The sequence below is a fragment of the Lissotriton helveticus genome, chromosome 10 (assembly GCF_964261635.1).
Source record: "Lissotriton helveticus chromosome 10, aLisHel1.1, whole genome shotgun sequence".
Taxonomy (NCBI): domain Eukaryota; kingdom Metazoa; phylum Chordata; class Amphibia; order Caudata; family Salamandridae; genus Lissotriton; species Lissotriton helveticus.
In genome coordinates, this window is record NC_136071.1 from 392421908 (window position 1) to 392566086 (window position 144179).

General features: G+C 45.9%; 2 protein-coding genes across 3 annotated transcripts; one reads left to right on the forward strand and one right to left on the reverse strand.

Annotated features, from left to right (window-relative positions):
• Positions 1-3463: 3463 nt before the first annotated feature.
• On the reverse strand, positions 3464-15818 carry LOC144784151 (uncharacterized). 2 transcript variants are annotated; one of them, XM_078662825.1, is made up of 3 exons: positions 15682-15818; positions 7905-8086; positions 3464-7437 (listed from the first exon to the last, which is right to left on the reverse strand). In XM_078662825.1, the coding sequence occupies exons 2-3, from the start codon at positions 8014-8016 to the stop codon at positions 6905-6907; spliced, it is 645 nt and encodes a 214-aa protein (XP_078518951.1). In that variant the 5' UTR covers positions 8017-8086; positions 15682-15818; the 3' UTR covers positions 3464-6904. The 2 variants fall into 2 exon arrangements, with proteins under 2 accessions (XP_078518951.1, XP_078518952.1); XM_078662826.1 differs by having other exon boundaries at positions 7905-8083; positions 15682-15813.
• Positions 15803-92977, forward strand: TMUB1 (transmembrane and ubiquitin like domain containing 1). Its single transcript, XM_078662824.1, has 3 exons — positions 15803-15930; positions 44580-45130; positions 90340-92977. The coding sequence occupies exons 2-3, from the start codon at positions 44625-44627 to the stop codon at positions 90686-90688; spliced, it is 855 nt and encodes a 284-aa protein (XP_078518950.1). The 5' UTR covers positions 15803-15930; positions 44580-44624; the 3' UTR covers positions 90689-92977.
• Positions 92978-144179: the final 51202 nt, after the last annotated feature.

Here is a 144179-nt window from a genome sequence, read left to right on the forward strand (position 1 = left end):
CCCATTCAAATCAGAGGCCACCGAAGTCATCTGCGGAGTACCTCAAGGATCATCACTCAGTCCCACCCTCTTCAACGTTTACATGAGTCCACTCGCTTCCATCGCACGTCAACACAACCTTAACATCATCTCCTATGCCGACGACACCCAGCTGATCCTTTCCCTCACCAAAAACCCCAACACCGCCAAAACCAACCTTCACGAAGGCATGAAAGAAGCAGCCGTATGGATGAAAAACAGCCGCCTAAAACTTAACTCCGACAAAACGGAAGTGCTCATCCTAGGATCATCCCCCTCCGCTTGGGACGACTCATGGTGGCCTTCGGATCTGGGTTCTGCGCCCATACCCACAGACCACGCACGTAACCTAGGCTTCATCCTAGACTCCTCCCTCTCGATGACCAGACAAGTCAACGCCGTCTCATCATCCTGTTTCAACGTTCTTCGTATGCTCAAAAAAAATCTTCCATTGGATCCCCACCGAGACAAAAAAGACCGTCACCCACACACTGGTTACGAGTCGACTAGACTACGGAAACACCCTCTACGCCGGAATCACAGCCAAATTACAGAAAAAACTCCAACGCATCCAAAACGCATCGGCGAGACTCATTTTGGACATCCCTCGCCAAGATCACATTTCCAGCCACCTGAAAAAATCTCCACTGCTTCCCGTCAACAAGAGAATAACATTCCGTCTCCTCACCCACGCGCACAAAGCCCTCTACGATCTAGGGCCCGAATGCCTCAACACTCGGCTATCCTTCTACACACCCTCCCGCCAACTAAGATCCTCCAATCAAGGCCTCGCCGCAGTTCAGCGAATCCAAAGATCCACCATGGGAGGTAGATCCTTCTCCTACCTAGCGGCCAAAACCTGGAACTCACTCCCCACTCACCTCCGCCTGACACAGAACCACATATCCTTCAGAAAAGAACTTAAAACCTGGCTATTCGATAAATAATGAACCCCATCCCCAAGCGCCTCGAGACCCTCTGGGTGAGTAGTGCGCTATATAAATCCTTGAACTTGTTTAGTCTATTGGCAAGGAGTTTAGTGAACATTTTGTAATCAGTATTTAAAAGGCTTATTGGCCTGTAAGAGTTCACATTTTATCTTTTTTTAAAATACTGACCACTACTGCCGTGCGGAAGGATGCAGGTGGGTCACCCCCTTGTAATAAATAATTTGCAAGACTTAAAAAGTCGGGGCAGAGTGCTGTAGAAAATGCTTTAAAAATTTCTGCGGGAATGCCATCCTCTCCGGTAGCTTTACCTTTGGGCAAAGAGCAGATAACCGCATCCAATTCTTCCTTCGTGAATTCGGCTAGCAGCAGCTCTTATTATTTTCTAAAGTTGGAATTGGCAATTCCTGCAAAAATGCATTAATCATTTCTAAGGAGACCTGGTGCAATGTCTGATAGATATCTTTATAGTGTTAAAAAAACACCTCACCTATTAGTGGCGTCGTTTTCACTCGAGTTTTAGTTACTTTGTGCTGGATGCATTCAACTCCATTTCGGACTTGCTTTTCCTTTGCTTGCCTAGCTAGCAATCTTCCCGTATACTCGCTATCTTCCTAGCTTGTCTGAAGATATATTCTACTTGCTGTATCTCCTAAGTCATAATAGAATGCCCTCATTCGTGTTTTTGCATTCAGTATTTCTTGCCTATTATCCGAAGTCCTATTTCTAAAGTATCCTTGATTTGCATGGGCCGGTCTATTTTCTATTACCAGTCTCTCCTCCTTCTTAGCTTTTTGTTTTGGTATCTCTTTTGAGGTGATTATGCCTCACAGTGTAGCCTTAAAAGCATCCTATATGATGTTAATAGGGGCAGAATCCTTATTTATAGCTAAAAAGGAACTAATCTCCTCTAAATCTGCGCACCATTGCTTATCTGCCAAGTTACGTTTATTAAAATACCACCTTCTTGATGTTTCTTCATCTTTCTTCCCTAAAAGGGTTTCCATCTTAATGAGGGCATGATCTGAGAAGGCATTCGCTATATGTTCATATTTACTGACTTCCAAATTATGGGAGGTTAGGAAAAAGTCTAGCCTTGATGACGAGTCATATTTTACCAAATAGCAAGAGTACTCACGTTTGATCGGATTGTTAAGCCGCCAGTTATCTAAAATATCTAAATCTGTCTTACAACTCAAGAGTGCAGTTGCTCCTTGCGGCTTATTTTGCCTTCGGTCTTTTTTTGTAGAATCAATCACTGGATTTTGCAAGAAATTGAAATCACCTCCCCATATGATCTGACCAGGTATACCTGACAGCGCTTGTTTTAACTGTAAAATGGGGAGCGGGTCATCCACAACTGGTGCATAGATTGTAGCAAGTATCACGCTTGTGCAGTTTATTTTCCCATGTAAGAATGTCCATTTGCCCCTCGCATCTGAATGAGATGCTTTAACTTGCAATTGGACATGCTTGCCTATATAGATACTCACACCCCTCTGGGCTGTCCGACACAGCCGAGCAATGAAAACCCGCCCAATTTTTAAACATTTTACTAGCATCTGCTAAGGCTCGTAAATGTGTCTCTTGTAAAAAGATCACATCTGGATGGTGACCTTTTAACCAGCTTTCTATTGCACAAGTTTTACGCCTATTGTTTAAACCGTTAACATTCAGAGACTGGATTGACAGTTTACTTCTATTCATAATGTAACAGAAAACAAAAAAAAAAATATATATATATATATATATATATATATATATATATATATATATATGGCCTGCATTATCCATACACCCCGGGCATCCAGTCTTTCATATGCATCTGTGATGTTATATCAGTATGTTTTACTGTGACAGGAGGCCCATAGGAACGAATGGGAAGTTATTCTCAATTTGCGATTCGCAAATTGAGAATAATTTCAAGGGTGTCCAAAGGACACCCTGTTGCACTCCTGAAATTAGCATGGGTGCACATGTGGCGCACATACATGCCCTAAGGGCATGTATGTGCTTCACATTGCACTTTGAAAAATGCAAAAAAGTGCATTTTTCAAAGAATTCGCAAATTACCACCAACTTGAAGTTGGTGGTAATTTGCGATTCCTTAAGGCCAATTTGCATTTTTTTTAATGCTTCTTACATTGCATTTAAGGAATCCCAAAATTTGCGATTCCTTAAATGCAACCCCAAAATAAGGAATCACAAATTTTGCGATTCCTTATTTTGCACTAATGCGTTCGCAAACGGCATTTAAGATTGCTTAAAGGTTTTATGAACTTATGTTGTTTTCTGCACAAAGAAAGAGGGAGGACTACACTCTGATGGACATTAATAAACAGTGATGATGCCCTTTGATTGGTGGGGAGAAGGAGCTGTGAGGGCTCACGGGTTATGTAGTTTAAAGTTTGATTGGCTGCTGTGATTTACTAGTAAAGAAAGAGAAGTTTAATCCTCACCTCCGTGTTCTGAAAAGAATTCAAAATTCTTGATGCATTAGTTTGAATTTTTTTTATTTTATTTGTCAGCAGGTTAAGGTTCATTGGCAAGTGTACGATCCTTCCAGGGTTGCCTTACTTGTTTTTAATCACAGAAACAAACATAAAGCTTCTTGTATCAAAGTTTAAATAATAAAAAGACCACCCTTTTTGTTCACTGCGGCAAATGCCACATTTCCACTGATGAAAAGATGCACTTTAAGTGCTCTGTTTCTGATGTGCATTTTTGCTGTTTTCTACAGCGTGAACTTGAAGGCATCAGAGCGCTTTACTCGAGCACCAGTTTCGTTACAGGCGGAAACATTTTTAGGCATTGGGAAATTAAGTGATTGTGAAGTGGAGAGGATCACTCATATGCAGGAACAGTCAGGAGGCGAACAGGTTGAATAGAAAGGTTTATTTCCACAAAGTCAGCGTATCCACAGGAGCACGTCTGCACTCAGCAACCTCCAACTGCATAAGTGCCTAAAGCCACAGTTGGAAGCTACTGGTTGAAGACGCCTCGAGAAATGCATCTCTTGAAGATAAACATTCTTCAAGAGATGCGCGACCACAAATACAGAACATACAGCACGTGTGAGCTGTCAGAACTAACTGCGCGTGCAAGTAACATCAAAGAACAGAACACATAACTCTAAGCACTCTACATCTCCTCCCTCCCAACAAAATAAATAAACAAAGAAATTACAAGCAAACTTAACTTAAATAAAAATCTCTAAAGCGTGAAGGAAACGAACAATTCCTATGAGACCTAGACGGTAAATCAGAAGAGGGAGAGGGGAAGGAAGAACATGAACCTTCAGCATTTTCTAAAAAGTCTTGAGAAAGAAAAGAAACATCACTCAACATATCTTGAGCAGGTAAAGGAACATCATACTGGATCTTCCAGCTGAGTTGTAAAATCATAAAAGGAACAGGAGGGGCTCTCATCACCATGCTTAGTTCTAAGAACCTTCCTAGCCTATTCAGATGTTAACTTTACAACAGCACGTTTGTTACGCCACCCTCTTTTATCTAGAAACAGTGATCCTTTAGATACTTTGAGAACCTGAGTTGGAAGTGAAAACTTTGACAAACCCTTCTTCACTCTATCAACAGTCTTCACCATAACCCAATCACCTACTACAAATGATTCTGGAATTGAAATTACTTTAGAATCGAAGTTCCGCTTCTGCACTGCCTGTTGTCTTTCAACATTACTTTTAACAACTAATTTGTCTGAACAGGCTATACATTTAGTCTTTTCTGAAGCCAAATCCTGGGTTTGAATCCCATCCTCGTCGCCAAGATGTGAAGTGGAGAGGATCACTCATATGCAGGAACAGTCAGGAGGCGAACAGGTTGAATAGAAAGGTTTATTTCCACAAAGTCAGCGTATCCACAGGAGCACGTCTGCACTCAGCAACCTCCAACTGCATAAGTGCCTAAAGCCACAGTTGGAAGCTACTGGTTGAAGGCGCCTCGAGAAATGCATCTCTTGAAGATAAACATTCTTCAAGAGATGCGCGACCACAAATACAGAACATACAGCACGTGTGAGCTGTCAGAACTAACTGCGCGTGCAAGTAACATCAAAGAACAGACCACATAACTCTAAGCACTCTACAGTGATCTACCCGGAATCACAGGATGTTCAAACATTAGCCTTATGCCAGACTCTAAAGTTGTTCCCCACCTTCCGAGACTGCCCTCTAGCCCTTAAAGCCACATCCTAATTGCGTTACAACAATATTTCCATGCAAAGAATTCAAATATCATAAAGCTGATTTTGGGAAACGGCGCATACAGATTTAACCGTATCGCCAGAAGCAGTATTTAGGTGCCTTCCATGCGATCAGTAACTCTGCCAAAAAGGAGCGTCACTCAGAAAACTCCAGTCCATTCCCTTTAAACTGGGCGTCACCCGCCGACCACATAGAAGGTCGGCTAAAAAAAAAAAAAAGCACATGCGGAGTCTACAGCCAACCAGCAGTACGCAATTATGTATGGCGCACTAGGATTGGTTTATGTGTCCCCGCCCAAATTTTACGTCACCTCACACGTTCGCAGCACCTCCCACTTCCAGAATAGTTCAGTCGTGAAATTAGGTCTTCTATGACCCGGAAGTGTAAAAAGACAGACAAATTACCTTCGTTAAAATCAACAACGGACGGCAGACATTTAGCTGAATTAGCAAACAACCCGTGTAAGTAGCAGAGAGGTGTCACCATAAAAGAGACTTGGTGATCTGCGGTTTCTGGAGAGGGACGAGGATGATAAACTAGAACAGGTGAAGGTCACAGCCCGAGAAGTATTTCTGCCGGCAAATGTGGTGCAGCAGCTGTGGGGAAATACGCGGATTCTACACGTTGACGATGGTTAATGTAGTGGGATCTGGTGGGATAAGAGGTCAATGTGAGAAATGAGACTGCAGGGCGGGGTTTGACATGGCCGAGCCACATTTGTAAGAGGAGGTAGTTGACTGTATGAAACCGACGTTGCAGTATAGTTAGAAAACGTGAGCCACGTGGGAAGTCTACGTAGTTTCTTCTGATACCGTTTACATTTTTGCAGTACGTCAGTGTTCCTGAAGCATCTTTTTCACTTTAAATGTTGTAGCGAGGCATCTCGCGCGCGTCTTCTGTCGGAAGTATCCTAGTCCCGTCTGCTTTGTTTTTATATAGTGCTTGATGCATCTTGCTCCTCTGTACGTTTCTGTGTTATTGCTGGTCTCTTGATTTTGTATATTTTGATGCTTCCAGTGCCATCTATCTGTATACTGTTTATAATACTGCTCGCCAACTCTCAGTGCTATCTGTATTATGTGTATGTGACCCTGCTTAGTCTGTCCTGATGTTTTCTGTATGGAGTTTACAGTGTTGCATAGCCCCATACCACTCACTAGTCTGTATATTGTATTGCAGTGTGTTGTATCGTTTCCATAGTTTTTTAGGTCCCCAAAGACTCCCCTAGTGATTTTCGTTTGTTTGTTTATTTATTTAAAAAGTTTTATATAGCGCTCCCATGTCAAAAAGGAAGATCATCCTGGAGTCATTCTGGACTCATCTGATGATTACAGTCAGGCTATTCCTGCAATTATCTGGGGAAGTCATCTCAAGCCATCCTGAAGTATGCCTGTAGGACAAAAAATGTAAATGTGATGACGAACCTAGACTCATCACAAAAACTACAGTAGGATGGTGTTCTGATGATTTCTACTGGCAGGGAGTGATTACCTTTTACAACTCCACGAATACTAATTGACAACTTCAGGGTGAGGGAGAATTACTCCAGGATGGGTTCTAGCTAATTTAAGGATGACTGTCAATTATTCCAGGATGATCCTATAACCGCTCCAGGATGGAAGTGGATTACTCTGGAATGATCCCATGACAATTTCTGGATGAGTGTGGATTATTCCTGGATGATCCTATGACAGCTTCAGGATGGCTATTGATTACATCAGAATGGCCCCATTATATTTTCAGAATGAGTGTTGATTACTCTAGGATGACGTGGTGAAAGGGAGGCATGTTTTTGTCCTTGATATTTGGATTTAAGCGGGGACTCCAAGACAAGTTCATTTTCACGGTCTGATGCGTCATTTTTAGTTGTGGATTTTTGATGAAGGACACTAGCCATCCCTGCTAAAAGGGCCAGGTTTTCAAGTTTCTGCAAATTCATCCGCGAACTTGCATCACCAGGCTGAGAAGTTGTGCTTTCAGCATGAGCTTTGTTACCAACTCTTATATAAGCCAGTCCACTCTGCTTGGCTTTTTTGTCCTTGCCTCTTTTCTCTGCAATTTCTTCCTCTTGTAGTTCGCGTAACACCCTCTTAAGTCTACCAGCACTTCCCCGATTGCCACAGTCCATTAACATCTGCTTTTTCGCCAGTGCCCTTTGAAGTAACACCTGTTTTAGACCCTCTGTTGTGCCAGAATAGCTTGCAATTATCTCTTGAAAAATATCCTGAATCATTAGACATTGTTTCTTCACTAAAAGAAAGCAAGAGAAAAAAATATATATTTACATATAAACTTCAAAACAGAAAAGAACACATTGACCACTTGCAATATATCTTCACGCTCTAGCCATAATATATAAATAAAGAGGTAGTGATAATAAAGGACAAATGTACAATCTATCCATAACCAAGTAAGTAAGTTTTCCTTAATAGACAGTACACATTGTAAGCCTGAACTTGAACCTCCTGAAAATAGTTTATCCAAAAATAGCTGCCTTATAGTAGTGCCACAAGCTAAACGTTTCAGTCCTTTTCATAAGTGTTACATTTGTCTCTGGAGAGCAATCCAAGGCATATGTGGGGACATGCATGTTCATTTTTACTGTCCATTATTGGATTAATTAATCACAAATGTAGGTTTTACTGAAACAGGTTGGTAATTTGTACCGTTATCCTGCAGTTGCAAACTTATTATAAAGGTTTACTTATTGTGCTTACCAGATGATTGGAACAGAATCATAGCTTTAAAATCTCTCTCTTCGGTGATTGGCCAACCAGCTTCATCTACAAAGAACTTCCCCGGGATTGTCCAAAAGCAGGAAGTCACCATCTTTTCGAACACACACAGAATGATCGCAAGTGAAAAACAGGACGTTGAATGAAGCCATGATTATGTCCTGCTAGATATAAAAATCAGGAATTAGTTTGTGAGAAGTTTCAGAGGTAAAATACAAAGCATATCAAACTGATTAACAGATTTAATTGGAGAAAAGCACCCCAAAAAGTACACTGACCTGGTGCAATTTCTAGCTAATATGCCTAGATTGTGGACTACAAAGAAGTGTTTGGGCATGCACTGAAGGCCATTGAGGAAATTACCTAATATCAACTTTATTTTTGGAGAGCCAGAGTGTATGCTTAGGTCTTGCTGCTCAGGACAAATAGTAATAGCAAAGTAGAGGCATTATGAGAGAAATAGAAGAACTATCAATAAGTGAACTTTCACACTGGGGTTTTTTGACGGGAAATCAAGTTACCTATCCCCGCAGATGCATAGAGAGTCAGATGCCTGCTACCCTCTGCCCACCGGCACCCCCAACATGAAAGGACAAGCGTTAAAAATGCAATAGGTTTCACCTTTTATTAAGCTAAAGATATTAGCTTTGCTAGTAGTATTGTATGTTAATTGTGCAATATGTAATGGCTTTATAAATTAAACAAAAGGCATTACAATGGCAAATACATAAAGCAAAAGCATTGGCATAGCCAATAGGTCTCCCCTCTGGGACCTTATAAGTGTTTTGCCAGAGGTGTTTGGAAGTTTGGTAAGAGATGCAATTTAACATAAAGGGATCCCATACCTCGTTGACACATGCAGTACCCGCAGTTCAAACGAGAAGAGGGCATGGGGAAACCTCTTATAAGATCTCAATCAATGGGGAAGGCACGCGTTACTGCAACTTGTGCGTGCTTCCACCTTATAAATATTTAACACATGATCCGAGGCAGTTGAATGCGAGAAAGAGAGAGAGAGAGCGCAAGGGGGGGGGGGGGGGGGGGAGGGGAGGGAGGGAGAGAGAGAGAGAGAAAGAGAGGCGAGAGAAGGCGAGAAAGAGAGAGGCGAGAGAAGGCGAGAAAGAGAGAGGCGAGAGAAGGCGAGAAAGAGAGAGGCGAGAGAAGGCGAGAAAGAGAGAGGCGAGAGAAGGCGAGAAAGAGAGAGGCGAGAAAGAGAGAGGCGAGAAAAGGCGAGAAAGAGAGAGGCGAGAGAAGGCGAGAAAGAGAGAGGCGAGAGAAGGCGAGAAAGAGAGAGGCGAGAAAGAGAGAGGCGAGAAAAGGCGAGAAAGAGAGAGGCGAGAAAAGGCGAGAAAGAGAGAGGCGAGAGAAGGCGAGAAAGAGAGAGGCGAGAGAAGGCGAGAGAGGGAGGAGAGAGAAGGCGAGAAAGAGAGAGAAGGCGAGAGAGAGAGAGAAGGCGAGAGAGAGAGAGAGAGAAGGCGAGAGAGAGAGAGAGAGATGGCGAGAGAGAGAGAGAGAAGGCGAGAGAGAGAGAGAGAAGGCGAGAGAGAGAGAGAGAAGGCGAGAGAAGGCGAGAGAAGGCGAGAGAGAAGGCGAGAGAGAGAGAGAGAAGGCGAGAGAGAGAGAGAGGAGAGAGAAAGAGAAGGCGAGAGAGAGAAGGCGAAGGAGAGAAGGCGAAGGAGAGAAGGCGAAGGAGAGAAGGCGAAGGAGAGAGAAGGCGAGAAAGAGAGAGAAAGAGAAGGCGAGAAAGAGAGAGAAGGCGAGAGAGAGAGAAGGCGAGAGAGAGAGAAGGCGAGAGAGAGAGAAGGCGAGAGAGAGAGAAGGCGAGAGAGAGAGAAGGCGAAAGAGAGAGAAGGCGAAAGAGAGAGAAGGCGAAAGAGAGAGAAGGCGAAAGAGAGAAGGCGAAAGAGAGAAGGCGAAAGAGAGAAGGCGAAAGAGAGAAGGCGAAAGAGAGAAGGCGAAAGAGAGAAGGCGAGAGAGAGAGAAGGCGAGAGAGAGAGAAGGCGAGAGAGAGAGAAGGCGAGAGAGAGAGAAGGCGAGAGAGAGAGAAGGCGAGAGAGAGAGAAGGCGAGAGAGAGAGAAGGCGAGAGAGAGAGAAGGCGAGAGAGAGAGAAGGCGAGAGAGAGAGAAGGCGAGAGAGAGAGAAGGCGAGAGAGAGAGAAGGCGAGAGAGAGAGAAGGCGAGAGAGAGAGAAGGCGAGAGAGAGAGAAGGAGAAAGAGAGAAGGCGAGAAAGAGAGAAGGCGAGAAAGAGAGAGAAAGAGAAGGCGAGAAAGAGAGAAGGCGAGAAAGAGAGAGAAAGAGAAGGCGAGAAAGAGAGAAGGCGAGAAAGAGAGAGAAAGAGAAGGCGAGAAAGAGAGAAGGCGAGAAAGAGAGAGAAAGAGAAGGCGAGAAAGAGAGAGAAAGAGAAGGCGAGAGAGAGAGAGAAGGCGAGAGAGAGAAGGCGAGAGAGAGGCGAGAAAGAGAGAAGGCGAGAAAGAGAGAGAAAGAGAAGGCGAGAGAGAGAGAGAAGGCGAGAGAGAGAGAGAAGGCGAGAGAGAGAGAAGGCGAGAGAGAGAGAAGGCGAGAGAGAGAGAAGGCGAGAGAGAGAGAAGGCGAGAGAGAGAGAAGGCGAGAGAGAGAGAAGGCGAGAGAGAGAGAAGGCGAGAGAGAGAGAAGGCGAGAGAGAGAGAAGGCGAGAGAGAGAGAGAAGGCGAGAGAGAGAGAAGGCGAGAGAGAGAGAAGGCGAGAGAGAGAGAAGGCGAGAGAGAGAGAAGGCGAGAGAGAGAGAAGGCGAGAGAGAGAGAAGGCGAGAGAGAGAGAAGGCGAGAGAGAGAGAAGGCGAGAGAGAGAGAAGGCGAGAGAGAGAGAAGGCGAGAGAGAGAAGGCGAGAAAGAGAGAAGGCGAGAAAGAGAGAGAAAGAGAAGGCGAGAGAGAGAGAAGGCGAGAGAGAGAGAAGGCGAGAGAGAGAGAAGGCGAGAGAGAGAGAAGGCGAGAGAGAGAAGGCGAGAGAAGGCGAGAGAGAGAGAAAAAGAGAAGGCGAGAGAGAGAGAAAAAGAGAAGGCGAGAGAGAGAAAAGAGAAGGCGAGAGAGAGAAAAGAGAAGGCGAGAGAGAAAGAGAAGGCGAGAGAGAGAGAGAAAGAGAAGGCGAGAGAGAGAGAAAGAGAAGGCGAGAGAGAGAGAAGGCGAGAGAGAGAGAGAGAGAGAGAGAGAGAGAAGGCGAGAGAGAGAGAGAAGGCGAGAGAGAGAGAGAGAGAAGGCGAGAGAGAGAGAGAGAGAGAGAAGGCGAGAGAGAGAAAATAGGAAATATTAATGTGATTTATCTCAGGGCTCGATCCCTCTGCCTCAGTACTTTAGCAGTAGGTCAGGTTGTAACTGGATAATATATGGCTGGGATCGATAGTGGCAGATGTAACAAGACCGGCATCATTTTTACAGAGATCTTAGCGGTCAAGGTAAATTAGCGCAAACAGGGAATACGTAATTGGCCCTGTCTCAATAATATATGAATGGGAGTGACTTCGTACGCCGACGACACTCAGTTGGTGTTAGCAGTGCATAAAAACGGGAGTGAGGTGGCAGCCAACTTTCAGACAGGCATGAGAGCCATTAGCCGTTGGATGGACAGTAACTGTCTAAAACTGAACACCGATAAGACCGAGGTAATGGTGTTCGGAGACCTAAAACCAGCTTGGTCCCCGGTCTGGTGGCCGCCAGAAATGGGGAATCCACCCACCCCAGTCGAAAAAGTCAAAAATTTAGGAGTGATGTTCGATAATAAACTAAGCTTCATTAATCATGCCAATGCAGTAGTTTCCTCCTCATTTTTTATGCCATGAAGAGTGAAAAAGTTGCTACCTTTCCTTCCCCTGTCTGCCGGGAAAACCCTTATGTCCTCCTTGGTGTTATCCAAGGTGGATTACTGTAATGGGCTTCTGCTGAATGCCCAGGAGCAGGTTTTTAAAAAATTACAAATGGTGCAAAATGCTGCAGCGCGAATTCTGACCAAAACCCCCAAGTTCTCATCCATCTCTCCCATCGTTTATCAACTACACTGGCTTCCAGTAAAAAAGAGAACTAAATTTTTTTTTTTTTTTTTTTTTTTTTTTTTTGAAAACCTTTATTGAACAGAGAAAGCTCACAAATACGGGCCTACAACCCACCAGGGCTGGCCACCACATAAGAAAAGCATCAGGAGACATACATCAGGCGTCACAATATACTAAGGCAACAAATCAGGGGAAAGAGCAAGAATCTTAGAGCAATCTCAGGAGCAAACAAATAGAAAGGTAGTTTTCTTTTTAAAGAACGGATTTGGGAGATCAGGAGCTTGGCGGGCCATAACATAAGCCAGAGGGGCGGGGTCGCGGCGGGCAGCAACGCAGCGATCATAAAGACACAGGAGAAATCAACACAACAGAAGTACACCAGTAAGTACCGGGCAAAACAACGAAAAGAAAGAAAAACAGTTGTGCACACGATCCACTGCCCGCCCACCGTAGCCACCGCCCGTCCCACCGATCAGCACAAGAAAGGACCCAAATACCAAAGCGACACGAATTGCACCCCCAAGTAGAAAAAACCCCACAGTAAGGGGGGGGGGAGAGGGGAAAAAGGAAAAGGAAGGGACCCCAACCCAACCACCCGCCCCCAGGTGACAAAGCAGGAAAAACAAAACTCCGGTACAAAATCAACCACAAAATAGGAAGACAAACAGCACAAATCATCATCTTTGTAGTACCGGAAAAAGACACCAGAAAGACACCCGGGGGACAGACGGCAGACAGAGCCCCGAAAAAGGGGATACACAAGGGCCATAGAACCAAGTAGGGAGAAGAAAGGGAGGAGAGAAAAACCCCCCCAAAAACAACAACAGACCCCCCCACCCACCCCACAAGCCCACCCTACACCCCTGCAGAGGGCTATGGCCTACCCCCCGGCAGCGTGCCTGTCGCCCTAAATAGAACCCGAAATATAGAAGAAAAGGAACAGGGCAGAAACAAAGACAAAAGGGAAGGGGCAGGGGAAGGGAAGGAACAACGCACACACGGGGGAGGGCGAAAAATCAGTATCATCTGCGTCCATCCCGCCACCTGCTACAAGGGAAGGGTATAGCCCATGGGAAGGTAACGATATGAGAAAAAGTTTCAGGAGTCCCAGAAAATTACAGAAACATCACAACAGCACTTGTCAATCACATAGCAAAGAAACCAGACTACCGCATATAAAAGTCGTTTCAGCCCTGTCCACTTTTGTCCAAGGTTGTAACCAACCGAACCAACAAAGAGCAAACGATGAGGGACACTGGGCTCAGGAGAAAATTTCGCGGCAGTCCAAAGAAGAAACTAGAAAGAAAAAATTGAAGATCCAGGAAAGTCACAGTACAACAATCGTATTGCAGACAGAGTTCCAAGGACAGTTCGAACGAGGCAGGCCCAGCCGGGCCGGAACATATTTCTCGGTCGGGGAGTCGGCGCGAAGAGAGACTGGAAGGATCGTCAACGCCAGGCCAGGATACAAGCGGATCGCCGCCCAATGGCCGAGGCAACCAGACAGGACAACGGGGGGCGCCGGAGACTCTCCGAGCCAAGGATGCGGTCCCCGCCGGGGGCACAGAGTCGAGGAGCACATCAGTCGCGATCATCGACGAGGAGGCCAAATCTGATGACGGGGGCCCGCATTGTTCAAGACGAGGGTCAGCCTCCACAGTGGAGACAGACGCAGCCACGGCAGTCCGCCAGGAGTGCAGCGCATCCAGGACAACTCGAAGCGCAGGAAGCTCTTTACAAGATCCGACGTCCGGGCCATGCGGCGGGCCCCCAGTGCTCGCCCGGGCCCGGCAAAGACTCCCAGGGCCGGCCGCCATCTTAAGAGCCCAGCACGTCTCCGGTCGCCGGGAACCCCGGCCGGGGTAACACCAGAGCAAAAGGAGGTCAGCCAGTCTGCGGCAGGGCGCCCCAAGGCGGAAAGGAGAGCCACCAGAAGAAGGATGTCCGTCGGTCCCCCCGTATCGCCGGCCCCGCTCTCCGAGCCCGGGCGGAAAAATTCAAAATGGCCGGGCCGGGGAACAGAAGGGGGACCCCACCAGACAATTGAGTAGGCTCTCCCGCGAGGAGCAGCGTTCATACCTCTGGGCCCAGGCCAGTCGGGTCCGTCAAGGGGCAGAGCCGGCCAATTCACACATCAGCCTCCGCGTCCAGCTCCACAGCGCCAACAAGGGCCGACCAACTCGTTCCGTCACGGCCCAGCGTAGCAAGGAGGCCCGGCCAGACCGCCCCGGAGGCTCCGAGCGGGACCACTGCACAGGATCGACAGCACTCAGGATCACCGGAGCAACAGGTAAGTGTCCGCCAAATGACTGGAGTACCGAAACACAGCAAGGAAGACTTCCCGGGGCGGGAGGAATACAGGATAAATGAAGACAAACAGGCGGCCGGACGGAGCCGAGCTAAAACGCGGTCATCTCGGTCGCGAGCTAGGCTCCTCCCCAAGAGAACTAAATTTAAGGCTTTATGTATCATCTACAAGGCTTTGAACAGCCTAGGACCTGTTTTTTTTTAGGGAATCACTGCCGATGTATGCCCCAAACAGAGCTTTAAGATCTGCCTCATCCGCATCTTTATGCATTCAACGGGTGAGAACAGTCACATGGGGAGACAGACGCTTCTTGGTGGCCGCCTCGAAGCTTTGGAACACCTTGCCCCTCTATATAAAAAACAGCTCATCACTGATGATTTTCAGAAAGCAAGTAAAAACTTGGCTATTTATCCAATAATGCTTAAGAGGTGCCCCTCTGTCTGCTTAGCGCCGAGACACCACTCGTGGTATTTGTTGCGCTCTATAAGTTTAAAAATAAATAAATAAATATATACAAACGAGTTAAAAACATTGCATGCACATGGAACGAAACCAGAATGATAGCCTTTTTTGCGAAAGTAGATATTGCAAGATGTTGGAATGCGTCGGACTACGTTTCCTAAATAGGGCGTAAACCTCAATCGCCACAGGCAACCAGGCCTTTCAATTACACAAATAGCAAACAAAATAAAGAACCAGCATTACAACGGCTACGCTATTTGAAGCATTTATCCTTATGCTTTGAAACGCATCCATGAAAACTGACAGTGTTTTAGAAGATGTGCTGCTCTGCACACTACACAGCTTGGGGAACGTGACCAGGATTCAACAATAGAGCACATATTCATTTAGTAATGAAGGTTCACTACAAGTTGCAAGGACACAAGTAATGCTCAACAATATACAATATTCACATAAATAAATGTGTTTAGCCTTCTTTGATTGACAACTTTTCAGTAGATCGAAAACTGTTCCATTTGGTCGAGAATCTTGAGTACACGCAGGTGCACTTGGAACAAACATGGGACCTACAATATCCGGGCAGTAATTTATTTTTCCTTACGGCGAAGAACTTGCTGTAAAACACATTTTTTAGGCTTTTTGCAATTTTCCACAACTTACACAGGCACGCACTACGTCACACATACACAAAAATACACATGCTCAAACACAAAAGGTGCATATTAAACAAGCAGGCTGGCTGATACAGACAAACATCAAACACACAATACACACACATTGCAACGCATGTATTCATTATAACACGTACAACGCACACACATGCAGGGAGCTGCTTCTGAATTTGCCCCCTTAATGAAAACTCGTGCTTTCCGAAAAATGAGGAAGCTGGTCTGGGACGGAAATTGAGCAGCTGGGACCGAGAGCGGAGGATCGATGCTGCTCTTTTTTAACAGTTGCAGCACTTACTTGAGTATACGCTGGAATCGACGAAGGAAGTGGAGTTGGAAAAATAAAGAGACCGATGCCAATCCACCTGTCCCTTTAATGGCCATTGCACTCACGGCAGTCTTCGTTCTTGCCGCAGAACAATGACGTCACTTCCGGCGCTCCCGGATGTGCGTAGGCTTTTGCTAGAGGAAGAAAAGGTGAGAGAGCTGCTCTGTATTGAGGATCTGCGGTTCGAGTCCCAGCCAGCCGGCAGACTGATGGTTTACAGTAGGTGATTTTGGCATTGTGTTCGAGGCAACTGCTTTTTAAAAATGTATTTTAGTATTGTGATGGAGTGAATTCGGCAGTCACCATGACGACAACGCTTGTTTTCCTTTGCAAGACCTATTCCTCGGGCCATGAGCAGGTCTGTCCGCAGTTGTTTAAAGAATCTAACAATCGGATTCCACTAAACTATGTGTTTATGTAAATACTCTATGAAGGAAGTGCAGCCTGGGGGTACAGAAAGTATCATATCACAGCAGCGCCTCCCGGCATTCCGCATTCATAAAAAGTTTGGGGGTTTGTAGGGCTTTTGGATTTTAGGGCGTACATGGTCATTTTAGGGTTGAGGGTGGGTTTGTGTTTTGGGGGTCCAGGTGTAATGTAAGGGTTTAGAGCATGTTTAGGTTTGGGGTGCGAGGGTTAATTTTAGGGTTTAGGGTGTGTTTGGGTTTTAGGGTACAAGGGTTAATATTAGGGTTTAGGGTGTGTTTGTGTTTGGTGTGCAAGGGTTAATTTGGGGGTTCAGGGTGTGTTTGGGTTTTGGGGTGCAAGGGTTAATTTGGGGGTTCAGGGTGTGTTTGGGTTTTGGGGTGCCAGGGTTAGTGTTCGGGTTTAGGGTGTGTTTGGGTTTTAGAGTACAAGGGTTAATATTAGGGTTTAGGATGTGTTTGGGTTTGGTGTGCAAGGGTTAATTTGGGGGTTCAGGGTGTGTTTGGGTTTTGGGGTGCCAGGGTTAATTTTAGGGTTTAGGGTGTGTTTGGGTTTGGGGTGCAAGGGTTAATTTGGGGGTTCAGGGTGTGTTTGGGTTTTGGGGTGCCAGGGTTAATTTTAGGGTTTAGGGTGTGTTTGGGTTTGTGGTGCAAGGGTTAATTTGGGGGTTCAGGGTGTGTTTGGGTTTTGGGGTGCCGGGGTTAATTTTAGGGTTTAGGGTGTGTTTGGGTTTTGGGGTGCAATGGTTAATATTGGGGTTCAGGGTGTGTTTGGGTTTTGGGGTGCAAGGGTTAATTTGGGGGTTCAGGGTGTGTTTGGGTTTTGGGGTGCCAGGGTTAATTTTAGGGTTTAGGGTGTGTTTGGGTTTGGGGTGCAAGGGTTAATTTGGGGGTTCAGGGTGTGTTTGGCTTTTGGGGTGTCGGGGTTAATTTTAGGGTTTAGGGTGTGTTTGGGTTTTGGGGTGCCAGGGTTAATTTTAGGGTTTAGGGTGTGTTTGGGTTTTGGGGTGCAAGGGTTAATTTGGGGGGTTCAGGGTGTGTTTGGGTTTTGGGGTGCCAGGGTTAATATTGGGGTTCAGGGTGTGTTTGGGTTTTGGGGTGCAAGGGTTAATATTGGGGTTCAGGGTGTGTTTGAGTTTTGGGGTGCAAGGGTTAATTTAGGGGTTCAGGGTGTGTTTGGGTTTTGGGGCTCCCAGCTGCAGGAGGTCAGACGTTTATCTGCAATTCATTGTGCAATCATCCAACAGTTTGCATTTTTCTGGAAAACTGAAACCAAAGTGGTGGACGTGCTCTTTAACCCCTTTAAAGCGTTGTAAATAGACCTCCCCAGTGCTGCGCTGTCCATTGGAACTAGTGCTGAATGGACGTCCAACGGTCGTGCGCAGCACTGGGGAGGTAGTGGCCGTGACGACCGTTGGCCGACGGCAGCAATTAAGGGGTTAAATAGACAAACAATTCTTGTTAAAATCACCAGACGCAAAAACATCTTATTGAAAACACAATAGTACCTTTGAAGTATTCAGATGCTTATTTTCAAATCACCCCAAAGTCATCAGGAACAATGTCATCTTGTAAAGTTATCGGAGAGTCATTTACAAGTCATCCTCAGATCATCCGGAATAATGACACCTTCTGAAGTCAGCAGATACTAATTTTCACGTCCTCCTTAAATCATCATGAATAATGACACCTACTATAGTCATCAGGTACTCCTTTTCAAGTCATCCTTTAATCATCACCAATAATGACACCTACTAGAGTCATCAGATACTCATTTTCAAGTCATCCTCAAATCCTCAGGCTGAGCTTCTGCAGCTTGCTGATGACTTCAAGAGCTTGATGATGTCTGATGACGTATAAATGACTTCTAAGGTAGTTGGATGATCATCCAATGACTCTGGGATGGCTTCTAAAGTAATCCTGTTTGACCTGGGGCTAGCTTAACCAGTAGGTATCAGAGTGCTTTACATACACACAGTAAACAGCAGAAGGACATTACATAGTAGGCCGGCAGTAAGGAAGCAAACCAAAGAAAAAAATACAGCATGGGAGATAAATATGTAGTGCAGCGGAGGGGGAGAGAGCAATAAAAAGAAAAAGATGAGTATGACATAGTCCGGTCACCCACTATCCTTGAATGTCTGGGGAGAGAGGAGACAACTCGTATAAAGTAGTCTAGGTAAGTTGACTTTGGTCATGAAAGTATTTGTTTAAGAGATGGAGTTTCAGGTCCCTTTTGAAACAGGAGAAGGAGGGTGAAGTACCGAAAAATATATGATCCCCTCCCAACAATAATCATTACATTACCAAGTCCCTTATCATTACAAATAAGTAGTCGGTCGGCAGTGTAGAAGGTTCAAGCGTTTATTAGACAAACACAAACTCTGCCAGAGGAGCTCCTTGCGACCTGACCCAAAAGGTCCGCCAAGAAGACTGCTGGCACATTGTCAGCACATCACATATATACAATTGCGTTGGCACCGGCATGGCCTAACATGGAAAAATACAAATTGGTACAAGCTAGTACAGTAATAGGAAAACCCATATAAGGCACACAAAGAGCTCCTGATTTCGCTCAGGCAGCAAGGTCAGACGGGTGACTCCCTTCTGTCTTCTCAGAGACAAACCACCCTGCACCCTCCCGGAATGTGCTTATCGGCCCTTCCTCGGCTAACTACGACCTTGCCGAGCCTACCGAGCTGAAACAGCAGTTTCTGCAACAGTTGGTTTCTTTCCCAGGAGCAGGGCTTTTAGAGCTAAGGGAGAATAAGGCCTGTGCATGTACGATATTAAAGAAGGCTATAGTATGGTATTCATATAGCGTAACGTGGCATGAAGCTAAGGGAAAGAAGATACCGTAAATACTAATTATGCATGTCTACAGTGTGAGTTTAGTGACACCATGCTAATCCTAACATATCGATTATCAGTACTACGTGATCAGGAATCGATTCTGGTACCTCAAACCCTCCTTTTAGCGTGGTGGCGCTAAATGATAACGGACATCTACTCCTCAAATATTTCTTCATCGATGATCATCATACCATGTACCTCTTTCTGCAGCATTTGGGCTTTAACAGCGATAGGGGATGGAACACACAGAGTGGAGATACGGGAAGCACAGTAAGAACAGCAGGCTGGACCACAGTGCATCAAGACACAGCACGTGAAAATGATGGCAGCAGCCCCTCCTAAAATTAACATTACCTTCCATCCCCATGTGGCCAGAAGTCCCCAAAACCAACCTGACAATGACCAAGACCCATTGTCAACATGCATTTCGGAAGCAATGCGATGCAGTTTCTGGATGGCTAGATGGACGGAGGGGGCGGAGTCAGGAATATATACACAACAAGAACTGCCGATGACGCGGCATGCCCCACCCCGATCAGCTAAGATAACGTCTAGAACCATTCGATTTTGAAGCGCTACAAGGCGAGTAGCCTGAATTTCCACCGTCAGGTTTGTTAAAATATCAGTAGTGATATTAATGACGTTCTCCACTATTCTAGACAGTCTCCTAATTTCCCTACTATTGAAAATAGGCCCCCAAAAGGGTACTAGACCCTTGCTGAAATCTGTAAATTGCTGCAATGAAGTATCTGTCTGATCAACTTCAGTCATATCGAGCTGTCTACGTGCTCTGTGTAAGAGTGAACTACGGGAATGGCTCGAGGTCACCTCGGTGAAGCTTGCTATCGGTGTGCTTGTGATTGGAGCGGCTGGGTTCCCATGATACGACCGCATCGGGTATAACTGATGCGTTTTATGATAGTTGGAGGGAGCCACATAAACAGGGGGAAACAGAAAGGACAGATAACAGCGTCCCCCCCAGTTTCGTGGTAGCCAAGTGTATGCATGTTCCCCGCACACGAAGTACACATTGTGGGGAGTAATCAAAGGAGGGCTAATACGTTTTCGCAGTCGATAGGTATAATTGCAGATGCTATTCCCCATTTGTACCTTACCTATCCCTTGCACACAAAATCCTGCAGAAACATTCAAAATAGGAATGGGGACAGTGCGGTCTCTGGTAACATTTCGTTCGATGAAAATCTGAAAGTATTGAGTGGCATTAAAGTCTTTAAAATCATACAGTTCATCTTGTAACCAAGTTTTGTTCATTACCGCTAAATACAGCTGTATACATCCTTGTGGGTCAATTATCACCTTATCCCCATGTCCTGTTCTATTATACAGAAAAAATGGGGATTTTACCTATGCCTCTATTTTGAATAAACCAATGAATACTGGATTGGGTAAACCAAAATTTATTAGTTTAACCAGACTTTCAAGTCTTTTGAATTCATTTAATTTTTAAGTCGATCAGTTGTTCTAATTTGGACACAACAAAGAACATTATCAACTTCACGAATTGCCATATACTCTACAATACATAAATATTCCACAAAAATACCAACATTAATACAGTGCAAAAAAACATGACTACATAACTAATAATTACATGTATGTACAATTCCAATACCAGAGTGCTCTTGGACACAGTGAAAAAAGATAGCGCTGTTAACTAATAGTACAGTCTTGATCCTGCCACACTTTTAGACAAAAAAACAGTTATCAAGTGTCTCGAACCAATACAGCATATATCTGCTCATATGCAAATCTGAAGGTGTTTTGTATTAATCACAATCAAATGAATGTAACAGAAATGAATAATGCCGACGCGTTTCAAGTCCCTTGGATGAATCAAAGGACTCTCATCAGGGCTGTCAAAGTCTGGTCCATGGAAGCTATTTCTGCTAGAGCAGAAATAGCTTCCATGGACCAGACTTAGCAGAAATAGCTTCCATGGACCAGACTTTGATAGCAGAAATAGCTTCCATGGACCAGACTTTGACAGCCCTGATGAGAGTCCTTTGATTCATCCAAGGGACTTGAAACGCGTCGGCATTATTCATTTCTGTTACATTCATTTGATTGTGATTAATACAAAACACCTTCAGATTTGCATATGAGCAGATATATGCTGTATTGGTTCGAGACACTTGATAACTGTTTTTTTGTCTAAAAGTGTGGCAGGATCAAGACTGTACTATTAGTTAACAGCGCTATCTTTTTTCACTGTGTCCAAGAGCACTCTGGTATTGGAATTGTACATACATGTAATTATTAGTTATGTAGTCATGTTTTTTTGCACTGTATTAATGTTGGTATTTTTGTGGAATATTTATGTATTGTAGAGTATATGGCAATTCGTGAAGTTGATAATGTTCTTTGTTGTGTCCAAATTAGAACAACTGATCGACTTAAAAATTAAATGAATTCAAAAGACTTGAAAGTCTGGTTAAACTAATAAATTTTGGTTTACCCAATCCAGTATTCATTGGTTTATTCAAAATAGAGGCATAGGTAAAATCCCCATTTTTTCTGTATTTATCAGTGGCCCGACCTACCCTCTTTCCCAGCGGGCCCAACCCCCAGTTGCCTTCTGTTCTATTATAAGCATAGTGCGTTCGAACATAATCAAGAATAATATTGTGCTCATTGACATCTAGATCCCTGAAATGCTCACTCCCATGCCGGTATATCGCCAGAAACAGTTTGTACCATGCTTCACAACTACCTAGATAAGACAGAGGGCGGGAGAGAAATAGATCATGATTGCGCACTACAGTAGGCAGGAGTCCACAAACCCAACAATCCGTGGCGTTAGTAACATTGTGCGTCTGATGCAACATTTCTATGAATACATTTTTAGCATATTTTTGGCGATGTCTTTCTTTGTGGGGCGCTAGGGTAAACAGGAAATGCTCGGGAGGTGCGGCAGTTGTGGGCAAAAACTTTTGTAAGGGGTATTTATGTTCTAGGTATACAAACAGACTCATGAACACAGCTACTATAACAGTTATAGTTACAACAAAAGCTATTTTGACCTTCGTGGTCCATGTGGAAAACATTGGCTCGTAAAAAGGTATGCGTCTAGGCGCAATAGGAAACTCTTCTTCTAGGATTACACGACCAAAAGGGTACATTGCTAGCTAAAAGTCCAGAAATAGGCCTAGCAGTCCGACCTGCCAGAGGGTTTCTTCGTTCCTGCGTCCGTCAGAGTCTCACAGGCAGACTCGTATCCCTATTCCAAGGTAGAAGCCATATCCATTTGAACAGAATCTTCTTTCTGAACAGAGCACAATGGTTGAAAAGTTCCAGCTCTCAACGAGTTCAGTCCAGTGTCTCGCTCAGCGCTCAGACCAGTAGTCTAGCAAACCCTATCTTATGCAATGAAGTCCTTCCCTATCTCCTGACAATGTGGTCTGAGGCGCCGTGTGTCGGCCTTCTGGGCCGAAGATTGTATCGCTCACGACCCAACACTTCAGGGTCAGAAAAGAGCACACCCGGGGCTTTCCGTACTGGTGACGTTTGGTCGTCTGGGGTACTTGAAACAGAATTCAACGCTACTGCACGCTCACTTGCAACTTCAGTGGAGACCAAGTCATCTGATCTCGCCGATCCTTCCTGTAGCCTCTGCTCAATCTCGCAGGCGTCAGAAAAGGGCACAAATGCATCAGCTCTTTCAGTTTCCTGTGTTAGAATTTCCCCTGGACGTGACCGCTCACCAGGGAGTGGAAGTGGTAGCCGTTTCAGATGCGAAACATGTATCCAATGTTTTCGGCCATCCACTTTAACCGCCGTCCGGGTGGCCAACAAAATCTGCCGTGGCTCAGACCATCTAGGAGCCAAGCTGGTGTCTCGCTCAAACTTTTTGACCAGGACCCACTGGCCGGGCTGTAAACGATGACCGGGACCCTCTGGCAGTGGCTGCAGTACAGAAGCTACCTGCTGGTGAATAGAACGAAGGTCTTTAGTCAAAGCATACAGGTAACCAATCAACATAGGATATTCAATATCTGCAAAAGAACGAGGTCGAGGTACCCCCCACACGTCAGCAGGTCTCCCAAACAGTATCTCATATGGAGAGAGACCCGAACGTGAGTGCGGGGTGACACGTAAAGACATAAGGGCTAGAGGTAAAGTGTCAGGCCAGTTCAACCCCGTGCTCTCCTTTATTTTTGCCATTTTCAATTTTAGAATGCCATTGTACTTTTCCACGAGCCCTGCTGATTGGGGGTGTCGGGCAGCATGGAACTTTTGTTGTATGTGTAAGCCCTCGCAGATATGCCGCACAAGGGCCCCATGGAAATGTTGCCCGTTGTCCGACCAGATCAAGCGAGGCAATCCGAAGCGAGGCACAAACTCTTTCAGGAGAGCTTTTGCAGTCGCCAATGCTGTGTTCTCCTTAGTAGGGTATGCCTCAACCCATTTGCTAAATGCACAAACTACAACCAGTACATATTTGAGATTATTGACGCGGTCCATATGAATATAATCCATTTGGAGCACTTCAAAAGGCAATGCAGGTGGTGCGAAATTCCCGGCTAAAACAGTTTCTCCTTTTCCTGGATTATGCTGCAAGCAGACCATACAATATTGGACCAAACGGACAGCCGTCCGTTGGATATTCGGATTATTCCAAACTGGATCTAAGATCCCACAGATACCTTTTGCTCCTATGTGTGCTGGTCCGTGCGCCATTGTTAACACAGCCTGTACTAATGCATTGGGCAGTAGCCATCTTTGTTTTTCAGTCAAATCGATCCAACAATTATTTTCATCCAATCTCCCTATCTCTTGTTCCCATTTCTCTAGTTCCGCTGAGGTGGCTTCCTTCTGTAGTATTCTCACACTTTCCATAGTATTATCAAATAATTCACAGTCTCCCCCCACCCATCTAGTAGAGGAATGAACGTACATGGGTGACATCAGCGACTGTGCTGTCTGCTTGGCCACCTGGTCTGCAAAAGCATTGCCTTCTCCTACCTCATCCACAATTACTTTGTGAGCACTGCATTTGATAATAGCCACTTTCTTGGGGAGAGTGAGAGCATCCAATAACCTCAAAACCAGCTGCCCATTCTGTATTTTCTGACCGTGTGAGGTAAGGAAACCCCTTTCTTTCCACAGCCGCCCAAAACTATGGGCTACGCCAAAGGCGTATTGGCTGTCCGTGTAAATGTTGACCTCTAGTCCCTCACTCAGCTCACAGGCTCGTAACAAGGCCATAAGTTCAGCGGCTTGGGCTGATCGGTGGGGTAGTCTGAGTGTTTCAACAACTGTTTTCAGAGTCGTGATCGCATATGCAGCTGTCGTTGTGCCATCTGTTAGTTTGAAACAGGAACCATCCACATATAGCTCTCCCTGGGGTTGATCTAAGGGTGTGTCTGTGAGGTCAATCCTACCCTTGGTTTCTTCCTCTGTGCGATATATGCAATCATGTAAATTAGTGTCCTGTTCACTCGTATGGAGTGGTAACAATGTGGCTGGGTTCAATGTTGCACATCGAGTAATCGTAATATGTGGTGCAAATAAGGTCAGCTCATACCCAGTAAGGCGTGCACTCGTAAGATGCTGCGTTTTCGTTTTATTTAGCAAGGTGTCTACTGCATGCGGCACCATTACAGTCAAATTGGAATTCAAAACGAGTCCTTCTGACTGTCGGATGGCCACTGCTACTGCAGCCGTAGCCCTCAGACAGCTAGGAAGTGCTCTTGCAACATTATCCAATGTCGCTGACAAATAGGCGCACGGTCTTTGCTTACCTCCAAAGGCCTGCGTTAAAACAGACAATGAACAACCGTCGACCTCGTGTACATATAGTACAAAAGGTTTACGATAATCTGGAGTACCCAGAACAGGGGCAGAGCATAAAGCAGTTTTCAGAGAGTCAAAAGAGAGCTGACATTCATCCGTCCAGGGTAGGGGTTCATGCACATCTTTGGTAGTCAAATGCAACAAAGGTTTAGCCAGAAGTGAAAAATTATGTATCCATTGGCGACAGTAAGATGTGATGCCAAGAAAAGCGCGGACTTCACGCTGCGTGCAAGGTACAGACATGTTAGAAATGGTAGCAATACGTTCAGGTGTTAGTCGTCTACCCTCCTTCGATAAGAGATGACCTAAGTAGGTCACCTCCTTTCGACAATACTGAAATTTAGATAAGGATACCTTATTCCCCTTGGCAGCCAAATGGTGCAACAATTTAACCGTAGCTTTTCTACATCCTTCCTCTGTGTCAGATGCAATGAGTAAGTCATCTACATATTGCAAGAGGACATTGCCATTCGGCAATTCTAAGTCATCCAACAGAGCCTTCAGAGCCTGGCTATATATGCTCGGACTTTCAGTGTAGCCTTGAGGAGCGCGACAGAAGCGGAAGCTGCGTCCGGATAATGAAAATCCGAAGATCTGTCTGCTATCAGGGTGGATAGGAATGCTGAAGAAAGCATTTTTCAGGTCAATGACCGAAAAGTACTGTGCAGTCGGAGGAATCATGGTGAGAATGGTAGTGATATCGGTCACCACAGGATACTGTGGTACCACAATTTTGTTAACGGCTCGCAAATCAATCACAAAACGATAGGCAGCACCCATCTCCCCTTGGTCATGGTTCCTCTTCAAAATCGGGAGGATCGGGCTATTGCAAATATTGGCGTTTGTTTCTTCTACAACCCCTTTGTCAATCAATTCCTGGATGATGTGCAATAAAGCCCGTTCCCCCGCCGGTGCTATTTTGTACTGTGGGATGCGTGGTAGTTTAGCGCCTTGCTTCAACGTGATGTGAACTGGGGGTATGTCCAGTACACCCACATCTGCATCCCCTGTCGCCCAAAGGGAGGTTGGGACGCCATCGAACTCCGGTGGGAGTCGTTCATTTTTCGTAAAACATTGTTTAACAGGTGTTACAGAGGGACGTATAGTTAAATAGACCCCATCCGCAGAACAATGTATAGTAGCATTCAATCTTTTCAGCATATCCAATCCCAACAGGTTCTCCCCACAATTCGATGTCAATAAGAAAGGAGTGTCCATAGTGGCTGGACCAATCGTAAAGGGGATAGGTTTAGAGATGGGGCTTACAACGGGGACTCCGGAGAAACCCACAGAAACATTGTTTTGCCCGGACAGAGCTGCCCCTGGAACCAATGATCGAGCAACGGAACTGTTCATTGCTCCTGTGTCAATTAGAAAATTTTCAGATGTCCCCAACACTTCCCCTCTGATGTAGGGTCCCCTCTGATTGACCGGAATTGACACATGGCCCCCCCTCTGTCCCTGGCTATCCTATGCTGGGGCATATTCATCATCATTCCCTTCGGCATAGTCACCATGATAGTATTGTCTGCGTTGGGTGTTATCGAAGTGGTTCCTTTCTGACCTGTCTTGTTGAACGTCTCTGTACTCGTCTCTATGCATATCACCTCGGTCGGGGCCCCCTCGTCCTCTACCTCGTCCGCGATTTGCTGCGTTCTGGGCGGCCAAGTATGGACACTGAGCCTTCCAGTGTCCCTCCTCTTTACAATAGGAACATTGGTTGATGCCTATTGACGGGGCTCCTCCTGAACCCCTTCCTGTCCCCGCCCCTCTCGTCATTGGGCCCCGACCACCTCTACCTCCTCCTTGCCCTCGAACCACTTGCTGTAACAGTACTCGGGTCTTCAGATCCTTAACCTTTTTATCCACCTTATCCTTATTTTCATTTTCTCTATGCTCGTAGTACTGGGCCATGCTGAGTATTACAGACGGGGAAGAGGTAGTCCAGGTACTCTCTGCCGCCTCCAGTCGTGCTGAAATTTCCGGAGCCAGGTTCGTAACGAACCTGTTAACGAACAACCTTGTGCCCCCTTCTGTGGCCAAATCTTGTCCACTAAAATCAATAAAAACCTCTTCGAACCTGGTAAAGAAGTCGGACACACTTTCGTCCTTCTTTTGTCTACAGGCGGACAGTTTATCCCAATCGACTTTTCGGGGTGGGATCAGAGTATGCATGAAAGTTATTATTTTCGCTGGAAGAGAAGTTATTTCCACTCTTGGTTTGTCCCCGGGTTTTCGATCCTGGTCCCAGCCCCTTAACTCCTCCCACGTGCCACCAAATTCAGCATGATTAGAATCGTGCACCTGTCGCCATATATCAACCGGTACTAGCAGTCCGAAGAACAATTCAACATCAGCTAAAGTCATTACAGCGGATGCAGCTGCTTCGGTCAATTCTTTGTAGTACGCAGTAGGATTCTTTCGGGGATCTGGCAGCTGAGATTTCAACGCCAGTACTTCACTTCTTTTCCAAGGGGTATAAACCCACTGTTCCTGGAACCGAGCCGCCACCCCTTGTCGTATGATCGCCTGGTTACCATCTCGTTGTTCGGGGATTTCGGGATGATAGATTGGGTGTACTTCTCGCATAGGGTATTGCGTAGTCCACTGTGGACTTTTCAAGAATAATCTGTCGCGGTATTGTACCAAAGTGTCTACATTCTTAAATACTTCTTCCGGTGTTAGGCTAAATTTATGGGCCCAATCTCTGATAGTATACAGGATCTGGGGGGCTGTCCCGTCCCTAAAGCTTATTTCCCAATACCCAATGAGCGAATTGGACATTTCGTATAGCACATGTTGTTGCATGACTGGCTCTAAATCCTTCACAGTACTCCATATGTCAATCAGGGTATATACTTCATTCCGCACCCACTTGACAGCCTGGTCTCCTAATGCTTCTTTTTCGCCATATTCTACGGATGCTCTAGTGAACAAACGCTTGCTATCTAGGCCCCCTACAGCTCCCCTCGGGGTCGGGTCAAACCCTCTGGGTGTAATACAAGCTCGGGGGGAGGATATCTCCGGCATAGGGAGACTCAAGTGCGTCTGAGGGGAAGTGATCAGTTGTGTAGACTCGGGGACAAGCGTAGCCAAGGCACCACCTTGAGGAGAGGAAACATCGTTATTTTGGTCATTGATAACGGAGCCCCGTTCCTCGGGCGCAGATGCCCGTGGTCTAACTTCTGGCTGGACAGGTATTGCAGGGTATATACGCTCCGGGGCATATGGTGGGGGAGGCCTTGCATTTAACAATTCCTCAATCTCATCTTCCGCCCCTTCTCTGGCTACATAACATTGGTCTACCTGCAGTTTAAACCGCCTGTCTGCAATTTCAATATTTTGTTCTACCTTATTTTTGTCATATGCAATAGCCTTCTGGGTAATAGTCTGTCCCTGCTCTATCTTCATTAATTTTTCAGATCGGATACGTCGTCTCTTTGCTTCTTTCTGCCATTTGTTAAGGGTGTCGAACATCGACTGCCGACTGCGTTTAATAAAAAGACGTTCTTGTAAATATGCCAGTTTTTGTTCATCGAAAGACCCTGTTTTTGGCCACTGTAATTCTATATTGTCCTTAGTGTATTTATGCCACAGAGAGTTAAAGATGAGGGGGCCAATACCATGTTTACAATACATAAAGTGGCTAGGTGTCCCCTCTGGGGGGTTCGGCTGACTCTCGTCTAACCTCCCTTCCTCACTATGGACACAACCAAAACACAATTTGCTAAGGCACGGCATATTGTATTATCTAGTTTCTGGCTGAAAAGGAATTTCTCCGTTAGTACAAATTCAACAAAATTAAATATCACGTTATCCTTACGCTTTCATTCTCATGGCCATGACACCCATCATCCTCACATCCGTATTTTCCTTATACATCAGACAAACGTAAAACGTGACACATAAGTTCCTGCAATTGCAATCGAAAAAGTGGAGCCCGTCGGCTCCCACTCGTGGAGAACTCTTCTGCTAATTTATTCAAAAGGCTGCAAAAACACGACCAACAACAGTCTCGTCCTCAGACTGCCTAAAGATGGTTACACAGGTTTTAAACCACAGACCGGTCTACAGGCCATCCGACAGCATTCATGGTTCACCTCCCGAACTGTTCTGGCTAAGCCCGCGTTTCAGCGCCGCTCCAGATTTGTCCGGGTGCTACCCAATCTCAACCATCGGCTTTCCCGAGAACAGTCCGGCCGACCAGGAACCGCAGTTCCCCTAGGCGTATAATCCTTATCTTTAGTGTACCCAGAGCGTTCGCACGTGCAGTTCCACACTGCCCCCGTCGAACCTCCGACCAAATCCTCTCTGTGACAACTAATGCAAAGTCAGAGTTTCTCCGTGACCATGGGCCACCAAATGCTTAAATCCCGCTATTTAAATCTGCATATGCAATTCAACATATAACGAGACACAACACTCACCTGGTGCACGCAGGTTTGCCGGAACGTTCTTCACTGCCGACGTTTGCCCAGTATCAGCGCTGCAGGTTCTCGGGTTGCACCCGAAGGACTCCGGCGTGGGGTTACTAGCAGCTGAAGCCCTCCGGATCGGGAGGGCAGAGCAAAACCCCAATTTCTTATGCGTCTGGTCTGCAACTCTCCCGATCAAGAGGACCCCTTTTAATGTCGCCTGTGGCTACACAGGGACGACCCCAACGCGGAGTCCCGGCGGAGTCGCCAACTGAAGTACCGAAAAATATATGATCCCCTCCCAACAATAATCATTACATTACCAAGTCCCTTATCATTACAAATAAGTAGTCGGTCGGCAGTGTAGAAGGTTCAAGCGTTTATTAGACAAACACAAACTCTGCCAGAGGAGCTCCTTGCGACCTGACCCAAAAGGTCCGCCAAGAAGACTGCTGGCACATTGTCAGCACATCACATATATACAATTGCGTTGGCACCGGCATGGCCTAACATGGAAAAATACAAATTGGTACAAGCTAGTACAGTAATAGGAAAACCCATATAAGGCACACAAAGAGCTCCTGATTTCGCTCAGGCAGCAAGGTCAGACGGGTGACTCCCTTCTGTCTTCTCAGAGACAAACCACCCTGCACCCTCCCGGAATGTGCTTATCGGCCCTTCCTCGGCTAACTACGACCTTGCCGAGCCTACCGAGCTGAAACAGCAGTTTCTGCAACAGTTGGTTTCTTTCCCAGGAGCAGGGCCTTTAGAGCTAAGGGAGAATAAGGCCTGTGCATGTACGATATTAAAGAAGGCTATATAAGGTATTCATATAGCGTAACGTGGCATGAAGCTAAGGGAAAGAAGATACCGTAAATACTAATTATGCATGTCTACAGTGTGAGTTTAGTGACACCATGCTAATCCTAACATATCGATTATCAGTACTACGTGATCAGGAATCGATTCTGGTACCTCAAGGGGTTGCATCTGAGGACTACATCCATATCCTGGGAGTGTTGCCTGAGAACGATCGGTATTGGGTGGTTTTCTTTTTCATTTTTTGGAGGAATAAGGAGTGAGTTGGAGCTTCTCAGGGATCTGGATTGACCTGCCCTTTTCAGTTTGGTATTTAGGTAGTTGGGTGCAGGAGAGTGAAGGGTTCTGTGTGTGATGCAGGCCAGTTTATAGATAGATCTCCCTTCCATGGGAAGCCAATTCAGGCAGTTGAGAGCTGGAGTGATATGTTCAAATCTTTTAACTCCTGATATGAGTCGAGCGGACATGTTCAGCACTGCCCTTAGAGGGGCTAGGTGAGCTTTTGGAGTCCCTGTAAGGATGGCGTTTCCGTAGTCGATTTTAGAGAGAACTATGGATTGGACTACTGTCTTGAGGTCATCGTGGGGTAGAAAAGGTTTCAATTTCTTGAGGTGTTTTAGAGAGAAAAGAGCACTTTTTGCAGAGTTTTTGATGTGGGCCTCCATTGATCAGTTCTTGTCAAGGGTGATGCCTTGAGACTTAACTGAGTCGGATAGGGTAAGGGGGCAGTTTAGGGCAGTGTTCCAAAACCAGATTCTTGAGCCACTCTTGGATTGGGTGATGGTTACTTTTTGGAGAGAATAGGATTAGTTCCGTTTTGTCAGGGTTGAGCTTTAAGTCGTTAACATAGAACCAAGATTGGATCTCAGTTAGGGTGGTATTGAGGTGTTGGATGTCGCTGGGTGACTTGATCCTGAAATAGATTTGGGTGTCGTCCGCGTAATGGTGGTAATTCACTCCCGCTTTTTTCAATATGATTGTGAGGGGCTTCATGAAGAGATTGAAGGGGGACAGGGAGAGGATTGAGCCTTGCGGGACCCCAAGTGTGACTTTAGTAGGTTTTGAGAGACAGGAATGAATTTTAATTTGTTGTGAGCAGTGTTGAAGGAAGGAGGTGAACCATTTTAGTACTGTCATTTATGCCAGAACATTTTAACAGGGTCTCCAGAAGGGCTGGGTGGTTTACTGTGTCCAATGCCACAGAAAGGTCAATAAGGATGAGTAGGCAGGCATCACCTTAGTCTAGGGCCTTGTGAATGTCGTCGGAGACGTTAAGCATAGCTGTTTCCGTGCTACAGCTTTTCTGAAACCAGATTGAAAGGAGTCGAGGAGGTTGGACTCATCAATGTGTTTATTGAGTTGGAGGAGAACACATTTCTCCAAAGTTTTTGCAAGGTATGGGAGGTTAGAGATGGGTCTGAGGTTGTTAAGATTATTAGGGTCAGCCCCAGGTTTCTTGAGAATGGGTGTGATTTGTCCTAGTTGGAGGGAGTCTGGGATACAGCCTGAGGTGAGAGAGGCGTTGATGATTTGTGTCCAGAAAGGTGAGATGATGTGGTTGAGTCCTTGTATAATGGTGGAAGGGAGGGGGTCCATAGTGTGGGAGGAGGGTTTTAGATTAGAAATTATATTGTTTGATCAACTATCTACTTTTGATGTGTATGGATGCAGTGATGGTGGGGTGGGGGTTGGAGGGGGTGCAAAAGTGTGTGTATGGAGGGAGAAGGTGGCGGGTAAGCAGATCTCCACTATGGGTGGTGTGCTCTGGTATCGTGTGAGGCCAGAATGGTAATCCAGACTTGGCCCAATGGCATGTAGTAGCGTTTTAACCGTGGAACAAATGCAGATGGGATCGTTTTGCATACTACCTATGCAAACCAGAGTTAACTTCTAGTTAGGTAGTTAAATCATGATTTTGGGGTCTGACAGTTCCTTCTTGCTTTCCAAAACTGTTCGATGATGATGATGATGATGATGATGATTTTTTAAAATTTATATATATATTCACTTGAGGATAAGTTTCCAGAGCTTGCTTGTCAGAACTGCCAAATTGCTCTGTTCAAGGCAGGGTGATCGGTAGGAAAGCCATTTTGGACCTAGGGGTCCTTGTCAGGGTGACCGGAAGTAACCAGATAAATATGAGCTCCACCACCTGGAAGTTATGGCACAGAGCAGACTGCCTTAACTTACTGGCATCGTGTAAGGTATGCACATGATTGTATGTCTTTACAACGTGCTCCCCAACCACGACTTCCCTAACAATGAGGTCGCAACCACGACCTCGTCTAAACCACGATTTTTTTTACCACGCATTACTTTACCACGATTTGTCGTGGTAAAGGAATGCGTGTTAAATAAAATGCTTTCCAACTATTACCCCGATCCCCCAAACCCTTTAAAACGAATTCCCCACACCCTAACATCAAACACGATCACCCACACACTCTATTAACTAACCCCAACCCCTACAAACGAATCTTAATAAACCCTCCGAACCCCTTTATTTTTACCCCAAACACCCTGCCCTCTAAAAACGAATTCCCCCACTCTAAAAATAAACATATTACCTGTTCCTCTGCGACGTTCCTCCTAACTGACTGCTTTTATCGTACATGGACGATAACAGGATGTTCATCCTGTTTCCCGTTTGAATGAGCAGAGCTCCGCCGCACCAGAAACAACACTCGTGCTCTTAAATGCAAACTGCTGAGAACAGTTTTCTTTTTCCGGAAGTACTTTTTATTATAAACTATGAATGGCTAAATATCTAATTGTTTTATCACAAAATCGCTTTTACTGTCAAGGTTACATAAACCCCAAATGCTGGTTTACATTCCCCCTGCAGCAGATGGGCTATTGACAAATAACTCGCGAATATATTACTAGGAGTAGATGTGGCTTGCTCTCGGAATACTCCTGTCTCATGCCTGAATGCCAGGAGTAAAGCAGTTGCTGAGTAAAAAAAATGAAGTCATAGTGGAATGTTTTATGTCCGGTGCGTGTATGAATCCAACAACCGTACTAAAACATATGGCTAACAATTTGGTGAGGAGATTACGATAGTCCTCGGACGAGGGTGACACAGGGACGGAAATGATGACAGCACAGTGGGGTTCAAATGCGTGCAAAGCAGGACGCTACACATCACGTACATCACGCAAGCAGAACTCCGCCCTGCCCGAACACTAGACTGAACCAGCCTTAACCACGCACATGCGTGGTTAAGGCTGAGTCGTTGTTCGGGCAAGTCGTTGTTCCGCTTTCGTGACTCCGGAACTCGTTGTTCCGGAGTCGTTGCTCAGGATGTTTCCCATGCACGTAGTACTAAAACAGTACATTTGACATGTAAAACAATAAAAATCCCCAAACAAATTACAAAAATAGTGAAACATTAAATAAACAAAATGACAAAAATTCTAAAAGGATGCACAGTAAATGTGAATCTTGAAGTAAAAATAGTACCAAGAAGCAGAAAGTGCCAATGATGGTCAGTGGTCATGGTAGAACAGGATCTAGGTGCAATTTGGGAGTTGTGGAGTGCTGGTCAGATGCAGTAACCAGGTTTGTTCCTATTAAAAATGTTACCTTCTGGGGGGGCGCGGCCAAGAGGTCCGACATGGCGGACGCACCTTAGACGAGCTCCGTGGGCTCCTTCGATATCCTGCATGTATCCTGGTCATCAGCAATTCTAGACTCCCCCCCCCCCCCCCCCCCCCAACTCTCGCCTTACATACCGGACACTCTGTGGAGCAGCTGGCGTGTCGCTCCGAGACTGGTGCAGCTGGGTGGTCTGTGATCAGACTCGCGCCATTGCTGTGCTGCTGCCGTGCCGGAGCTGGATCGGCTGGACCGCGCACTGGGGTCCGGCTGCTACCTCTGAGGACCAGAGTGAGTGGAGTGGTGCCACGGGCGCCCCGTGAGTCCTTCTTGAGTGCAGCCAGCAATTTACTGTCTGCGTGATCCGTGATCGCGGGATTTTGCCTAGCCTGGCGCGAGCCTTATCGACGTCCCGGGCTGGCAGCCATCTTGCGGGCAGACTGAGCGCTCTGGAGCCTGTGGCGGTGACTTAGCATTGCTAGGGCCTTGCTGAAGTCAGCGCTGGGTCCCTTTGCCCGGAATTCTGTCGGGCCCCGGCTGGCTTTGTGTGGGGCATTAGACGACTCCTGTGCTGCGCGGGACTGGACCGGATCTCTGTGGAGGCGCTAGAGTCTACCAGTAGTGAGGACGGGAGTGGCGGTCCTCTTCTCTCCCCCAGGCCTTCTCCTGTGTCAGGTAGTGGAGCGTTGAGTGCAGCAAGTCCCCCATCATCACTTGGTGCCAGTGGGGTGATGTGGAGACTCACTTAAAATTGTGATGTGGGGTCTTCCCTCTCCCCCCCCCCCCCACTCCCCCTCCCCAAAATTACCCGTGGGCCTTTTTCTGTCCAGTGTGGCCCCACCCCCTTACACCGGACAGCCATCTCCTTGTGTGCAGTGGGGGCTACAGCAGATTGGCTGCATGTGATCCTGGTGGAGCCCTTCCTGTGGGCCCCCCCAAGAGACCTGGTTTGTGATTCAATGATTCAATTTATTTATTTTGTTTTGGAACTCCTACGGAGGTCCACAAAATAAATAATAATAAAACCTGGTTTGTGACAAGGGAGTGCCGGACTGTTTGGCTGCAGCTCATTACTGGAGTCGACTCGTGGCCCCTACACATTAAAGCCCGCTGGGATTTGCCCTTTGGTATCCACTGACAAATTGAGGCGGGCTGCGCTCTGCTGTATTCTATTCCCCCAGGCCCTGGCTGAAGTGCACAGGAGATTGGCGTGTTTGTTTGCCTGGCACCCATCGTTTGCCACTCACTGCTGGGATTCCACGATGATTGGGTGGATTGGTGACACCCATTAGGGGGGCACAGAGGCACCGGCACGCGGATGCGGCCGGGCTAGGCCTGGTGCGGCCTGTGTGCAGGTTGCCCCTGGGCCTGTCTTCCTGCCGTTTGGAACATAATTAAGGTTTGGACTCCCTGCTGCGTGGGTGCCGCGGGCGCATTGACAGCAACTGACTATACCTAGTGGTGCCATACTACTCTTCGATGGGTCATTATCTAATTGCCATCATTGCACATTGACAAATTATCAAAGTTGAGTACCCTAGATCGCTATGCAGGGCCTGACAAATTATCAAAGTTGAGTACCCTAGATCGCTATGCAGGGCCTGGGGCACACACATCCGAGACATCGACCCAGAGTCCTACCGGCCCGGACAATGCTGCTTTGATGGAGGCAATAACATAGTCTCGCGAGGCGCTGGAAGCCAAGATTGGGGAAGTGGGATCTGATGTTGCTCTCATCCGTCGGAATCTTCGCAAAGCAGTGGATAGAATCACTGAAGCCGAAACCCTCATTTCCACCGTGGAAGATACAGCCGTGTCCTTCCAGGCACGGGTGACCTCTCTGGAGTCCCTCACGAAGGGGCTAGAGAACTTTCTTTACAATGGTTGCAGAGCTGGTGACATTTTCCACAGGCCTATGTGAGGCCCACCCCCCCAGAACTCTTTTCTCTGTATCTGAGAACTTTATCTATGTTCGGGGACAGTTTCTTTGGTAACCTTTGGTATGGGGTTGTGCCTTTCTCCCGTTGGGGCAGAAGTGCGACACTTACTGCAGCAGATGCTTCAGCTGTTTTGGAGTATTGGGTGGGGCAGGTGAGGGGTTGGGTATGTAAATGTTATTAAAAATACTGTGTCCCACTTGCTTATTTCTGTGGTCTTTATGCCCTGTGACCAGCCAAAATTCTGTTCTTGTCTTAGATGCCCGTAATGGACCACGCTGGTAGGCTACAGGTGACTAGTTGGAACATACAGGGGTGCTCAATAAGATCAAACGTGGTGCGATCCTTCGGCAGGCCAAGCGCGCCGCAGCTGATGTTCTTACTGCAAGAGACCCATCTTATGGGTACCAAGGCGCAGTGTCTCGCTGGCTATATTCGAATTTTTCATGCTGGGTTCACCATGGGCTCACGAGGGGTAGCAGTCCTCATTCACCGCCGAGTCCCATATATACATTCTAAAATGTGGTTAGACCCACGGGGTGGGTACATTATTGTCCCGGGGTCACTGCATGGTGAGACCATTACACTGGGCAGTATATACGCACCCCCGCGCTCTCTGACTCGTTTGTAGAGCACCTGACGGCAACGCTGCTAGAGATACCTATGTACCTCTCTATTGTAGGTGGGGACAGGAACGATGTGGCAAATGTGGTGCAGGACAGGTCGTGCACTACACCTGAGACATTGAGGGATACACGTCTGCACGCACTAATGGGAGATATGGGATGGATAGACACATGGAGACACCTACACCCAACTACATATGGTTATACGTACTACTCGGCTGTCCACGACTCTTTCTCCAGGCTAGACTATATATTTATATCAAGTTCATATTATTCTCGAATCGCTGCAACAGACCTATTATCGCGGGGTTTATCGGATCACTCTCCAGTAGCCCTGACTCCGCGCCTAGGAGTGTCTTGTCCCCCCTTTCGGTGACGCCTGTTACCGTGGCATCTTCAAGACTCCCGATACAAATCACACATGTATCAGGCACTCGTGGCGTATTTTGCTGATAACCTAGACACTGTGGATTCTCCAGTCACGCTCTGGTAAGCTATGAAGCCACCATTAGGGGAGCGGATATAGCGTACTGTGCCGTTCAATAGAAGAAGCGCCGGGAGGCACTGATTGAGACCAAGGCCCAGATACTGGAATTAGAGTGGAGTTGCAGGGGTGAGCACCGCGGGCAGAATCGCCGCTGACTGCTTCTTCTCCAGCACACCTATGGTGACACACTGCGCAATGAGGCCAGGCAGGCTTGGCTGGCGTCCCGCTGTAGAATTTATCAATGGGGCGAAAAATCAAGTTCTCTTCTGCAATGCTTGTGCCAGCAAGCTCTACATCCGGTAAGCATACAGGGTATTCTCGATCGTGACGGCCAAACGCTCACAGATCCTACCCAAATTGCTGCTAGCTTTGCAGCCTATTATACAGAACTCTATATTCCCAATGACTCCCTCCCGGAACTGCTAATTCACCAATATCTCAACGATTTACCTCCCAAGTCCTTTCCGGACGCCGCAAGGGCAGACAATGATGGCCCGCTGACAATCGAGGAGCTGAGTGCCGCCCTGGTCGACTTACGAGCCAGTAAAACACGGGGTCCGAACAGCTACCCATGTGAATTTTTTAAATTGTTCCAATCTCAATCCCTCCCTTATTATCTGGGAGTTATACATGCGGCCCTCGAAGAGGGAAGACTCCCGCCAGATTGGGGACATGCTGAAATAATGGTTTCCCCCCCAAACCTGGCCGACCCCCGGATCAACACTCTTCATATCGCCCTATTTCATTGCTGAATGTGGAGGCCAAAGCCTTGGCCAATTGTATTCTCCCATATGTTGTAACTGGTTTATCCGGATCAGGCTGGCTTTATGCCCCACCGGGCTACCTGTCACAATATCTGACTTGTGCACAATGCGGTTGCGGCAATTGATCATTGTGGGGGCCCGGCGGATCTGCTATTAGCTGATATTGACCGAGCACTTGATTCGTTGGGATGGACCTATCAGTTTGCTCTTTAGCGCTTAAACATAGGCCCACGCCTCTTGTCTTTTATTAGACTGTTATATAACGATCTTTTGGCCTCGGTTAGAATAGCTGGTGCGGTTTCTGATCCCTTCTCTATAGGACGCGGTACCTGGCAAGGGTGCCCCCTCTGCCCATATCTATTTGCCTTAGCTATCCGCTAGCCTCATGGGTCCGTATTGACGCGCAGGTAAGGGGCTTTGAATGGCCGGGGGGTTTTTGGATCGGGTTGCTCTATATGCGGACGATGTCCTGTTTTTTCTTATGGATCCACATCGGACAGGACACGTATTCTCCGCATCATGCAGATTTTCGGTCAGCACACTTATCTTATATATGAACGCTAAGAAATCTGTTCTCTGGCCTATCCGTAGCGGATCGGACATGGGCTCCTGGACGGCAGAAGTAACATTGGCCACAAATGGACTGAAATATCTTGGAGTGTACATCTCGGGCACTCAATCGATGTCGTGGGAGGAGAACATTGCCCCATTTGAATGCGTACTCAGACAAAGCTGCAGTCTTGGTCACGAATGCCTCTTTCCATATTGGGTAGATAAGCAATATTTACAATGGTGTCTCTCCCTCGCCTTCGGTATCAACTGCAGAACCACCCCTTTCGGATAGCAATCTCCTGGTTTAGATAGCTAAACTCTAGGTGGAGCCGCTTTCTGTGGCAGGATCAGACTGCCAGGGTACCACTTAAAACATCCTTTCAATCAACCTACTGTGGGGGTATAGCGACCCCTGATATCCAATCGTATCATGCAGCATCCCGCCTCTTGGTCTTGAACTACTGGTGGTATGGGATTGGCAACAATCCGGCTTATCAGGTGGAGAAATGGCTGATGGGGGGATATGGTGCCACACAGACTGCTCTATACACCAAGAGAGCTCTGTAAGCTGCCGCCTGCTACACAAGTAATTTTCGGAGTGTGGACGGATTCACTGCGCAAGATGGGGTGGTGGAGGCGGTTGATGGGGGAGACCCATCTCTGGCATAGTGGCCTTATTCCACAAGTATCCGCATTAGTAGGGGTTAAACAATGGGACGCTATAGGTGTATCCATGCTGGGAAATGTTATGCGTGGCACCACAATGAAATCCTTACAGGAACTCCTAATATGACACGCCACATACACAATTCTATAAAGACTTGCAATTGAGACATGCCTTATCCCCATATATCACACATCTAGAATCCCTTCACGAATTCAACCCTATTGAGGCAAAAGTTTTCATGGGGGATTTAGGCAATCATAAAACCTCAAAAAATACCAAACATTAGTGACAAACCTCTCCACGACTTTACATCCCCTCCGGGATAAATGGCAAACAGACTTGGGTCCCTTAGACAGCGAGGATTGGATCGAAGCCCTGGAGTCCCTGAGATACGTCGCAATTGCATCCCGTCTCGGGCTTATCCATTTCAAGTATTTACACTGCGCCTATTTTACCGGATATCAACTTTGGAGGGCGGGGCCGATAGACTCCCCTATGTGCCTATGATGTGGCGGCGAGGAAGGTACATTACTACATACAACTTGGAGCTGGGCCGTACTGGTACGGTTTTGGAGGGGGGGTTATTCGTTGTTTATCTGAAGTATTAGGTTGGGACATACCTCTCTATCCTAAGCTTGTTCTTCTGCATTTCACTGACGAAATTCAGGGTAACATCTACAAAAGACATTTACTGTTCTTGGGTTTTACCCTAGCTAAAAGGGATATTGCAAGGGCATGGAAGGATCCGGCCCCACCTAAATTGAGGGCTTGGAGGGCAGGCCTCGACTGGTGTATTGGTCAGGAGCAGCCCATTTTTAAAGTGCGAGGGTACCCTCGGAAACACTTAAAAATATGGAAACGATGGGCGGATTTTAGGGGTCTCTTATTGGAACCCCCTCCACCACAACCTGCTGACGTTGAAACCATATAGAGATATATTATGGGACTGTAAGGTTGTTACATTAGATATGTACATAAATGGGCTTGATGGGCATATTTAGTGTCTTGTTATGCGGTATATGACACAGACATTAAGAATGTTACAGATCCAAATGGTTTATTTCCTTGCTTTATAAATGCTATAAGAGCAGTCCCCAGCCTGGAAACCGATATACTGATTAATGTATGCGTTCACTACTTTGTAACATTTGTAATTACTATATCTGTTGACTCAATAAAGAGTTTTGAGAACAAAGAAATTACCTTCTGACTTTAGTAAATTAAGTCACAGTCCACCACGGGAGTACACTTCTAGAACTCCCTAGGACCTGCGGGGGAAACACTTAGGGACTCCGAGGGTATCCAGGTCCAGTTGCCACTGGGCAGTTGTAGGAAAGGTCTTTTGTAGCTTCAACAGGAGGTTAACCCCATGGCATTTTGAGCCCACTCTTTGTCCTGGGTAAACAAGGGACGTTCAGTCTTCTAGGCTCTTCTCAGGTAGCAGGTTCAATCCTCTTCTGATTGTAGTAACCGTGCCCATTTTGGGTATTTTCAAGAGCCAAAATCTGCAGCTCCACTAAACTTTGGCTTTGAGGACTGTGTGTGTGAGTGAAGAGTGTAGCATGGAAATGTTAGTGCCCTCCTACATTTTATCACTAAAATCCTCCGAGACAGAAGTCTGTTAGAACAAAAGCAGAGTTTTCAGCAACCAGACAGCAGATAGGATACACACAAATTGTTTTGACGTCCTGTTTTCCTCCTTTGAAGTGTGCCGCACAGTGCCGCACATGTTATATGTAAACCCAGCAGACCTGTCAAACGGCCTTTGACACTAATGTCAAAAAGGGGCCTACTGTGATTAGTGTCTTTCAGGTTGGGGAGCGGGGTGCAAATGAAGCACCCTGCCCAAGTATCGGCTAACAATTGCCTGTCACAGCGGAGGCCTCTTTAAAGTGCGCCCCAATTGTCATATCAAAAAACCTCAGCAGACCTGAGAACAGGATGTGACACTTCAATGTCACAAAGGATGCTTCGCGTATTCTTTCAGGTTCATAGGGTCATCTCTGCCTATTAAGTTAAGCCTATTGTTTGCTCCTGAAAGCAAGTTAAGTTATTCACGCCCATTCAAACGTTAATTACTGGCTGGCAGCAGTGGGAGAGCAACATGCAGAGTTAGCTTCCATGGACTTAAGACCAGGTGAAGCTAACTTTCTAAAGTCCCCTTTCCAAAATATTAATCACTAATTTGATTTCACCAGTGAACTGGCTGTGTAATAAATATTTCAAAAGGTCCAAAAATAAAATTTGTACTTGTCACCTAGCTGGAGATCACATATGTTAAATGTAACATTGGATCCCAGTGCTTTCCTGTGGAGCTGCCAACCCAGCTAAAGTGAAAATAGGTTATAGGGCATTTTCACTGTAAGGGCGTGTTCAACATCTAACCTTTGTGTCCTACTCTTAAATACCATGCACCTGTCTTATGTAAAGCAAGGCCTACTTGGAGGTGACAATATTTAAAAGGAAGGTTTAGGCCTTTCATAAGGGGTATTATGACAGGATGGATTTGTCATTTAAAGTAACCTGCACAACTTTGTTACACATGGCTCCCTGCAGTTATTTTTGCCTTGTCACTGCAGTGGGTGGCCTGATGGATGCCGCAGCCCACTTGTGACATTTAACTTACAGGCCCTGGGTACGCTCTGTACCATATACTAGGGGCTTATACTTAAGGTAAAAATGCCAGTTAGGGGTGTGTCAGCTTCATCATGTTGAAAAAGGGAACACAGGCATTTTACCACTGGCTAGCAGGGTTAAAGTGGACAGAGTTGTACAACCAGCAAAAATTGGGCTCAACAAAAAGGCAAAACAAGCACTGGTGTTGCCAATAGGTCTCGTAATAGGAAAGTTGGAGCTATTGGTTTTGTAAATGACAAAGCCCTTTATGTTTTTAAAATGAAAACAAAAATAAAAGGCATTGTTATTTGCAATTGTAATAGCTCCAACTTTCCTACTGCGAGACCTATTGGCAACGCCAGTGCTTTTTTTTTTTTAGGGCCAAAGGACCTAAATACTCGGTAATTTACGTCCTTAACGTCACAGGCAAAAAAAAAACACTGTTCGATTTGCCAAAAACGACTGTAGAAATCCTTACGACAATGCATCTCAGGGATTGAGTTGCTGTTTAAATGTCACGTTTTACTTCTTCCATTCCTTAACGGTGTTTACTTTTCTGCAGACGACGTACTTCTGATTAGAGGCGTGCACAATTAGTAGCAGTAGTAGTATACTTGTAAAGCGCACAGCTGCCCCAGCAACGGGGCGTCCCGGCGCTGTATAACTCTGGGGAACCCGTCCTGGCTTTCCCTGTGGGATGGTCCCTTGCTGGGAGTCCCCAAGGTGGAGCCAGGCATCCCCGGAATTGGTGGGGCCGTTGTGGAGATTAGGCAAGCTAATGCCCAGAGTTGCCGAGTGGAACCCCTGATTATAGTAAGCACCGAAGCGAGAATTATCGAGTCCGCTGACCAAGGTCCACGACCCTGCCGCGTCGGGAATTGAACCCTGGTCCCGGGCTGACTTCTGCTCTCAGGCCTGCCGCCTCTAACCAGTGAGCCACACTACTAAATTTCAATTTCTGTTTGGGTAATTACGTAAAATGATAAGTAGATTATACAAAATTGTGTGAAACGTAAATCTGGCATTAGTCCACTTTTTTTCCTATTGTGAAGTGCACCTTACGTCTAAAATTTATGCAAGGGCGCGCTTCCGGTCAAAAAAGAGCAACAAAGACACACGTGCTGCCAACATGTGTCACTCCTGTTCTGTCTCCTTGCATGTTCTGGTGCTGCTGCGGTAGGATTTTTAATTTACCTTGGTGCCACCAATTACAGCATGTGGTGTAATGCAATGGCATAAATGCGTCAGTGGGTCATAAATGCTCATCCAATCCTTGGCCTCTCTGCAGAGTGCGCAGATTGATGGTCACTTGTGTGACAATTGCAAGTGCCATTTTTTTGTGAAAGTGTGAGGTAGGTATGCACAGTTGTTGAGATGTTAACGCAAATGCTGTGTTTACAGTAGAGGGCGCATGTGTGAGAGGGAGGGGAGTGACGCAAGCCAGCAGAAGGACAAAGAGGAGACACAGTGATGACGTTGAAGGAGATGATGTGTGAGAAATGCCCATAGAAGATTTCATATAGATGTGTTGGGCCGGGGGGGGGGGTGTATGAGAGAGTGAGACACCGTGGAGAACAGTCTTGTAAAAGGACAGCCTCAGAGTGGTTGTGTGATTCACATTAAACCCACATAAGGTGGCAGCAGGCATGCCTTGTGAAGAAGAAAACTCACACACGGCGGCACACTTTGTGAAGCACTCACAACACGTGTGCACAGGCCCTGCACTATACTGTCCTTACAGCACGCCACTGAGGAATGGTGACCCTGGGAAGGGCAGACGATTTAACATCCTCTTAACCAAGAAAACCCTAACGCTTTCGGAGAGTAGCTGTTTTCTTCTGTCTTTGTAAACACTTTTGGGACGGCGCTGCAGTCACCCCTCGGGTTTCCAGCCGCGGTCTGAAGGTGGTGATGACCTGACCACTCCGGCCACCGGAGGTTTCAGCGCCTCTCAGATGCGGTCTAGATGCTAGGAGGAGGCGCTCCTGCTCGGCAGGTTTATGCGCCTGCTGCCCACACGTCTGCGGATGGCAGACAACGCGAATGCAATCTGGGACGACCCTACCTTACTCAATGAGTAGCATTACAGTACTATCTGTTAGAAGTACGCCAAGGGTTCGCATCGCTAGCACTAAATGAAATATTATTATTAAGCGGCCAGAATTATAGTACAATCACGGTTCACCCGCTTGGTCGCATTGTATGATCTTGGGCAAATGACTCCACGTCCGCGTGGCGAAGTTTCCGTCCGAAAGCCAGTTTTCAGTGCTGTGCTAAACTCAACCTTTGCATTTATTCAGACCCTGCAGCGGAACGCCAGGGCTGCCAGTTCTTTGGGAATCACAGAAACGCTCACAAACAAGCAACGGGCTGTGCGAAAGCAACTTGAGCACTGAGAAACAGAGGAACCAAGCACTGGTTAGGGAGATGCGTGGAGGGAAGCCGGATGGGGGCGGGAGAGCCTGGTGGGGGGGCGGGAATGCCAGCGAGGGGAGGAGAAGTGTGGCAGGCAGATGCGCGGAGGGAAGCCGGAGATGTGTTGGGCGGGGGGGGGGGTGTATGAGAGAGTGAGACACCGTGGAGAGCAATCTTGTAAAAGGACAGCCTCAGAGTGGTTGTGTGATTCACATTCAACCCAAAGTAATACAGAGGCAGCGGAGAAAGTGTGGGGAGGCAGGTGAAAGAACAATGAGAGAGACAACTCCGATAGAAGGGAACACAGGCGTTAGAGAGAGGCAGAGACAAGTTAGACTGAACTGTCTGTTCAGAGAGTGGGTTGGTGGGTAGGTAAACAAGACGGAGGGAAGGCAGAGAAGGGGAGGGGGGAGGAGAAATGCGACACGGTGTGAAGCAGCAGGGGCCTTTGAAGTGAAGCTAAGCTTCACTTCAAAGGTGTGGGAGGAGTGCTGCTACGGCCTGGGGGAAGCTGGCTGGGGAGGGGGAGGAGAAATGCAAGTTTATGGCCCAAAAGCGCGTGCCTGTGGCCACGTGAACGTAATGAAAACCGCAGCAAAAAGCCCGTGGTTTCACGAGGATTTTGAGCACTTGAATTCTCGATCCCTCAATGCGCTTGCGCGCATTGTAGGTCACGAGACCTAAGAACAGGGGTGGCCCTGCAGAGAAGACACATTTTCGACAATGCTTTTGTCTGTGGTATTGCCTGTTTCTTCTTGTTCCTTCCGTGGTATTGTTTGTGATACTGCATGTTTTGTCCTCTTGTGTATATTGTATGATTTAATACCTTACCTACATTCCTTCTTTCATGTCCTCTTTTTTTTAATTTTTTTTTTTACCAGCTTTGTTTCTCCAGACCCCATCTACTGGTGATTTCGGACTTCAAAATGGCTCTCATAGAGGGTATTGGTGATGAAGTAACCATCCTCTTTGGCATTGTGTTCTGCTTCTTGGTGCTTGTCCTGTCATGGGTTTCTACTCACACAAATGAGCGCTCCGAACAACTGTTTGTGTCTGTGGTCTCTGATGTGGGAGCAGTTGGCACTCAAAGACTCGCTGAGGTACCAGTAGAGCCCGTCGTCCAGCCTGAAAGCTTCCCCGAGCAGAAGAATGATGGGACTGAGACAAGTGCACCCTCTGCAAGCTCAGCTGCAGCTGAAACAGTCCCACCAGACACTGGGGATCATACATTAAGAGGTCTGAGGCACAGAGCGGCGTCGACCTCAGCGGATGTTGGAAGCAGTCCCACTGAGTTATTTGAAGAGACAGACTCCGGCCAGGAGCCCACAGGCAGCACAGTAGGTGAAACAATGGTGCTAAGGCTGAAGTTCCTTAATGACACAGAGCGTCTAGCGCGTGTGCGGCCAGAAGATACAGTCCGCTTTTTGAAGAGGTAAGATGTGTGTAGTGGAGAAAAGTTTCCACACACATACTGATGACTAACGCATGGTAGAATTTTGACCATTAGTGTTTTGGTACCACCAGTGTTATGTGCCTTTTTAAAAAAAAAACTTATTTCTATTGTATGATTTATCGATGTGTGTATATTTATATATTTTTTCATGGATATGTTTTTATCCTTATAAAGCAATGAAATGTACAGTAGTCATGTGACCTAATAAAGTCATAATAAAATGTTCACTGAAAAGTTATTAGACAACAAAGAACCAAATTACATGGGCTTGCCCGCAGCACTAAAATTAAGCAGTGTTACCATTTCCTTATTTAGTGGGACTCAATTTACCTACCTCAATAGGATTTAAAGTTCAATTGCCCATGTCTGGTTTCAAACTTTTGACCTGCAGGTGGCCGCATTAATTGTTAAGTTACTATGCCATCTTGCTGGTGAAATGTAAAGAAAACACCGTTTTTTTTGTACCAAGTTCACCAGTCTTTTAACTGCTGTGAAATAAAATGCACAGGCCTAGAAGTAACCTGCATTTTTTCACTACATTGTGTTGTACGGTTTTTATTACCCTGCACATCACCACATTTCAAACTCAGTAGTAATTTTATGTGCACCATAAGAAACTCAGCTACAAATACAGGTACAAGCAGCTACCAATCTGTATATTAGCGAAGATAATTTTAAAACCAATCTGTTTTAAAAATGTATTCAAACTTTCTGTACGAAATCAGCTGTTTAAAGCCAAAATGGTTAGGCATTGTAAAGTCTGCGTTTTTTGGTAGTAAAAAGGCATCCTCTTTGTGACCTCTGACCATAGTAAATCATTTGTGTGAAGCTTCTGAAATGGGTATGCACATGGATCTTGGTATCATGGATTCATAGATATCACATCAATACATTCTGCTCCTTCTAAAGGCAGTCTTAAATGCTGCTCCTCGTTTAGTCTTCAGAAGCACACCATAATGTATTGTCAATGGCTTCTCACTGGGTGCAGATTTTGACTAAAATCGACCGACTTGGTGCACAAAACCCTTCACTCTGTTTTCACATGAGCTAATATGGTAACTGAAATTCTTGGATCTCGCTCCTTCTTCAGCACTAAACTCCATTCTTGAAGACCTCCTCCCCCCCCCCTTTTTTTGTCTTCTTAAATTTCTACTGCGCTTACAAACTATGAAACTCTTATTTTCTTTCCCTCACACGCTATACTTTTCACCTCCTGTTCAATTGGCAGTTGTCCTCTTCATCCTACCTTTTCAGAACAAGTAAACCTTTTTAGTGCAATGGAAAATTGCCCTGAATTTAAGTGACCGGCAGATTTTGATATTGTCACAATATGACTGATGTACGGCATTCATTCTTCATTGAGTTCCGTAACAAATCTAGGCAGGCGAGAGAGAGCCTCGCACTCTTCCTAGTAGGGGTTAGTTGATAAATCGTAGGCCTCCTTATTTCTGAGTTTGGCATTTTCTAGATGTCCTTTCAAACTTGAACCACTTTTGAACATATTTATCTAATCAACCTCAACTTTGAGACGTGTAACTGAACCATGTAACGTGCCCCTAAACTATACAATCCTTGTCGGACTGAATGGATTTGTGAAAAGCAGAAAATGTGTAACCATTATCATGGTGCTTTGTGTTCTAATTCAATACCACCACACACAGAAGCAATTAAGTGTGGCTGTGGGCACATTATAGCAGATTTCAGCATTGATTGGGGTATTCTTAAATGCAAACCTTCCTCAACACTGGAAATTCTGTTTAGGTGTTCACAACCTACTTCAGCACTGTATCTTTCGAACACAACTGAAGTTGTTCTTTTGATCTTCTAATTTCTAACGTAAAAATATATTTGCCTTAAGGCCATCAAAAAGGATTGGTCTGGTAATGTTTCCTTCCCCTTTCTAAAGCCTGTCTGCATCAATACCAGCTCTCTACAACAGTGTTTCCCAAACTGGGGTCCGAGGACCCCCAGGGGTCCGTGACACATTCCCAGGGGGTCCGTAGGCAGCAGCTTTAAAAGCACAGCAAAGTTTCTTGTCTAATTAGCATCTTTCGAGCAACAATAAAAGTGTCAAGATAATGGCAGTGATTATTTGTACTTGCTGGAGAGAGATGAGAGTATTGTTCAGTGGCAGATTTGACTTAACTAATGTAGCACAGAGGGTTAATGTACCTGCTGCAAAGAATGTGTAACATGCGTTTTAAAAACCCGTATTTTAGGTGCATAGGTCCGTGGTTACTGCTTTTGTCACTGAGATTATTTCGTTACTGTGCACTTCATAAGTGACAATCGTAATCTAGCAGAGAGACCTATAAACTGTCATCGAAGAGCTGCTTACAAACTGCATGGTACCAGTTAGTAATTTATGTATTTTCCCAGTCATTCATTATCCTGATGCTGCTAAAAAGATTTATTTGGGTGGAAATACATTTTTAATGTTAAAGTCAGTGCTAGCCACTGTGTTATGTTCTGAATCCTGAGTTTGTGCTTTTCCAGACCAAGCACTCTTTAAAAATGCCTACCAGTATGAATGACATGTGAATACCACACCTTGTAGTCCCCTTTACCTTATGTGAAAAAATGTATACACTGATTTATATGTATGATTCTTTGTTTCAATATGTGTGTGATGTAAAGTGCTCTGACATCCTACAATGGTATGAGAGATGCTATAAAACAAATGTAACACATGTGACAGAGGGTCTATTCCTTCAATATAAAATACTAAGGGCCAGATGTACGACCCGTTTTTATATGCGCAAACGGGTTCGTGAACCCGTTTGCACATGCAAATACCTATTGGGTCATGTACATAGCGTATTTCGCGAGTTGCAATTTTTTGCGACTCGCTAAATAGGTTTTGCAACTTGCTATTTGGAAGGGGCATTCCCTTCCAAATAGCGAGTCTCAAAACCATCTACAAATGTTTTGCGACTGCAATTGCGGTCGCAAAACACTCGCAATTAGTACCTACTTCAAGTAGATGGTAATGCATTGGCATATGGGAAGGGATCCCCAGGGAACCCCTTCTCCTTTGCAAATGCATGCAAAGCCTGCCTGTAACAGGCCTGCCTGCTTTTTTAAAAGCACTGCCTGCCCTTAAAAAATGAAACGAAAATGTTTCATTTTCTTTAATGCATGGAAAACGTGCTGCAATTTTTTTTTAAACTGCTTTATTTAAAAGCAGTCCCAGACATGGTGGTCTGCTGAGCCCAGCAGGACACCATCCCTAGGTGGGCTGCAATTCCCAATGGGCTTGCAAATTGCGAGAGGCTCATTAATATTAATAAGCCTCGCAATTTGCGACCACATTGGGAATCCCAAACAGTGGTAAAAACACTGTTGTGCATTTCATTTAGCGACTCACAATTTGCCACTCACAATGTGTCGCCAATTGCGAGGCGCTAAATGAAATGGTCATACATCTGCCCCTAAAATCCTTAGTACATTGAGTATTTGTTTTGTGTGCTCATGTATGTTTTTTTCAAATTACTGTTTTAATATTTGAAATACAACTCATACAAATTGCTTGGGGGTCCCCGGCTTCCAGTGGTGACTCAATGGGGGTCCTCAGGAGTCAAAAGTTTGGGAACCACTGCTCTACAAGACTCAAATGCTCACTGCCTGTAAGTCAGGATGCGTCCTCGGAGGAAACTTTTGCCAGTTGCTTTGCTTGTTTTTCTAGACTTGTCTGGACAAAACGCAAGACAACAACAGTGAACAAGAATATTACATCATCTCTGCTATAGGCAAGAGACATGGGAGAAGACTCCTTTGGCTGAAACAACAGCAGTAAAATGTTTCTTTCATGAAAAAAACAGAAATTTGCAGTTCTGAAAACTCTGTGAAAATTACTTCTATTAACACACTAGGCCAAATGCTTTAAGAGGAGAATTTAAGCAATTGATCCTCGTCTCCAAGGCAAACCGTATCATTAAAAAACTGGGATGAGTGTCGAACCAAACGACACTGAGACCTTGGTGGCACTCCTGGGTGAGACAGCGTCTCAAAGGTAATAGGTTGGTTGTTGCTTGTTTGTATCATACAAACAGGGATTCTCTTAGAGTACAACAAATGGTTTATTCAGTTGAATACCAGATTCATGTCATTTGGACATAATCCATTCTTGTAGGTCTGTTTTTAGAAACAAGTACAGATTCTTCCAATTGTATTGTTTTTATCCCAATGCATTTCGGGACTAAAGCCCTTAATCAGGGGACATTTACACAATCTAGAAACAAAAAAAGATATATGTACATTCAGATAGGCTGACCCAGCCTCACTAGCAAGAACAAAATGAGTCAAACCAACAGAAAACGTAACAGGGGGATATGAAAACATGCCATGGTGAGTAGATTGCGCGGGTGAATAATGTGGGTTCGGTGTGAAAAGGTGAAAGGGAGCGAATCATATGTAACGTTCCAAATAACCGTGCAAAAATCAATGATGTGAGGGGTGCAGGCGTGCACTGGTTAACAGACAGGCCGTGTAAACAAATTCCGGAGTGCGCGTTATGGTCAAGATTGGAATGGTCCGACAGTAACAAAACCGGTGACTATGTAGCATGCAGAAAGGATAGTGAAAGGGATGTGAAAAATAACTCTTACTGGGGAACCGATAACTTCACGAAGTGGTGACCGCGAACGAGGCTCGGGGTGTTTACTGTTTCGAGGGTAAGTGTGAGATATAGGGGCGTGTCATGGGTATAAACATCGGTAACGGACTGCTGTTGTCGGAAAGGTACATTGTGCCGGCTTCACAAAATTGCCGGCATCACAAAATTATGTAAACAAATCCCGAGTGGGAGTGCAAAATTGGATAATGTGATGCGGGCGAAGGGCTAAAGAAACTGGAGATAACGATGAATAGTGGATTACGGTAATCGCGGGTCGATAAGCTGTGGTGGCAATGTAAAAGAAAGAGGACTGTGGTGCTGCGGCCATCTTGGAGTATCTGGGTGCAGATGAACAATAGTGTTTTCAGTAAGAAAAGACCACGTGAGGATAAAAGGCAGAAAAAGAGTATGCAAGCTTATATAACAAATGAAGGTAAACACAGGTAAACAATAAGTGAAAGACATACAGTGAGAACAAATGTAACAGCGGGTGAAGTAAGAAAAAGCTAACTAACAGGGTGTAAACATATAAAGATGGATACGGTGTGGAGAAAAGAAAAACAATGAAAAAACAGGTTGGAGTGTGAGATGTAAGAATGATCTGAGTAACCATGGTAGAAGAAAGTGGTTGGAGGAAAATCTATAACATCAAGGTGTACGGGTGAAGTAAGAAAAAGCTAACTAACAGGGTGTAAACATATAAAGATGGATACGGTGTGGAGAAAAGAAAAACAATGAAAAAACAGGTTGGAGTGTGAGATGTAAGAATGATCTGAGTAACCATGGTAGAAGAAAGTGGTTGGAGGAAAAACTATAACATCAAGGTGTACTGGGTGATTGAGGAAACAATAAACAGAATAAGAGTTCAGGCACATTAAAGAAAACAACTATATTCCATCCTGCCATTTAAACCTTTTGGTTGGCAGGCGTCGAGTCTCTTTATCCAAACAATTTCGCGATGTAGAAGTCTCTTTCTATTGTCAATACCCTGTCTCACAGGAACCGTCTCCAAAACAAGAAACCTCAGTTGACTGACGTTATGCTGATGAGAGGTAAAGTGTGCAGCGAGTGGGGATTTCAGTGATTTGTTCCTGATGGTGCTCTTGTGTTCGGTTATACGCACTTTTATTTTTCTCTCAGTCTTTCCCACGTATGGCAAGCCACATGGGCATTTCAAAAGGTACACAACATTCATTGAATCACTGGTAGCGCTTGTTTGTAATTTGATGGCTTTCCCAGATGTTGGAGGGTTAACAATGTACCTTTTATAACGTTATGACAATGACTGCAGTTAAGACACGGTCTGGTTCCAGTGTAGCTGGTCATTGACGGTCTCGGTTGAGCTTCCAAGAGGTTCTTGATGTTTTTAGAACGTTGATAGGCAAACAGGGGTGTGTGATTAAAAATTCCACCAAAATCTGGTTCATGTTGAATCATCTGCGAGTTTTTTTAGAATGATTCTTTTAATGTCTGTGCTTCTAGTGGAGTACCTGGTCACGAAGACTGGTCTTTGGTTGCATGCTTGATCATTCCGTGGAACTAGCAGATCTGTTCGATTTGAGTGGGTGATTCGCTCTTTGGCTGCTTGTAGAACAGACTCCGGGTATTTCCTGTCACGGTATTTCTGAAGAGTAATGTTTTCAGTATGTTGGTATGTTTCAGGTTCTGAGCAAATGCGTTTGGCCCTGAGTAATTGGGAATACGGTAAGTGTTTTTTCAAGGGTGTGGGATGACAACTGTTGAAATGTAATGCGTTGTTCCTGTCGGTGGGTTTGACATAGAGTTCAGTGACGATCTTATTGTCCTTCAAGGTGATCATGACATCTAGAAACGGTAATCTCCGTGTACTCGTAGAGTGGGTGAACTTGATGTGATCAACGATATTGTTGATGTACACGATGAACTCCATTATTTCTTCAGGTGAGCCTGTCCAGATGAGAAAAATATCATCTATATATCGCCAGAATGCCTGGATTTTTTCAAGCCATCTAGGATTGTTTAAAATGTGGTCTAACTCTAGACGGTGCATGAAGAGGTTCGCATAGCTGGGAGCTGCACAATTGCCCATGGATATGCCAACAAGTTGCATATAGTATTCGCCATTCCATGAGAAATAACTGTGGTACAGTGTGTACTGTAATAACTCCAGTAGTAGAATTTTTAGGTCATCGTCAATGGCGTGGTGTACCAGAAATGACTCAATGGCGTCAATGCCTCTATTGTGAGGTATGGAAGTATACAAAGCACACACGTCAATGGTACATAGCGTGTAGATGATGTTGGGATCTAGGGTAACTTGCTGGAGTCTGTTCAAAAAGTCAGTGGTGTCACGTAAATATGTTGACATGCTCTTGACAATTGGTTGAAGGTACAAATCGATGTATTTTCCCGTGGGTTCATGAATGGAATTCTTGGTAGACTCAATTGGACGAAAAGGTGGTTGGTGTAGATTCTTGTGTATCTTAGGGAGCATGTGTAAGCTTGGACACTTGGGGTTAGTTTGAATAAGGTACTTTCTATCTTTCTCAGTGATGGATCCCATCAATAATGCTTTGTCCAGTATGGTTACAGGGATTTTGAGGAAAGCGTCAGTTGGCTCTTGTGTCAATTTCTTGTAGAGCTCGATGTCTTGAACCATGGTCAGTAAAACTTTTTTGGTAGAAGTCAAGGTCCATAATTACGAGTGCTCCTCCCTTTTCAGCCTTACAACATATGATGTTTTGGTTTAATGATGTTAGTTCTTTGGAATTGAAATTATTTCTCTTTGGTGCCGGTTTCTTGAAGCATTGCTTGATCGCGTTCAGTGTGAAGGTTTCATATGAATTAAAGAATTTATGGCTGATAGGTGCCACAAAGGAACTTTTGCTTCTCAACTCTTTGCATGTGTGCGACACTGGAGGACCAATAGGTGGATTAATGTCGGTAAAAAAGTGTCGCAATCTTAGGTTTCGCATGAATTTGTAAAAACCAACTTCAATTTCTAGTTCATTCGGATGATATGTGGGGACGAACAACGTCCCTCTGAGGTGCCGGGTTTTTAGGAACCCGGTGGTGCCAGGGGATAACACCCGATGACCTCTGAGTTCTCCCTTGTTCCGGACCACAGAAACAATGAGTTTTCTAGTCGCAGTCAGAGATCAAGTTTTATTGGTAGCTACCAAGTAACACGTGTCCTAGAAGCACGACAAACACGGGTCATGTATTCTCAGGAGACTGTACGTGTTCGTTTTTACAGAACCAGTCTTCTCCTTTTATACAGAAATAATGGCTTCAAGCAACAATTCTTGAGTTTATGATATGGCTGTAAACATATTTCTGCAATAATACAAAGTGCGGCGTCACGTAAGCAAGCCCACATTTTAGATGTCCAGTTCGTGACAGATTACCCAGCAAGATCCGGGACTCCCATCAGATATCGATGAAACACCAATAAAGGCAGGTACCACCCAGTCATAAAACTGGCCATAAAGAAGAAGTATGGACAGGTGCATGTTTGTAGAAAGCATGTTCTGTATGGGGTAAATGGTTTGTGGAATGTTATGTGTCGATGTTATCGTATTCGGCCACTGGGCGGGGAGCCGCCCAAACAGGTTTGGCTTAAGGCAATGAAGTCAGTTTGGACAGGTCAGGGGGAAGTCAGGGGAAGGTGGACGTGTCCTTTTGGATCAAGCTCGACCTTTAATTGACTTAACATGAGGGCAAGACGTAAGATGGATGCCGTTCACAAAATGGAGTCTAAGGGATTGGGATGGAAATTACGATTTAGGGGTGTTGGCAACCCTCGATTGTCACGCAAATACATAGGAATGATGTCCTAATCATTATCGGTTCTTGGACACTAAATTAGTCATGGTACGTTGATATTTTGTGACACGGGTATTGGACCTCGATATGGGGATAACAATAGGGTCCAGATTTTCAGAACCACAGACCCTCCTTTTGCCCTTATGTAAGGCAATAACTCGTTAATCTGAGTCTAAATCTGTATGAAGGAATTCGTGGAGATGCTGCTGTAACATCATTCTGTTGCTCAGTTCGTCCCTTGACGCAGGCTTCCGTACACATGAAGTAGCACAGAGGCCACAGAGTGCAGGAGCGCACTGGACACATAGGCAGAACATAAACAGAAGTGTTAAGATCATCCCAATGAAGATAAGCGTTTTCCATCCCCAGGCAGCGATCAGTCCCCAGAATCACCCTAGCAAGGACCAATCCCCTTTCTCAACGTGAAGGGAACCAGATATTTCATGTAGTTTAGAGATGGCCTGGTATACTGTCGGTGCATTATCAGGGATGAATATGCAACAACTGGATTGGATGACTCTACACACACCACCACGATCGGCGACTATGATATCAAGGGCAATTCGGTTCTGAAGGGTCATAAGTCGATCCGACTGAAGCTCGGTCGTCAAATTGCCAAGTGCTCCAGCCGTTGTAGTCACGGCGGATTCAACTATCCTTGCTAACTGGCGAATATTCCTGCTGTTCACCATAGGCCCCCAAAAAGGCAGAAAACCTTTTGCGAAGTCAGCGAATTCCTGACCCGCGGTGTCGTCTTTACTCACGACACCTCTAGCTGTCCTTGTCCGATGGTAATCTGCTCGGGCCGTGTAGGTAGGAGGCAGCAGAAATGAGATGAAGCACGTGCCTGAGAAGTCAGAGGGTAACCATGTATAGACTTGGTCGTGGCAGACGAAATACGTGCCTTTGGCTGCTAAGAGTATAGGGGAAGTTCGGGAGGCGAGCACATATGTTTCCGTGCAAATGCTCTTTCCTAACTGTGCTGTAGGATCCCTACCAATACCTTGTAGACATAGGTGACCTCGGTGGGGCACTATCCAAACTGGGCGGGATTTCTTTGCTGCCTGGCTCTTGATCAGGTAAATGCCATGTTTGGTTACGTTCCAACGAGTGTATGGGGTCAGTTCATCTTTGGGGATAGTCAGATATGTGTCGATATCCCTACTCATATTTCTTATCCCTGCTATTAGTGCCTTGTTACTGGAATCGCTCTCAGTGGAACGGGTCGGGTATGGTTCTAGGGTGAATAGGAACATGGTCTGAAAAGCCCACAGAGAACCATAATAACTAAATGGCAGGATGAAGTACGGGATACCCTTATCAGTCGTGTGCGGCATGAGTCCGCATATCCAACAGTTTGATGTGTTCATTATAGACTGGTGTTGGTGCAGGAGTTGGATGAAAGAGTTATTTACAAATTCGAGCCTTCTGGCAGACTCGTGTTCAGGTAGAGGGTGAAAAGAGTGTGGGGAGAGAGTGGGAGGAGGCGTTGGCAGAGTGTCATTTGAGAATAGGGAAACTCGAAATACGAATAGAGCATAACCAATCAAAAGCATCACAGCGCTAAACAGCATTAGAACACATATTATTAAAAACCTTCTCTTGGACAGTATAGTACACAATTGTTTTTCAAAGTTCGTAAGTTTGACAGGTCTCTCTACCCTTGGAAACTCCATCCTCTACTTGCTGCCCGCGGTGGTAGGTCGATTCTGCCAGGGAGCGCGCTCTGTTCGGTCCGGGGTGACTCCCTCGGACCAACCAGAACCGTGGACCTAAAACTTCCTTGGTTGCACTCCCGACACTTCAACCGCGACCCTAGCAGCGGAACCGGATGGCGGTTCGAAAATCAAAAATGAGCTAGTTCCCTGGGACGAGAGAGCTGGAAGATAAAAAATAGTTCTTGGGGGAAAAGGGAAATCACATTAGATCAAGGTTTTATTAGTCTCTGGGGCTGGATCTCAGGTCATATCGTCGCTTCTCAGGTACGGTGTGGTCTTTAAACAATGTCTCAGGTTCGGTAGTGTCCAATTGCATAGATGGTGACACACGTCCTTGCAAAATACGATCACTCTCCTTTTCGGTACCAGTCTCTTTTAAACGTGCATCGCTGAAAGGGATGAAACGAGGTACGGATTCAGTCTTAGAGTCGGCAAGTCCTTTATCGACCCACCGGTCGTATGGAAGGGGCAGAGGGACCCGTTTGCAATGGGTCCCATGCACCCAGTTCTTTTTGCCGTCCACCCGAACGGCTGACCTCGTAGAAAGAAGCACCAAATACGGTCCGGTCCACCTCGGCTGTCCGTTGCTGGTGCGCTGGAAGTTCCGCACCAGGACCCACGAGCCGGGTTCGATGGTATGACCTGGATCGTCAGAGGCTGGCGGAGAGGAACTGTGAACCTGTTGGTGTAAAACACGCAATTTAGCTTTCAATTCGCACAAATAATCAAGCAGTACGGGGTGTTCTATTTCACAGAGTTTCTTTGGTCTTGGCACGCCCCAGACGTTGGCTGGGCGGCCAAACACTATCTCGTGGGGGCTAAGACCTAATCTGGAATGGACAGTCATCCTAGTTGACAAGAGTGCTAGGGGCAATGCGTCAGGCCATTTAAGACCTGTACTGGCTTGGATCTTGGCTAGCTTGAGTTTCAAAGTGCCATTGTAGCACTCTACTAATCCAGCTGATTGGGGGTGATTTGCAGCGTGGAATTTCTGGTGTATGCCTAGACACTCACACACTCTCTTCATCACTCGTCCTATGAATTCGCTTCCATTATCACTGCAGACAATTCTAGGCATACCGAATCTCGGGAAGAACTCTTTGACAAGAGCTTTGGCAGTTGTCAAAGCAGTATTGTCTTTAAGGGGGTACGCTTCCACCCACCTTGAAAAGGTGCAGACAACAACGAGCACATACTTTAGATTGTTGCACCTTTCCATGTGAATGAAATCGAGCTGCAAAACCTCGAACGGATACGTAGGAGGCGCAAAATGACCAGCTGGAGTTGAAGTTCCTTTACCGGGATTGTGTTTTAGGCATATCATACAGTTTCTGACCACATTTTCTGCATATTTTGGGATATTGCTATTCTGCCATACTGGGGCCAATAGCTTACATATTCCTTTCGAACTGATGTGTGCCATGCCGTGAGCCATTGTTACTACTGCAAGTACGTATGCATTAGGTAGTAGCCATCGCTGGTGTTCCGATAATTCGACCCAACAGCTATTCGCATCCAATCTACCCTTACTTTTTCTCCACTCATTCAACTCATCCTCAGTTGCCTCAGCTTGTATACATTTCACGCTTTCAATGGTGTCCTCACACATTCCCACATCAGCAATACATCTAGCGGGACCTGCAACATACATTCGACTCATCGTGTCCCTTGCGGTCTCTTTCGCAACCTCGTCTGCAAATGCATTCCCGCGGCCAATATCGTCTTGAATTTTCTTGTGTGCACTGCATTTCATAATGGCAACTTGTAGTGGCATGGTCAGTGACTCAAGGAGCTCATTAACTAGCTGACCATGTTGTATCTTTGCACCATGTGAGGTAAGAAAACCACGTTCACGCCATAATCTCCCAAAACTGTGAGCCACGCCAAAGGCGTATTGGCTGTCCGTGTACACATTCACTCGCTTTCCTTTTGCTAACACGCATGCTCTGGTAAGTGCAATAATTTCCGCAGCTTGTGCAGAGTTGTGGGAAATACGTGCGGTCTCTATAATGGTGTGTAATGTTGTTACGGCATATGCGGCAGTCGTATCACCATTCGGTAATTTGAAACATGAACCGTCAACCCATAAAGTATCATTGCATTCAGGAAGGGGAGTGTCCTGTAAGTCTACTCTCCCTTTTGTCTCTTCTTCTGTCCTAAAACAGCAGTCATGTTTATCAATCTTGTCGGTTCCTGTCGAAATGGATAATAACGTTGCGGGATTCAGTGTATCACACCTCTTTATGTGGATTTGGCTTGCTAGCAACATAAGTTCGTAACTGGATAGTCGAGCGCTAGTAAAGTGTTGTGTCTTCGTCCTGTTTAGTAAAATGTCTACTACATGCGGAACCATAACGATCAAAGTATTATTCATGACTAATCCAGCGGACTGTCGGATGCAGACAGCTGCTGCGGCGGTGGCTCTCAGACAACTTGGTAGTGCCTTAGCCACGGGATCCAGAGTTGCCGAAAAATACGCGCATGGGCGTTGTCTGTTCCCAAAATGTTGTGTTAAGACTGATAATGCACAGCCTTCCTTCTCATGGACATATAATGTGAAAGGCTTACTGTAGTTGGGGTTTCCCAACACAGGGGCTGAACACAATGCGTCACGCAACTTGTGAAAACTCGTCTGACAATCTTCAGACCAGGGAATAGGATTGGGCGTATCTTTACGGAGTAGTGTCAGCAAGGGTTTAGCTAGTAGTGAGAAATTCGGTATCCATTGTCTACAGTACGATGTAATGCCCAAAAAAGCTCGAACTTCTCTCTGTGTCCATGGGGCATTTAGTTCTGCAATTGCCTGTATTCTTTCTGGTGTCAGTCTCCTTCCCTCCTTCGACAAGACGTGACCTAAGTAGGTTACTTCTTGTCGGCAGAATTGTAGTTTGGAAAGGGAGACTTTGTGCTTCATGTCACATAAGTGATGCAATAATGATAACATAGCTTTCTTGCAAATTTCTTCAGTGTCTGCAGCGATCAGCAGATCGTCTACGTACTGAATCAGAGTTGAACCACTTGGTAGAACAATCGTGTCTAATTGTGTTTTCAGGGCCTGACTGAATATTGATGGGCTTTCGCAGTAGCCTTGAGGAGCGCACTTGAAGCGGAAGCTTCGTCCTCCTAAATTAAATCCGAAAATATCTCTACTTTCCTCGGCAATCGGGATACTGAAGAAAGCGTTCTTCAGGTCAATCACCGAGAACCAATTTGCTGAAGCTGGAACCATTGTCAATAAAGCAGTAATGTCGGGGACGACTGGAAACTGTGGGATAATTATCTTGTTTACTTCTCTGAGGTCGATCACGAACCTATACACAGGGGGTTGTGAAGGATCAGTACGTTTTAAGACGGGCAAAACCGGACTGTTACAGACATTTCCTGTCGTTTCTTCGATGACGTCTTTATCAATCAAGTCATGGACAATTTTCAACAACGCTTTTTCGCATTAGCTAGATATTTTGTATTGGGGAATACGTGGCAACCTAACGTCGGCTTTCAACGTTATGACATATGGTGTTATCTCCAAACGACCTACATCATTAGAACCATTAGCCCAGAGTATATCAGGAAGTGACAATAATTCAGTTGGAATATTTTCCTTTGATAAATACATCGAAGAAATGACCTTCTTGCCTAAAGTAAGTTGTACTCTCGAGGGAGAACAGTACAAAGTCGCATATAACCTTTTTAGTAAATCCAAACCTAACAAATTTTCACCACAACCTGTTGTCAAAATGAGGGGTGCTTCTAATTCGCATGGGCCAACAGAAAGGGATATAGGACTAGAGATCGGGTTTCTAACAGGGGCGCCAGAGAAACCTACTGAGACATTCATTTCGCCAGACAAAGGTGCGCCAGGAAGTTTCGAGTGCATGATAGAACTTTTTGTAACACCAGTATCCAGCAGAAATGGCTCTGACACTCCTGAGGTAATCACCTCGACATAAGGTCCATTCTGATCTACCGGAACTGAGACAACTCCCTCTCTTTGTCCATGGCTGTCCTAGCAATCGTTACCCTCATTTTCGTGTTCAGTGTAATAGTCGTCAGCATAGTACTGAGCTGACTTAGACGATGAACTATTCTGTTGGTCAAAGCTATTCATGGACTTCTGAGGCGGAAAAGGAGTTGTATTCTGAGTGAAATTTCCACGGCCTCTACCTCCAGGGGCATGCTGAACACCTCTCCCCCTTACACCTTGACCACCGTTTAAACGTCGCGCAAGAGCCGGACAATTATCCTTAAAATTACCCTCTTCCTTGCAATACACACATTGATTCGGGCCATATGTAGGACGCTGATGGGAAAACTCGTTACCTTGCGCGTTCCTCGAGTACTGCTGTCGTGGTTGATAGTCGGGCTGACTAGCCGTGCGAGGCGGATAGGCCTGCTGGAGGAGAACCTTAGTTTTCAAATCTTTCGTCTTTTTATCTGCCTTGTCTAGCTCGTCTTTACGCCTATTTTCATAGTACTGGGCTGTAGCTAAAATCTGTGCTGACGTAGAGACAGCCCAAGCACTCTCAGAGTATTTTAGTTTATTACATAGTTCAGGGAGCAAATTATGTACGAACTTGTCCACAAACAATCTTTGGCCACCCTCGGTAGCCATATCTTGACCACTGTGGTCGGTGAATGTTTCCTCAAATCTTGTGAAAAAGTCAGACACATTCTCATCTTTCTTTTGTTTACATGCTGATAGCTTGTCCCAATTTACGCGTACTTCAGGCATTATTGTCTTCATGCATGCTATAATTCTACCGGGAAGTTCAGCTATTAACGGCTCAGGTTTAAAACCACCGACTTGTCTAGCATCTGTAATCGCAATGTTTGCCCATGAGTCACCTAGTTCCTGATCGTGATCCGTATGACGTATCTTGCTCCATAAGGGATGTGGAACAACGTTCCCAAATAACATGTCTACATCTGCTAAATTCATTATACATGAGCTTGCAGTTTGCGATAACTCCTTATAATACCCAGTTGGGTTCTTACGAGGGTCAGGTAGTGACTGCTTGAGTGCTAATACTTCTGATCTTTTCCATGGGACATGTACCCATACACGCTGGAAATGGGGCAGAATTGGTGGATTAGCATTCGCATCACCTTCCCTCCAAACAGGAGGAACCTCTCTCATGGGGTACTGTTTTGCTCTTTTCCTACTAGACGTACCACATTCAGACGATGACCCAGAGTTACCACCTGTGCTTCGATATGATAATAATACCTCAACTGCTTTGTCGACATCGGGACCTACAATCATGCCTTCCCCAAATTTAAATCGTACATTACACAACTCTCGAGCGTTGCTCTCTTGACCATTATCTTCCAAATCCTCACACAGAAGAACACACATCTGTTCAAAAACATATCTTTGCATCGGTTCATCCCATTGACGGAAAACGTTCATGACGGACTCTACATCATATTTGGCTGTATCCAGAGCCCAATTCCGTGCTAACTTATTCAGGCATTCCCTCTCTCGATAATCAGGCATTTGGCTTCGTAACTGTCTTAGTCCCGTATTAGGGGTCGTTTTAGGCGACCGAAAAAGTGGTGAAGGAATGTTAGTAGCAATGCTGGCCGTTTTATGCCAGACGGAAGGTGAAAGTGGAGGAATAACTGGTGTCAGAACAGAGTCACGCAAAGCAGAAACAGAAGCGTTCGCAGAACTAGTATCGGAAGAAATAGAAGGTGCGCTAGGTGAAGTTGTAGAAGGAACAGTAGGAGAAGTAGATGTGACTGGTGAGCCTTGAGGAGGCTGCACTAGAGAAATAGAAGCCAGCTGAAGAGTAGCTGGTGAGTGCTGTAGAGGAGCTGGTATAACAGCTACCAGAGGTGCAACTAAAGGTTGCGGAGGTGCTGTGGCATTTTGCGCATAGGGTGGTGGCGAATTCAGCAAATGCGTCATTAATGGATCTTTCTCACGCTCTTTTACTGTCTCTTGCTGAAGAGATGGTAAAACAGGATAGCATTTATCTATTGCCATTTTACGTTGCCTGTGCAACTGCTCACTTATTCGATCCTCTTCGTTGTCTTTAAATTTTATCGCGGCTTGTATTACTGAAATACCCCTTTCCCTCTTATTCTTCTTTTCTAATTTAATTTCCTTTTGTTTGGCCTCTTTGCGCCATAAGCGGAAAGAGTCAAACATCGCCGGTCGGGCTTTCTTTTTGAACAGTTTGACCTCTAGGTTATCTAGAATTTCTGAGTCGAAACTACCATATTGGGGCCATTTTAAAACACCATCCTTACGGGTGTATTTTATCCATACTTCATTATATGTGATAGGACCTACGCCATGTTTTACATAGAGCTCATACGTTGGAGTTCCAATTGGAGGAACCGGACAGGAATCCTCTAATCGGGAATCCTTATTATAACCAAGACAAAACAAGTTTCCAAGTCTGCTAAAACCAGGCATCTTCGCTCACTAGTCTAGCTTCAAACTTCAAAGGTTTATCTATTACGATATTTCTCGTGAAAACACGAGTCCTTCGGCTTTGGGGCTTGCAAGTGCCAAATCAAGTCGTATCTCAAGGATACCAAAAAACTAAGGACAAACTAAAGACTGGGAGACGCTCCACTTATACTTAACTGAAGTATTTGAAGATCGGTGACGTCGCTAGAAGACTCGTCTATCGTTTCGCTCTACCAAGGATCACTGGGTCCAAAACAAGGCGATAGTCAGGGCAGCAGTCCTTCGTAGCCGTCGGGACGCGGGGAACCTCGCAGCAAAGACCTTCGGAACCACGTCGACATACAGGGGTCGCTGAAGTGGCTGGCCGTCCTCCGGAATTTTCACACGAAGCTCCTCACGAACATCTGGCTTGGACCGTCGCCGCTTGATATCGCCCCGAGTTGGGCGCCAACTGAGGTGCCGGGTTTTTAGGAACCCGGCGGTGCCAGGGGATAACACCCGATGACCTCTGAGTTCTCCCTTGTTCCGGACCACAGAAACAATGAGTCTTCTAGTCGCAGTCAGAGATCAAGTTTTATTGGTAGCTACCAAGTAACACGTGTCCTAGAAGCACGACAAACACGGGTCATGTATTCTCAGGAGACTGTACGTGTTCGTTTTTACAGAACCAGTCTTCTCCTTTTATACAGAAATAATGGCTTCAAGCAAGAATTCTTGAGTTTATGATATGGCTGTAAACATATTTCTGCAATAATACAAAGTGCGGCGTCACGTAAGCAAGCCCACATTTTAGATGTCCAGTTCGTGACAGATTACCCAGCAAGATCCGGGACTCCCATCAGATATCGATGAAACACCAATAAAGGCAGGTACCACCCAGTCATAAAACTGGCCATAAAGAAGAAGTATGGACAGGTGCATGTTTGTAGAAAGCATGTTCTGTATGGGGTAAATGGTTTGTGGAATGTTATGTGTCGATGTTATCGTATTCGGCCACTGGGCGGGGAGCCGCCCAAACAGGTTTGGCTTAAGGCAATGAAGTCAGTTTGGACAGGTCAGGGGGAAGTCAGGGGAAGGTGGACGTGTCCTTTTGGATCAAGCTCGACCTTTAATTGACTTAACATGAGGGCAAGACGTAAGATGAATGCCGTTCACAAAATGGAGTCTAAGGGATTGGGATGGAAATTACGATTTAGGGGTGTTGGCAACCCTCGATTGTCACGCAAATACATAGGAATGATGTCCTAATCATTATCGGTTCTTGGACACTAAATTCGTCATGGTACGTTGATATTTTGTGACACGGGTATTGGACCTCGATATGGGGATAACAATAGGGTCCAGATTTTCAGAACCACACCTCGTAAAGTTGCCATTTGTGCATTGGTGATATTCTCCTTGGAAATGTTGATCACTAGGTTCTTTTGCTGCGTGTCGATTGGGCTATGGTTGGTGTCATTTCTTTTATGGGTTCTGCTCCTCCGGGTTCGACGATTACGGCGGGGCCTTTCTCTAAAAAAGGACCTCCAGAGATGTTTACATTGGTTCGTCCGGTGGTCTCTAGGACCCTGGAAGGTGGAATGTTTCTAAATGGTCTGCCCATTTGTGGGCCACCTCTTTGTGTTGCTGATCCATCGGTTGAACTACCTTCATCTGAGGAAGGATTGTTGTAAGGTTTTTGTTGTCTGCGTTGGGCGTATATTTCCGCCCAGCTGTAGACCTCTCCCAGCTTATAGTCCATAGTGTCTCGTTTGTATTTTCGGATTTTTCTGTCATTAATCTCTTTTGTATATTTACCCAACTGGATGTTGATGTCGTCCTAGGCTTTTTCCAGCTCGTCTTTGGACATATTTTTATCAAGGTTTTGATGTATTTGTGTGATTTCCTTCTCCAAGTCATCTATAACTTTTGAAAGTTCTTCTACTATTAGCAGAATTAGATCAAGCGAACAACGATTGAGGATGGCGTACCATCGGTCGGTGAATTTGTGATTGTTCCTGCAGAGAGTGGGTTTTAGTGCTATGCGCAATCCTCTGGGGATCCGTTGGTCCTTATGATATCTTATCCGGGTGCCTGCGTGTCAGCGTTGGTTGATAACTCGTTTGAAGGTATATAGTGATTGTCTTAACATGCTGGGGGAATTTCAATTCCAAAGAACTAAGATCATTAAACCAAATCCTCAACAACAAAAACATCATATGTTGTAAGGCTGATAAGGGAGGAGCACTAGTAATTATGGACCTTGACTTCTACCAAAAAAGTGTTACTGACCATGTTCAAGACATCGAGCTCTACATGAAATTGACACAAGATCCAACTGACGCTTTCCTCAAAATCCTTGTAACCATACTAGACAAAGCATTATTGATGGGAACCATCACTGAGAAAGATAGAAAGTACTTTATTCAAACTAATCCCAAGTGTCCAAGCTTACACATGCTCCCTAAGATACACAAGAATCTACACCAACCACCTTTTCGTCCAATTGTGTCTACCAAGAATTCCATTCATGAACCCACGGGAAAATACATCGATTTGTACCTTCAACCAATTGTCAAGAGCATGTCAACATATTTACGTGACACCACTGACTTTTTGAACAGACTCCAGCAAGTTACCCTAGATCCCAACATCATCTACACGCTATGTACCATAGACGTGTGTGCTTTGTATACTTCCATACCTCACAATAGAGGCATTGACGCCATTGAGTCATTTCTGGTACACCACACCATTGACGATGACCTAAAAATTCTACTACTGGAGTTATTACAGTACACACTGTACCACAGTTATTTCTCATGGAATGGCGAATACTATATGCAACTTGCTGGCACATCCATGGGCAATTGTGCACCTCCCAGCTATGCGAACCTCTTCATGCACCGTCTAGAGTTAGACCACATTTTAAACAATCCTAGATGGCTTGAAAAAATCCAGGCATTCTGGCAATATATAGATGATAATTTTCTCATCTGGACAGGCTCACCTGAAGAAATAATTGAGTTCATCGTGTACATCAACAATATCGATGATCACATCAAGTTCACCCACTCTACGAGTACTCGGAGATTACCGTTTCTAGATGTCATGATCACCTTGCAGGACAATAAGATCGTCACTGAACTCTATGTCAAACCCACCGACAGGAACAACGCATTACATTTCAACAGTTGTCATCCCACACCCTTGAAAAAACACTTACCGTATTCCCAATTACTCAGGGCCAAACGCATTTGCTCAGAACCTGAAACATACCAACATACTGAAAACATTACTCTTCAGAAATACCGTGACAGGAAATACCCGGAGTCTGTTCTACAAGCAGCCAAAGAGCGAATCACCCACTCAAATCGAACAGATCTACTAGTTCCGCGGAATGATCAAGCATGAAACCAAAGACCAGTCTTCGTGACCAGGTACTCCACTAGAAGCACAGACATTAAAAGAATCATTCTAAAAAAACTGGCAGATGATTCAACACGAACCAGATTTTGGTGGAATTTTTAATCACACACCCCTGTTTGCCTATCAACGTTCTAAAAACATCAAGAACCTCTTGGAAGCTCAACCGAGACCGTCAATGACCAGCTACACTGGAACCAGACCGTGTCTTAACTGCAGTCATTGTCATAACGTTATAAAAGGCAACATTGTTAACCATCCAACATCTGGGAAAGCCATCAAATTACAAACAAGCTCTACCTGTGATTCAATGAATGTTGTGTACCTTTTGAAATGCCCATGTGGCTTGCCATATGTGGGAAAGACTGAGAGAAAAATAAAAGTGCGTATTACCGAACACAAGAGCACCATCAGGAACAAATCCCTGAAATCACCACTCGCTGCACACTTTACCTCTCATCAGCATAACGTCAGTCACCTGAGGTTCCTTGTTTTGGAGACTGTTCCTGTGAGACAGGGTATTGACAATAGAAAGAGACTTCTACATCGCAAAATTGTTTGAATAAAGAGACTCGACGCCTGCCAACCAAAAGGTTTAAATGACCGGATGGAATATAGTTGTTTTCTTTAATGTGCCTGAACTCTTATTCTGTTTATTGTTTCCTCAATCATCCCGTACACCTTGATGTTATAGTTTTTCCTCCAACCACTTTCTTCCACCATGGTACTCAGATCATTCTTACATCTCACACTCCAACCTGTTCTTTCAATTTTTTTTCCTTTCTCCACACTGTATCCATCTTTATATGTTTACACCATGTTAGTTAGCTTTTTCTTACTTCACCCACTTTTACATTTGTTCTTACTGTATGTCTTTCACTTATTGTTCACCTGTGTTTACCTTCATTTGTTATATAAGCTTGCATACTCTTTTTCTGCCTTTTATCCTCACGTGGTCTTTTCTTATTGAAAACTTTATTGTTCATCTGCACCCAGATACTCCAAGATGGCCGCAGCACCAAAGTCCTCTTTCTTTTACATTGTCACCACAGCTTATCGACCCACGGTTACCGTAATCCACTATTCATCGTTCTCTCCAGTTTCTTTAGCCCTTCGCCCGCATCACATTATCCAATTTTGTACTCCCACTCGGGATTTGTTTACATAATTTTGTGAAGCCGGCACAATGTTCCTTTCCGACAACAGCAGTCCGTTACCGCTGTTTATACCCATGACCATGACACGCCCCTATATCTCACACACACCCTTGAGACAACAGTAAACACCCGAGCCTCGTTCGCGGTCACCACTTCGTGAAGTTATCAGTTCCCCGGTAAGAGTTATTTTTCACATCCCTTTCACTATCCTTTCTGCATGCTACATAGTCACCGGTTTTGTTACTGTCTGACCATTCCAATCTTGACCATAACGCGCACTCCGGAATTTGTTTACACGGCCTGTCTGTTAACCAGTGCACGCCTGCACCCCTCACATCATTGATTTTTGCACGGTTATTTGGAACGTTACATATGATTCGCTCCCTTTCACCTTTTCACACCGAACCCACATTATTCACCCACGCAATCTACTCACCATGGCATGTGTTCATACCCCCCTGTTACGTTTTCTGTTGGCTTGACTCATTTTGTTCTTGCTAGTGAGGCTGGGTCCGCCTATCTGAATGTACATATTTCTTTTTTTGTTTCTAGATTGTGTAAATGTCCCCTGATGAAGGGCTTTAGTCTTTTTAGTCTTTAGTCCCGAAATGCATTGGTATAAAAACATTACAGTTGGAAGAATCAGTACTTGTTTCTAAAAACAGACCTACAAGAATGGATTATGTCCAGATGACATGAATCTGGTATTCAACTGAATAAACCATTTGTTGTACTCTAAGAGAATCCTTGTTTTCATGATACAAACAAGCAACAACCAACCTATTACCTTTGAGACGCTGTCTCACCCAGGCGTGCCACCAAGGTCTCAGTGTCGTTTGGTTCGACACTCATCCCAGTTTTGTATAAATTCCGGTCCCTAAGGCCAGGAGGGACCAGTCCAGTGGCACCCAGAAGTTCAATACTCGATTAATTTGATCGACATTACATATAAACTTTCACCGGAACCAGGTGTGCCGCACACTATCTGGATTGATCTCAAACCGTATCATTATTCAGCAACATGCATCCTAACTCCGTGCCTCCACAGAAATCGTTAGATGAACTGCCAAATGAAACTGGTTCATCTAGTCAAATCTAACCAATTAATTATCAGATTCAACTCAACCTAAAAAAAATACCTCCTTGTGGCTAGGAAGACACAGAGACACATTTTCTACCAGCAGCAATGCCCAAATTCAACAACCATTGATAACAAGCATTTACAATGCAATAGGTCTCGCATTTACGAGAGTTTGTGCTATTGGCATTGTAAATGATATTGCTAGTAGCTTAAACTCTCGCAAATGCGGGCCCAATTGCATTTAAAATGCAGGTTTCGGAAAAGGCCCCCATACCGAGCTTTCACGTTAATGTCAGCTACGCCACTTTCTTTAGATGAGCCACGTACCGTAACGTCAGGGCACAAGTATTTGAGGTGTATTGTCAATTCATTTAAGCCTGGTATCATTTGCAGAGCCATGGAGAGGACTCCTTGCTGTTTAATGTTCGCACTTAAAACAAGCAAACTGTGGGCAGACGGGGTTGGCAGACACAGGGATCCAAGAATGGACCTGCTCTGCACGTAAGACAGCGATGCAGGCAGCGTAGGTTCATTTGATGGAAAACACGGACTAATATGCGACACCCTCTTGTCTGCGCTATATAACACTACTACATGTAAATAAATAAAAGGCGAGCATGTCCAGCAGGTGAAATGCTTCTTACTGCACACAAGCACTGGATAAAAACACAAATAATCTATAAAGGTGCCATCAGAACTGCAACAAATGGGGGTGTAAAGCAGAATGTATCATGTGCTGTGAGCGGCTTCATGCAATAGAGCGCTGCTAGCATAGCGCCGTGAGGCTATTTAGTGCACAGTGCACTTTTATAAGCCATTGTGGTTTAAGCCACTGCCCTGTGCCCTCTGCCTTTCCTCCGCCCCAAGGAGATGGAATGGGGCAATTAAAGGCTATTAAAGGGCTGTAAGTAAAAGCTTAAAAACAGAACACAGCAAAGCTGTGAAAAGCATTCCAGTCCGAGCACCGCAGGTCACCGTGAGGTGGGTCCGGAAGGCCTGATTTTATCCGAGCAGGATTATAGCAACTGGCGCCTGAGCTCACAGAACTCGAGGGCAGGAGGGGTCTCGACAAAGCAGGGAGCAGGGCTGGGGAGGCAGACAAACCAGTATGACTGACTGCGCCCCAGCCCTACAAACGCTACTCTGTTGACTCCATCTCCCCACCTGGCCACTCTGCCGCTTCTTAATCCCCCCGCAGAAGATGCCCACCCACCTTTAACCATCAGCAGGGTACGGAAACAGTTTTTATTTATGAAGAAGAAAAGCTTCTCAGAAATGTATGGGCATAAGATAGCTTGTATAGATAATGTGCCTGCGCCAGAAAGGTGCTCTGAGATCTGCCCCGGCTCCAAGCACCAAATAACAAATAGTGTGCATGGGCGCTCATGTTTAACACGGAACTCAGGGGCAGGAGGGGTCTTGACAGAGCAGGGAGCAGGGCTGGGGGGATGGGAGGGGTGCAGAGAAAACAGTACGACTCACTGCGCCCCAGCCCTAAAAGCGCTACTCTGCTGACTCCATCTGTAATAAAACATGTGGTTGTGATTGTCCCGGCACCTTAGAAACTGAAAGCAGTAGGGGGGTGGTGTGTTTGTGCATATGGGGGGCGTGCGGGTGGCAGGAGACATGGGCACAGAGTTGTGAGTCTCTGAACTGTGCTGGGGCTTCCTTTGAGTTAAAAGGGGTCTGCACAGTCTCCGGTGGCACAACCTCGAGGTGAAAGCAGCCTCTTTCTCTTGGAGGCTGCACGTCATGAACATCACAGCCTCGACCCGCTCTTCAGATGCGAGTTTTGGAGGGCGCGCCTTGCTATTAATTATCGCCGTGTCTGGGCACACGCAGGAGAACGAGCGCCAGGGAAGACGGCACAAGAAAGGAGCCAGAGTGATTTGAGGAAAATTAAATTTTGCCTGACCAAGATGCCCCCTACGTGTACCCTATGTTACATGTGTGTTACATATATGTGCATGTCACCCATGCTTATTTTCCCTTAAGTGGCCTGAACAAAGAGGCCTCTGCAATCACGTCCTGCTTTAGGATGCCAGAAATCAAGTCTCCCATGCAAGAAATATTAAGCTAACATGAAGGCCCATGTATTTACATTGTGCACTTTTAAATAAATCACGATGAAACCTTTTTTGTGGTTCAGCTGAGCCACTTTCTGAAATAAAGGTTTTTCATGACTCCTGACACACTGAAAGCTGCAATTACGTATCTCTGACCTCGCATGCTACTAGCTCAGCCGAAAGAAATCCAGCAAGGGCTGCCAAGACAGTATATTTTGTTTAACAGTTATCTGCATGCCCGGTGAAAAAGGTAAACAGAACCCGTCTGCTGAGATAGGGCCCAGCTTTTCTGTCTCTGGTTAAATGAAATTACAGTACTTGCATCTGTAAAAAGCTCACAGCCCCCATGCAATGAACGAAGAAATATATGCTTTTTCTGATTCCTAGTGACGAGCAACTTTTGCTTCAGATAATACATCCCCTGACTTAAGATATCAGTTAGTACCAGATGTGCTGGTCGCCTTGACACTAAAGATCTCTCTACTAGACTGAAAGTCAGCTCTCCTCCCAGTTACACGTCAATTGCACGTCATGACCAAGTTGCACACAAGTAGGGCAAAGTTCCAGCTGGTCATGCAAACTCCTCCTCTGTGTACCACCCACCTATGACACCTACCTATCACCTACCTATGACTCATAAAATGTACACCCACATGTACGCCCACATGCTCTTATCTGTTTCTTTCTCTGCTCTGCGTTCCTTCCTACGCCCTATGTACAAGACAAAATGTATATATGTTGTTCATTTGTTATTAAATGTTAGAAGACCCTTCCTGAACCTCAGTGGTGATGGAACAGATTCTCCCTTAACTCGAGTTATTGGAATAAAGCCCTTTTAACTTGGACACCACGGACTCTCTGCCTCTCATTTGATACATGCTATTTGTTAATGCCTAGAAATTATGCCAGGGTAATTATTTTATTTACCACAGATTTATGACTGCAGGGGGAGCTGCAGCAACAGGCGAGTCTCCAGTTACAGACGCAGACTACAGCGTGAGAAACAGATGGCACACTGCACTTCCATTAAAAGAAGTGCAAGCAGAGCAGAGGTAAACTGTACTTAGGCGCCGCTGCTTCGGGACTACACGGAACTAACTCTACGATCAACAGCCAACATAAAGCACGAAAACAGCAATGGCCCAAGTAAACCAATCACAAGCGGAAAAACAAATTAAAGGAAGTTTCAGACAACATACAGATTAATTTGAGGGAAAATACGTCTCCATTCAACAATATGCAGACATACACATCTGCTTGAAAACTTTAGCAATCAGTAATATACTGGTCAATCACTCTTGCTTATTAAAACTCCAGGCAGCATCCTGAAAATTAACAAAAATCTGTGTTCCTGCTTGCCCAACCTTGTCATAAATCAAATGTGCCCCCTCACTCCTCATCAAACTATGTAGAAAAGTGCTCCACTGCCATTTTTAGGTGTCGCCTAGCTATTGCGTAAGCGATGCTATGCAAGATATTTAGTAAGGGGCATTTGAAAGTGCTCCCAAAGGCTGCAGGCGGATCGGGTACAGTGCATGTGCGCGCGCACCATTTGTCAGCCTGTGTGATCACTTTTGCGTATGCTTTGATGTTCTCAGTGAGCCGCGCGGCCACTGAGAACATCAAAGCAGACGCAAAAGTGATCACACACACCCTGTACTGCTTCCTTCCCAAGTGTTGCTTCCACTACTTGCTTACAAAAAAAAATTACAAAGAAAAAATAGGACATAAAAGAAAGGGGGAAAGGGATTATGATAAAAATAAAAAAAAAATGTAAAAAAGAAAACGAAAAAAGGGGGAAAAAAAGGGGCAAGATTATGAAAAAAAGTAACACAAAAAATCATCTTATTCATCAGGTTCATTTAGGTCTATTTACCTGAATAGTTAGCGGGTGCACTTTTCTGTAGGGGATAAACCGGTGGGGCACTATCTACTGGGACTATGTTCCGGTTAGATAATGCAAGGGTTCTTCACGGGGGGGGCTCTCACCTGCGGGTGAGTGCACAGGGGTGGAAAAAACATAAAATGTCCTCAATAACCGGTTTGGAAATCTTTGGAATAGCTATTCTTGGTTTACACATTTCACATATCTTACATATCTTACCTATATCTGTTGGGCACAAAAAGTTAATAGTTTTACAAACGTTTCTTTTCTATGTTATATTAAGTGAATTGTCCTATCAAGTAAGGGATGAGTAGTATAAGCTTCCTTTCCTGGAACATCAGTGGCCTGCGCACAAAGCCTCGTGCAAATAGAATTCTACAATATCTGAAAGAATCAGCAGTGCAGGTCATGGTATTGCAGGAAACCCATCTCACGCATACTGAAATGTCAGACATAATTAAAAAGAATAGATGGATTGATTTTATGGTCACTACCACACAAACATCCCATACGAGAGGGGTTGCAATCATTTTTAAAAAGGGAGCCAAAGCCAAATTAATATCAAAGGTTGTGGATTCTTCAGGCAAGTGGGCTATTGCGACAGTCCTTATTGCGGGGGTATCAATTACAATAGTTGGCTATTATGGCCCAAATCAGGATGACCCCACGATACTGGAAACAATTTTTTTGAAGTTATTATCAATACCAGGACCCATTATCTTAGCCGGTGATTTTAATATTGTTTTGGACCCCATCCTGGATAAGTCTCCTAACAATCGTTCCAGGGTTTTGTCTAAAACCAGATCCTTTCTGGTAGAAGCCATGAGACAGCAAGGGTTCGTCGACGTCTGGCGACAAAGATCAGGACACCAACAGGGGGTTTCCTATAGAAATTATAAGTATCACCATAAGTCTAGGATAGACTACATTTTAATTACCCAAAGACTGGTCGATTCAGTTAGAGCAATAGAATATCTTCGGTCACACCTTTCAGATCATTCTGCGGTTAAATTGGTGATGGATTTGCGCAGTAAAAAAATCTCGACGGTTTGGTCCTTTGATCGTTCCTTACTTACCAACGAGGAGGACATTTCGTTTTTAAAAACTGAGACACGTAACTTCTTCCTATCGCATGAAGGTACAACATCGGATAAAACTATCTGGGATGCATATAAGGCAACATTGAGAGGATTGATTGTGACTAAAATAGCCTTTCAGAAAAAGATCTACAGCGAAACAATATCTGCTATAGAATCAGATATGGCTGCTATCGAACAGGAAATAGATCTAAGTAATAGATCTTCAAGGTCAATATTAGATACCCTTCATAACAAACTGGCGATACTGAAGGGGACCCTGGCATCGACTCTGAGTTTGAGAATTCAACAGAGGTGGGAAGCCAGCAAGCTGGCCCACTTCGAATATAGTGAAGGTGCAGGTAAATTGCTGGCCTGGAAGACCAAAGTAGACCAGGTCCGGAATAACATTGCAACCATAAAAATATGTACTACTAATCTCTCTTCCGATGATGATATCAGGGAGGCATTTAGGGAATTCTTTCAGGCCATTTATAAAGAAGACAAAGTGATATCGGTTGAGTCTGTTAAGAGCTGGTTGGATAAAATCACCTTACCTTCCCTCACTCTGGAACAATCTCAATATCTGGACAGCCCCATCACTGAGAGTGAGGTGATATCAGCTATTAAGAAATCTAAGAAGGGGAAAGCATCGGGGCCTGACGGCCTTCCGGCTGAGGTATATAAATTCTTAGACTCCGAGATTGCTCCTTTTCTAACAAAGTTGTTTAACCAAATTCTCTTAGAAGGTATGGCTCCTCCAACATCTTGGGATGTTGCTTCTATTACCCTTATTTTAAAACCAGGTAAACCGATGGAAGATTGTGGGTCATACAGGCCAATATCTATTTTCAATGTGGACTATAAAATCTTTGCCACTGTTTTATCATCAAGATTGGCCAATGTCGCACCATCAGTCCTTCATCAAGATCAAAAGGGATTCTTAAAGGGAAGACAACTATATGAGCTGACCTTTGATCTAATTGGTGCCATAGATATAGCAACATCTAATAACCTCCCATTGGCGGCTATGACGCTTGATGCAACCAAGGCCTTCGACAGGGTGAATTGGGTTTACCTGTCGGAGGCCCTGGCCAAGTTTGGTGTGGGGGGTGGGTTTCGTAGGGTGATTAGTCTTTTGTACAGCAATCCCTCGGCATCTCTCCTCGTTAATGGAGAATTATCAAGTTCTTTTTCTATCTCAAGGGGAACCCGACAGGGCTGTCCACTCTCCCCCTTACTTTTTGATTTTTACATCGAACCTTTCGCACAATGTCTAAGGGAGGAGCCCGCCATTAAACCTTTTCAGTATCAAGGTTGGATGAGGAAGGTGGCTCTATATGCCGACGATGTACTTATTTTGACATCAGAGGCCGTAACGGCTCTCCCTGCCATAGTGAAGCTGGCTAGCGCCTTTGGACTAGTGTCGGGGTATGAGATAAACGCAACTAAAACCGAAATACTTATCTGGAATGATGAGAATCCACCTATAGAATTTCATCCCAGCACCTCTATGCGTTACCTAGGCTTAACAATTGTAAACGACATAAATAAAATAGTCCAAATTAATCTATCCAAAGTGCTTAAAGACTGTCGTAAGCTCCTTCACTCTTGGTTGCATCTCCCCCTCTCATTAATAGGTAGGGTTAACCTTATTAAAATGTCTATTCTTCCAAAGATCTCTTTCTTATTTAATACAATTCCCTTATATTTTGATCAAAATTTTTTAGCTAAATTTCAATCAAACGTCTCTTCTTTTATTTGGCACAACCATCTCCCACGTATTGCCTGGAAAAAAATAAGACGGCGACGTGAAAAGGGAGGGCTGGCGGCCCCAGATTTAAAAATGTATGCTTGGGCCTTTCAATTATCACATTCAAGGATGTTGTTAAAGAAGCCCGACTCCTTGGGGGTGGGAATGATGTATGCAGCAATGATGGAGGGGGAAAATATCAATCACTCTAGTTTTCTTTTTAAGTTTGGAAATCCTAAGTTTTAAAAAAAAATTAAACTGAAGATCCTACAGGGCTTTGCTCGAACATGGGCAGATATCATGAAAGCTATAAAAGTAAATTACTTTTGTGAAAAAACACCATTGTGGGATCTACCCGAAAGCCCGGTTTGGCTTGATGACACCCTGGCCAGTCCCTTTGAGGGAGGCGGGCATGGAGGTTTGGGGGGACCTTTTTTATGAGGGAGATTTATTCTCATGGGAATATTTACAAGCCAAGATTGGTCCTAACCTTTCACGCTTCAAATATATCCAGATTTATAGTTGGACAGCAGCCTATAAAACGTCCCCTGCTAATAAAAATAAGTTCAAACTGGGTGGTCATAGCCCCTTTATCTCCGATCTACTAACTAGAGGGCCAGAAAAGAAAGAAATATCTAGATGGTACAACTCTATAATGGATGAGGTAGATGGAGACTTCGTTTTACCAGAGTCAGTATGGGGTTCTGTTCTGGGGGATGTGAACTTACAAACACTTTGGAAATCTTCTTTCCAGCTTTTGTGGAGCATCGTTAAGCCATCATGGCTTCGCAGAAATCATGTCTTTACCCTTTATAGAGCATATTACTCCCCCTCTAGGCTTTCTAAATTTACAGGAGGTCAGACAGTGTCTTGTGCTAAATGCGGTCAAGTCGCTGCTACAGATGCACATATGTTCTGGGAATGCCCGATACTAACAACCTTTTGGCAGAATATCAGTAACTGCCTCACTGAGTCTTTAGGAAATCTTGTCAAAATGGATCTGTCCTTGATCATCTTTGGAGTGTTGGAAGGAGTACTACATCTACCTAAATGTTTAGTTTTTTATTCCATCCTGCTCGCAAGAAGAGAGATCTGCAGGAAGTGGAAGGACCCGTCACCTCCTACCTTTAGAGACTGGCAAGACTCTGTACTGCGGACATCAGTCATTGATTTGGCTAGATCTGGAAATCGCAGAAAAAGGGCATTTTGGCATCTGATAAAGTGGTCTCAGTGATATATTCGGGTTTTTTTTTTTTTTTCCCCCCCCCCGAGTCCAATGATTGATATCCTAAGGTGCTCTTTGTTTTTAGCACCATTGGAACAGCTGTTATCCGGTTTAAGTCCGGCCCCCTATATGGCTGCCAAACTACTCCGTGATCTGCTGTGGGATGGCAGAGTAGGATTTAGTGCCTCCTGGGAGTTCGATGGAAGACTGTGGGATAGATGGCCTTCAAGATATGTGTCCCTACCAGTTCTCAACGGAGTCAGTCATTCTCCGTTGATTCCTATATGGCACTGGTCCAATTGGAGGTTATGAGGACAAAAAAAAAAAAAAAAAAGCGGCCGCTTTGATGTTCTAATTCTCACGTGCAACTGCCACAAATCCAAACTATTGACCGAACACCTCTATGCCATCACTGCTTAGGTGTCCACCTCCCTCAGGAAGAATCACTGCCACGTTATTTCCCCCTCACCTCTGCCTCCTCTCCCCTGCAAACCCCCCCGTGTTTCACATGTTCCCACCTGCCTCTTCCCTCAGCGCTTCCTCGCCCTCCCGTTGCAGCCCGCTCTGGCGCATCTCGGTCTTTCTCTCACCTCTAATTACATTTCCCTCCCTTTCCAAAATCGCTCTGCGTCGTTTTCCTTGGCCTGTCGTCCCTTCTTGTTTGTGTTTCCATTTCCACATGACAGCGCCTCTTTTATCCCTCCCCTCCATCTTGTGTGTCTATGTATCCCCCCCTCTCCACGGCTCTGCACCTCTGTGGTCTCCTTCCCGGCTCCTCTCCCCTGCTCTCCACATATTTCCCTCTGATGCTCACACGGGCCCTCGCCTCCATCACTTCCCAGAGTGGCTGACCGGGCAGAGAATCCACCCTGTAAAAGATGCGCAGCTGTTTTATTCCCGGAACCATCCCTCGCTTGAAAACAGCTGTTCCTGTCAGTCAAAAAGAGGGGTCTACCTCTGGCATTTACAGCAAACATCTGTAGCACAGAGTGGACTGGTAACAGAACCGTGCAGAGCGTGGACCGAACACACAATGCGCCTAGAGGCATTTTGGTACCCACCATCTGCGCTATATACCCACACATTAATGTATCCATCTAACTTGTCAACTGAAAATATTTCTGGAATATATTTGCTTCTTATAATAACAGATGCATACGTGATTTGGCTTGAGAGGTCTCGCCTTTCTCTCTCTCCAGCGTTACTTCATTCATCCATTCAAATAAGTGACATCTGTTTTTAGAGTGTCTTGTGACTCGTTGTTTGTCTTGTCTGACTCTCCTCATGTGACTGCCGCTTTATGAGTCTCTCCAAGCAGCGAAAGTACCACTCCTCGCCCTACCTAAAGACTCTTCCATGCTGCTGGCATGCCTGTGTGTTCCTCTGCACCTCTCACTGCTGACTGCAATCCTTGCTGCTCCACCCTTGACTGCTTGCACTGTACAATGTGCTGAGGAGGTGCCCCCCCCGCACACCCATGTGCCCCACTTCAATTCTGACACCTTCGAACTGTCTTTGGTTTTCAGCAAACTGCACTTTGTATACTGGGCCTTGTAGTTTTTCTCACTGAGCGTATACGCTTACAACTTCCTGTAGAGAGGAGTTTGCTGTTTTCGGGAACGTTCATCTGTAATCCTAACTACCTGTAGGCACGCCACATTTGATGCACAGAGTGGAATGGAGGCGCAGCAGAGATTTCATGATTTGCCGAGGATCACGCGGATTGGACGAGTGTAGAAGCTGAGACCTCTGACCCTTTTCGTAGAGAACTGGGATGGCCCCAATGATGAAGCATGTCACCGTGGGGAAACCCCGGTGAGTGAGGGGACACTAGAAAGAAAATGTTCTTTCTTTTTTTGGTCAGTACTGATTCATTTAGATCAGGGGCCATTACACGAGCTAGGTCTCTGAACCCAATATTTTTGGGTCCTACTGTTTTTGAACACGTTCTTGGAGGTCGACCTAGTCTCTTGTTCCTCCTTCTCTCCCCCCTTTTTTCTGACTAAATGATTCCAAAAGTATCAGACCGAGATGTTTGCAGGCAACACCACCAACTCAGCCCCACCTCGGCACCAGCTCAGCCCCACCTCAGCACAAACCCAACGCAGCCCAACTTCAGCATCCGCGCAACATCGCCTCTGCATCAGTGCATCACCTCAGCCAGCACCAGCTCAGCACCACCTCCGCATGACTTAGCACAGCATCACTCAGCGCCACCACAGCATCACTTGTACCACCTCACCACAGCACCTCTGCATCAGCACAGCACCACCTCTGCATCAGCACAGCACCACCTCTGCATCAGCACCACCTCTGCATCAGCACACCACCGCCTCGGCATCAGCACAGCACCACCTCGGCATCAGCACAACACCACCTCATCAGTGCACCATCACCAGCTCAGCCCCACCTCAGTAGCAAATCTGCACTAATGCAGCACCCCCGCAGCATGACTCGGCACCTCAGCATCACCTGAACATCACCTCTGCACCAGCACACCACCACCGTAGCACCACCTCAGCATCACTGAGCACCACCTCATTCTGCCCTATGAATCTGGTATCTGTTCATTCTCCCCTAGTGTCCCTCCGCTGCTCGTGCTGTAATTCTGGTACTATTTCCCAACCTACACTCTTCCTTTGTTTACGCCCCTCCCCCCTCAATAACCAAACAAGCTATAACAAACGAGCATTAGAATACGCAGGGAAAAGTTGCCAGCATTGCAAGAACTACAAAACTAGAACACAATAGGGTTGTTCAGCTATACATCATGTCTACTAGGTTATATATAAGGAGACAAAAACACTTTTTTATTATAACTTTTCAACATGCTGCACAGCAGCCACATAGCTCTACAATATAGCTTAATTCATTGGCAAAACCAACACCTCTGGCTAAACACTTATGAAGTCCCAAAGGCGAGACCTATTGGCTATGCCAATGCTTCTTCTAAGTGGTTTCCAAACAATTCCTCTGTAATTATTGAAGGATGATCCATCACATCTAGGGTCAGTTACTGTTGCATCCTGCACTCCTGCCTTCTTTAATACTGTGTCTGACTCCCTCTCCTAAGAGGGACCCTAATAGACTCTTTATATCATCTATTGAAAGAGTACTCCCTGCAGTATGTTTTTCAAGAACTGCTATCCACTTCCCAGCCCCTTCGACGATGGGTGGTAATTGTCAGTTAAGTTTTTTTTGTGCATATGGGACCATGGTACATAAAGTCGTACTCCCCGTCCTTTATATACTAGGTGCATTTGGGACAGCGGTGTGTCAACTATGCCTTCAGGATGCAGTGAATTCTATTTTCTGGCGTATTTATGCTATACTTGCAGACTCTTCTGCATATAGGGATAGTCCCAGTCTTGATTTCCCGTATGCCCTGAAAAATGCACGTCTCCGCAGTTACCATGACTCTGAGTTCGAAGGAACCTTCTTGTGGCCATGGTGTCATTTTCTTCCCCAGCCACTATCTCACTTGGAGTGAGTCGTTTTGTTTCTGGCAGTCTGCGGCGCACTGGATACTGACCCAAAGTGTCCCTTTGTAAAGTCACAGTTCCTCCCATGTCAAATTTTCCTGTGTAGGGCCGACCATGATATCCGTCATACTGTAAATTGTCTACCTCAGTTCTTCTGTTCTTTTTTTTTTTCTTTTTTTTTTTCCCCCCAGTGTGGTCTGTTCCTTTCAAATCTTTGTCATTTTCACCTCCTTCCAACTTTGAAATGTGACTCCTTTGTTGTTCTATTATAACTTGAATCCTTTCAAGGCGCTTCTTTGCACTAGTAAAGATGTCCCGTGTTCGTTTTTACTATCCTCTAGTTCAATTTGCCTTTTGCGGAGGTTGGTCTCCAAGACTGCGGCATGGTGCTGCTGCCCACCGCCTTACCATTATAGTGCCTCTTTTTCTCCCCATCACTCCGTATGGGTACTGGGTCAGTCACACTTTCCCTTTACCCGTTCTTCTGTCCATGTCTGACCAGGTTTTCTCGGGACGCCTGCTACTATTTGTGCAGAGGCTGAGATAAGTGAAACTTTGTCTTCCCTGTCTCTTAATTTCTTATTACTGTCATTGTCATTATTCTCTATCTTTCTTTCTGTTCACGGGTCTTATTGTCCATGATGAAAGTGAATCATGTGTTCACCTGTCCCACATTTAGTTCCAATACCTTCCTGTAGGTCTCTAGGGGTACATGTGTTCCGAGGTTGGGGGCACATTTGGACTGAGTGTAAAGACTCTTCTGGGAACCCAAAGGGTGTGGTGAATACACAGTTGCAGAAATCGACTGCAGTCATGTGTTCTTCATACAATTGTACCATATACATAGCTTTTAGTTCAAGGACCTGTAGCTCCCTACCTTGTGTCCAGTTTGGCAGGGCTGTGGGGGTAATTGTTACATAGATCCCCCCCCCCCCCACAATCAGCTCATCATTCTTTTTGCAGAAGACCTGTCATAGGGCTACGGTAGTCCTCCTTTTTAGATCGAGGCTAGCGGCAGCGCGCATGCGCTGCTCGAGCTGCATAACTGCTGTAGTAGAGTATGGGAGAGAAGCTGCGCCCACTCTCCTCCCATATTTTTCATTGGCTCGTGTGTCATTGTCTTTCGTAAATGCTGCCTTCGGATTCGTTATTAGGCGTGTTAGTCCCTCCTTAGTACTGCCTTGTCTTCATTTGTACCCTCCCAATGCGACTGACCCTTTAACTTCGGTTGTTATACGGGACATGTTAGTTAGTCTGTAAACACTATTTACTTTATTCAGTTTCTCTTACTGCAGGTCGGACATGTGCTGCTTCAGCTGAAACAGCTTGTGTTTTTTTAAGCAGCATGGCCGCCCCCGTAACAGTGGCGCCTGCTTTCAGTCACTTAAATAAAGCATTATCTTGTCTGTTTCAAAACCCCCTGCCAAGTAAAATGGATTTAGAAATGATCAGCAAATGTATTCATGTAAATTCTAGGTCGTGCATAATCCGGTGCTAATGGGCTGAAGCACACCTGTTACATGTCTTCTGTACTAAAGCCACAGGTTTTATTCAAAAGCCTGTTTTAATAACGCCACCACCACCATCAATACCACCACGAATACTACCCCCACCAATCCAATATCACCACCACCAATTCAATACCACCACCACCAATCCAATACCACCACCACCACCAATCCAATACCACCACTGATGCCATCACTAAGACCACTCTCACCACCACAAATACCAACACCACCAATACCACCACCACTGATACCAGAACCACCAATAAATTTACATGACAACTGGATAGAAGTAAGACTTCCTTGATAAAAGAGTAATAAAGTCGAAAATCCAAAGGAATGTGGCTCGCCTGTGAAAGACACAGAAAAAAAACGTGTGGAATAGAAGTCCTCTCAAAGGCCTGTCCGTGTAAGAAAGCATGCAACCATAAGCTCACACATGGTGGACAATGAGATATTAAGATTGCATGAAGGTGTCCATGTCCAAGAATTCGCACAGTGCCTGTGATATAACACCTATATTTGTGAGAGGAGCCTAAGAACCAAATTACAATGTGTGATTATCAAAACCGAAAACCTAGGTTTTTTCCCTGTGATACCGCAAACCATAGTATGTTCTATGTGAAGCAATAGAATACCTGTTAAACCATAACTCCGTACAGTACTAAGTTGCAAGTGTGAAGGAGCCAAAGTCTGCGGACAAACAACCACTACAGTCGTCAAAGAAGGGACCGTTCTGCCAATCATAGTTATAAACTGTCTTGGGCATGACCAACTTTGGTATGCTCAAGAGTACATGACAAAATAGGTGTGATGTCAAGTGTCCATTAAAGAATGTCCAAGCTAGTGTCCATTAAAGAATGTCCAAGCTATCAGAAATAGACCATTCAAAACAGACCCTCACCCATAGTATTAAAAGATATTTTGACACATCAGTCGTAAGTACTCAATCTGATTTTTAAAAATTAAAGATTGAGAATAAACTTTCCGCCACCCCAATATCTGGCGAATATTTGGAAGTTCCAGTTCCTGTCACTAGGAACCTTAAGACGTGTTGCGTCTGGAATAAATTAATGCAAGGTCCAGGTGAGCATAGTACAAATATTATGTGAACACTATATTGCATAGTATATATAATCTATAAATGCCGAGGCGGTCCTACCTTGAGCATGGTAATGCTGAATACTTGAAAATTTAGCAGTCTAGACAGGAGGCCATGAAAAGCCTACAAATAGTCATACGAAAATTAAAACCAACCGTTTTCCCTCTCACTGCTAAAGTCACTATATGCTATGGTGCCAACAACAAAATACAAAGGCAGTCTTACTAAAACGTAGTGTCCTTCCCAAAGTACAGTCAGGAGTGCACGCCGAGACCAGCATGTGGTTAAATAGCACCTGGGAAATCCGCAGGCATTGGCATAAAAAGAGAACTACTGTGTAGCCAGTATTGTAGTTTTGTGGTCTCTGTCAGTCAAGTAAACATATGCTACTGGTATTCATGGCTGTTATAACACTACGTCCTGAATAGCAGCATGCCGCTTAAGTTATCTCATGAGGGGAGCTGAAAGTGGAGTGAAATGTCTCCATTAATCGTCACCATATCTATCAAGTTATGAAATAGCGCTAGTGACCACAAAACTGTATATTGTCTGTCCTGTAACTGTCTCACAGGACACAGTCTTACAATGAGAGCAAAGACTCGGAAGAGTGTATTAACCTAGGGTCCTCACGATACCTAAGAGTGAGTGTCGGGACACTGTCACACCGATAGTTATTGTGATGATATATTCAGTTTTGTGACACCATGCTCAGGTTGCAAAGAGTGTATGGTAGACAACATAGTTATCCAGGTGAGATGAGGATAACGAGAAGGTTACGTGTTCTGTTGCCCATAGAATGACACCCTACTGTAAAGCGCGAAATACCATATCCACGTTGTCATGATACTCCAAGATGCAAATTACCCAATACCAAGATCTTATAAATTAGAATACAATATACTAGTATACACATGACTAAAATATGCAGATACTTACTCATTATAACAACCCATCCATCAGAAACGCATGTAAATCTTTGTCCATATTCAAATACATGCCAACTGATCTGAATGATCCATCTGCTCTCTAGCTGCCTAAGTGCTAACGTTCTGTTACCCCCCTCAGGGCCTGTAACCTATAGTATCTATGCCACGAAACGTAATGTTGTTTGTGGTCTGTGTTGTAGTGCAAGTGATAGCTAACATCGTTCCTGATTGCCCTAAAGTGCTCTTGTTTGTTCCTTCAGGGGTATGACAGGGCTTCCAATATAAATACAACCACATTCACATATGATGCAATATAAAAACGTATCTGGTGTTGCAGTTCATACATTTTGTGATTCTGTGCTATCTGTTAGTGTTATTGGAACGGCACAGTCTCTTCTTTTGCGAATTGACAGACACTGCACAGCCTGCATTTGTGGAAACATTTAGTGGTAAAGGCAACCAAGTACTCTGTGTGGGAGGTTTCAGATAATTGTGACACAATGACTCTTACTATCCTCCCTCTACCAAGTGTAAGACTAGGTTTGGCAGAGATCACTCCTTTCAGGGTGTTGTTCATTTGTAGGAAGTGCTAGTGTCTATTGAGGATTTTGTAGCTATATATGTTTTGCAAATTGTCCGAAAGGGCTACTTGTTCCCTGTCATGAAAACCCCTCCCTCCATGCCACCATCTCATGACTGGCTGACTGAGGATCATCTATCCCTTCGCCGCAAAGTTGTCATGGCTCTCTTGGCCAAGGGTGACATAGAGAGAGGGTGCCGGTGCCAGAAGTGGGCTGAGGTTGCTGTTTCCACTACTTTTTGGTCCCCAAAAAGGACTTAGGCCTTCATCCTGGAGAAGCGTGGCTCAGTGGTTAGAGGCGGCAGACCCGGAAGCTGAGATCGACCGTGGACCAGGGTTCGATTCCCCGCCTCGGCGGGTCTCGGGCCCAAAAATTCCACGGACTCGACAATTCTCGCTCTGGTGCCTACTCAACTCACGGGGTCACACTCTGCGACTCTGGGCAATAGCTTGCTTAATCTCCACTACGGCCCCTCGCGGCGGGATGCCTGGCTTTCACCTTGTGGACACCCTGCCGGGGTTTCTCACAGGGGAATACCAGGACGGGTTCCCTAAGCAAGCGCCGGGACGCTCACGGGCAGCTGTGCGCTTTACAAGTCCAGCACATTTACATTTACATTTACATTTACATTTACATCCTATCCTAGACCTGTGGGCCCTCCACTACTTCCTCAAGAAGTAGAAATTCAAAATCCTCACGTTCGCTTGGGTCCTGTCTGCCCTGCACCCAAGAGACTGGATGGTAGCGTTGGATTAGCAGAATTCAGAGTTCCACATTCCCGTCCGGCTTGCCCACCAGCTTTACGTGCTGTTCACAGTGGACCATGAGCACTTTCAGTTCATTGTGCTTCCTTTTGGCCTTACCAGCGCCCCTCGGGTGTTCCCCAAGGTCATGGCGGTGGTTGCAGCTCTTCTGTGAAGATCAGGAGTTCTAGTCTTCCCCTATCTTGATGACTGGCTGTTGAAGACAAGTTCCACCGCCGCGCCCCCCCCCCCCCCCCGAGGCTGTCGTCTCCCACATCCAGACTACGGCAAACCACCTGCACTCGCTGTTGTTCACGTTCAACATGCTGAAGTCACACCTGACCCCCCTCTTAAATGCTTCCTTTCTTTGGAGAGTTTCAAGACCCAGTTCAGTTTCAGGCTTATTCTCCCAATGGACGAGTCCAGGAAAATCTGAAAGAAACCGGTTAGTATTAGATTCCTTACCTCGGTCGGTAGGTGTCGTCTGCGGCTCCGCGTCCGTCGTTGGCGCCGGGATGACGTCGCCAGAGTACTTAGACGCCGCCCTCGCGCGCTGACGTCCGTTCTTTTTTTTTTTCTGCGCCAATCCGGAAAAAGTTGTACCCTAGTAAATTTTTGACTAACTTTTTCGATCCTTTTTGATCATCTTTCGAAGTCTTATAGACTACGACGGTGCCAGTAGGGATGCCCGGGTTCAAACCCTGCGTCGACTGCACCCGACTGCTGGGACCTGACATCGAAAGCTAGACTGGAGCGGTCCCGCAAGCGACTCGAGCTCCGGCAGTCAGCCCTGCGCTGCTCGAGGTCCCGGTCCGCGAGGAGGTCGAGGGACCGGTCGCGGGGCCGGAGTCACCACAGTTCGGGAGTCGTCATCGGTCTTCGGGCTCGATGTCCTCCGGTAAGAGGCACAAGAAGTCGAAGAGGCGACATCGCTCTTCTGACTCCCCACTGACGCTCGCACTACGTGGCCGGGGGTTCGGGCGACACCGCCCTCGCGGCTCCGCCGGAGCCGCAGGCGTCGCGGCCTGCTCCACACCCGCCGATCCCTGGGCAGAACTCGACGCCAGAGGAGATCAAGGCCTTCCTCGTGGCCATGAGGTCGCTCACTCCTCCGTCGGGTTCCGCGGCGCCTTCGAGCCCAATGGTCCCGACTGGGTCACCACGCGGGCCGGGTGCTTCGGCCCCGGCGCCGTCGGGTGCTTCGCCGACTTCGGTCCCGACACCGCAGGGTCCCGCCAGGTCCGGTTCCGGACCCGGGTCGTCACCGGTCGACCATAGGACCTCGCCGGGGCCTGCCTCCAGGGTGTCACCCCTGACGCCGTCCCTGGTCCTACACTCGATTCGGGTCCGGCGTCGGAGCGGCGCCGCTCGGCGACGATTGGAGATTTCTATTTCTACGACCCGGCCTCATCCTTTGCACCTTAGTACCAGGCGATGGGTGACGAGGGGGATTGGGAGGGGTCCGAGGACCCTCTGGCACGTGAGTGCCAGTTCTCTCAGGACTGGACAGGTGAGCTTAGAGAGACCAGTGGTCTGGACACTTCGCCCGACACTGGTTTTGTCTCCCCTCCTACCGTGGCTACGGAGGAGGGGGTGCCTATAGTGTGGTGCTGTCGCGGGCTGCCAAGGCCTTGGGCCTTGAGCTACCCGTCGCGGCTGTGAGGACTAACCTCCTTACTGAGGTCCTTAAGCCGCAGGCAAGCTCGGCCTAGCCTCTGCTGCTGTTTAATGAGGCCTTGTTAGACGTTCTTCTGGGCACTTGGTCCAAGCCCGCTACAGGTCCGCCTGTAGACAGGAACGTGGCCAGGCGCCACCGCCTGGCTCCAGGCGACCCTTGCTTCCTGTCCACCCACCCCACTCCCGAGAGTCTGGTCATCCAGGCCTCTAACTCCCAGACCGCATTCCCGGAGGCTCCCCCCGATCGGGAATCCAAGAGGTATGAGCAATACGGAAAGAAGGTATTCTCCTCCCTTAGTTTGGGATTGCGGTCAGTCAACACCGCATGCCTCTTGGGCCGTTACACCCACTCTCTGTGGGACACGGTCGCGGACGTGCTGCCACAATGTCCGGAGGAGGTCCGGACTAAACTCAACCAAGCCCTTGCGGATGGTCGAGATGCAGCGCAGTATTCCATCCGGTGTGGGCTGGATACCACGGACTCACTGGGCAGAGCGATGGCAACAACTGTGGTGATTCGTCGCCACGCCTGGTTGAGGTCCGCCAACTTTTCGGCTGATATCCAAAACACTCTTATGGACATGCCGTTTGATGGCCGTCGCCTCTTTGGCGACAAGGCAGACCATTCGCTTGAGCGCTTTAAGGACTCCAGGGCTACAGCCAAGTCCTTGGGCCTCTCGGCCCCGCGCCAGCAATCTGCTGCCTTTTGTCCCTTTCGTGGCCAAGGAAGGGGCGCCCCCACACGTCCTGCCAGCCACGGGCCGCAGACTACCATCCAGCACGGTGGCGGGCGTGGAAACGGCCGTGGCGGCGGTCGGGGACAACAGCGAGGCCAGTCCACACCTGCCCCTGCAGCATCCGCCTCAAAACCCTCCTAGTCCGTGCTTTCAGGCCCATGTGACGCCAGTGGGGGGCAGGGTCCGCCATCACCACCACCACTTGCGCATTGTCACATCGGACAGGTGGGTGCTGCAAATCGTCCGACGGGGCTACTCCCTCCCCTTCGAGGCGTCCCCTCCAGCCATGCCACCTCAGTACTACCGCGTGTCGTGGGATCACTTGAAACTTCTGCAAGAGGAAGTTACGGCCCTCTTGGCCAAGGGGGCCATCGAGCGTGTTCCTGGGCCAGAAGTAGGGTGTGGTTGTTACTCCCACTACTTTCTGGCACCCAAGAAGGGCAAAGGGGGCCTACCCCCTATCTTGGACCTACGGAACGTCAACGGCTTCCTCCGGAAGGAGAAGTTCAAGATGCTGACTTTGGCTCAGGTCTTAGCTGCCCTAGACCCAGGAGACTGGATGCTAGCGCTGGACTTGCAGGATGCCTATTTCCACATCCCCGTCCTGCCGGCCCACCGGCGTTACCTGCGGTTCACGGTAGGCCACGAGCACTTTCAGTTTACAGTGCTCCCCTTCGGCCTTGCCAGCGCCCAACGGGTGTTCACGAAAGTGATGGCGGTGACGCCGCTCATCTGCGCAGATTAGGGGTTTCAGTCTTCCCCTACCTCGACGACTGGTTGTTGAAGGCGGGCTCGCCCCAGACAGTCGTCAGCCACCTCCAGACTACGGCCGACCTCCTGCACCAGCTGGGGTTCTCCGTCAATGTGCGGAAGTCACACCTGTGTCCCTCTCAGAAGCTCCTCTTCATCGGAGCGGTTCTAGACTCGGTGCAGTTTCGGGTTTATCCTCCCGAACAGCGGGTTCGGGATATACAGGCTCTGATTCCGATCTTTCAGCCTTTATCCCGAGTCTCTGTCAGGTTGACGCTGCGGCTTCTGGGGCAGATGGCCTCCTGCATCCTTCTGGTGCATCACGCCCGGTGGCGGATGCGGGCTCTGCATAGGGACCTGAAGTTTCAATGGGCCCAGCATCAGGGCAACTCGTCCGACCATGTCTTGATCTCGGAGGGCACTGCAAGACAGTTGCAGTGGTGGCTCACGGACCGCGATTGGGTTAGCGGCAGATCACTCTCCCTGCCCCAACCGGAGCATGTAGTTGTGACGGACGCGTCCCTCCAGAGCTGGGGGGGGCCACATGGGAGAGGCGGAGCACAGAGGTCTCGGGCGGAGTCCCGGCTCCACATCAACCTTCTGGAGCTGCTGGCGATCCGGCTTGCACTGAAGGCATTCCTCCCCTCTGTCCGGGGGAGTGTAGTGCAGGTTTTCACGGACAACACCACCGCCATGTGGTACTGCAACAAACAGGGCGGGGTGGGGTCGTGGACCCTCTGCCAGGAGGCTCTGCGCCTCTGGCAGTGGCTGGAACATCAGGGCGTGACCCTGGTGGTTCAACACCTGGCAGGTTCCCTGAACGCCAGGGCGGACAAACTCAGCCGTCGGTGTATGATGGATCACGAATGGCGTCTGAACTCGGACGTGGCGCAAGGCCTCTTTCAGCAATAGGGAGAGCCTTGGTTAGATCTATTCGCCACAGAAGAGAACGTGCAATGTCATCAGTTCTGCGCATTTGAATTTCCAAGGTGGCACTCGCTCGGAGACGCTTTTCCTCGTGAGTGGAGCTGCGGTCTGTTGTACGCCTCTCCGCCTATACCACTTCTGCCCAGAGTGCTGAAGAAGATCAGGCGCGACCAGGCCCAAGTTATCCTTGTGGCTCCGGACTGGGCACGAAGATATTAGTATCCAGTGCTACTCGGCATGTCTGTCGATCCTCCGATTCGTCTGCCTCTTAAGGAGGACCTTCTGTCGCAGCAGCAGGGGATGGTCCTCCACCCGAACCTGTCCAGTCTCCACCTCCATGCTTGGAGATTGAGCGGCGACAGTTGAGGCCATTTGACTTGCCTTCTGAAGTTTGTAATGTAATTCTGGCAGCCAGGCGTCCCTCCACAAAGTCGGCATACGCCTGCAGGTGGAACAGATTTGTGGCATGGTGCACAGCAAAGGCTGTGGGTCCACTCTCTGCCCCCCTTTCTGAGGTTCTCCTCTTCCTTCTTTCTCTTGCCCAACAGGGCTCTGCTCTGGGCACTATCAAGGGCTACCTTTCTGCCCTTTCCGCCTTCTTGAGGCTACCTGATCAGTCTTCTTTGTTCAAGTCCCCGATTGTTACCAGATTCTTGAAGGGAATCACTCATATGTTCCCCCCTGTTCCTTTCGTGATGCCCCAGTGGGACTTGAACCTGGTTCGAACTTACCTGATGTGCGCTCCTTCTGAGCCGCTTCATGACTGTCATCTCCGTCTTCTTACACTTAAGACTGCTTTCCTGGTTGCCATCACCTCTGCCAGGAGAGTGAGTGAGCTCCAGACTCTTTCCTCTAAACCTCCTTTCCTTTCTGTCCATCCGGACAAGGTTGTGTTGCGGACAAGACCCTCTTTCCTGCCCAAGGTAGTCACAGCCTTCCACATCGGGCAGTCCATCACCTTGCCCACCTTCTTTCCGCTTCCCCATCTCTCGAAAGAGGAAGAGAGGCTCCACCGTCTGGACCCAAAACGTGCGCTCTCATACTATCTGGATCGCACACACCAGTTCCGGGTGGATGACCAACTCTTTGCTGGTTACATGGGCGCTAAGAAGGGACGGGCGGTGTACAAACGGACCATCTCTCAGTGGGTCGTGTTGTGCATCAAGGCATGCTACACTTTGGCTAAGAAGGAACCTCCTGTTGGGCTAAGGGCCCATTCCACTCGGGCCACGGCGGCTACTACTGCCCTGGGCCGGGGAGTCCCCTTGCAGGACATATGTCAGGCAGCTACGTGGGCCTCGCTGCACACGTTTGCAAGACACTACTGACTGGACAGCCAAGTCCGGAGGGATGGCTTATTTGGCCGTTCCGTCCTCCAGGACTTTCTGGTGTGATTATTGGTTCGCAGACCCACCACCGGTGTTGGTATTGCTGGGGTATCTATTCTAAGGTAAGGAATCTAATACTAACCTGTTTCTTTCAGATGCACAAGTTACTTACCTTCGGTAACGATATATCTGTAAGAAACAGTAGTTAGTATTAGTGCTTCAGGCTATGATACAATGTTTCAGCCTTTATCCTGGATTCCTGTGATGCAGACCCTGTGTTGTAGGGAATCATGGCCTCCCGCCGGTATCTCTTGCCCGATGGCATATGCAGGCTCTGCAGTGGAACCTGAAGCTTCAATGGGCATAGCATCAGGATAACCTTTAAGACATGGTTCGGTTCTCGGAGGGAACTATGAAAGATCTGCTGGGGTGGCTCACGAACGACAATTGGGTCAGAGGCAGACCCGTCTCCATTTCACAACCAGATGTATCACTTCTGGTCGGGGTAGCCATCTACGAAAGGTGGATTTCAGAGGTCTGCGGCGGAATCCAGACTCTTTCCACAGTGTGGAGAGCCTTGGTTAGATCTGTTCGCCTCCATCAAGAACACGCAATGTTAGCAGTTTTGCAAATTGTGGTTTATAAGGGGGCTCTCGCATGAGATGCTTTTTGTCTTGAGTGGAACACAGGCCTCCCATACGCCTTGCCATCCGTACCACTCCTGCCCAGAATTCTCAAGAAGATCCAGAACAACTGGGCCCAAGTCATCCTTGTGGCTCCGGATTGGACACGGAGGGGTCTGGTATCCCGAGCTAATAAGTATGGCCATTGATCCTCCAGTCAGGCTGCCCCTTTGGGAGGCTCTTCTGTCACAGTAGCAGGGGAGCGTCCTCCACCCGAACCTGTCCTCTCTCCACCTTCTTGCTTGGAGTTTGAGGAGCACCAGTTGACCGACTTCAACCTTCCTCCAGAAGTTGTAACGCCATCCGTGTCTAGTTATATTGTCTAACAGATAAGGCATTACCGAAAGTAACTTGTTCATGATGGCTTTCTATCGTCTTTTGCTTTCTTCTTGCCTTCCCTTTCACTTTACCCCCCCCACCACCATTTGTCTTCCTAACTATGTTTACATCAGAGATCCTGATGTTTATATTTGAATCAGAGACCAAGTTGTGGTTCTTGTTACACTGATCCTTCTGTTTTTTTTTCTGCTTTTTCTAGGACATTCTTCCCTGGGCAGGAGCATCAAGTCCGTCTGATTTATCAGGGCCAACTGCTTCGAGATGACACACAGACAATGTCTTCTCTGCACCTGACAGATAACTGTGTCCTCCACTGTCACATTTCACAACATGCCACTCCACAGATGCCCGCAGGTGCCCGTGTTGATCAAGTCAATGCTGCTCTTAACATTGGAAGTCTGATGGTGCCTATGTTTGTACTGATGTTGGTGCTGCTGTGGTATTTCCAAATCCAGTACCGACAGTTCTTCACTGCAACGGCCACAGTCTGCCTGACTGGTGTCACCATCCTCTTCAGCTTTATGGCATTCACCATGTATCGCAGATAACATGAATTCATGTGTGTGCTGCGAGATGCAGCATTCCTCACCCCTAATCACACCAATTACTGTGCAGATGAAATGCTAAGAGTCTCTGGGCCAAGGCATGGCTCTTTGACAGAGAAGCAGAGGTGGCCAAGAGAATATAGTGCAAGGGACAAGATGGACCACATAAGAATGAAACATCACAGAAAAGAGTCTTCGCTTGATGTCCAGAATGTAAAAGATTGTGCTATGTGAAATGGAGTCAACTTTTGAAAATCAATAGGCAATGGAGATGTGATTAACAATGTAGCTGAATAAAAAGTGAAAGAAGGTTGGAAATTACCAGGCTCCAAGTCTGAAGATCGTTGGCAGAGAAGATTTTTTCCCTATAAAAGGAAGCATGGAGCTCACTGCTGCAAAAGAACGGAGTGTACTGGCTTATTAGGGGGAGTAGACCCCACGTAAGGGTTTTTGGAAAGTGTAGTTTTGGATAGAGGTGTAGGGATAGCAAGGCAAAGATGAAGAGTACCTACTCATTTGGGAGAGATCTGTCTAAGGAGTGATGAGCACAGTACATGCCACCTAAGTAAAGGGCATAGAGATACCAAGAGAGAGGGTACTCCAAAGCTGAAAGAGATAGACTAAAGTCTATCTAGTCCCCAGATGGTGGAGGAAAAGCACAAGTCAGGATTGACGTTTTGAATGGTACAGGTGTAGATTCCATTGGGGTGTGAAAATATTGGCCATTCATCTGTACTGTATGAAACAAAGATGGAGGTCCCTTTCTCTCTGAACAATTGTATGTATTATTTAAGATGGCGCTGGCCTTCTAAAAATGTTGCAATTATCCCTGATCTTGGTAAGCTTTCTATATTTAACAAAAATGACAGGTGTCCCCATTTAGGAATAGCAAGGAGCAATAACTGGGGAAAATTGGTGTGGAGAATGCTGGTCAGAGGCAGGGCTTTGGAGTGCACCTATTATAGAGGTACCAGTGACAACATTCCTACCAAGGAGAGGGTTTCTGAGAGCTGCCCCAAATGGATAGATGTGAAACCTAGTTTGGAGGCCACAGTTGGTAAAGCATGAAGGTTGAGAATACAATTTGCTGCAGAAGCAATCTTCAGGAAATGGTAACAGGGGAGTGGGGAGAGCACTAATTAAGTGGACGTTTACTGCCCCAGATGGAATGGCGAGGAACCGTGGTTGTGAAGGTGAGGTGAAAACCTGACCGCATAAGAACGGGTGAACAAGGCAGTATATGCTAGGAAAGTTTGGGAATGCCTCCTGCATATTGGAGAGTGGATTAATGGCAATCCCAGAAGGATGTTGTTGAGGGGATATGGGTCACTGGTGACAAGGAAGCAGCGTGGTAACAGAGATGGATTCTGACTATAACTGAACTCAGGAGAGTGTGGTTATTTTGATCGTTCAAAGTAATAAACAGGCAGTATATTTGTGGTGACTTTAGTCATGCTCCAAATGTCTAGTAGGTTGTGCTGCATGAGTGGATTCAGAACATGTACAGATTGGACACCAGTTTCTCCTTCTCTGTGAGGGTACGTTCCTTTCTTTCCCCTCATCGTTAGAAGTAATATGTTTTTGCTAAAGGACTGAAAGTTGTCCCGGTCTTGATGCCATAGAATAGGTTAGTAAAATAGTTGAAACAAGGGGAGGTTAGATTCGCCAGAAGTATTAGAAGAACATAGCTTTGATTTCAGTAGAAGCAGGAACTAGTTATTTGAAGATAACAAAACATGATGTTTCTCTCTGTGGATCACCTGAATCTGCCATGTGTGCCTCCTGCTCTCTAAGGATCGATAGGTCAGATAGACTGCTTGAATTCCATCAGTTGAACACGTTTCTTATTCTGCCTCTGGCCCTCTACACTACAGCTAACATGCCTGTTAGTCACTCTGTGGGAGCATAATATGCGGGTAACAGTAAATGGACGCCCTTATGTTGATTAAAGAAAACAAAATTCTTAAACGATCTACATTTACTTGCCTCTCTTGAAATCCCAAAGCAGACGGTTCGGTCAAACTCCATAGAGAAATGTAATGCACCTAAGCAGAAAATTACCCATTAGCTTTCATTTGTATACTTGCGAGTCATATGTCCCTTTTTTGGCTTTAAGCTGCTTTGATAAACCTGTTTGTGTGCCGATGGCCATGTACTGTGGCTGGTAGCAGTGATGTGCTAAAAATGCTGAGTTTTCCACATGGTGATATCTGCCTTTGGACAGTGATGTTATTAAATCACCATGTGCAATTAAAAAACTGTCTGGTTGAAGTGCCAGCAGGTCTTGTGCAATTTTGTTTTGCATAGCATGCACTGTTTGGTTGTTTTCTCATTCTGTACAAATGTGTCTACATTTTTTGTCATCATTTTTTAGTATCAAGAGGGCATTATGAGCCACAGGCTGCAAGGGGCTGCTTCAAAGAACTTGCTATGTTTTCAACCAGGATCTAACGGTTGGAGGCTCAAAGATAATTTTTAATAAGTTTATATTGAATTTCTCCTTGATGTCCTTCAGGAGATACTACAGAGATTGATTTAAGAGTCATTTTAATTTAGGATGTCGTGGCCATGAGTCTTTTTTCTTCATATCTACTCTCTGCATACTACTGAGAAATGGTTCCTCCTTCTCAAATACCAGATCATATTTTGGAAAGCTTAATTTAGCAAATCTCTTGTCAGATATCTAATGTATCTATTTTCCATGATGAATGTATTCATAGTAATTCCCATGTACTTGATATACACATTTTTCACAAGCTACAAAGATTACTCGATTTGCGAAGCATCTCCAACATAGATCTGTGGGACCTGCAAGTCACCGGTTTAAATCCCAGTTCTTCTGACTCTTGCTGATCTTTGTTAGAGCACCGCATTATAGTGCTATGAAAAGATAACCAAGGCTGCGTAGAAATTAGTGGTTATCATTAATCTATATTATTTTATATTCCTTAGAAATAGAGCAATCTTGCATGCTGTGCTAATTGCACAAGACAACGCAGCTGAAATATGAATGAAGACCAAGAACTACTATCAGGAGGCGTTGTATTAGGTGTAGCCAGTCATGAGCTTTGAATCCTATGCTCGAACACATTTTCATTCTCTGTAATATCCAAAAACAGTTGAGATTCATAAACATGTGAAGGATCTCGGAACACAAAATTTCCGATTTGAAACCATGCTTGCCATAGGAATACTTTCAATCTTTAAAATTTTTTTTTTTTATTTAACTAGTTTAGCGCGGCGCAAAATCTGCCCCGCTGCGGGCATTCTATTGCGCGGGCAGGGCCGCGTCAGCCAGCAGACGTGCGCAGCACTACCGAGGTAGTGCTCGCCACAGCAACAAAGGGGTTAATGCACTAAATTTAAATCAAACCAGTAATTGTAAAGTACATTTGACAACTAAATTAAGTGCCCGTACTAACGCCGCAAGAAGTGAAAATTGCCACTGCTACTATAAGGATTCCAGAAGCTGTTGTGTCCCACTGTTTGCTGCAGTCAAGTCAGTCCGTTCTGGTGCCTTTTCCATAAACCCCAGGTATAGAGAGAGGAGGCGCGACTGAAGGGGGTGTGCACGCTTATTTTTCTCTCAATCTGTGTTTTTTATTTTAATCATTCATTTGTCATATATATATATATATATATATATATATATATATATATATATTTATGAACATAGACAATTTTTTTGTTTTACGTCTCTTCTGTCACCATATCTTATCTCTTTTTGTAGGTACTTGGAAGAAATTGAATTATGTACCTGTTTGTGTCACATATCTTGCAGACTTTCACGCTTTTTTGGAAAGCCCAAAGATGTTATATAGGAGACTTGGTGATTTGAGCATCTCCAGTATAAGCTGGGCAGATATACCTTCTGGGCTGCCCATGCAGTAGGGCAAGGGGACTTGATTTCTCCGGTTCTACCCTTAGTGCGCCCAAGTCTTACTTACCTTAGGACCCCTAGACTAAACTAGGCATTACCTCTGCTTCAGTTCGAGTCCGCTTCAAGGCATTTGGCATTACCTGGAAAGTGGGGGGCACCCTGTCTTCCCCCATCGAGTTCAAATGTGGGTTCACCATTATTGTGTTTGTTTTTTAATGAGTTCACTCTTTGGTCTCTATAAGCTCTTAACCCCTTCGCAGCTGGGGTAATTCCCCCCGCTGTGCTGGGGAGCGCGCACAGCGCCCCCATGCTCATGACGAGCTGAGCTTGTCATGAGGCATAGTGCTCAGGTGCTCATGACGAGCTGAGCTCATCACGGCCACACCCGTTCCCATGGAACGCTCAGCACAGCAGGGGAATTATCCCTGCGTGTGAGCGTTCCACGGGCCATGACGAGCTGAGCTCGTCATGAGCACCGAAAAGGTTAATTATGAAAACTCAAAAAATATTAACTAAAAAAATATTAGTCGTCAACTAGTAGAACTACCAAACAGTGTTGTTCCTATCCTGAATTAGTTACAGCAATTGCAGTTGTATACATCTTTAAACTTATTACTAAAACAACTATATTTCTCAATGTACATTTCATTGCTTGTCATGGAATGTCCGAAAAATACACATACTCTATTTAAAAGTCAACCTGTTAATTTCACAATTGCAATAAGTATGTCTCTATAAAATCAACTGTTAGAATTAAAGCCGTACCTCTCGAAAATACAAGCAATTTGTTTTTTAAATCTGGCATAATATCAGTTTTTGTTTGTTTTAAGCAGAGCGACAGTGTGACTCAATCAAACATCAAATTAATCTTGTTACCCACAACTACAAAGCCCATGGTACTTCACCATTCTATTGCAAGCTCTTTTCCCTCTGATATTGGATTAACCACAATTTTTATGATCACTTTTTTGTGGGAAACAGTTTTTAAAACCCATTTGGAACCACGCATTACCTTCACTATGAACCCATAACATGTCTTACCCACACATTTTTATACCACTAATATGCCTTTACAAAGCATGCCTGTACAACAAAAATGTAAGTGTTTCACAGGTAAGTGTATTGTGTGTGTGTATGTATGTATGTATATATATATATATATATATTTATATATATATATATATATATATATATATAATTCCAAAAGGAAACTGTGCAGTTGTCATGTAAATTTCACCTATATGTTTATTTACCGTTGACCAGTAGGAAGAGTGGCCAACGCTTTTTGGCCTTTGCCTTCAATTGTACCATCCATTTTACCAATCATATGCCTTAACCACGCATTCCTTTACCAAAAAAGTTAAGCATTTTACAGGTAAGTACAAATCCCTATATATATATATATATTTATTTATTTATTTATTACCTACTGGCGGTCGCCAGTAGGTATATATAGTTAGGACCTAGTTTCCATAGGAAATCCGCAACATTCTATTGAGAATAACTTTGGCGCCGGTTGATGAATCTCCGCGAATTTCTCAAAGAAGATGGCCCGCTCCGCTCCTTCCCTGAAAGTTGTGGGGGCTGAGAAAAAAGGAAGGTCCCAAAACGTGTTTTCCCCATGTTATTTTCCATAGGACGATTAGACACGGCTACAGCCCGAACCGCTGAACGGAATTACACCAAACTTGGCAAAATGGTAGGGACTGGTACGCAGTAGTGCCTTTTGTTTAAATGGTGTAAATCCCTCCAGTAGTTGTTGAGAAAATTGAATTTGAAAACACATTTATATCTATATAAGCTTACTGTAAGCTTACTGTACTTTGTACCTTCCCGAGTACGAGCTGCATTCTGATTGGCTGCCAATGTCTGTCAACACTCCAAAACAGAAATTGTTGGCAGCCATCTTGTACCTCGGTAGACTGAGGCACAGGAAAGCAGAAAAACAAACGTGTAGAACTCAAAAAAGGGGCAGGGTAGAAGCACCCTGACCCCCTAGGCCTGCTCAGGGGGTCCCACACGGGCCCCCAAAAGAAAATGTATTTATTTTTTTGAAAAATCGCAGGGTACGCGCACCGTACGCGTACCGGTGCGCGTACCCCGCGATTTTTGGGAATGTTTTTTTGGGGGGGGGGGGGGGGCTCCTTGTGGGACCCCCTGAGCAGGCCTAGGGGGTCAGGGTGCTTCTAACCTGCTCCCTTGGCGTGTTTTCCACCTTTGTTTCCCTGCTTTCTTGTGACTTGGTTCTACCGAGGTACAATATGGCTGCCAACACATATTAGATCATTCATGACATGGTCAGTGACATCACTGATGACATCTCAAATGACATCACTGATGACATCATCCATGTGACAATCACATACACCTTTTCATACACTAGTAAAATCTTTCATCACTCTTTGTAAAGTACAGAGTATCATATTTGAATCCATTGTCACAGCAATACAAGTATCTAAAAATCCACTCGGTGATTCATAGATGTATACACACATCTAATCACTTACCTGTAGATTCACTCATGCATGCTGTCAATGAACAATAGAACACTATCAAAAATACTTATACACCTATATCGACATTAAACAACAGCACACATCCTATTCACATATGAAGTCATCCTACTCACTTATGCAAACAATGGATCATACTTACATATTTACTTAGCTACACACTTATACAAACACCACTTCATCTATTCATTTAGATAGTAAGTCATACTTAGTGAATTATAAAATAATTATTACAAGTATACAGTTATCCATACAGTCACTCACACACTCATTGAGTCTTATGTATACTTATTTATATACAGCAACTGACACATACACTGCCTTTTATTTTTCTAGTTTGTTGGACATGTACCATTGAGAAATATATTTGCTCATCACCACACCCATAAAGAGATTCACTCACCCAAACTGTTAGAACATGTAGTTTTAACTTCATATATCTACTGAATCAACTATTCACACATCTTTGGACAGTCACCCCCCCCCCCCCACCGAAACACACACACTTTCACACTCCCATACAAATACTCAGTTAACTAATCAATAACTAATATAGACTTTCACATAGCTAGTAACCAACTGTAGAATCGGTTTGCACAACTGACAAAGTGATACAGATATTCACACAGTTTAGTCACTATCCACTATATTTAGTGAGACACTATAAATTGGTCAAGTAAACAGTCAATTACACTGCTACTAAATCCTCCATCCAAATATTTACTTATATATATCCACTCATTCTTCAATGCAAATTGTTATATATATAATGCATATTTAAATAACGAAGCAAACCACATTCACTGGATGATGTCATCAGTGATGTCATTTGAGATGTCATCAGTGATGTCACTGACCATGTCATGAATGATCTAATATGTGACATCATCAGCAGTGGATTGCGGGTGCGCGAAATATAGTTAGTACAACTAACTATATAGGAGCAATTTCAATGGTTTTGTATGAATGAAATGCCCAGCTAACTATAACACCCCTAAAACGTATAGTTTTTTGAGTGAATTTCAAAGGTTTTTTGAAAGCTAATTCCTAACTATATAAGGCCTGTTTATGTTTATATTTTCATGGTAAAGGAACATATATATATATATATATATATATATATATATATTACCTACTGGCGGTCGCCAGTAGGTATATATAGTTAGGATTTTTTCTCTATGGGTTTTTTGAAAATTCTATGTCTAATAACTTTGGCGTTTGTGGACGGAATTGGCTGAAATTTTCAGGAATATGGCACATTTTGTTTCTGAGCAGCCCTTGAAAATTTGGGGGGGGTTCGTCCAGTGGGGGCCGAGAAAAAAGGGGGGTCCCAAAACGTGTTTTTAACATTGAGTTTTCCATAGGGCGGTTGGCCTCACTTTTAGCCCGAACGGCTGAATGGATTTGCACGAAACTTGGCAAAATTGTAGGGACTGGTAGCCCGATGTGCCTTTTGTAGGTCTCAATATATGTGCTCCAGTGGATTTTGAGAAATTAACGTTTAAAAAAAGATATATATCTGTAACAGCGGACCGGTTAGCGCTCTGGTTCGCGGACTTTTCGCGCAACGGAGCTTTGTGAAGCGAAGCTGATTGGTTCTCCGGCGTCTGTCAACATTCCAAACAGTCCGTAGCGGCCGCCATCTTGTCTCTCGGTAGGATCGAGAGACAAGAGGAGGTCAAAACAAAGGGGGAAATAACTATAAGGGGGCATAGTAGATCCTCGCTGACCCCCTAGGTTTGATGTGGAGGTTTTAAAAGGGCCCCGCGGGGCAAAAAAAATAATAATAATAATAATCGAACGGCTGAATGGATTTGCACGAAACTTGGCAAAATTGTAGGGACTGGTAGCCCGATGTGCCTTTGCTAGGTCTCAATATATGTGCTCCAGTGGATTTTGAGAAATTAACGTTCAAAAAAAGATATATATCTGTAACAGCGCTCCGCTTCGCGTAACGGAGGTTTGCGAAGCTGATTGGTCATTCTGTCACTGGGCTATAGTTGGGCTACATCTGGCTGATATTTGGGCTACATTTGTTTTTTTGTGTGTCTGGCGGCCATCTTTGGGCTACATTGGGCTACATTGGGCTTCATTGGGCTACATTCGGCTAATTAGCAAATAGCTCATCGCAAACTAGGAATGGTAAAGAATCGCTATTTATTCCTTAAAGTTCGCTATTTAGGAAATGCAAAAAACTTTGATGATATATATGGCGGTTCATCTCTAACAAGATAAGAAGCATAGGGATACATTTATGATGACTGGCGCATCACCAGGGATGTGTTAGTCATTCTGTGCCGCTGTTCCGTCACCTATGGTGTGCTGCATTTACAATGCGGCGCATCATGGGGCAAAAACAGCACAGATGCGTGATGTATCTGTGCCGTAAAGGTGGCGCATTGCTGGAGTTGTATCGCAAGTGTGATGAAGCTCCAGCAAGGGTCGGGGGTGCCCCTGTCGCAGGGTTTCTGTTCTCACACAGAACTGTGGACAGAGGATTGGAACCTCGGCGAATGCATTGCTGGAGTTGTATCGCAAGTGTGATGAAGCTCCAGCAAGGGTCGGGGGTGCCCCTGTCGCAGGGTTTCTGTTCTCACACAGAACTGTGGACAGAGGATTGGAACCTCGGCGAATTAGGGTGTCCCAAAACTCACGTTAGTAATCAAAAACTCCTTAGCAAGCTAGGTACAGTGTCACATTGGATATAACAAACTCTCAATGTTTAGACAATCCAGAATATGAACTTATAGTACCTCAGGATACGTGGAACTCATGAACAGTCGGTCGTTATAGATTTCTTAGAAACCAGAAAATGGAGTTAAGAAGAACAGATGTGTATTTGAAATGTTTATTTACTAATGCCGTCTTCTCAGGCGTAGTACCTTAGATAATAAAAGTACACATATTATCAGTAGCAAAATTACCAGCATAGTTACTAGTACATAAAAAGTGAATGGTGATAGTATGTTAACATGCTGTAAATGAATAAGAGTTAGCAACACTTATAAGCAGCCGCGGGCCGTGGAGGGAGTTACGGTGAGGCAGGGAGGCGGGGAGGGGGAGAAGCAGGGTGGAGAATACAAGTACACATATTATCAGTAGCAAAATTACCAGCATAGTTACTAGTACATAAAAAGCGAATGGTGACAGTATGTTAACATGCTGTAAATGAATAAGAGTTAGCAACACTTATAAGCAGCCGCGGGCCGTGGAGGGAGTTACGGTGGGGCAGGGAGGCGGGGAGGGGGAGGGGCAAGGTAGAGAGGGCTCCACCCTGCTTCTCCCCCTCCCCGCCTCCCTGCCCCATCGTAACTCCCTCCACGGCCCGCGGCTGCTTATATCTCACCCTCCCTAATACACATATTATATTATTTGCTAAGAAGGTCTCTTTGTGTTGGTTTAGGGCGTGCCCATACTTTAGTGTCTTAGATTTGAAGGAATCACATCAGCATACACCAGCTCTCTCTTCATGTGAACCGCATCAACTGTTGTGTATGTGTGTTCGGCAAAGCAATATAAAACCCGCCTCATGCCCAGAATTGGCAGAAGTTGCACTTATGTTATGAGTATGAAGTCGTGGAGATCAGACCTCATAACAATTCTGTATCGTGTTGTTCTTGAAACTTTAGCACTCGCTGTACAGATATAGTTTAACAAGTAAAGCAGATAGTAGACCAATAACATATTATTCTCATGTAAACCACGATGAACTACTAGGTGGAAAGCTAAAGCAACAACTAAGTGTCGTGTGCAGAAGTTGCAAAAAAGGAAAAATGGCGTTTAAACCGGTAATGAGCCCATGCTAACTTAACACGGTGTAAAGATATCCAGGACCTAGATGACACCTCCTCATGATCCGGAAACGAACTGAATAAGATAATAGAAGTGCCATCTCATGAGAGCAGATTGCAAGTTTATATGTGGACGGTCCGCAAGGTAAAGCATTAAAAACTAGGAAAATTTAATGCTAAAGAAAAATAAAACAGCCAAGTACTTTATCGAGTCTTAAGCCAATAGGCAAGGTAAATAATAAAAACTTGATAAATAAGTCAATGAATTGTCAATGAAATGCTAGTACTCAGCATATCAAACATGAAAAAGGTCTATGACATAACTGTGTATGCAAAATAAGCTGCAACAGCCTCCAATAGGAAGTCACCGTCTTCATCCGAAAACAGTTCAGCCATCCAATTTAAAAGCGGAAAAGAACATACGTGCTCTCCCAGCACCGGATCCTCTATCACCATCAGAGGACAGCTCGGTGGGTTTTCAAGAAAGCTCTCTTCCAAGAAAGACTGTGCTGCCGCTAGTAAATTCCAGGGACCAAGTAGTCCATGCATCAATGCCACAGCCATAATCCTTTCGCCAGGACAAACCAACTCGTGAGTAATGATAGGAGTCATCAGCTGATTAAAGTCGACGTCAGGAGAAACCGGTCCGCAGAGACACAAATCAATGGCCCAATCGAAATCACAGGTCAGGCAGTGAAATACAGGCTGGACACAGGTGAAGTAGGAGAACCGAAAAGATAATCCATATGCCGTGCTTAATATCGCCAACGGCATTGTGCCATAATATTCTAGCATGCGATTGCGGAACAGTGTCAGCAGCTGCAGGGTCGGAGGTTGCATAGGAGGGACATCCATATTTAAAAATGTAAAAAAGCACAAGAGCGTCCGCTGGTAATGCAAGTAAAAATGCCAATCCACGAACCAGAGTGCAGAAAATACAATGAAAGGAAGGAGGGATGACTCCAAAGATTTTCTCAAATGAAGTCACGAGACCACTGGTAACAACTTTAAAAAAGTGTGTCAGGGACTTTGTGGAGGATGCGTTAAAGATAGTCGGAAACATGTTGCTGAAATTGAAAGGCAAATCTTAATTGAAAAGGGTTTTGCACCTCTGTACGGGTGTTCGCTATGTGAAGTACGAAAGTTTCACGGGCCGAACTCAAGGCCACCTCTCTCTGAGACAAAAGAGCTCTTATTCTTGCCATGCCGTTGAAACGTGTCCCAAGGTTGGTATTTGTGGCCAGATTGAAAACTCCCTATGTTCATGTGTGGGAGGAAATAGAACATTTCTGCAGCAAATAACCCGTTCACTTACTGTTACGATAAAAGGAATACTTTTAATTAACTCAGAACAATCTTCATTATTGAGCATCAAATAACTACCATTTTCCAACAACTTGAACGTGGGGATGATAGCAGGAACTGGCGTGCCTTGCAACACGCAAGCCATATTTGGTCGGTGTTTGTTGCATGAACCGTGTAACTGTATGTGCCTACACATTAGTGAATGATCTGGCGTCTCAGTGCATTCCTCTCCATTCAGATAAACTTCTTGATCATCTTTGAAACATCTGTATGTGTATGGAAGCGACCAGACCTCATGAAGAAAAGCACTACCTAAAGGTTCATAACGACCTATTGGTATATATTTCATACAATTTGAAAACTTATATAAAGCAAAAGGCAGCGTTATTAAACCGTGGATAAGGCATGTTGTCAAAAAACCCGCAATCCTCTGCTGATGATGTCACTGAGCATGTCATGAATGATGTAATATGTGACATCATCAGCAGTGGATTACGGGTAATAGTATCTCTAGTTTACTCCCCTATAGCTGTCTTTATTTTAACATAAGTGTGTGTTTCCCTCCCTTATACTTACTGTTTTTGGTTCGCTTCCAGTTCGCGTACCGGCGAGCGAACTAGGAAGCGAACTAAGAGAAATAGAGGTTGGCACAGTTCCAAATATTGTACCAATTTTTTAATAACGGGGAGGTAGTTCTGAAAAGAACTTTTTTTTTTTTATTTTTCTGAACATTTTTTTACTGTTTTTGAATTTTTCGGAACAGTTTTATATTTTTTTGGGTTTTTCTTGGAGGGGGCAATGAAAACGATTCATTGTAAAGGGCTCAACAGGAGCAACAAAACAAAAAAAAGAAGTATTTATTATTTTGGGCGTTTCGGACAAACTTGCATATGATAGTCAATAGCTCTGTTGATCAGAGTGATGCTTCTTTCTCCGTAGGAAATGAATCCATCGCAAAATACGCAGGTGTGTTTTACTTCACCAAATCTCATTTGTATATTTGGCACCATCTCCCTGCCCTCTGGTCCCGTTACTTCCGGTACAACAGATCTTCTGGCCATAATAGGGAGATTATCTAGGTCGTTCCGAAACTGTGCAGCACTGTAGTTGTTAGGATGCCACCTAGTCATATGGCGATGCATTGTGTAGTTTCCGAAACTGTATTTTTTGTCGGTCCCTCTGGACAGTCTATCTTGACATATAAGGCAAGTTACGTATCTTGCATTTACTTTTTTCTGACCTTTGGGAATTTTAAAAAATTGCCAAATGAAGTTTTCTTTCCGGTGAGACGTCCTGGGCTGCTCAGGCAAAAACTGCCTCTCTTCGTGCTCGTCCTCCTGTTCCTCTTCTTCTTCTTCTTGTTGAATTATAACTTGAGCAGGTGGTCCACTCTTCCTTGGATGTGGTGGAGGTGGTGGGGAAGCACCAGCTGAAGCTACTAAAGAAGCCATTGCTCAGTGATCACAAAGGGTCTTTCTCTCACAATGATGAAAGTCAGAGTGAGGAAAGAAGGAGGGATTTTCATCATTTGGGAAAAACAAGAGTTCTCAACCAATCAAAAGTGTTCATTTTAGATTATATGACCTAGTCTTACATCATTAGGAAACCAAAAGTGAAATGAACCAATGAAAAGTGTTATTACCAAGTCACATGACTTGCTGTGTTTACGTTAAGCGCTTTGCAGGGCCTCCCGGTTTGCTTCCAGAAACCTGCGCTTTGCGACTCGCTTCGCGTACCAGTTCGCTAACGTAGTACGTCATATGACGTATCACGCGACAACGTGAAACGTCATGCGGACGGGAGGCGTCACGATGTTGTTTTGTAACGCGGCACTTGCGGTAAAGAAACGTTTACCGGCTCGCGGTCTATTTCGCGGCATCAAGGTCAGCTAACGGGAAGCTTCCCGATTTGCGAAGCGGGAACGAAGAAAAAAAAATATTTAAAAAAAAAATTATTCATAAACATATAAAATATATTTTTGGATTTAAAGAAGAATACATTTTACAGCTACAGATATTAGCTGTTAAAAAACCAATGAAATTCACAGAAAAAACCATAGGTTATGGACCATATATAGTTAGGAATTAGCATTTACAAAACCTTGAAAATTCACTGAAAAAACCATAGGTTATAGACCATATATAGTTAGGAATTAGCATTTACAAAACCTTGAAAATTCACTGAAAAAACCATAGGTTATAGACCATATATAGTTAGGAATTAGCATTTAAAAAACCTTATTTTACTCACACAAAACCATTGAAATTCCATATATAGTTAGTTGCACTAACTATATATCGTGCACCCGCAATCCACTGCTGATCATGTCACATATTACATCATTCATGACATGGTCAGTGACATCACTGATGACATCTCAAATGACATCACTGATGACATCACTGATGACATCTCATTTGACATCATTCTTGTGCTAATACGATAAACCTCTTCAGACTCTAATATAACCTTAGATACACTCAGTGTATACAGACACTCACACACTGCCACTCATCCATGGAGTTACTCACACACCCAGTCAGTCATGCAAAGAAACAATCTCACCTCCATTTCTTCAACTATACAGTTAAACACACCTTACTTATTGAAACATATACTAACACATATTTACTCTCTTATACAATCCCTGATACAAGTTCACAATGATCGATACAACCACTCACTCATTCAGTGGCTCTCATGCACAGTTATTTATATATGCCAACTCTCACATGTACTGTGTTTTACATATGTACTTACTATGACATGTAGCATTGAGATATCCATTCACTCATCAATACACTCATGCACACAGTCAACTGCCCATGTAGCTGTTTCCACATGCACTCTTGAACTCATACACCTAGTGAATAAACTGCTCACACATCTATGCATAGAGTCTCACACCTTCCAGCCACCCCCACACAAACTCAATCTCCCATAGAAATACTTGGGCAACCAATTAATAACACATATAGCCTCTCGTATAGCTAATGATCAACACATGCAGCAGTTTACAGAACAACAGACATAATGATGCACAAATTAAGACAGTTTAGTCACTAACCCATGCATTCAGTGAGACACATTTAATCACTCACTCATACAGTCAGTCATGCACCTACTAAATCCTTCACCAGACACTTCTACATCCACTCATTCTTCAATATGTAAGACATATTTAAACTTTACAGAAACATAAAATCACTGGATGTTGTTTTCAGTGATGTCATCAGTGATGTCATTTGAGATGTCATCAGTGATGTCATCAGTGATGTCACTGACCATGTCATGAATGATGTAATATGTGACATGATCAGCAGTGGATTGCGGGTGCACGATATATAGTTAGTGCAACTAACTATATATGGAATTTCAATGGTTTTGTGTGAGTAAAATAAGGTTTTTTAAATGCTAATTCCTAACTATATATGGTCTATAACCTATGGTTTTTTCAGTGAATATATATATATATAATCTCTCCAAAGGTTACAGGGACATTATAGTTCGGCTCAGATTTCACTCGTGCAAAACCAGTGACATTCAGCTGTTGTAGTTAGCTGAGCTAACTATAACTTAAAGCCACCGCAGTGCACTGCCTATAACCTCTCATACTGCATCACTCATGACATGGTCAGTGACATCACTAATGACATCTCAAATGAAATCATCCAGAGATGTATTAACCAACTACAAAAGTTAGATTTGTATGTTGGGTTCACTACCAAAGAGTGATACTACTTCCAACATATGAGTCGCTGTGTGACTGTAACTGTGCGTGAGTAGGTGTACAAGTGGGTGTGAGTGGCTGTATTGGTGAGTGGGTGTGTGAGAAGCTTTGTGAGTGCCTATGAGTGGGTGAGTGGATGTATGAGTGACTGTATTGGAGAATGAGTGTGAATGGCTGTATGGGATAGTGAGCGGATGTGAGAGTGCTTGTTTGGATGTGTGATTGGGTATGAAGCGGTTGTGTGAGTGAGTGGATGTGTTGAGTGACTGGGTGAGTTATTTTGTGAGTGTTTGGATGGGTGAATACGTAGGTGTGTGAGTAGCTGTATGGGTGAGTGTGTGGCTTTAGAAATTGCTGTATGGGTAAGTGACTGGTTGTATGTGTAGCTGTATGTGTCAGTGACTGGTTTTGCGATTGGCTGTGTGAGGAAGTGGGTGTGCAAGTAGCTCTATGGATGTTGAGTGGCAGTGTGAGTACTTGTATGGGTCTGTGAATGGGTATATGAATGGTGTGGGTGAGTGAGTATGAGATGCCATGAGTGATGTCACTGATCATGTCATGAGTGATGTAATATGTTAGGTCATAAGCAGTGTGTTGCGGGGTCACGGGTTACAGTTAGCTCAGCTAACTATAACTACTGAATTTCTGTGGTTTTGTGCGAGTAAAATGTCAGCCTAACTATAACTTTTGTTTTTTTCTGTGAATTTCTAAATGCTAATTCCTAACTATAACGTCCCGGTAACTTTTGTATTTTTTATCCAGCAAATTTATTTTCTTAATTGTAACCTCCCATATTTCTTAGGGCTCGCCTGCTGATGCACTTGCGCATAGCTGGCGAGCTATATTGTGGCTTGAACAGAGCTTAACCATCTCGGCGATTTGTTGCAGTGCCCGAGAAAAACAAGCTCAATGCGCAAGCGCATTGGCAAAAAGCGCGTACACATCAAAGCCACCAGCCTCCTCAGGCATCTCAAGCTTCCCCCAGCCGGCATTTCTCCTTCCCTAATTATTCACTGCACGGCCGGCCGGCACATCAAAGACTGCTGCTCCCGGCCCCTATTCTTCCCTTCTTGCCTCTTCCTGCCCCCCTCCCCACCACAGCAATGCCGAGGGCTTGTTTCTAACGTAATTGGAATTCTGCCCCAAATCTCGGCTGGCTTGTCTAGACCAAAGCACAGCTCATGTGGCTTCACTAGTGAAGCACATACGATCATAGCCGCCTCAGCATTTCCTGTCTTTTGCTGCTTAACCATGTTTAACCTTATCGCGTGATTACCACAGAGATGTATTATAATTCAGCAAACTCAGGCTAGATGCTTCTGGGTCGTGCGATAATCGGAGGCTGTCATTCCACGTCTGGAAGGATCTCTGCAGGCCGCGGGCTGGAGCCAATCTTGTCAGTGATGACACAGCTCTGTGCACATGGCGGCATCTTAAATCCCTACCAGCAGCACCTGGGCAGCTCGCGGCACATAAACAAGCAGTCCCTTGAGATTTGCGCGTGGACAGTACTACACCTCCGATGGCCCTCAGCTGCCCCCCCCCCCCTCTCCAGGGAAGCAGCGGAGTGACCATCCTTAAAGCAGCGCCGCTGGAGCCCGCCGCGGTGCAGCAATGATACCGGGGCTTGGCAGGCCCGGGTGCAGAGCGGGAGTGACCGGCTTGCGCTGCGGGGGGCCCCCCCACCTTTGAGGGGGACTGGGGTGCGGTGCGGCGGTGGCCGCGAAAATAAACCCCTTTCTTGCCTGCGACGCCATTTTGGGGAATCAACAGCCATCCAGCCAGAGTCTCGTGGCAGTGGGGTGCAGCTGGTGCCGGTGGGGGACAGCAGCTGCGGGAGACCTGAGGCGCCGCTTTACTGCAGGTGCAGGAGTAAAAGGAGCCAAGCAGGAGGCGCAGAAACGGTAAGTGCAGCCCCCCACAAAGATAAGTACCGGACTATGTTGAAGATCTTATAGACATTCTCCGCAATCGGTTTACAAGACATTCCTCCTGAGCTGTGTGGCTCGGAGTGATTGGAGGCTGCTTCGCTCGGGGCGAGTCCCGGACCCTAGTGGTGTCACCAGTGTGCTGTTGGTTTGGACCCCGCCCTGTACCTGGCCCTGTCTCGAGTGCGCCTTGAGTACCTGCAGGCAATAGATAGTACAAAAGGAAGCCCCTGTGCAGGAGACGCGTGTGTGCAGTGGAACTTGACCTGCACATGGCGACTAAGCCAGACGTGTATAAAACCCCCAGTCTAGGGTGACCAAGGGTATGCGGCAAGTTCAAACTAACAAACTAGACTGCTACACTCTGCCTAAAGGCTCACCGACGGACTCTCGACAAGCCCCTGCGGGGGAAGGGGGGGGGGGGGGGGGGGAGAGACTCCCTGAGTCACGCTTCGGAATTGACCCTGCAGGACGTGATGGCTGCCATTGACTGGGTCAGATCGTCTCTAGGGCAAAAAAATTGAGTTGTTGGATAATAAATTGGACACAGTCTCAATCGAGGTGAATCTTATTTGGGCTGACCTCACAAAGGTCAACGAAAAAGTCAAATCACTGGATATAAAGACAACTAGCTTGATGGAGGATGTGACTCTGCTCCAGCAGGAAGTAAGTGACCTGAAATCATTCTGTGCAATGGCCGAACAGAAACTGGACGACTACGAAGGGAGATCCAGGCGCAACAACATCCGCATCCTGGGAGTGCCTGAAAAATCAGAAGGCCCAGCCCCTGATCTGTTCGTAGAGGTGCTTATTTTAACGCACCTCAAGCCCAAGGTGTGAGAAGTTAGCCTGGCATATGATGTCCACTAGTTCTAGTGGGCACCTTGTACCAGTCTAATCGACCCTTATTGATGGTGGTTGTAAAGTCAACCTTATAGAAAGTTATCCTAGTGGTAGCATGGACCAGCAGTCATCAGGCTAAGACTTCAGAGAGCGCATTGAGCAAGTTGTTTTACCAATTATAATCCCTTGAGTACCAAATGAAAGTACACCACACAAGGTATATATCAAATATATATATGTATTCATTCTAAACACAACCCCTCTGCACTCTTTATGAGGTCAGAGGTAAAAGTACAATACAAGAAACTTAATTAGCATACGATAAGTTGCACAGTATACATTTTGCCCTAGGGGCCTCACAAACCATATACTAAAATAGGGGTATAACAACCACATCTGAGATGGAAAGCAGGGCTAGGGCCTGTGGAATCGCTGGAGCTTCTAGGAACAGAAAACACACTAAGGTAAGGGGGGCCTAAGGGAGTTTAGAGACCGTGCAGAGACACATTCCCTAAGTAACGTATAAAACACAAAAGTGTCAAAGGGTCTAAACAGAAAGTCTAAATGTGGTACATTAAACTAAAGAAGTCAGTGTTAACCCCTACATGGAAATAAGAAAAGCATAGATAGGTACCCTGTGATCCCTAACAAGATACCTTGTTAGGGATCACAGGGTACCTATCTATGCTTTTCCTATTTCCATGTAGGGGTTAACACTGACTGCTTCTAGGAACAACCAAGGGTTAGGAAGTAGGAGGCCCATGGGAGACGGGTGCAGTGTCTAAACACAGCCGCTGGTTACCATTGACTTTCTATGGGAAACTTACAAGTTACAATGTTACAATTTAAGGATACTACCGGATGGACTACGATGGAACCCTTTTAGACTTAGACACTAGGAGGGCCAATGCCCTCGAGACTACCAGAGTACTCGTGTTACCTCACCCATGGAAGCCGGGTGCATAGGTGTCTTTTGATGTCGGGTTTCATCGTCGATTTCAATTGTGAACTGCAAAGAAGTACTGCATGCGTCCAGAGGAAAAGTGTCCGGGTGGATCCAAGGGTGGATCGAAGATCTGAAGAACCTGAAAGCAGAAGGGACAGAGTCTGGGTCACTTGCCAGTGACCAGGATGGCGATGGAAAGCTGCCAGTCAATGTCTGGTGATTTCAGGTGAAAAGGTGAAGTTTGTCTCTTCAGCCACGAGGTCCAGGAGGTATCGATGAAGTCTGTGTCCTGTGTCGCAGAGTCCGGCGGGAGCCTCGACAATGCAGACCGGCAAAGTTGCTGTTGGTGCCTGTTTGCACAGGGTGGTCACTCCTTGACCACAAGGGAGATGTCTTCCGTCTTCCAGTCGAAATTGAATGTTGAAGGTCCTGCATGTATTGCGTTTGCCAAGGCTTGTTGGGTCCAATCCAGATACCGACACCGCAGTCAACTAGATCCTTTGTGGGAAAGCTCGAATCCAGCTCCTGGTCGTTGTCGACACCTCCTGGACCTCGTGGCTGCAGAGACAAGCTTCACCTCGTCACCTGAAATCACCCGGCATCGCCTGGTTCCTTCCTGGTCACTGGCGAGTGACCCAGACTCTGTCCCTTCTGCTTTCAGGTTCTTCAGATCTTTGATCCACCCTTGGATCCACCCGGACACTTTTCCTCTGGTCGCCTGCAGCACTTCTTTGCAGCTCTCCATTGAAAACGACGACAAAACCTGACACCAAAAGGCACCTATGCACCCGGCTTGCCTGGGTGAGGTAACACGAGTACTCCGGTGCTCCCGTGGGTCTTGACTCTCGAAGTGTCCTAGTCTAAAGGGGTTTCATCGTAGTCTATCCGGAAGTGTCCTTTTAATTGTAAATTTGTAACTTCTTCGTTTCCCATAGAAAGTCAATGGTAACTCGCGGCTGTTTTTAGACACTGCACGCGTCTCCTGTGGGCCTCCTACTTCCTAACCTTTGGTTGTTTAGAGTAGCCCCAGCGATTCCCTAGGCCTACTTTCTATTCCAGACGTGGTTCTTATACCACTATTTTAGCATATGGTTTTTTGAGGCCCCTTGGGCAAAACGTATACTGTACAACTTATCGTATGCCATTAAAGTAACTTGTATTGTACTTTTACCTCTGACCTCATAAAGAGTGCAGAGGGGTTGTGTTTAGAATAAATACATATATATTTGATATATACCTTGTGTGGAGTCCTTTCATTTGGTACTCAAGGGATTATAATTGGTAAAACAACTTGCTTAATTTGTTCTCTCAAGTCTTAGACTGATGACTGCTGGTCCACGCCACCACTAGGCTAGCTTTCTATAAGGTTGACTTTACAACCACATTCAATAAGGGTCGATTAGACTGGTGCAAGGTGCCCACTAGAACTAGTGGACATCATATACCAGGCTAACTTCTCACAGGCCCAATACTGACATCTATGTGAATATGCCTAATAACGAGTCATCTGCAAGTTTAACAAAACCTGCTGTGCTACCAAAGATTGATCGAACAGTGTTTGGCTACTTAATCGATTTTGATACCTTCTGACTGGATCCGAGTGAACCTGAGTCACTGCCAGCTTCTGTCTCCCGCAAAGAAAAAATATATAATAGCTAAAGTAAAGTAAAGTAAAGTCCACATTTGTAAAGCGCACAATCACCCGTAAGGGTCTCTAGGCGCTGGGGGGCCGTCGGGAAGATTAAGCGAGCTATTGCCCAGAGTCACATGGTGCTGGGCTAACCTGCCGCCGGAGCCGGGGATCGAACCGTGGTCCCCAGATTCCAGCGTCAGTCGCCCTGGCCGCGGCGCCACACCTCTCCCACAGCTACCTTTGGCTGAAAAAGACTTGCTTTGTATCTCCCTGGCTACAGCTTTGGATTGCTTTTGGTCTACTTTTCCTAGCCCTTTGGATAGGTGTAGTAACTGTCTTTTTCCTGCTCCTTAATGAACATTATCTCCCAGAACACTCCGCAGTACAACATGTGAACTTGGTTCTGAAACTACATGCGTTATCTCATCATGAACAAAGATACCTTTCCGAACATGAGAGCAGTTCAGATTCCTGAAGGAATAGATTGAGATAGGGTTTCATATGATTTATTTGGTTCCACTAAACGTTTGACAATACCACATGTATTAAAAAAATTCTTTAAATGATATCATGACCTCCAGTACATTATCTGATGACTGGGACTTTGAAACTGTGAATAGTATGCTGTCTGATTTAGAACAATCTGCTGCATTTTCTACAACTGATTTATATGATGATACATCTGATTTTGATTCCATGTATTGCTACCAACATTATGGTCATCATTTATTTCACAAACCGAGTATCCCACGTAACGTGTTTACTTATCATCAATGGGAACATTGCCCGACACCAGCGATAGGTAGTTCACAAACGTTTGCACACAAGTTCGCTTATTTTTTTGGGATTTAACACTTGAGACCCAACCTCATAATATTACAAGGTTGCACCTACAATCAATCAATCAAAATAACCTTTATTCGGATATTGCATTATCCATAAAAGTATACACATAATTACGTACATGGTCAAAGTTAAAATAAAGTAACTGTACTACATTTTCCTAAATAAAAACAATAACAATAAAAAGTACAAGGCATCTATCCATCAATTCTTATCTATTTCTATAACTCAATCTAATAAATATACATATACAAAGATCATTGTTAAGCTAGCAGCAGGATATACATAGAGCAAACGGTTAGCAGCATTATTTTAATCATAAATTTCTAAAGTGCATGGGGAATATGTCCAAATTATTAGACTAACTAGATAAAGTGCATTGTGTGATAGCAGCTATAAATCAAGGAGTGAACTGTTATCTATGTCTCCATATTTACCGGAGTGAGGACAAAGAAAAAGGTAATTCACATATTTACAAACAGCAGCATAAATTTAAAGTGCAAATGTGCAAAATACAAAAAGGCCTCCTTCCGATCTATTAAGGTGACATAGTACATTAGGATAAAAATTAGTTCATAGAAATACGAGATCGAGTGGCCATTTTTAAGAAAGTACACACACGATGTATTAATTCATCATCTTTAAGCTGTAAAATAAATTTAAATGCCACATTAAAATCTTTTATGCCTTTAGCTCTAAAAAATGGTATCAGGAGGACTTACTATATTTATGGTAGTAAGAGCAAAAGAATAAAAAGTGCATTAGTGTTTGCTTCCCAGAATTCTGACATGGGCAAGCCAGATTCTCACTATTACAGTGGTAGCCCAGGGGAAAACACAGTAAATACTTTATGGATCCTGCACGTAGGCGAAACAGAAGGCTGCGCTCCCAACAAGTAATTTCTTTAAGGAGGTAGCCTGCTGGTGTGGGCGAGGTAGGTACAGTTTCGCCTTCTTTTCGGATGTAGCCTTTCACAGAGGATTTTGCTATTTCAACATTGTATCTAGACTCCCCATAATGCCTATAGAGGGTATTCCGTATTAACTTCCCATTAATCCACTCTAGTCCATTTGGGTTGTCAAATATGTGTTCGAGATTGATTGCTGCCAGGCTTTTCCAAACTTGGGCTAGCCATGGGATTTTAAGACCCTGATCGCATTTTAGGCAGTCATACAGAATTTCCCTTGTTAGTGATGGTTCTACACTTGCAAGGAAAAATATGCTTACTAACATGAAACAAATATAATCTACTTCCTTTACATTATACATGATTGTTCATACAATTAATCAGACCCCAATTGAAAGGGATGGTTGGTTTGACCAATAGACACACATAGGGGTCAGTCAAGAATCGGGGGTACCACCGAAGGGTTTAGTATCCATAGGCCTGACCAACGCTATGTACAAGGAGAACATCTGGGGGTGGTGACTGTAGAAGAGTAGGAGAGTATGGTCTGCTTCCTATGGTCACCCCCACTTTTTGCTGTGATTCTCTGGTTTTTCGACTTTAATGTGGCTGTGGGTCTGCTAATCAGACCCTCAGCCCAGGTGTTCTCTCTCTAAATTGATACCATGTACTTTAGGTCCATACCAGATTGGGTACTGGGTCGCCTCTGTGAGCCCCTGTATAGTGTACCATAGGTACCCGGGGCATAGGTGCATCCAAGGCCTACCAGGGGCTGCAGCATGTATTATGCCACCCCTGGCTGGCCTCCAAACTGACACCACAGGCTGATCAATCAGCTTGGGTAAGGTGGTGTAATCACCCCTTACTTAGATATAGTATATGTGAGAAGTTGGCCTGATGTATGATGTTCACTATTCTAGTGAGCACCTTGTATCAGTCCAAACAATCCCTTATGGTGGTGGTTGTAAAGTCAACCTTATAGACAAGCTATCCTAGTGGTAGCATGGACTAAGCAGTCTTAGGCTAAACTCAAGAGGGCATGTGAAGCCAGCTGTTTTACCATATGCAATCCTGTAATATCAAATGAAAGGACACCACACAAGTTATATATTATAAACATATATGTATTTATTACTAGAATAATCCAGTGTACTCTTTATGAGTGCAGAGGCACAAGCGTTTAAACAACAGCACAGTTAAACATTCAAAACTTGCACAATTTTGGATAGGCCCGGTGGCCACTCTAACCATATACTAAAATAGTGGTATAAGTACCACCTCTCGAACAATGGTAAGGCCTAGGGCGTTGTGAATTGCTGGGACTACGCGGGACTAGCAGTGATGAAGTCGGGAGAGGCCCGCGGGACACGGGTGCAGTGCCTAAAGCACACGCATGCACCAATGCAAAGTTAATGGCGCGTAAAAGTTATAAAGTTACTGTTTTGGAAGTCTTCCGACTGGAATAGAATTAAACCACTTTAAACTAGGACACTAGAGGTGTAAACCACTACAGGAGCACCGGTGTTAGATCGTTACCTCACCCACAGGAAGCGGGTGCATAGGTGCCAAAGTGTGTCGGGTTTCGTTGTGGAGATCTATGGAGCCTGGAGATGAAGATGCTGCAGGCGGCCAGAAGAGAAGAGTCCGGGTGGATCCAAGGGTGGATCGAAGATGTAGAGTACCTGAAAGCAGAGGGAACAGAGTCTGGGTCACTAGCCAGTGACCAGGATGGAACCAGGAAGGAACCAGGCGATGTCGGGCGCAATCAGATGGTTGTCGTAAAGCTTGTCTCCGCTTCCACGTGGACTCTGGGGCATCGACGATGACCTGGAGTGGAACGCGGACTCACCCACGAGGGCTCTCGCTGTTGGTGGTGTCGGCTTCCGGATCGGAGTCAACAGGCCTTGGCAAAGGCAACCCACGCCGGATTTGAAGATCGCTTCTTACTCGGACCAGCAAGGTCAGAGCGGTGGCTCCTTTTCAGGGGAGCGAGGGCCAGTCTGGAGCAACCAGACCAGCAGAGTAGTTTCGTAGTTTCGTCGTCGTAGGGGCCACTAGCCAACGGGCAAGTGACCGGACAACGCGTCGAGCAGGAAAATGCAAAAGGGCCCCACGCAGCACTCGATGAGTGTGGAGGGGAGATCTTCGGTGCACAAGCTGCTCGGGCTGGGGCTTCTCAAGCCCCAATGCACAGCTTCGAGGGAACTTCGGGGGCTGCACAGTCAGCACTTCGCAGTCTTTTCAAGATGGCCGGACCCACGCTTCACGTCGCCTCCACACTGAGGTACTGGGTTTTTAAGAACCGGCACAGAACCGGTAACCCAGCGGTGCCAGGGAATCAACACCCAGAGACCTCGGGTTCTTCCTGATCCAGACCTACAGAAACTCAGAGTCTTCTAGGTGAAGTCAAAGATTAGTTTATTGGCTGCAACCAAGGTAACAAGTGTCCTAGAAGTACAATACGGGTATATTCTCAGGAGACTGCACACTTTTACAAAGTCAGGCTTCTCTTCTTATACACAATTTTGGGCCTCGGGCAAAACATTCTTGGTTGTAAAGTAAATTGTTAACATACTTTTGGTACAAAGAGAAAGCAGAGTCATGATGACATGTCCATATTTCACTTTGTGCTGCCTACAACAAATCATTTGGCAAGGCCCAACATTTCATCAGATATCACTGGACCCCTAATAAAAACGGGCACCTCCCCACCATAAAGTAAGTGAAGCAAAAGAGTGGAGATAGATGTGAGCGAGATATGGCAGGTGTGCGCGCTGAAATGGTTTTATGGTTTGTTGAGCCTAGATGCTATCTTGCTCGGCCACTGGGAGGGGAACTGACCTAACGAGTTCGGCCTGGGGCAATGGTTCCAACTTGTATAGGTCATGGAAAAGTCGATTAAGGAGTATGTGTCCTTGTGGAATCGAATTCAGCTGGATTAAGGCCTATGTAAAGGGCAACATATAAATGGGAGCCAAGGGTTCAGAATGTAAGTGACGATTTCGAGGTGAAATCGTCACTCGAATATGCTGAAAATATATGTACATGATGTACTCGTCATTCTCGGTCTTTTGATACCAAATTCGTCATGTTTCGACGCAGTTTTAAATTCTCGAGTCCAGAATAATTATATGAATCCAGATTTTCAGAACCTCAATCCCTCCTTTTGCCCTTACATAGGCAATTAATGTATTCTCATGTTAGTCTGAGTCCAGATCTATATTCCTAAAGTCATTGAGATGTTGCTGTAACATCATTCTAGTACTTAGTTCATCTCTTGACACAGGCTTCCTTCTACATGATGTAGCACAGAGGCCACATATTGCAGGAGCACACTGTATGCATAGACAGAACAGGAAAAGAATGGCTAAGACCATCCCAATGACCATCAGAATTTTCCATCCCCAGGCAGATATCAGTTCCCAGAACCATCCCATTAACGACCAATCTCCTTTATCCACATGGATAGATTCAGAAATCTTATGTAGTGTGGAGATGGCCCTGTACACTGTTGGAGCATTATCTGGGATGAAAATGCAACAACTAGATTGGATCAATTTGCATACTCCACCTCGGTCTGCAAGTATAACATCCAAAGCGACCCGGTTCTGAAGGGTCATAAGTCGATCCGACTGGAGCTCAGCAGTCAAGTTACTAAGGGCACCAGCAGTTTCAGTCACGGTGGACTCAACTACCCTTGTTAATTGCCTTATGTTTCTACTGTTAGCCATGGATCTCCAGAACGGCAGAAAACCCTTTGCAAAGTCCCCAAATTCTTGACCTGCAGTGTCTTCTTTACTCAAGACACCTCTAACTACCCTTGTCCGGTGGTAATCCGCCGCCGCTGTGTAGGTGGGAGGCAACAGGAATGAAACAAAACATGAGCCCGAGAAGTCAGGGGGCAACCATGTATAGGCTCTATCATGGCAGATGAAATAAGTACCCTTAGCGGCTAAAAACGCAGGGGAAGTCTGAGATCCAAAGACATACGTTTCTGTACAGATACTCTTCCCTAGCTGAGCTCTGGGATTCTTGCCAATACCTTGCAGACACAGATGACCTTGATGGGGTACGATCCAGATAGGGGACGATCTTTTGGCTTGCTGTTTCTCACTTAGAGTAGTGTCATATCCGGTCACGTTCCAACCTACATATGCAAGTATCTCATCATCCGGAGTATCTTCATAAGAAGTTACTTCCTTGATCATGTCAACTATACCTTTGACTAGGGCGCTAGTTTTGAGGTTGTCTTTTACAGAACGCAGGGGTTGGATTTCTCGTGCATATATGAACATTGTCCTATATGCCCATACTGAACCATTGTGACTAAATGGCAGGACCAAATAGAGGATACCTTTATCCGTTGTGTGAGGCATGAGACCACACACCCAACAGTTAGTTGTGTTCATTACAAGTTGGTGTTGGTGTAATAACTGAACAAAGGAGTTATTAATGAATTCTAACCTTCTATTGGATTCGGAAAGAATGAGAGGAAACAGTAGGAGGAGGTATGGGTGATGCAGTGGGCGCAAATGTTACATGGAAAGAGAATAAAACTTAACTTATCAAAAAGATCATTACGCTGGATATCATAAAAATACACAATATTATAAAACTTTTCTTTGTCATTGTGTTACACAGTCTCTGCTTAAAGTTCATTTGTTTGGCAGGTCTCTCCACATCAGGAAACTCCATCCTCTCTAAAGTGCTGCCCGCGGTGGTAGGTTGCCTCTGCTAAAGGATGCTTCCGTCAGTCTAGGGCAACTCCCTTGGACCAACCAGAACTACCGACCTAACGTCGTCAGCTGCACCCAAAAGACTTTAATCAACCGCGGCCCTAGCAGCGGAACCCGGATGGCGGTTCGAAAAACAAAAATAAGCAAGTTACCTAGATGGGAGACCTGCACTTTCAAAAATAGGACTTGGGAGGAAAAAAGAGATATGTTTATTAGTCCATAGGTCTTGGTCTCAAATCAAAAAAAAGGAATCACTTTTGTTCGTTCGTTTTTCTAGGTCGCAAATTGTAGCGTCTTTTTCCTGGTATTGTCTGGTCCTGAAACAGCAGTTCAGGCTCCAAAGAGATCAATTGTTCTGGTGGTGGCACAGTCTCTTGAAAAATGTTCTCGCTTTCACAATCAGGGTTAGTTCCTTTTACACGGTCATCGCTGACAGGTACGACACGTGGCACAGTTGTAAGTTCTGAGTCAGTGACACCTTTCTGAACCCACTGGTCATGTGGCGGAGGTGAAGGGATTCTTTTGCACTGGACCCCGTGGATCCAGTTGGCCTTCCCCTCCACTCGAACAGCTGACCTCGTGGAAAGAAGGACGAGGTGCGGCCCGGTCCACCTGGGCTGGTCGTTCTTTGTCCTCTGAAAGTTTTTTACGAGAATCCAGGATCCAGGGACAATGGAGTGACCTGGAGTCTCGGAGACCGGAGGCAGGGTGTTGTGGACCTGTTGATGCAAAACACGCAATTTAGCCGTCAATTCATACAAGTAATCAAGCAAAATAGGGTGTTGCAGCTCGCTGAACTTCGTGGGCCTAGGCACTCCCCATATGTTGGCTGGCCGGCCAAAGACAATTTCGTAAGGGCTGAGTTTCACTCGCGAATGCACAGTCATTCTGGTGGATAGGAGTGCTAACGGTAGAGCGTCAGGCCATTTAAGACCTGTGCTCGCTTGGATTTTGGCCAATTTAAGTTTTAAAGTGCCATTGTAACATTCTACTAATCCAGCTGATTGGGGGTGATTTGCAGCGTGGAACTTCTGTTTAATGCCTAGCCCTTCACACACTCTTTTCATCACACGACCCACAAATTCACTTCCGTTGTCAGACCAGACCATTCTAGGCATTCCAAACCTGGGGAAGTACTCTTTCACAAGGGCTTTCGCTGTGGACAAGGCAGTATTGTCTTTTAGGGGATAGGCTTCTACCCATCTTGAGAAAGCACAAACAACCACGAGCACGTATTTCAAGTTGTTGCACCTCTCCATATGTATGAAATCTAGCTGCAAAACCTCGAACGGATACGTAGGATGTGCAAAATGACCAGCTGGAGTTGGGGTTCCCCTACCAGGATTGTGCTTCAGACATACCATGCAATTCTTGACAACATTCTCCGCACACTTGGGAATTCCCTGAATTCTTCCACACTGGGGCCAACAACTCGCAAATCCCTTTCACGCTGATATGAGCCATCCCATGAGCCATTGTAACCACTGCAAGCACATATGCATCGGGTAACAACCATCTCTGATGCTCTGTCAATTCAACCCAACAACCATTTGCATCCATTCTTCCTGTACTCTCTCTCCACGTGCTCAACTCTTTCTCTGTGGCCTCAGCTTGGATGGACTTCACACTCTCTATCGTGTCCTCACATACTCCAACCTCACCAGTCCATCTTTCAGGGCCTGCAACATACATTCGGCTCATCACACTCTTTGCTGTTTCTTTAGCGGTCTCATCAGCAAATGCATTTCCACGACCCAAATCATCAGTCACCTTCTTGTGAGCACTACATTTCCCAATCGCCATTTGCAGGGGCAAGGTCAGTGATTCAAGAAGCTCATTCACCAACTGACCATGCTGAATCTTAGCTCCATGCGAAGTCAGGAACCCACGTTCTCTCCACAATCGTCCAAAGTTGTGAGCCACGCCAAAAGCATACTGGCTGTCGGTGTAGACATTCACTTTCATTCCTTTGGACAATACACATGCTCTCGTGAGTGCGACTAATTCTGCAGCTTGAGCTGAACCATGTGGTACTCGTGCAGTTTCAACAACTGTGTGCAAAGTTGTGACAGCATATGCTGCAGTCACGTTCCCATTTGGGAGCTTAAAGCATGAACCATCCACCCATAATGTACCATCACATTCAGCAAGAGGAGTGTCAAATAAATCCACTCTCCCTTTTGTCTCTTCCTCTGTTGTGAGGAAACAATCGTGCTGTTCTAAAGCATCTGATTCTTCTGCAATTGGTAACAACGTGGCTAGATTTAAGGTACTGCACCTTTTTATGTGCACATGGCTCGCTAGCAGGGTTAATTCGTAACTGGACAGTAGAGCACTAGTTAAGTGCTGTGTCTTGGTCCTATTTAACAATGTGTCTACTGCATGCGGGACCATCACGATTAGTGTATTATTCATTACTAGACCAGCAGACTGTCGAATAGAAACAGCTGCTGCTGCTGTGGCCCTTAAACAACTTGGCAATGCTTGTGCTACCGGATCCAAGGTTGACGAAAAATAGGCGCATGGCCGCTGTCGACTTCCGAATAATTGAGTCAACACAGACAATGCACAGCCCTCCTTCTCGTGGACATACAATGTGAAAGGCTTACTGTAGTTGGGGGTACCTAACACAGGAGCCGAACATAATGCTGTGCGTAATTCGAAAAAACTTCTCTGACACTCTTCAGACCACAGTCCTGCCAAGCGTCACGCAATAGGCGTGACGCTCACGCATTTCAGTGCGGTGATCCGCATCACCGCACTGAAATGCATTGTCACGCATAATACATAGTCTGATCTGTGCACTGAAGCGCTGCAAAATAGTGTGCCTGTGGCAGCTGGCAGCGTACGCCTTTGACCTGCGCAGGGTGCTCCCACAGGTTTGCAGAGCTCCAAGCAGCTGAGCAGGCTCCCATTGCTGCTGCAATGTATCTTTGAGAATCTAGTTGCGCGCGCCGGGGCTATGTCTGAGTTAGACAATGTGGCGTCATGCCGGTTGTGGCACAGGCAACTAGTCTGTGGCGCTGCGTGGTGACGCGACGTTACGTCCTGGTGACAGGGTGTGCGCCAGGAGTTTTAAAAATATTTAATGAAAAATTGGAGGTGGAAGCCTACTGCTGGGGCAGACGCCGGAATCATGGTGCTGCTGCACGGCCGGCCGGGACAGAACGGCCGGGACAGCCCGCCCGGCGCTGTGGGGTAAAATAATTGGCTGCCGGCGAATACTTAGTTCCAAGCCAGAGCTTCGCCCGGCCGAGTGAGAGTTCTGCAGCCACACTGACGTCCCGTCATGGTCAGTAACACCGATTGCAGCGGGACTGATACATGCAGAATCGTGGCTTCCCTGCTTTCCCCGTCCATCCATCTAACCGCACTACGCGGACACCAGTTAAATTAAGAGAAGACAACAGCTGCACCCAGAAGAAACATCAAGATAAAGAGCAGGACGGTGAGTCAGCCCCCTTCCCGATTCAACTCAGTCACCTGCAGCATGTGTGCTAATGAAGAATCACTTATAGTTTCGTTTTCACTATGTGATAGCAGACGCAAGTTTCAGACGGCATCTGCAGCTTCGCTGCCTTTCCGAAACCTGTGTTTTTCTGCACTTAACTTCAGTGGGCACACATGCTGTGTAGAGTGCATCCTTGCCCCCTAGCTGTTCACACAGGCCTTTCTCTCCTGCTAGAACACACTGCCGAGAGAGGATCGGGGAGATGCATGGGAGAAGTGTGGCCATTCCAGGCAAAAGCCTGTGCCAGGATAATTTGCCCTTCATTTAAAATGTGCTCTTGACTTAAGGTGACACAACAGCAAGCAAAAAAAGGAGTGACCGCCAGAGACGGCTCACAATCTTGGTCAGTTCAGGACATGGAGGGGACATGTACTGGGGCAGTCTGCCATGAAATAAAAGCCCCTTATCACTGATTGTCAAGTAAGAGGACTCAGGAGCTTGCCCAGGGCCAAGTCAGTATATATGGCACTTGACAATACAGCTTTGCATAGGTGGAGCTGACACTTTGGTCAATAGGAAGGATAGTACGTGAGGATAATTTCCTGTTTCATAAAAGTTTTTTGTTTCACACCATTCTATACTGAATGATTAGAATGCAGCTTTTAATCTAATGTCTAAACGGTTTCATCTTTTTTTGTTCATTAATGTAGCTGGACTTTATGTGTTTTTCCCAGAGTGAATGGGCGCGGTGACGTAGCACATAATATAATTGTTTCCAGTAAAAATGGGGTTTATGTTGGCGCAGCGTTACGCTGCACTGTCTGAGCAGTTGTTGGGCAGGAGTGTGTGCTCATAGTATGAGACGAAGAGTAGATATAACAAGTATAATTATTGGGAAAGCCAAAAGCTCTCTCCTCTGGGAGCTTTTGACTTTGGCAGCCAATTGGGGGGTTGCTAATGGGGGAGGAGGGTTGGATACCTGAATGACTTGAAAAAAGCACTAGAAAGTAGACAGTGCTAACTGCTTCATAGTGCTTTTAGGTCCAGATTGCAGAGACAAGGAAGGTGGGATGGGGTGAGGAAGGAGGAATAAAGAGTACCAGGGAGACAGTGGGAAGGAGGGAAAAAGCAAGCAAGAGGACAAAAGGAGAGAAGGAGAGAAAGAACATGAACCACACATATATTTGCAAAGCTGTTTTTGATGAGGATTTGCCATGAGTTCCTGCGTTTTACTAGCTTAGTGCCCTTCCATTTCTGGAGCTTAACAACAATTGTAAGCTCTTAATAGGGTTTCTTGCTGCTCAAATGGGTTTTATTTCTTGTATTTATATATTTCCCTCTTCTTTATTTCATGATTTTACTCACGAGAAAGTGTCACTCATAGTCGTTGAATGTCACTCATAATTACACTGAAATTATAAAAATGTCACACATAAGCAATCTGAAACCTTGGCAGCTATGAGACCAAGGAATGGGATTGGGTGTATTTTTACACGTTAATGCCACCAAGGGTTTGGCCAATAACGAAAAATTAGGAATCCACTGTCTACAGTACGATGTAATGCCCAAGAAAGCACGCACTTCTCTCTGTGTTCTTGGCACATTCAATTTCGCTATTGCCTGAATTCTTTCTGGGGTCAGTTTCCTTCCCTCCTTCAATAAGAGGTGACCTAAGTAGGTCACTTCTTGTCGGCAATATTGAAGCTTGGAAAGTGACACCTTGTGATGCAGATCACACAGATGACGCAATAATGTCAATGTGGCCTTTTTACAAATTTTCTCATTGTCTGCGGCAATGAGCAAATCGTCCACATATTGTACAAGAGTGGCACCTTTTGGCAAAACAATCGTGTCAAGTTGTGTTTTGAGAGCTTGACTGTATATTGAGGGGCTTTCACAGTAGCCTTGAGGAGCGCGTTTAAAGCGGAAACTTCGACCTCCTAAACTGAAGGAAAAAATGTCCCTGCTCTCCTCAGCAATTGGGATGCTGAAGAAAGCATTCTTTAGGTCAATCACCGAAAACCATGAAGCAGAAGCTGGAATCATAGTCAATAATGTGGTAATGTCGGGGACAACTGGGAATTGTGGCACAACTATCTTATTTACTTCTCGAAGATCAATCACGAATCTGTACACAGGTGGCTGAGAAGGGTCAGTTCGTTTTAAAACAGGCAGAACAGGACTATTGCAAACATTGCCTCGTGTTTCTTCAATCACATCCTTTTCAATCAATTCGTAAACAATCGCTAGTAAAGCTTTTTCACCCTCATTAGATATTCTGTATTGGGGAATTCGTGGCATTTTGACATTGGCTTTCAATGTTACAACATATGGTGGAATTTCTAAAAGACCTACATCATTAGGACCAGTAGCCCAAAGAATATCCAGGAGAAATGACAATTCTGCTGGAAGTGCATCTCTCGACAAATACATGGAAGAAACCACTTTCTTACCTAAAGTAAGTTGTACTCCTGAAGGAGAACAGTACAAAGTCGCATACAATCTTTTTAACAAATCCAATCCTAGCAAATTTTCACCACAACCTGTTGTCAGAATAAGGGGTGCTTCGAATTCACAAGGACCAACGGAAAGAGATAAAGGGTCAGAAATCGGATTTCTAACTGGGGCGCCAGAAAAACCTACTGAAACGTTCATTTCGCCAGACAAAGGTGCGCCAGGGAGTTTGGAGTGCATAATAGAACTCTTTGTAGCACCAGTATCCAACAGAAAAGGTTCTGACACACTTGATGTAATCACCTCAACGTAAGGTCCACTCTGATCTACTGGAACTGAAACAACTCCCTCTCTTTGTCTATGGCTGTCCTAGCAATCATTATTCTCCCACTGCTCATTTTCTGTGTAATAATCATCAACGTAGTATTGAGCTGTCCTGTCAGATACGTTATTTTGCTGATCAAACCTATTCATAGAGTTTTGAGGTGGAAGGGGACATGTGTCCTGAGGGGCGTTTCCACGCCCTCTACCTCTAGGTGCTTGCTGACTGCCACGACCTCTAACACCAGAAACTCCATTTGCACGTTGTAATAGAATAGGACAATTATACTTGTAATGACCCTCTTGTTTGCAATATAAATACTGGTTGGGGCCTACAGATACACGGGGTTGAGTATACTCGAATCTTTGCGAGTTTCTCTGATACTGTTGAGGCTGCAGAAAAGTATTTTGGTAGTGATTCTGACCATTATTATTTTGATTACCACCACCACGTGGCGGATAGGCTTGCTGTAGCAAAACCTTCGTTTTTAGTTCTCTAGTTTTCTTTTCTACTTTATCTTTTCTCATCTTTGTCTCTATTCTCGTAATATTGTGCAGTAGCCAATATCTGGGCTGAAGATGAGACTGCACAAGAACTTTATGATTCTTTTAATTTTTTACACAATTCTGGAAGCAGATTGTGCACGAATTTATCGAGAAACAATCTCTGACCACCTTCTGTGGTCATATCTTGACCGCTGTGGTCAATGAATGTTTCTTCAAATTTGGTGAAGAAATCTGAAACAGTTTCTTCTTTCTTTTGCTTGCATGCAGACAACTTATCCCAATTTACGCGTATTGCAGGCATTATCGTTTTCATGTAATCTACTATTTTAACAGGGAGTTCTGCTATCAAAGGCTCAGGCTTGGCACCACCAACTTGTCGGGCATCTGCAGCAGTAATATTAGCCCACGTGTCACCTAATTCCTGGTCATGATCTATATGACGAATTTTACCCCATAAAGGCTGTGGAACAACATTCCCAAATAACATATCGATATCTGCTAAATTCATTATACATGACCCAGCAGTTTGTGACAACTCTTTATAGTACCCTGCAGGATTTTTACGTGGATCTGGTAATGTTTGTTTGAGTGCTAAAACTTCAGCTCGCTTCCATGGGACATGTACCCATACACGCTGAAAGTGTGGCAGAATAGGTGGGACCGCAGTCGTGTCACCCTCTCTCCATTGTGGGGGAACTTCTCTCATAGGCTATTGTCGCGCCTTTTTCCTACTGGATGTATTACATTCAGATGGTGACCCAGAACTGCTTCCCTTACTTCTATATGATAACAACATTTCAACTGCTTTCTCCATATCTGGACCTACAATCATACCCTCTCCGAACCTAAACCGTACACGACACATTTCTCGTGGGATGCATTCCTGATCATTGTCTTCTAAATCTTCGCAAAGGAAAACACACATCTGTTCGAAAACATATCTCTGTGTCGCTGCTTCCCATTGATGGAAGACTTCCACGACAGACTGTACATCATATTTTACAGTGTCCATGACCCATTTCCGAGCTAAACCATTCAGTGAATCTCTCTCTTGGTAATCAGGTAGTTGACTTCGCAACTGTCTTCGTCCCATGTTAGGGGTCGTGGTAGGCGACCCGAAAAGAGGTAAAAGAAGGTTAGTAACAGTGCTGGCCATTTTCTGCCGAATGGAAGGTGAAACTGAAGGACAAACAGATGGAAAAACGGGGTGAGACAAGGCAGGGGCAGAGATAGCAGAAGAGGTATCAGGGGAAATAGAGGGGGCACTAGGCAAAATCGTAGAGGGAGCATTAGGAGACGTAAAAAGTACAGTAGGCAAAATTGTAGAAAACGCAGGTGAAACAGAGGTGGTCGGTGGGCCTGGAGAAGGCTGCACCGAAGAGGTAGGAGCCAGCTGAAGAACAGCTGGTGGGTGCTGTGGAGGAGCAGGAGGCGTAGTTTGCGCAACTAAAGGTTGCGGGGGTGCTGTGGCATTCTGCGCATAGGGGGGTGGTGAATTTAGTAAATGCGACATCAATGGGTCTTTTTCACGCTCTTTTGCTGCCTCTTGCTGAAGAGACTGTAAAACTGGATAACACTTATCTATTGCCATTTTACGTTGCCTGTGCAACTGCTCATTCATCTGCTCTTCTTCATTATCTTTAAACTGCACAGCAGCTTGCATTACTGAAAGTCCCCCTTCTCTCTTATTTTTCTTAGCTAATTTAATTTCTTTTTGTTTGGCTTCTTTACGCCATAAGCGGAAAGAGTCAAACATTGCCGGCCGGGCTTTCTTTTTAGAGAGTTTAACTTCAAGGTTGTCTAAGATTTCGGAATCAAAGCTACCATATTGGGGCCATTTAAAACACCATCTTTCCTGGTGTATTTAATCCATACTTCATTGTAGGTGATGGGGCCTACCCCATGTTTTACATATAGCTCGTAAGTCGGAGTTCCAACTGGAGGAACCCGACATGAGTCCTCCAATCGGGAGTCCCTATTATTACCACTAAAACAAAACAAATTCCCAAGTCTAAGACTAGGCATCTTCGCTCTCTAGTCTAGTTCCAAACTTCAAAGGATTATCGATTACGATATTTCTCGTGAATACACGAGTCCTTCGGTTTTGGTGCTTGCAAGTACCAACACAAAACTTTGTATCCCAAAAGATACCCAAAACTAAGTCCAACTAAAGACTGGGAGACGCTCCACTTATACTTAGCTGAAATATCGATGACGTCACCAGAAGACTTGTCTCAGTGTTTCGCTATACCAAACTTCAAGGGTCCAAATCAGGGCGATAGCCAGGGCAGCAGTCCTTGTAGCCGTCGGGAAGCGGGGAACCTCGCAGCAAAGACCTTCGGACCACGTCGACATGCAGGGGTCGATGAGGTGGTTGGCCGTCCTCCGGAATTTCCACACGAAGCTCCTCACGATCTTCTGGCTGACTGGTACCACTGGAATCGCCCCAAACGTTGGGCGCCAACTGAGGTACTGGGTTTTTAAGATCCGGCACAGAACCGGTAACCCAGCGGTGCCAGGGAATCAACACCCAGAGACCTCGGGTTCTTCCTGATCCAGACCTACAGAAACTCAGAGTCTTCTAGGTGAAGTCAAAGATTAGTTTATTGGCTGCAACCAAGGTAACAAGTGTCCTAGAAGTACAATACGGGTATATTCTCTGGAGACTGCACACTTTTACAAAGTCAGGCTTCTCTTCTTATACACAATTTTGGGCCTCGGGCAAAACATTCTTGGTTGTAAAGTAAATTGTTAACATACTTTTGGTACAAAGAGAAAGCAGAGTCATGATGACATGTCCATATTTCACTTTGTGCTGCCTACAACAAATCATTTGGCAAGGCCCAACATTTCATCAGATATCACTGGACCCCTAATAAAAACGGGCACCTCCCCACCATAAAGTAAGTGAAGCAAAAGAGTGGAGATAGATGTGAGCGAGATATGGCAGGTGTGCGCGCTGAAATGGTTTTATGGTTTGTTGAGCCTAGACGCTATCTTGCTCGGCCACTGGGAGGGGAACTGACCTAACGAGTTCGGCCTGGGGCAATGGTTCCAACTTGTATAGGTCATGGAAAAGTCGATTAAGGAGTATGTGTCCTTGTGGAATCGAATTCAGCTGGATTAAGGCCTATGTAAAGGGCAACATATAAATGGGAGCCAAGGGTTCAGAATGTAAGTGACGATTTCGAGGTGAAATCGTCACTCGAATATGCTGAAAATATATGTACATGATGTACTCGTCATTCTCGGTCTTTTGATACCAAATTCGTCATGTTTCGACGAAGTTTTAAATTCGCGAGTCCAGAATAATTATATGAATCCAGATTTTCAGAACCTCAACGGGTCTCAGATTCGCTGGGACTGTGGATCGGGCTGTTAAAAGTCAGGGAAGCTGGGTCTTTTTGATCTCTGTCGCTCGAGTTCCGGCGGGAACTGCAACAAAGCAAACCGTTGGGCGCTGGATGGTGCCTGTTTGCACAGGGTTGTCACTCCTTGACCACAAGGGAGATTCTTCAGTCTTCCACGTCGAGTGGGATGTCGAAGGGTCCAGAGTTCTGTATCAAAGTTTCAGTCAGGATAATCTAATGCTCCTGGGCACAGCTCCTACCTTTATTCCAAATCAAGGGGCTGGATTACCTGCTAGGTCCCTCCTATGGGTGGGACCCAGGAAGGGGGTGGTTACACCCCTTTCCCTTTGTCCAGTTTCGCGCCAGAGCTGGGACTGGAGTGTCCCAGCACCGGTTTGAACTGGGCTATGCATGGGGAGCCTTGTGCGCCCCAGGCAGTGTCTAGTTTCACTCGGCCTGCCTGCCTCAATCCACTATCTCCTGTCTGGGGTGGTGTAACACCTCCCTGTGACAGGAAACCTTTTGTCCAGGCCTCCCCTGACGGAGTTTCGGTCAGCAGCAGGAGGCCAGACCCGTGTCTGTGGCAGCAGCATCCATTTTGTGATGCTGAGGCTTTGGTTAGATTTAATCGCGTTTAAGTAAAGTAACATGTCTTCTCCCTCTAGAAGGGTGGAATGCTACCCCCCCCGTCTCCAGAACTGGTGAGGGGGTAGTATTCCAAAGTGTATGACACCTTACACAACATGTTTTGATAAAGCCAAACCAAAGTTAGCAATAACCGCGAGGATTATAATGCACTTAAGAGTATATGGTATGGCAATACCCTGGAACAGCTATAAGGAAATGGTTCCGAAAGCTGCAGACAGGCTCAGCTCATGCCAGAGCACCATCTCACATAAAACCAAGCACTCTGCCTCCAGGATTGTTAAGGCCTGCCATAGGAGTGACTGATAGGCATATATGTGTCCAGATATAGGTATACTATATCTAAGCAAGGGGTCATTACACCACCTTGCCCCAGCTGAGTGATCAGCCAGTTGTGTCTTATTTGAATGGCCAGCCAGGGGTGGCAAAAGATATGCTGCAGCCCCTGGTTGGCCTGTGATGCACCTATGCCCTGGGTACCTATAGTACACTGTACAGGGGCTGATAAGGTGATCCAATACCCAATTGGTGATGTACTTAAAGTACATGTCTGTGAATTTAGAGAGAGAACAGCAGGCTGTGGGTCTGATTAGCAGGCCCACAGCCACATTATGTCGAAAACCAGTGAAGCAAAAAGCAAAAATCTGGGATGACCATAGGAAAGCAGACCCTACTCTCCTACATAACACCCCCCCCCCCGCAAACGCAGGGACATTAAACTTAACCATAACCAGATAAGTCTTCATGTTCTAAGTGGAAATACCTGGAGAGACCATCTGCATTGGGGTTTGTGAAAAAATTCCTAGGCAGTCTAACCAGTAGGCAAACAATTAATCTGACCCAATAGCAAAAGGAACATTCAAGAAATAAATGTATAAAACAAACATACTCATTTGCTGCATGTTGCTCTGTACATGAGAAACTCTTGACAGTTGAGTACGATACAATCAAATGGAAAGACATGTCCATCTTGTGACATATAGGTAACAAATTAGTAAGTCTGAACCGAATAGCGTAAAGGATATTCTTGTTAGAGATGTACAATGTTATGCTTTGGTTACTTACGTCTTACTAGAGAATGTATTTTTGACTTGTATGTTTACAATATATAAGAAATGTACCTTATATATGCTTTTTATATATACTTCCAGATAACCAACTGTGACTCCTGAGGAAGGCGTTTTCTGCCGAAACGCGCGTCGAGTTCTTATTCGCCATTGCACTTTAGGCACCATTTATGATTTAGGGTGTCTTCTGATTTTATTGTTAAAATCCATTTAAAAAAAAAATTATTTGTTTATGTATTATTTGTATATGTTTTGATTATTGTTAGATTCTATCATATAGTCTGATATTTGCTCAGGTCTCTATATGATTTTTACTATGTCAATTAAAAGTATGTTTGTTTTATAAATTTATTTCTTGAATATTCCTTTTGCTATTGGGTCAGATTAATTGTTTGCCTACTGGTTAGACTGCCTAGGAATTTTTTCACAAACTTTATTTACCCTGCCCTAGGAGTCTGTTTGCATTACTACCCAGGGGGTCCTTGTTTTTCTCATTTTGAGACCATCTGCATTGCCATGGTCAGTCCCTGGTCTGTGCACCACTGTAAAGTCCATCCCCTGTAGGGAAATGGACCACCTGAACAGTTTGGGATTTTCACCCTTCATCTGATTTAGCCACAAGAGGGGCTTATGGTCTGTCTGAATTAGGAAGTGAGTGCCAAACAAGTATGGTCTCAACTTCTTCAGGGCCCAAACCAAAGCAAAGGCCTCCCTCTCAATGGCTGACCAACGTTTCTCTCTAGGGGTCAGCCTTCTGTTAATGAAAGCAATGGGCTGGTCTTGACCATCTACATTAAGTTGTGAAAGCACAGCTCCCACCCCAACTCAGAAGCATCTGTTTGGACAATGAACTCTTAGTCAGGACTCTTCAGGATAGGTGCAGAGCACATGGCCTTCTTCAGGTCATCAAATGCCTTTTGACAGCTAACTGTCCACTGAACCTTTTTTGGCATCTTCTTGGATGTCAGATCATTTAATGGTGTCACAATGGACCCATAGTTCTTTACAAATTTCCTCTAATACCCAGTCAGGCCCAAGAAGGCTCTGACTTGTGTCTGGGTAGTTGGAGGAGCCCAGTCCTGAATGGCCCGGATCTTGCTCTCCAATGGTTGAACCTGACCCCCACCTACTAGGTGGCCCAGGTACACAACCTTACTCTGCCCTATCTGGCACTTTGTGGCCTTGTTAGTTAGGCCTGCCTTCTGCAGGGCCTCCAAAACCTTCTTCAGGTGGATCAGGTGATCCTCCCAGGTGGAACTAAAGACAGCAATATCATCTAGATAAGCTGCGCAAAAGTCATCCAACCCAGCAAGGACTTGGTTCACCAACCTTTGGAAAGTGGCAGGTGCATTCTTCAAACCAAAGGGCATTACCACAAACTGATAATGTCCAATGGGGGTTGAGCTGCCGTTGACCTGCCGCGAGGAGACTATTTTCTACATGCAGCCCTGGTGTCGGCGATACAGCGCCATTGGAAAGAAGGGCTATCGGAACCGTGGACCTCTATGTCATGTTAATACGTGGAGATGGCAGCAGGGACGTTTAAGGCGATCACCAGTATTTACAGGCGACTGATCACAGAAGGCCTGCAGCCCCTGCCAGAACTTCGGAGAAAGTGGGAGTTTGACCTTGGGAAGGAAATACCGGACACCACGTGGGCGCAGTTGATTCGGAGGGCTTGGAAGAGCTCTAGGAATGCTAGGTTTCAATTAATACACTTCTTTATACTGCATAAGGCCTATTTGACTCTGGCCAAGATCAATCAGTACTTCCAGATAGAATCGGCCGGTGCCCACGCTGTAATCTTGAGGGGGAGGGGCTGCAACATATGTTGTGGAGTTGCGGACAGTTAGGAACATACTGGCAGGAGGTGGTCGAACTGCTTTGTGGCGTCACAGATCGTCATATAGAGGCGGACATGGGCACCTGTGTTTTGCACTGGTTTCCGCATACTCCCAAAACAAAAATCACGAGCAAGTTTCTGGATTTAGGTCTGTTACTAGCCAACAGAGAGATCACGGCCCACTGGAAGACATGACGAGGGCCTAACATAGGGAGGTGGAAATCAGAACTACTTGCATGGGCTAGAAGGGAGGGCACGGTTAGATTGTAGCAGGCTATACGCACTAATAATGAGAAGGCGATGGAAGCGGCAAGGGCGTGAGAGGCACTGGTTGTAGCGCTGCAGTTTCCAGAGACTGACTCGTAAGGGGATCCTGTTGGGGAGGTTTTGATGGGTTCCCCTTGATGACCCGAGAGCAGACACAGGGCCATGGGTTTTGCCATGAGACGACGGAATGGGGAGTTAAGAAGTGTACCGGGAACAGGAGGTATTGTCCCCAACTATCCTGAACCTAAATAGGCCCTCACTATCCCCTCCATGACTCAAAGAGAGTCTCTGCTCTGTGCGGGCGATTTCACTACTGATAATGTTGATGGCTCGCTAAAACCTCCGGTCCATTGAAATTGATTTTACTAAAGGGGTTGAGACCGAGCCACCGTCTCCCATTTTTTCCTCCAATAATGCAATCGTGAAATATCTTAATGGCAGGCCCCAAAGTGTAGGAAATATCTACTCAATCACGAACCCCACGGGCCACACTTTGACCTATACAATAAAAGAACAAACATTAGCTCTGTGGAGTGAATCTGGTTAATAAAAGGCAGGATCAAATGATCCAACTTTTTCTCCCCAAAATGCTCATTAGCAATGGAGGCATTACGGCCGAGGTCTCGGAGAGTAGGCCCAGCGCTGCCATTGACCCGCTGGGGATGGGAGCAGACGTGCATGCTCTCTGGCCTTCGCCTGGGCACGCCCCAACAACAGAAGTAGGCACCTCCAGGTGCAGTTGCAGGCGTAGGCGGCGTCAGCCACGGGAGCTCCTGGGGCATGTGGTCCTCTGCCCCTCCTGGATTTTAACTGGTGTCCCACGCAGCGGAAGCCCTAACAACATTAGTATGTACCTCCAGGCACGGTTGCGTTTGTCGGTGTCAGACGCGGGAGCCCTTTGGATTTGTGGTCCCCTGCCCTCCTCCCAGATCTCAATGGGCGTCCAGCATCATGGGCGCCCCAACCACAGAAGTAGGCGCCTCCAGGCAGGGTTGTAGGCATAGGCGGCATCAGCGCGGGGGATCCTGGGGCCTGTGGTCCTCTGTCCCCAGTCTGGATCTCAACTGGACTTTTGTTCCTGGGGGCTTCCTTCCCCCTTCTTCTTCATCCTTTGACTGTTAGGGGTCTGTTGGTGGCCAGATAGGGGTTCTTGTTCCTCCCCCGGCGCGAGAGGGCTGTGGTTTGAAGGCCTGAGTTATACCGCCAGGTAGGGTTTGGGGTAACAAGTGCATGCTTGGCTGCACGTGTCCATCTTGGCCTGTTGTTGTAAGCAGGCCGTGGAGCACCTAACATTCCTTGCCCTGGACTGTTGTGGTGTAGAGTAAGTGGCTGGGGCCAGGTTGTGGTTCCAGGACCTAGCGCAATCTGAGCCCAGAGCCAGTCCAAGATTGACCAATTCAAGGCCCCATCATTGTGTGTATGGAGAGCCCAGGACCCGTCCACCTCCTAGACCCTACTCCCCAGCAGACGATTCCAGAGCCATTTGTTTTGCAATTCAAGCCTCTTGATATGAGCTAGGGACTAACCCTGGGCGTAGTTCGCGAAGTAGCGCTACACGAAGTGCACTTCGCACTACGCGAACTTCACGTAGCACTACGCGAGCTGCGTAGTAGCATGTTCGCACTGTGCAAGATGCGTTTTCAATGATTGCACAGTGCGGACAAGCAGCCGGCACTATGCAAGCATTGAAAATGGCATCTTGCACAGTGCGAGCTGCAGTTTTCTGCTGCTCGAGTAGATTATTACTCGAGCGGCAGCTTTCTCAACGCGAACAGGTAGTTTCTCATTGAGAGCGGTCGCGAGCATGCGCAACCACTCACAATGAGAAACCTGACCTCCCCGCGTTGAGAATCTCGCCGGGATGTCATTTTGCTTGCTCGCGGTCACGAACATGACGTTCAGGACCGCGAACAAGCAAAAAATGACCGCTGCACTACGCTACGCTGCACTACGCATGCTCGCACTGTGCTACGTGCAGTTCACGTAGTGCGAAGTTGCATAAACTTCGCAAACTCCACGAGCGTAGCGTAGTGCTTCGCCCAGGGTTACTAGGGACCAAAATTAGTGAGGTCGGGGTCCCTCCTGCAGCAAGACCAATGGGGTAGCGAACAGAGTGACGGAGGGGGAGAGGTGAGTCTGCGTGATGGAAGACACGTTGGGGGAGTTGCAGGCCAAGGTCACTAAACAGATGGGTGTGACATGATGACTGGAGGAAAGAGCCGAGGATGCAGAGAATCGCTCTCGGCGCTGTAACCTGCCCCCTGCTTCCTGGTTTAGCGGGCGCATGCAATCTATGCACCAAGCCAGTCCACATAATTTACAACAAGGGGTGGTGATGGACAGAGTCTCTGAATTAAGCAGAATACTCTCACCCAGTCAATAGATCAGGGCTAGATCCAACACCGTTTTTTAGCTCATTGCACCATCCCAGTTTCAGAACCTGGCTGTATGCAAATTAGTCTGTCCCTGGCCCAGTGCTTCATGGGAACAGGGCAGACCAGACTACAAAAGCCAATTCTTACACTGGGAAGGAAACAAGCTTCCGGGGACCGGTTTCTGGCATTTCAGCCGTCTTCGGCCCGGCTTGCTTGAATCCTGATGGTGCAATGAGCAAGGGACTCACATCTGAGTATACCCTTCCACGCTTAGGGTGGACAAAATAATTTACAACAAGGGGTGGTGATGGACAGAGTCTCTGAATTAAGCAGAATACTCTCACCCAGTCAAGAGATCAGGGCTAGATCCAACACCGTTTTTTAGCTCATTGCACCATCCCAGTTTCAGAACCTGGCTGTATGCAAATTAGTCTGTCCCTGGCCCAGTGCTTCATGGGAACAGGGCAGACCAGACTACAAAAGCCAATTCTTACACTGGGAAGGAAACAAGCTTCCGAGGACCGGTTTCTGGCATTTCAGCCGTCTTCGGCCCGGCTTGCTTGAATCCTGATGGTGCAATGAGCAAGGGACTCACATCTGAGTATACCCTTCCACGCTTAGGGTGGACAAAATAATTTACAACAAGGGGTGGTGATGGACAGAGTCTCTGAATTAAGCAGAATACTCTCACCCAGTCAAGAGATCAGGGCTAGATCCAACACCGTTTTTTAGCTCATTGCACCATCCCAGTTTCAGAACCTGGCTGTATGCAAATTAGTCTGTCCCTGGCCCAGTGCTTCATGGGAACAGGGCAGACCAGACTACAAAAGCCAATTCTTACACTGGGAAGGAAACAAGCTTCCGGGGACCGGTTTCTGGCATTTCAGCCGTCTTCGGCCCGGCTTGCTTGAATCCTGATGGTGCAATGAGCAAGGGACTCACATCTGAGTATACCCTTCCACGCTTAGGGTGGACAAAATAATTTACAACAAGGGGTGGTGATGGACAGAGTCTCTGAATTAAGCAGAATACTCTCACCCAGTCAAGAGATCAGGGCTAGATCCAACACCGTTTTTTAGCTCATTGCACCATCCCAGTTTCAGAACCTGGCTGTATGCAAATTAGTCTGTCCCTGGCCCAGTGCTTCATGGGAACAGGGCAGACCAGACTACAAAAGCCAATTCTTACACTGGGAAGGAAACAAGCTTCCGGGGACCGGTTTCTGGCATTTCAGCCGTCTTCGGCCCGGCTTGCTTGAATCCTGATGGTGCAATGAGCAAGGGACTCACATCTGAGTATACCCTTCCACGCTTAGGGTGGACAAAATAATTTACAACAAGGGGTGGTGATGGACAGAGTCTCTGAATTAAGCAGAATACTCTCACCCAGTCAAGAGATCAGGACTAGATCCAATACCGTTTTTTAGCTCATTGCACCATCCCAGTTTCAGAACCTGGCTGTATGCAAATTAGTCTGTCCCTGGCCCAGTGCTTCATGGGAACAGGGCAGACCAGACTACAAAAGCCAATTCTTACACTGGGAAGGAAACAAGCTTCCGGGGACCGGTTTCTGGCATTTCAGCCGTCTTCGGCCCGGCTTGCTTGAATCCTGATGGTGCAATGAGCAAGGGACTCACATCTGAGTATACCCTTCCACGCTTAGGGTGGACAAAATAATTTACAACAAGGGGTGGTGATGGACAGAGTCTCTGAATTAAGCAGAATACTCTCACCCAGTCAAGAGATCAGGGCTAGATCCAACACCGTTTTTTAGCTCATTGCACCATCCCAGTTTCAGAACCTAGCTGTATGCAAATTAGTCTGTCCATGGCCCAGTGCTTCATGGGAACAGGGCAGACCAGACTACAAAAGCCAATTCTTACACTGGGAAGGAAACAAGCTTCCGGGGACCGGTTTCTGGCGACCGGTTTCTGGCATTTCAGCCGTCTTCGGCCCGGCTTGCTTGAATCCTGATGGTGCAATGAGCAAGGGACTCACATCTGAGTATACCCTTCCACGCTTAGGGTGGACAAAATAATTTACAACAAGGGGTGGTGATGGACAGAGTCTCTGAATTAAGCAGAATACTCTCACCCAGTCAAGAAATCAGGGCTAGATCCAACACCGTTTTTTAGCTCATTGCACCATCCCAGTTTCAGAACCTGGCTGTATGCAAATTAGTCTGTCCCTGGCCCAGTGCTTCATGGGAACAGGGCAGACCAGACTACAAAAGCCAATTCTTACACTGGGAAGGAAACAAGCTTCCGGGGACCGGTTTCTGGCATTTCAGCCGTCTTCGGCCCAGCTTGCTTGAATCCTGATGGTGCAATGAGCAAGGGACTCACATCTGAGTATACCCTTCCACGCTTAGGGTGGACAAAATAATTTACAACAAGGGGTGGTGATGGACAGAGTCTCTGAATTAAGCAGAATACTCTCACCCAGTCAAGAGATCAGGGCTAGATCCAACACCGTTTTTTAGCTCATTGCACCATCCCAGTTTCAGAACCTGGCTGTATGCAAATTAGTCTGTCCCTGGCCCAGTGCTTCATGGGAACAGGGCAGACCAGACTACAAAAGCCAATTCTTACACTGGGAAGGAAACAAGCTTCCGGGGACCGGTTTCTGGCATTTCAGCCGTCTTCGGCCCGGCTTGCTTGAATCCTGATGGTGCAATGAGCAAGGGACTCACATCTGAGTATACCCTTCCACGCTTAGGGTGGACAAAATAATTTACAACAAGGGGTGGTGATGGACAGAGTCTCTGAATTAAGCAGAATACTCTCACCCAGTCAAGAGATCAGGGCTAGACCCAACACCGTTTTTTAGCTCATTGCACCATCCCAGTTTCAGAACCTGGCTGTATGCAAATTAGTCTGTCCCTGGCCCAGTGCTTCATGGGAACAGGGCAGACCAGACTACAAAAGCCAATTCTTACACTGGGAAGGAAACAAGCTTCCGGGGACCGGTTTCTGGCATTTCAGCCGTCTTCGGCCCGGCTTGCTTGAATCCTGATGGTGCAATGAGCAAGGGACTCACATCTGAGTATACCCTTCCACGCTTAGGGTGGACAAAATAATTTACAACAAGGGGTGGTGATGGACAGAGTCTCTGAATTAAGCAGAATACTCTCACCCAGTCAAGAGATCAGGGCTAGATCCAACACCGTTTTTTAGCTCATTGCACCATCCCAGTTTCAGAACCTGGCTGTATGCAAATTAGTCTGTCCCTGGCCCAGTGCTTCATGGGAACAGGGCAGACCAGACTACAAAAGCCAATTCTTACACTGGGAAGGAAACAAGCTTCCGGGGACCGGTTTCTGGCATTTCAGCCGTCTTCGGCCCGGCTTGCTTGAATCCTGATGGTGCAATGAGCAAGGGACTCACATCTGAGTATACCCTTCCACGCTTAGGGTGGACAAAATAATTTACAACAAGGGGTGGTGATGGACAGAGTCTCTGAATTAAGCAGAATACTCTCACCCAGTCAAGAGATCAGGGCTAGATCCAACACCGTTTTTTAGCTCATTGCACCATCCCAGTTTCAGAACCTGGCTGTATGCAAATTAGTCTGTCCCTGGCCCAGTGCTTCATGGGAACAGGGCAGACCAGACTACAAAAGCCAATTCTTACACTGGGAAGGAAACAAGCTTCCGGGGACCGGTTTCTGGCATTTCAGCCGTCTTCGGCCCGGCTTGCTTGAATCCTGATGGTGCAATGAGCAAGGGACTCACATCTGAGTATACCCTTCCACGCTTAGGGTGGACAAAATAATTTACAACAAGGGGTGGTGATGGACAGAGTCTCTGAATTAAGCAGAATACTCTCACCCAGTCAAGAGATCAGGACTAGATCCAATACCGTTTTTTAGCTCATTGCACCATCCCAGTTTCAGAACCTGGCTGTATGCAAATTAGTCTGTCCCTGGCCCAGTGCTTCATGGGAACAGGGCAGACCAGACTACAAAAGCCAATTCTTACACTGGGAAGGAAACAAGCTTCCGGGGACCGGTTTCTGGCATTTCAGCCGTCTTCGGCCCGGCTTGCTTGAATCCTGATGGTGCAATGAGCAAGGGACTCACATCTGAGTATACCCTTCCACGCTTAGGGTGGACAAAATAATTTACAACAAGGGGTGGTGATGGACAGAGTCTCTGAATTAAGCAGAATACTCTCACCCAGTCAAGAGATCAGGGCTAGATCCAACACCGTTTTTTAGCTCATTGCACCATCCCAGTTTCAGAACCTGGCTGTATGCAAATTAGTCTGTCCCTGGCCCAGTGCTTCATGGGAACAGGGCAGACCAGACTACAAAAGCCAATTCTTACACTGGGAAGGAAACAAGCTTCCGGGGACCGGTTTCTGGCATTTCAGCCGTCTTCGGCCCGGCTTGCTTGAATCCTGATGGTGCAATGAGCAAGGGACTCACATCTGAGTACACCCTTCCACGCTTAGGGTGGACAAAATAATTTACAACAAGGGGTGGTGATGGACAGAGTCTCTGAATTAAGCAGAATACTCTCACCCAGTCAAGAAATCAGGGCTAGATCCAACACCGTTTTTTAGCTCATTGCACCATCCCAGTTTCAGAACCTGGCTGTATGCAAATTAGTCTGTCCCTGGCCCAGTGCTTCATGAGAACAGGGCAGACCAGACTACAAAAGCCAATTCTTACACTGGCAAGGAAACAAGCTTCCGGGGACCGGTTTCTGGCATTTAAGCCGTCTTCGGCCCAGCTTGCTTGAATCCTGATGGTGCAATGAGCAAGGGACTCACATCTGAGTATACCCTTCCACGCTTAGGGTGGACAAAATAATTTACAACAAGGGGTGGTGATGGACAGAGTCTCTAAATTAAGCAGAATACTCTCACCCAGTCAAGAGATCAGGGCTAGATCCAACACCGTTTTTTAGCTCATTGCACCATCCCAGTTTCAGAACCTGGCTGTATGCAAATTAGTCTGTCCCTGGCCCAGTGCTTCATGGGAACAGGGCAGACCAGACTACAAAAGCCAATTCTTACACTGGAAAGGAAACAAGCTTCCGGGGACCGGTTTCTGGCATTTCAGCCGTCTTCGGCCCGGCTTGCTTGAATCCTGATGGTGCAATGAGCAAGGGACTCACATCTGAGTATACCCTTCCACGCTTAGGGTGGACAAAATAATTTACAACAAGGGGTGGTGATGGACAGAGTCTCTGAATTAAGCAGAATACTCTCACCCAGTCAAGAGATCAGGACTAGATCCAATACCGTTTTTTAGCTCATTGCACCATCCCAGTTTCAGAACCTGGCTGTATGCAAATTAGTCTGTCCCTGGCCCAGTGCTTCATGGGAACAGGGCAGACCAGACTACAAAAGCCAATTCTTACACTGGGAAGGAAACAAGCTTCCGGGGACCGGTTTCTGGCATTTCAGCCGTCTTCGGCCCGGCTTGCTTGAATCCTGATGGTGCAATGAGCAAGGGACTCACATCTGAGTATACCCTTCCACGCTTAGGGTGGACAAAATAATTTACAACAAGGGGTGGTGATGGACAGAGTCTCTGAATTAAGCAGAATACTCTCACCCAGTCAAGAGATCAGGGCTAGATCCAACACCGTTTTTTAGCTCATTGCACCATCCCAGTTTCAGAACCTAGCTGTATGCAAATTAGTCTGTCCATGGCCCAGTGCTTCATGGGAACAGGGCAGACCAGACTACAAAAGCCAATTCTTACACTGGGAAGGAAACAAGCTTCCGGGGACCGGTTTCTGGCGACCGGTTTCTGGCATTTCAGCCGTCTTCGGCCCGGCTTGCTTGAATCCTGATGGTGCAATGAGCAAGGGACTCACATCTGAGTATACCCTTCCACGCTTAGGGTGGACAAAATAATTTACAACAAGGGGTGGTGATGGACAGAGTCTCTGAATTAAGCAGAATACTCTCACCCAGTCAAGAAATCAGGGCTAGATCCAACACCGTTTTTTAGCTCATTGCACCATCCCAGTTTCAGAACCTGGCTGTATGCAAATTAGTCTGTCCCTGGCCCAGTGCTTCATGGGAACAGGGCAGACCAGACTACAAAAGCCAATTCTTACACTGGGAAGGAAACAAGCTTCCGGGGACCGGTTTCTGGCATTTCAGCCGTCTTCGGCCCAGCTTGCTTGAATCCTGATGGTGCAATGAGCAAGGGACTCACATCTGAGTATACCCTTCCACGCTTAGGGTGGACAAAATAATTTACAACAAGGGGTGGTGATGGACAGAGTCTCTGAATTAAGCAGAATACTCTCACCCAGTCAAGAGATCAGGGCTAGATCCAACACCGTTTTTTAGCTCATTGCACCATCCCAGTTTCAGAACCTGGCTGTATGCAAATTAGTCTGTCCCTGGCCCAGTGCTTCATGGGAACAGGGCAGACCAGACTACAAAAGCCAATTCTTACACTGGGAAGGAAACAAGCTTCCGGGGACCGGTTTCTGGCATTTCAGCCGTCTTCGGCCCGGCTTGCTTGAATCCTGATGGTGCAATGAGCAAGGGACTCACATCTGAGTATACCCTTCCACGCTTAGGGTGGACAAAATAATTTACAACAAGGGGTGGTGATGGACAGAGTCTCTGAATTAAGCAGAATACTCTCACCCAGTCAAGAGATCAGGGCTAGACCCAACACCGTTTTTTAGCTCATTGCACCATCCCAGTTTCAGAACCTGGCTGTATGCAAATTAGTCTGTCCCTGGCCCAGTGCTTCATGGGAACAGGGCAGACCAGACTACAAAAGCCAATTCTTACACTGGGAAGGAAACAAGCTTCCGGGGACCGGTTTCTGGCATTTCAGCCGTCTTCGGCCCGGCTTGCTTGAATCCTGATGGTGCAATGAGCAAGGGACTCACATCTGAGTATACCCTTCCACGCTTAGGGTGGACAAAATAATTTACAACAAGGGGTGGTGATGGACAGAGTCTCTGAATTAAGCAGAATACTCTCACCCAGTCAAGAGATCAGGGCTAGATCCAACACCGTTTTTTAGCTCATTGCACCATCCCAGTTTCAGAACCTGGCTGTATGCAAATTAGTCTGTCCCTGGCCCAGTGCTTCATGGGAACAGGGCAGACCAGACTACAAAAGCCAATTCTTACACTGGGAAGGAAACAAGCTTCCGGGGACCGGTTTCTGGCATTTCAGCCGTCTTCGGCCCGGCTTGCTTGAATCCTGATGGTGCAATGAGCAAGGGACTCACATCTGAGTATACCCTTCCACGCTTAGGGTGGACAAAATAATTTACAACAAGGGGTGGTGATGGACAGAGTCTCTGAATTAAGCAGAATACTCTCACCCAGTCAAGAGATCAGGGCTAGATCCAACACCGTTTTTTAGCTCATTGCACCATCCCAGTTTCAGAACCTGGCTGTATGCAAATTAGTCTGTCCCTGGCCCAGTGCTTCATGGGAACAGGGCAGACCAGACTACAAAAGCCAATTCTTACACTGGGAAGGAAACAAGCTTCCGGGGACCGGTTTCTGGCATTTCAGCCGTCTTCGGCCCGGCTTGCTTGAATCCTGATGGTGCAATGAGCAAGGGACTCACATCTGAGTATACCCTTCCACGCTTAGGGTGGACAAAATAATTTACAACAAGGGGTGGTGATGGACAGAGTCTCTGAATTAAGCAGAATACTCTCACCCAGTCAAGAGATCAGGACTAGATCCAATACCGTTTTTTAGCTCATTGCACCATCCCAGTTTCAGAACCTGGCTGTATGCAAATTAGTCTGTCCCTGGCCCAGTGCTTCATGGGAACAGGGCAGACCAGACTACAAAAGCCAATTCTTACACTGGGAAGGAAACAAGCTTCCGGGGACCGGTTTCTGGCATTTCAGCCGTCTTCGGCCCGGCTTGCTTGAATCCTGATGGTGCAATGAGCAAGGGACTCACATCTGAGTATACCCTTCCACGCTTAGGGTGGACAAAATAATTTACAACAAGGGGTGGTGATGGACAGAGTCTCTGAATTAAGCAGAATACTCTCACCCAGTCAAGAGATCAGGGCTAGATCCAACACCGTTTTTTAGCTCATTGCACCATCCCAGTTTCAGAACCTGGCTGTATGCAAATTAGTCTGTCCCTGGCCCAGTGCTTCATGGGAACAGGGCAGACCAGACTACAAAAGCCAATTCTTACACTGGGAAGGAAACAAGCTTCCGGGGACCGGTTTCTGGCATTTCAGCCGTCTTCGGCCCGGCTTGCTTGAATCCTGATGGTGCAATGAGCAAGGGACTCACATCTGAGTATACCCTTCCACGCTTAGGGTGGACAAAATAATTTACAACAAGGGGTGGTGATGGACAGAGTCTCTGAATTAAGCAGAATACTCTCACCCAGTCAAGAAATCAGGGCTAGATCCAACACCGTTTTTTAGCTCATTGCACCATCCCAGTTTCAGAACCTGGCTGTATGCAAATTAGTCTGTCCCTGGCCCAGTGCTTCATGAGAACAGGGCAGACCAGACTACAAAAGCCAATTCTTACACTGGCAAGGAAACAAGCTTCCGGGGACCGGTTTCTGGCATTTAAGCCGTCTTCGGCCCAGCTTGCTTGAATCCTGATGGTGCAATGAGCAAGGGACTCACATCTGAGTATACCCTTCCACGCTTAGGGTGGACAAAATAATTTACAACAAGGGGTGGTGATGGACAGAGTCTCTAAATTAAGCAGAATACTCTCACCCAGTCAAGAGATCAGGGCTAGATCCAACACCGTTTTTTAGCTCATTGCACCATCCCAGTTTCAGAACCTGGCTGTATGCAAATTAGTCTGTCCCTGGCCCAGTGCTTCATGGGAACAGGGCAGACCAGACTACAAAAGCCAATTCTTACACTGGAAAGGAAACAAGCTTCCGGGGACCGGTTTCTGGCATTTCAGCCGTCTTCGGCCCGGCTTGCTTGAATCCTGATGGTGCAATGAGCAAGGGACTCACATCTGAGTATACCCTTCCACGCTTAGGGTGGACAAAATAATTTACAACAAGGGGTGGTGATGGACAGAGTCTCTGAATTAAGCAGAATACTCTCACCCAGTCAAGAGATCAGGCTAGACACAACACCGTTTTTTAGCTCATTGCACCATCCCAGTTTCAGAACCTGGCTGTATGCAAATTAGTCTGTCCCTGGCCCAGTGCTTCATGGGAACAGGGCAGACCAGACTACAAAAGCCAATTCTTACACTGGGAAGGAAACAAGCTTCCGGGGACCGGTTTCTGGCATTTCAGCCGTCTTCGGCCCGGCTTGCTTGAATCCTGATGGTGCAATGAGCAAGGGACTCACATCTGAGTATACCCTTCCACGCTTAGGGTGGACAAAATAATTTACAACAAGGGGTGGTGATGGACAGAGTCTCTGAATTAAGCAGAATACTCTCACCCAGTCAAGAGATCAGGGCTAGATCCAACACCGTTTTTTAGCTCATTGCACCATCCCAGTTTCAGAACCTGGCTGTATGCAAATTAGTCTGTCCCTGGCCCAGTGCTTCATGGGAACAGGGCAGACCAGACTACAAAAGCCAATTCTTACACTGGGAAGGAAACAAGCTTCCGGGGACCGGTTTCTGGCATTTCAGCCGTCTTCGGCCCAGCTTGCTTGAATCCTGATGGTGCAATGAGCAAGGAACTCACATCTGAGTATACCCTTCCACGCTTAGGGTGGACAAAATAATTTACAACAAGGGGTGGTGATGGACAGAGTCTCTGAATTAAGCAGAATACTCTCACCCAGTCAAGAGATCAGGGCTAGATCCAACACCGTTTTTTAGCTCATTGCACCATCCAAGTTTCAGAACCTGGCTGTATGCAAATTAGTCTGTCCCTGGCCCAGTGCTTCATGGGAACAGGGCAGACCAGACTACAAAAGCCAATTCTTACACTGGGAAGGAAACAAGCTTCCGGGGACCGGTTTCTGGCATTTCAGCCGTCTTCGGCCCGGCTTGCTTGAATCCTGATGGTGCAATGAGCAAGGGACTCACATCTGAGTATACCCTTCCACGCTTAGGGTGGACAAAATAATTTACAACAAGGGGTGGTGATGGACAGAGTCTCTGAATTAAGCAGAATACTCTCACCCAGTCAAGAGATCAGGGCTAGATCCAACACCGTTTTTTAGCTCATTGCACCATCCCAGTTTCAGAACCTGG

Bases quoted from the DNA above. Each gene is read 5' to 3' on its own strand.
- LOC144784151 (XM_078662825.1), bottom strand. From the start codon at position 8,016: ATGGTGACTTCCTGCTTTTGGACAATCCCGGGGAAGTTCTTTGTAGAT. The intron at 7,438-7,904 runs GTAAGCACAATA...GCTTTCTTTTAG, and splicing joins GATTCTGTTCCAATCATCTG to TGAAGAAACAATGTCTAATG.
- TMUB1 (XM_078662824.1), top strand. From the start codon at position 44,625: ATGGCTCTCATAGAGGGTATTGGTGATGAAGTAACCATCCTCTTTGGC. The intron at 45,131-90,339 runs GTAAGATGTGTG...TGCTTTTTCTAG, and splicing joins ACAGTCCGCTTTTTGAAGAG to GACATTCTTCCCTGGGCAGG.